General features: G+C 43.2%; 1 protein-coding gene across 1 annotated transcript; it reads left to right on the forward strand.

Moving 5' to 3' along the window:
* The first annotated feature begins 1,549 nt into the window (after positions 1-1,549).
* On the forward strand, positions 1,550-90,546 carry LOC149439230 (SLAM family member 5-like). Its single transcript, XM_089659288.1, has 6 exons — positions 1,550-1,795; positions 61,050-61,352; positions 63,878-64,177; positions 73,925-74,029; positions 76,600-76,673; positions 81,181-90,546. Exons 1-6 carry the CDS (start codon positions 1,735-1,737, stop codon positions 81,259-81,261), a joined length of 924 nt encoding a protein of 307 aa, XP_089515414.1. The 5' UTR covers positions 1,550-1,734; the 3' UTR covers positions 81,262-90,546.
* Positions 90,547-144,179: the final 53,633 nt, after the last annotated feature.

Consider the following 144,179-nt stretch of genomic DNA (forward strand, 5'->3'; position numbering starts at 1 on the left):
AGGATTTGTTTAATCACTGTGTATCACCTGAAGCTAGTCATTTCACTGGGTATATGTAAGGGTTTACAATCACACAAACGTTGAACTCAAGTCTTAATTTTAAAGACTTTGAGCAGGCAGGCTCTTTAATTTGAATTGACGGACTTGTCTTTTTTTAACTAGACTATGTAAATATGGATCTTTGTGGATGGAGAGTGGAGGGAGGGTCCCATTAAATGTAATATTTACCAGGCGCTTCATTTCCTGAATGACCATAATGAGTGACTGGTACCGATTATTCACGATGTTCCTTCACAACTGAAGTATAGTAAAATGTTTTCATTAAGGGAGGGGCTGTCAGGTTGGCTGTATGGGGCCCTGTAGTTTTGATCAACAGCCTTGGCCTCTAGCAGTGAGGGAGGTGTTGTCAGCACTCAGCAGCGATCCATCTCCCATAGCAATGGGACACAAGTAGAGAAGAGGAAGAATTAAGGACACACATGGAGTCTACGCTAGGTGCATTGCGGGACCCCATACCATTACTGGGAGTGAGAGAGCGTTAATACACTGGTCAGGTGGAGGGGGAATTGGTTCTGCGTGTCCATCCTAAATGCACATTGACCGTGGTGATGTATATTACATTGAGAGAGTTTATTAGAGATCAGTCATCTGTTCAAGCAAAGGTATCCCGTGTGTAAGGCAGTGATCCTGGTCAAAGTGCCTAAAGTAGCTCAGAAGAACCTACCCTAGAGTGGGCCTCTTATGTGACCCTTGTGGGGCACCCAACAAGGAGGGAAACATGGAGGATGTGATGACCACCCTATCATCCTCCCTTTACAGTTGTCCGTTCAATAAAAGGTATCCTGTGTGTAAGGCAGTGACCCTGCTCAAAGTGCCTAGTGTAGCTCAGAAGAACCCACCCCAGGGTGGGTCTCTCATGTGACCCTTGCTGGGCACCCAAGGAGGGAAACATGATGGATGTGACGACCACCCAATCACCCTCCCTTTACCGTTGTCTGTTCAAGCAAAGGTATCCCGTGTGTAAGGCAGTGACCCTGTTCAAAGTTCCTAGCATAGCTCTGAAAAACCCACCCCAGGGTGGGTCTCTCATGTGACCCTTGCTTGGTGCCCAACGTGGAGGAAACCATGAAGGACGTGATGACCACCCTATCACCCAACCTTTACAAGCGCAGTTTACATTTCACCACAGATCCTGAGTTCTGGGATAACTGAACCTGTGCATTGACAGGAGTGACATCATCCAATGAAAATGGCCAAAGCCCAACACCTGGAAGAAGCCGTGTAGAAGATGCGAAAAGCGTTGAATCGTTGAAGGAAAGGTAAGTATTACGGACTTTAGTTCCACTTTAAATCAATGGATTTAGATTCCAATGGATTTGAAGGTTTTATACGTTCCTAATGTATTCCATTTGATTAAAAATATAAGTTTAGTCTGAGAAAAACAGAATATAATGACAGGTTTGCACGTGAGGAAACTGCCTGGTTGCACAATGGTTAAATTGGTTAAATGAGAAGGCTCCTCCCCCATATAGATTACAGGCACAAAGCACAAGCCCAAGAAAGCTGCAAAAGTCTTCTATACTGACAATGAGAACAGATACAGATTTAGTACATATTTTTTTATTTTTCTGCCTGAAATAGTATACAGAAGTACAGACGATGGAGCATATTGTGAAAACTTTATATTGTTTGTGAAATAAACGACGTCACCCTGCAAACAATCCGGATTACATCATGCACAGATACATAGAAAGCCTCTACATTCTCATCACCACAACATACATTGTATCAGAAGGTTAGTATGTTATATTTTATTTAGTTTTTATGTTCCAGGTCTGATATAGTCATCAGGAACCAGCGGAAAGAGCTCCATGTATGGGCAGCTTTAGTATCTCTGTTACATTGCTAAAACTGTAATATAAATAATTGTGAAAGTCCAGTGACCAGTCCCTTATAGATGGAACAATGCACTCCTTGTAGTATAAGATACTAGATATTATTATTATTTAGTCCTCCTGCACACTGGGCGTTTTTACAGCGGCTGTTTTTGGCTTTTGTTTTTTTTCTACAGCCAGTAAACTCCCCAGTATGTTATTCTAGATGTCCATGAACACAGACTGTAATCTGCGTTTTTTGGCTGGAAAAGACCCCAGAACTAGTGGGTTTCTAGGATTTTTTTAGCTGCAAAAACACTGTACAATGCAGCAAACCGGTGTTTTGGGACTTTTTTTGAGCAAAAAAAACAATTTTTCTTGGTAAAAATGCTAAAAACGCGAAAAAACGCGGCAAAATGCTAATGCAAAAATGCCAAAAAACGCACGTTTTTAACGTGACTTTACACAGCTAACGTTACCAGCGTTATTAAAATGCATGGAGTGTGCATGGAGACTTATACTGAGTTATGTGTGATGCGTCATGTCTACTCACTACTCTGTAGATGCTGTTCCACCAGTAAATGTGGGTTATTTCAGTAGCAATTGAGTTGAACTAGGTCTTTTTTATTATTATTATTATTATTATACAGGATTTATATAGCGCTGACAGTTTGCTCAGCGCTTTACATTATGGTGGGAGACAATACAGCAACAATACAGTTCAATACAAGAGGGTTAGGAGGTGCCCTGATCCTTGGAGCTTACAATCTAAGAGCATCCTTACATTCTCATTATTATTATAGAGGATTTATATAGCGCCAACAGTTTATGCAGCGCTTTACAACATGAGGGCAAGTCAATACAGGAGGAATCAGAGGGCCCGGCTCCTTAGAACTTCCAATCTAAAGGTTCTCATGGAGAGGAGATAATAATAGCTCTTCTCTATCTGCGATCACTGTTCTGCATTCCATCTGTCCCTATTCCCTGGGCGAAGGGGCTGTGCTGGGAAAAAGCATTATAACCCAAAAGGCTGGAGCAGGCTAAGGCTCCATGTACACTGCAGCTGATAAACTCACGTTCAGGAGCTTTTTTGTGTTTTTTTTCAGCAGCCCCTGAACTCACCCTAATGTTTTCCTATGTGTCCATGTACACATCATCGTTTACAGTCATTTACAGGCAGTTGAGTTTACAGTCGTTTTTGTTAACACACCAAACTTGTGTTCAGGAGTAGATTTTATCAGCGTTTCAAACGCCAACCGCCTGTAAACGCAGCTAACTGCGTTTATATGCGTTTAGAAGCGTTTAACTGTTCCATATCCAGATGCTGTCCAGAGCCTTTTTTCATCATCAAAAATGCATGCAAAGCGTTTTCCATCTATTCAAATGGACCCGGTACACCAGTGCAGTCAGTTCCAGGTTTTGCGTGAAGAAAAAATTGATAGAACGCGCCGCATTATGCTCATGATGGGATCCATAGTGAATACAACCAGAAAAGACAGGTCATCTCAACACATACTGCTCTCTCTGCTTCTGCTTTCTCTATGTCTCTCAAAAATGTCTGAAATAGTTATTTTTTTACTGTTTTTCAGTGCATTCTGGGCATTTTGGAAGGTCTCCTGATGTTATCTTAAAAAATGCTTCTAAATGCAAACGCTCATAAGCGCTAAACAGATGTTTTTTAACCTACGTTTTCCTGCAGTCAGTTTCCATCGTTCAGAAGTGTTTTCCAATCGTCCCATGTACATGGAGCCTAAATGTCTGCCAGGTTTGGGTTAGCACAGTGCTGAGACTTCCCATATAACCTAGTCACATGATGTATCTATACAAGTAAAATTCATCTAAAAGACAAAAGAAAAAGAGCCTTAGATATAAAATCACATATTACTGCAACCAACACATTAAACTTTGAAAAATCCCTGGCATGTGGTTTTTGGATCCTCAACAAAGCAATTCTAAATTATTATTATACAGTATTTATAAAGCGCCAATAGTTCGCTCAGCGCTGTACATTACAAAGGGGGACAGAACATGTGACAGAACAATACCAATACAATGCAAAACATGAGGGGATCGAGGGCCCTGCTCTTTCGAGCTTACAATCTAGGAGGGAGGGGATGGTGGCACAGGAGGAGATAGCTGAGGGGGATGGGGTGGTAGGAAGAGTGGAGGAGGTCGGCAGGTTAGCAGGGGGTGGGGTAGGCTTCCCTGAAGAGGTGGGTTTTCAGGGTGCGCCTAAAGGAGAGGAGAGTGGGTGATAATCTGATGGGTTGGGGCAGGGAGTTCCAGAGGATGGGTGACACCCTGGAGAAGTCCTGGAGGCGGGCATGGGAGGAGGAGACCAAGGAACATATATATGCACAATATGCACAATAATTATCTATAATATTATTATACAGGATTTATATAGCGCCAACAGTTTGCTTAGCGCTTTACAATATCATTATAGAAATACCATAGACTAATTCCCCTTTCTTCATACAAGATTTTAAAAACATGTACCCCAGTCTATATATACTGTATACGAAGATTCTTCAAAATGTTTCTGCACTTTTACATATAGTACAGTACAAACATTTTTTAAAGAATATATATATATATGTACATATACAATTTTATGTGTGTGTATATTTAGAGTTGCTTTATTGAAGGTCCAATTAAGTAGAACAAGAGAAACTTAGCACGCAGCCTGTGGGAAGAGCTACTTCATATTCCCATTCCCGACCTTCATTTTTCTAGCCAAAAGGACAAACTGTTAGCCAACGCCTGGAGGCAACCGACCTTGGGTTCACACATATGTATGCCAAAATCGCATTCCGAATTATGCATGCGTTTCTGTGTGAATAGCCTTGCGGCTTGAGTACAATTTCACCAGAGGTACGATTTTGGCTTCTGCATTTCCATGAACTTCAATGCAAAATCGCTTTCCATTGACTTCAATGCAAAATTGCCTTCTATTGATTTCAAGGCAAAATCGCCTTCCATTCACTTCAATGCAAAATCATCTTTCATCGACTTCAATGCAAAAACTGAACACTGTGTCAAATACTTACCGGAATTTTCCTTTCCTGGCACCAATCCATGGCAGCATACTACCATAGGAAAACGGAAAATTGTATCAAATGGGGTAGTACAGAGGCTACATGGTTAGCCCTTCTGGCTAGCAGCACTAGGGTTGTTGGTTTGAATCCCAACCACAGCGCTACCTGTCTGGGAGTTTGCATGTTCTCCCTGTGCCTGCGTGGGTTTCCTCCGGGTACTCCAAAGACATGCTGGTAGGTTAATTGGCTCCTGTCTAAATTGGTCCTAGTATGTGTGTGTATGAATGTGAGTTACACTCCGGTCACATCAAACCCTAATTTAAAGTCGCACGATTTCAAAGTCGGGTGACCTGCTGATTTCAGGTGTGACTTGCAAGACATTTGACACAGATGTCTATGCAAATTGCACCAGAAGTAACACATGTACTACTTTAGAAATCAGTGCAGCTCCGACCAAGTCGGAACCACACCGATATGACTGCTCTAATTGCAGACAATAGGGTGGGATATGGCATGCAAATCGCATCCAATGTAACCGGGGTGTTAGGGACCTTAGATTCTAAGCTCCTTGAAGGTTAGGGACTGATGTGAATGTACAAAATATATATATATATATATATATATATATATATATACACAGTTGTATATATATATATATATATATATATATACACACACACAGTTGTTTTCCTTATTGTAGATGTGTCAACAAAAATGTTAGCATATGCCAGAGATTTCTGTAGGTCTTTCTCCATTTGTAGACAGTCTGTCTTACCGTGGACACATGAACATCAAGGCTTTTGGAGATACTTTTGTAACCCTTTCCAGCTTCATGCAAGTCAACAATTCTTGATTGTAGGTCTTCTGAGAGCTCTTTTCTGCGAGGCATGGTTCACATCAGACAGTGCTTCTTGAAACCAGTAAACCCAAAACAGGTGTGTGTTTTTTAAGGGCAGGACAGCTGTCAGCAACACATCCAATATCATCACACTGATTGGAGTCAAGGTTGGCTCACTCCTGGCTCCAATTAGCTCTGGGAGAAGTCATTAAGCTAGGGCCTCACATACTTTTTCCTCCCTGCACTGTGAATGTTTACATGCTATGTACAATTAAACCATGGCAACATCTAATGTTTGTGTAGTATTATGTTCAGCAGACTGTGTTCTTCTATTGTTGTGACTTAGATGACGTTCAGAGCACATTTTATGCCCAATTCATGCAAAACTCCACGTAATCCCAAGGGGTTCACATACTTTTTCTTGCAACTGTATATATGTAAAGCACTGTGTAAATTGATGGCGCTATATACAGTAAGTACCTGTAATAAATACTTACAGTAATTTTCCTTTCTCCGCGTCACTCCATGGCAGCATACATATGGAAATCATCCTCTATTGACTTCAGTGCAAAAACACTTTCCATTGACGTCAATGAAAAATCGACTTCCATTGATTTCTATAGACTTGTTATATAGGCTTGTTGGAGAAGGGGAGAACTGAGAAGCCGAGTAAACCAAGACTGTTTGAATTAATGAAATATGAGATGAAACATCTGCTTTTAATGAAAGTGTTTAGTTTATAGACAAAGGTTTCCCCTGAAAAACTGCAGCTGCCATCTGTCCCTTTTTATAGACAGCTTTCTGAGTTTCACAAAAATCTCTGTCCTTCTTTCAATAAAATAAAAAGTGAATTTTTAGTGGAAATTCACATCGGAACGTGCGTGTTCAAAATGCGTATTTCTGTGCAGTCTGGTTTTGCAGCTCATTCATGAATGGGCTGCAAAATGCACTGGGCCACGGAAAAGAAAAAAATGGATATATTCCCCGGAGACTATAATGGCAAAAGCCTCAGTGAGTGTACAAAAAGTATAAAAAATGTTTATTTAGACACATCAAATATGATAAAACGAATCAAAAGATTCAATATGAAAAATGTAGTACAATCATTCCTGTATCACATACAAAAAGTATATAAAACAATGTTTATTTAGATACATAAATTATGATAAAACGAATCAAAAGATTCAATATAAAAACACAATACAATCATTCCTGTATCACATACAAAGCATATACAGTGTGCATAGAGCCTGACAACCTGTAATCCATCAACTAGCCAATGTGCAGGCAGCCCAACCAACATAATTACATAGTTAGTCTGGCTGAAAAAAAGACAAAAGTCCATCCAGTTCAACTATTAAAAGAAAAAAAAGTTATAATCCTATACCCACAGTTGATCCAGAGGAAGGCAAAAAACTCAGCAAAACATGATCCAATTTGCTCCTGCAGGGAAAACATTCCTTCCTGATCCCCCGAGAGGCAATCGGATATTCCCTGGATCAACGTTACCTATAAATGTTATATCCAGTTATATTCTGTGTATCCAAGAAATAATCCAGGACTTTGCTACAGCAATCCACTGAGCTGGCCAGAACCAACTCTTGAGGGAGTCTATTCCACATTTTCACAGCTCTCACTGTGAAGAAACCTTTCCGTGTTTGGAGATTACATTTCTTTTCCTCCAGATGTAAAGAGTGCCCCCTTGTCCTCTGTGATGACCTTGCAAATCCAACGCGTTTCAAAACTTTCATTTCCTTCTTCAGGGACTAAATATGTCAGGTTTAAAAGCATAACAGCATGTCAGAAAAATAGATTGGCTGCTCCCCGTCCCCTCCCTGATGTGTCAGCGGGAGAATATCCTCACCCCAATCCTTTGCTAATGCCTGTTACCTATTACTTCATGTGCTGCAATGTGTTTTGTTTTCCAATAATGCTTATTCTTTTTTCATAAGAAATTACAAATCTGCACAGAGAAGATGTACATCTATCCCCCCCCCCCCCATCCCATACAAACTGCAGCCCTTTCAGGCCAGAACAGGCAATGCACAAAATACAATGTTTCAATAAGAAAAATAAATCTCTGTTGATGGTAACCAAAGGGGTCCCTTAGGCCGGCAATATATAGGTCAACAATGGACCGATTTATCGTCCGAAAATCAGACCTAAGAATAATCGGCCGATTTTTCGCTCTGTTAGTGGGTCAATGGCACTGGCCGATTTTTGTGGTTCCTCCCCTTTTCGGTGATCGGGCATGTTGGCAAATTCGGGAAAAACGACTGATTTTTGACTCAATCATTGTCAAATCGCACAATCGTTTTTCCGAAAAGAATATGCGCATGAGCCATGACCTGGAAGGAACAGAAGTTTTACCTGCATTATGGGGTGAACTTTATGACTTGTATGGTCTGCATGAAGGACCTGTAGATGGAAGATGTTCAAATCCAGGGAAGGGAAAGAGGAGTTGAGTTAACCTCTTGCCATCCGCCTGCTGTTGATAAACGGCAGGGCAGTGGCAGTGCAGGGGCGGGTGGCCGTTCATAAACGGCACCCGCCTTTTCTAGCTGTGTGCGCTCCCTGGGAGCGCGCAGCACCGCGATCCGGTGCCCGCTGTGTTCTCCGGACACAGTGAAACACCGATCGTCGGACGGGACCTCTGTACGAGGTCCCGATCATGTGATCACTGATTGGCCAATCAGTGATCACATGCAAAGTAGTAAGCAAGATGTCACTTTTGACATCATTGCTTACTACGTGTGAAATCTGTGAATGATCACAGAGGTCACATGGTACAAGGCTATTCACAACAGCCTTGTACCATGTGACAAGCTGTGACCAATCACAGCTCACTCAGTACTTCTCAATGACTGCAAGAATGCAGACAGAGAGAAAGAGAAATGATTGCTTTTACATCCTATATGGGTGTAAAAGCAATCAGTGTAAAAAAAAAAAAAATCTTCATCACCCCCCACAAGTAGTGCAGTGTCACCATGGTGACACTGTACTGCTAGGGTGACAGTATGTAAAAAAAAAAAAATAATAATAATATAAAAAAATAATGAAAATGTAAAAAAAATGTTTAAAAATTATAATTTTTGGTTATAAACTAATTTGCATTTTTTTTTTACTAAAAAAATAACGGAATAAATTTTGGCCAAGATTTATGATGAAATATTATTTATTTGCAAAATTTTATTAAAAAAACACTTTTTTTCAAATTTTTTGGACATTTTCATTTACATATTAAAAAAAATTAAAATCCCAGCGGTGAATAAACACCACCAAAATAAAGCTTTATCTGTCTCAAAAAAATGGGAAAAAATTCATATAGGTACAGTATTGCATGACCGCGCAATTGTCATTCAAAGTGTGATAGCGCTGAAAGCTGAAAATTGCCCTGGACAGGAAGGGGGTAAAAGTGTCCGGACTGGAAGTGGTTAAAACAGAAAGGATAGAGTGAAACTAGAGATAGGGGAAGTAATGGAAACAAAGGATGCTTTGTGGTATGCGTAAGTGTCTGAGTAATCAGCTTGTCTTTATGTGACCATGATATCATGTTTGTTTATTGTTTATATATTTTTCTGTATCCAGTTTCTCCAGTTCTCTGAATCTGTGTGTTTTGGCAAAACATAGACTTGAATACGAAATAAAACTACTCCAAAGGTCCCCCCAGGCACACACCTCCCAAAGAATCAAGTCCTCTCAGATGCCAGGGCCCATGGTCAGTAGGCAAGAGGCTAGTCCCCTCTAAAAGCCCCTGTCCCGGCTGGGTCAGTCATAGTTTTTAAAGCACACTATATTTAAAGGCTATACTGCACATTTATTCCTCTTTGTGACTTGTTTTGCTGTCTGATGTGCAATCCGCTCTTGGATCTCGCGTCAGAGAGAGGTCTGTTTTAACCCCCTACTTACGGGACAACTGCGTCACAATCATGCTTATTGTGAATGGTCGTGGGGTGGTTGTCACACGGCACCTATGAATGGATCGCATTACCACCCGTTGAGCATGATAGGGGGTATCATTTCAGCAGTGGCCACGAACCAAAGTATCATGGCTGTTGCATGTGTACACCCCTGGTAACAGGGGGAGCAATTTAGGGGCGGTAAAAACATGGCTTTACTGTCCCTCAATTGCAAGTGTATGCAAGCCCTTAAAGTATATCTAAACCTAAGAACAAAAAATGTATTATATTTATTATATTTTCTACGCAGTGCGTTACACAAATATTATACATTCACATCAGTCCCTAACACTCAATATAAGGTCCCTAACTCACATTCATACATACAAACAGGGGCAGGCTCACAACTCATGGGGCCCCCGGCCAATAGGAAATCATGGGGCCCCTGTGTTCTTGCCCACACTCAAACCACACCCAAAAAAGCCTATGAAAGGTACCAGGGGCATCTCATGGGGCCCCCTACTGACCTAAGACCCCCGGGCAGTGCCCAAGTGCCTAAATGGTCAGTCCGCCACTGCATACAAATATTAGGGCCAATTTAGACAGGAGCCAATTCACGTACCAGGATGTCTTTGGAGTGTGGGAGGAAGCCGGAGTACCCGGAGGAAACCCACGCAGGCACAGGGAGAACATGCAAAACTCCAGGCAGGTGGTAACTTAAACTGCTAGATCCACTGACTGTTTTTGGCCTTTTTTTTCCCTTTATTTTATTGTCCTGCCACTAACACATTTCCTGTCTTGATTGGCTCCTGCCTAAATTGTCCCTAGTATGTGTATGTATGAATGTGAGTTAGGGATCTTAGATTGTACGCCCCTTGAGGGTTAGGGACCTTAGATTGTACACCCCTTGAGGGTTAGGGACTGATGTGAATGTACAATATATATGTAAAGCACTGTGTAAATTGACGTTGCTATTTAAGTTCCTGAAATAAATACATATGGGACATTTGGTCCCCTATAAGATATAAGTAAAGTTTCGGTAAAAGAAAGTGTGAAAAATTAAAGCCACATCCAAGTGTTTAAACGCCCCCTCCAAAAAAGGTTTTGAGGCCACTCTAGCATGCAAACGCCTACATGTTACATATCGTCATGCACGTTGGAGTGAAAAAGTAATGCTAAGCCCATTATTCATTGTTAACTCTGAAATCATGATCTTTATTGGGCTTCTGAGGAGTAGTCTATGTCTATGGACAATTTAGGGTACCCAAGTCCCTGTTTCACAGGCACACACTCTTTTAAGGCTTGACATGTTGGGTATCTATTGACTTGCAACCTCCCCTTTGAAAATCAGTTTAACTGTCACAAGTTAGCTTGCAGCCTCTTGTTTGTTTGTCTTACCTCCTTGCTGTTCTTTCACATGTGTGTTTCTCTGTGCTCACCTATGGGCATCGTCTGCCATTCCCTGGGTTTTATGTGCTTTCCTTTCATCACTTCCTGGCCCACCTCCTAGCTGGCTTGTCTATTTAACCGCATGCCGCCCAGCCACTGTATATATACGGCGGCAGGGCGGCACTCGCAGGCAAAACCACGGTTTAAGACGTGTGTTTTGTAAACAAATAGGGGGCGCGCGCGAGGCGCGCCGCAGCCCTATTTGTCCTGTGGATCACCGCCGCAGATGTCAGTCGCCGGGTCACAGCCGCTCCTTAGCGGCTATATCCCGGCGATCGGCGGCAAACAGTGACAGAGAGCACAGCTGCAGTAGCTGTGCTCTCTGTCACCTCTCTGTCAGCTCAAGGATGAGCTGATCGAGAAAGAACAGTTTCTCTTTCTCGATCAGCCTTGTCCCGCCCAGTACACCCCCCCGCCCCCTAGTAAAACACTCCCCCTCACTCCTATAACCCTTCCCTGCAAAATAAAGTTAACCCCTTCCTCCCCATTGCCATTAGTACAGTGTCAGTTTTTTTTTTTTTTTGCACTGATCACTGTATTAGTGTTTTTGGGGATGTCAGTGACCCCAAGTCAGTACCCCCCAATGTCAAAATGTCCGCCGCAGTCCCGCCATGAGTCGCTGGTCGCTGGCATAAGTCCCTGATCGCCGCCATAATTCGCTGATCGCCGCCATTATTAGTATAAAAAAAACCTAAAAATCCCAGTATCTTTCCCGCCATTTATAAACACTATAACTTTCACGTAAACCAATTAATTTACACGTATTGGGTTTTTTTTAGCAAAGACATGTCGCAGAATGCATTTTGGCAGAAATTTATGACTAAATATGATTTTTGCATTTTTTTTTTACTGTACATGTTTTATAGCAAAAAGTCCAAAATATTGTTTTTTTTTCCTCAAAATTGTCAGCCTTTTTTTTTTATAGCGCAAAAAATAAAAACCGCACAGGCGATCAAATACCACCGAAAGAAAGCACAATTTGTGGGGAAAAAAAGGATGTACATTTCATTTATGTACCGTATTTCATGACCGCGCAATTGTCCGTTAAACTAGTGCAGCGCTGTATAGCAGAAAAATGGCGTAAATTGCAGTATCTATACCATAGTTTGTAGACGCTATAACTTCCACACAAAGCAATCAATATACACTTATTGGGATTTTTTTTTACCAAAAACATGGAGCAGAATACATTTTGGCCTAAATTTATAACCAACTTTGAGTTTACTATATATTTTTTATAGCTGAAAATAAAAAATATTGTTTTTCTTCAAAATTTTTGGCCTGTTTTTGTTTATAGCGTGAAAAATAAAAAGCACACAGGTGATCAAATTACACGGAAAAAAAGCTCTATTTGTGTGAAAAAAAGGACGTAAATTTCGTTTGGGTGCAGCATTGCATGACTGCGCAATTATCAGTTGAATTAGTGCAGCGCCGAGTAGCAAAAAGAGGCGTGGTCATTAAGGGGGGTAAATCCTCTGGAGGTCAAGTGGTTAAGACATGCTCAGTCTGTCTCACTTCGCCTGAGCAACGTTTGTCGTCATCGCTGTGTAAGTCCCAAATTCCTCCCTGGTGACAAGGCTTGGCTCTCTACCAAGAATATCCGTCTATGAGTACCCTCTATGAAATTTGCTCCTCGTTTCATTGGTCCATTTACCATTCTCCGCCAGGTCAATCCTGTTGCTTTCAAACTGCGCCTCCCTTCACATCTGAGAATCTCTAATGTTTTCCATGTTTCTCCTCTGAGACCCTATATTATCAACAGGTTTTCCCGTCCTCATCGTCATCCTTCCCCAATAACGAGTACTTCGGATCAGTATGAAGTCAAGCAAGTCTTGGATTCTAAGTTCATCAGAGGGAAGCTTTTGTATCTTATTGACTGGAAGGGATATGGTCCTGAGGAGAGGTGTTGGATTCCTTCTGCTGATGTTTCTGCTCCCCGTCTGGTGGAATTTTTTCATCGGAGGTTTCCCCTTAAGCCTGGCCCTAAAAAAAGTGGGGAGACCTCGTAAGAGGGGGGGTACTGTCACAAGTTAGCTTGTTTTGTTTGTCTTACCTCCTTGCTGTTCTTTCACATGTGTGTTTCTCTGTGCTCACCTATGGGCATCGTCTGCTATTCCCTGGGTTTTATGTGCTTTCCTTCCATCACTTCCTTGCCCGCCTCCTAGCTGGCTTGTCTATTGAAGACATGCTCAGTCTGTCTCACTTTGCCTGAGCAACGTTTGTTGTCTGAGCTCCCCTGTGGTCCTCTGAGAATCCGTTCTAGTATATCTGTGTACTGACCCCGGCTTGTCCCTGACATTCCTCCTATATTGTCTATCCATGTACTGACCTCGGCTTTGTTCCTGATATTGCCTGTCTTCCGCCTGTCCTGACCTCGGCTAGCCTACTGGATCTCCTGAGTCTACTGCCATCGTACTCTGCTCCTGCTGGTGGTCTCTTCTACCTCAGCTGGGTGTACCTGGGGGCCGCGACCTGGTCCCAGCCTGCTGCAAGTCCATCCCCACCATCAGGGGCTCTGGTGAACAAGCAGGCTGGGGCTTAGACTCCGCGCCCTGGGGAACCCCAAGCTGTGGATTAAGAGCTCACTACCACAGGTGCTGACATTAACTACATGCAGAGATGTCTCCTCTCCCCTGTAGAACTGCTCTCAGCTTCACAGCCTGCAGACACTACCAGTCCTCCTGGCTGCTTTGAAGATCTCCCAGGACAAAGATAAAGGATTAAGCACAATGGCATGCTACATGTGGCAGGCTCTCCTCTTGTGAATCCCTGGGTGTGCTGATGTACTCTCTCTGACCTTCTTGCTCCCACTGCTCCCAGATATTGATGCTGTTCATGCCGTATTGATGGATGAACCCTCCTGAGCCAGCCCAAGCCCAGCCTGGGGTCTAAGCCCCCTCCCCTAGATGTAGAGGACTCCTCTCATGCTACCAACAGTCTCCTCAGCACTCTATCTTTCACCTGACTCCTCTTGCCGGCCTGACTATCCCATATTTATGGGCTGGTCCACCACTCTACCAGGGCCTTCAAACCTGGGATTGGTCAGACTCCCATAAACATGTAGATTAGGTCTCCATCTCTTCCACCCACTGGCTTCTGGGAGGTTCTATGGTCCTCCAGAGCCAAGTGGAGACGATAGACTCCCAAACTGTTAAGCCATCCAGCTCGACCTGCAGTAACCCGACCTTAATCACAGACTCACACAGTTACCATAAATCATACACAATAGATTAACCTTCACTACTCTACACTAGTAGTGTGTCTGCCATTCTATGGCCCCTTTGGAATTACCTTTGCATCAACTGTGGGTGTATAGGATTATACATTTTTTTTTTTTTTAATGGTTGAACTGGATGGATTTTTGTCTTTTTTTTCAGCCAGACTAACTATGTAACTATATGTACAGTTACGATACAATTTGCTACAAGAGGAAACTGAGGGCTTGGCTCGTTAGAGCTTACAATCTAGGAGGAAGGGTTGAGTGATACAAAAGGTAATAGCTGTGGGGGATGAGCTGATGGAGGATATAAAAGGCAGTTTACTAGTTAGAAGCAGGATAGGCTTCTTTAAGAGAACTGTTTTCAGGGATTGTCTAAAGGTGGATAGATTAGGAGATAGTCGGACAGATTGGGGTAGGGAGTTCTATAGGATGGGAGAAGCTCAGGAGAAGTCTTGGAGGCGAGCATGGGGGAGGTGACACGGGAACTAGAGAGAAGAAGGTCTTGAGAGGATCGAAGAGAGCGGTTTGGTAGATATTTTGGGACCAGGTTGGCAATGTAGCTGGGGGCAGAGTAGTGGATGGCTTTGTAAGTTGTTGTTAGTATTTTGAATTTTATTCGTTGGGCGAGTGGAAGCCAGTGGAGGGATTGGCAGAGAGGGGTGGAGGACACTGAGTGGAAGCCAGTGGAGGGATTGGCAGAGAGGGGTGGAGGACACTGAGTGGAAGCCAGTGGAGGGATTGGCAGAGAGGGGTGGAGGACACTGAGTGGAAGCCAGTGGAGGGATTGGCAGAGAGGGGTGGAGGACACTGAGCGGAAGCCAGTGGAAGGATTGGCAGAGAGGGGTGGAGGACACTGAGTGGAAGCCAGTGGAGGGATTGGCAGAGAGGGGTAGCAGACACTGAACGGCTGGTAAGGTGGATGAGCCTGGCAGCCGTATTCATGATGGACTGGAGGGGGGATCACCTATGTAAAGGTAAGTCAATGAGGAGGGAGTTGCAGTAGTTGAGAGATGAACAGGGAGTGAATTAGGAGCTTTGTGATATTTAGTAAATGCACTATACAGTTTGCTTGTGGTGTGTCTGAGTAATGGATTGTGGTAAATTACATTGACTTCTCTGAATCTGGGTGTGTCTATTATTAAATTAGATCAGAAGCACATTAAAAATGCAAATAAATGCAGTTCTTTTACCGTAAGCACTTTCTAAACTCTTAAAGCTGAATTGCTATAAAAAAAAAAAACACGCACCCTTGTAGCGGGCTCCCCCTTGCACTGCAAAGATTAAATGCTAATTGAGTCTTGGTGTAGAGAAAAAGGTACAATGCCCAATTCCTCCATCTGGCGTTCTTCCTTTCTCTCCAGCACCCTGAGTTGTAGGTGGGCCCCCGGTGACTTCATGTACAAATCAGGGTTATTTGTCCTGCCCTGTACCTGGTGACATCAGTGTGCGATCAATGCCTTCAAACAGAAGCAATGTGAGTGCAGTTGCACATTGTGGAAGAAGCAAGGAATCAGGTAAGTACTTCAGAGGCAGTTTTTTTATTTTATTTATATATAGGTGTTTATTTCTAAGCAGCACTGTAAGGAAAAAAGGTAATAATGGCCAACATGACCAAGCAGGCTACACAGCAAAGACCTCCATGCAGTATAACCTATTTTAAATATGATCAGTGCTTAGAGGGGGTACGCAATGTGAGTGCAGTTGCACATTGTGGAAGAAGCAAGGAATCAGGTAAGTACTTCAGAGGCAGTTTTTTTTTTCTTACCCTGGCATGGTGCTTAAGGCCGCATACACACCTGCATTACATTTTTGGCACCTTTTTTTTGCACGTTTTTTGCACAACAGCATAGGGCAGTCCATTCATTTGACTGGGTGCCCTTCGCATGTCAAACGTGCCAAAGTACCATAGCTCCTGCGCCTTTTTTTGGCAGTGAGTTTTGGCTCATTTTTTGCACAACTGCTACCGACGTTTGGGGTGCCATTAAGAAACAATGTCACTGCAAGTGCAATGCGTATTTCGGTGCATTTTCATCCGTTTCTGAAAACATGAGCAAATCTGTGTGTTTCTGCCCCCGTTCCTGGAATGTGAATGCAGCCTTTAAAATGGTACTAAACCCACAACAGTAAAATCAGTCTATATTCAGTAAAGCATGCTTGTTATACTCACTGTGGAACCTAAGGGGTTAATCCCCTGCATTGTGTAAAAAGACCGTTTGATCCTGTATGCTCTGATCCTCCCCTTCTTTTACTGTTCCCAATCCACTTGCTATTGTACAGAGCAGAAGTTGCAAGTCTGCACATACTCTGTTTAGTGTGTATTGCTAGAGAGCATTTTTTTTTTTTGGAGGGTGCATGTGATCAGCACAGGACCAATCAGCACTGTCCATACAGGGGTCTATACTATATAGTTGTAAAGGTGTCATGCAGGGGGATTGTCCGCTCCATCTCCTTTTATTCCCTCCCCTTTCCATCACTGCCCGGCCTCCTTGCATTTTTAATTCATATAAAGAAAGCTGGCAACCATACATTCCCTAGACTTGACAAAGCGCATGCGCATGAAACGTGTTGTCACAGTTGCCAGCACAGCTTGCGTCTCATGCCCAGGACTCAGCTTCCGCCCTCATCCAGGTCGCGGTGACGCCACATCCGGAGCGCTGCGATCCCCGGCCGGCTCAGTCACACATCACTGTACAGCCTTCCTTCCCGGCTCGGAATCACTGAGGAGCAGACGGTCCACCGCACAATCATGCCACAGACTGCACAACTTGTCATCCTATTTAACCCCGTGGTGCCGGCGCCTCCCAGCCTTTTAAAGGTTTCAGAAGCCGGGAGGCGGGGCGGGGTTTTAAGGTCATGTGACCGCCGTGATTCGCCGTCACATGATCGGGAAAGGTCCCGATCGAAAGAGGAGATCGGGACCTTTCCGGGAGTACCGGACATGTGTGCTGGGAGCGCGCAGGGTATTTCTGATCCTGCGGTAAAAAAGGAGAGCGGCCATGCCAGGATCTTCAGCTTCCATTAGCAGGTTCTTTAAAGGCCCATTTACACAAAGACATTATGGTTAATGTTTTACCACAACAAACAACAACTCATTATGCACACATTGCCATTCAAAGCACGAAATCAGCCTTTCTCAGCCAGGGTATCTTGGAAACTTAGAGTACCTCCAGACATTGCTTGGGGTTCCTTGGGCAATGCACAATTTCTGCCTCTCGAAACCACTGACACCTGTGATCTTTTTAGCTCTCTGTAAGGGGGATTCTTCCCAGTGGCCATCTGACTTATGTACCCTGAGCTGTAGATATTGCAATGATTAGCAAAGGTACCCTGAGACCACAAAGTTATTTCAAGGATTCCTCCATGTTAAAAAGGTTGCACTGAAGGAATGCTCCTGTAATGCAGTGTATAGTAACACATTAACAGTATTAGAAAGAAAATGCTGCGTGTTTAATTTTGGATTCGCTATGGTACATTGGTTCCCAATTCAAATGAATAGGCTGCTTTCATGCGACGCAAGTTAACAGACCATAACTAACCAGATAGATCTGACATGGACCCTTGACCTTGGTAAATGATACATTCAGTACATAGGTGTTTATTTCTAAGCAGCACTGTAAGGAAAATGTGTAATAATAGCCAACATGGCCAAGCAGGCTACACAGCAAAGACCTCCATGCAGTATAACCTATTTTAAATATGATCAGCGCTTAGAGGGTTTACACTATGGAGAGGTCCATTTCCACAGGTGTCAAACTGGTGGCTCTCCAGCTGTTGTGAAACTACAAGTCCCATCATGCCTCTGCCTTTGGGAGTCATGCTTGTAACTGTCAAGCTTGCAGTGCCTCATGGGACTTGTGGTTTGGCAATAGTTGGAAGGCTGCCAGTTTGACACCCGTGATTTGGACCCTTTAATTCTGGGATCTTGGTCAACGAATAGGGGGTACACTATGGAGAGGTCCATTTCCACAGGTGTCAAACTGGTGGCCCTCCAGCTGTTGCAAAACTACAAGTTCCATCATGCCTCTGCCTTTGGGAGTCATGCTTGTAACTGTCAATCTTGCAGTGCCTCATGGGACTTGTGGTTTGGCAAAAGTTGAAGGGCCGCCAGTTTGACACCCATGATTTGGACCCTTTAATGCTGGGATTTTGGTCAACGAATAGGGGGTACACTATGGAGAGGTCCATTTCCACAGGTGTCAAACTGGAGGCCCTCCAGCTGTTGCAAAACTACAAGTTCCATCATGCCTCTGCCTTTGGGAGTCTTGCTTGTAACTGTCAATCTTGCAATGCCTCATGGGACTTGTGGTTTGGCAACAGCTGGAGGGCCGCCAGTTTGACACCCCATGATTTGGACCCTTTAATGCTGGGATTTTGGTCAACGAATAGGGGGTACACTATGGAGAGGTCCATTTCCACAGGTGTCAAACTGGAGGCCCTCCAGCTGTTGCAAAACTACAAGTTCCATCATGCCTCTGCCTTTGGGAGTCTTGCTTGTAACTGTCAATCTTGCAATGCCTCATGGGACTTGTGGTTTGGCAACAGCTGGAGGGCCGCCAGTTTGACACACCATGATTTGGACCCTTTAATGCTGGGATCTTGGTCAACGAATAGGGGGTACACTATGGAGAGGTCCATTTCCACAGGTGTCAAACTGGAGGCCCTCCAGCTGTTGCAAAACTACAAGTTCCATCATGCCTCTGCCTTTGGGAGTCTTGCTTGTAACTGTCAATCTTGCAATGCCTCATGGGACTTGTGGTTTGGCAACAGCTGGAGGGCCGCCAGTTTGACACCCTGTGATTTGGACCCTTTAATGCTGGGATCTTGGTCAACGAATGACACAACTCTGACACTTGTAAAAGCAATAAATCGTTGGGTTGTTAGGTCCACGTTCATAGGTATACCATACAGTATCTGTATTCCAAGAGCAATTTTGATGTTCAAGTTAGTGCATGTTATTCTTTTTTCTCTTATTTATCCAACTGTTGGTACACGTACACGCGGAGGAGGTGTGCTGTTTAAACATACAAGTAGGAACAGCCAAGGCATTTTCTTTTTATTCATTTGTCTGTAAGTTGATTGTTTCCTGCAAGTATGATCACATTTGGGTGGTTGCAAACAACGTATTTCATATTCATGTTTAGAGATGCTGCTTGGACAAGGGTCACGCTATTTATGGACCATGTTTGGAGCAATAAAGAACACTTTATGTTGTCATGGTCCCTTCATCCTTTCTCTCGAATAAAATAGGTACGAAGGTAATGAACAGCATGTGCACCGATTCTTCTCATTGGACAGCATACCATGATAAGTCCTGGATGACAGATCCTAATGCTTTGATGATGACCGTATCTCCATTTCCTGTTCTGGTACAAAGATCAGCCTGTCTCCTTTTAAAGCCCTTGCATTTTGTGGATAAAAGACAGTCATTAAATGGAAGCTTTTTAGCCTGCAGCTCATTAGTTTCAAGGCTGTGAAGTATCTAGGGAAGCTTAATAGTTCACATCTGTCCTTCTCTTGGATACCATTTCTGTCATAACTATCTCCCTATTGGGCATGATGTGTAGATCTGTAGAAACAGATGAATTATTTAATGGAAACATGTACTAGGTGAAATATGACGCTGCAACTAAAAACTGGTCGCTTGGCTGACCTGCTCATCTGATGACATCAGTCTATTCTTAGTCACTGATAAGGATGAGCGCAGGTTTTGGCCAAACTTGGGTTCAGTCAATGACATTGACCTAATATAGCCATGTGGCCATAATATATCATTGTTGTCACGAGCATCCCTGCCCCTTTGTGTAAGTGCAGCTGCAGTGTGGGGAATGCCCAGGCTGCAGTTGATTGGGTGGCAGTGGGTGGGAGAGACAGCTTCAGCTTCAATCTGAACCCAAGTTTGGACCAAACCCAAGTTCATCCTTAGTCCCTGACCTGGACCAAGTATGGAGACTGGGGGTTCTGAATTATTGTGTTATTAAAATATAAATTAATAATAGGAATTAATTACAGATAATTGCATGCAACCTTGCATGCTGCCTCCTCTTTTTTAAAAGCCTGCCCTTTTTCTCAGTTGAGCAGGTCCAAAGTTTGCAGCTATTGAGTTGCTTTGCAGCCTTGGAAACCTGCTTCTTCTACTTTCACTATACAATCTGTTGGAATACAATACTCATGTATTTTGTGCAACAACTGCATCAGTATTCAGTAGAGATATATTCTTCAACCAGTAGATGGCAATGTTTATAGCTGCATCTATGGTATACTCTGTCTTTTCTCTGAATAATGTTTCCTGTTTCCTTGTTGCTGTGAAGCAGAAAAGCCCATGTGGACTGTGTATTGTCTGTTCTGTCGAATTTCTAACACAATCACTGGTTGGGAGTGGGGAGGCGATCTGTAACTAAAACTGCAGCAGAGAAAGGCCTGGTCTCTTCCTGTGGCACACAGGACTGTGCTGTGTGACAGAGCTGTGTAAGTTTCAGGGATGGATGGACAGGAATACAAATCACTTGGCAGGTGAAACAGCTCTTCTGTTTAGCAGCTTGACTGGAGTTCAGCTTTTAGAATATTTAGTGTGTGTGTATATATATATATATATATATATATATATATGTGTGTGTGTGTGTATGTGTGTGTATATATATATATATATATATATATATACAGTGGGGATCGAAAGTTTGGGCACCCCAGCTAAAAATTTGTATTAATGTGCATAAAGAAGCCAAGGAAAGATGGAAAAAATCTCCAAAAGGCATCAAATTACAGATTAGACATTCTTATAATATGGCAACAAAAGTTAGATTTTATTTCCATCATTTACACTTTCAAAATAACAGAAAACAAAAAAATGGCGTCTGCAAAAGTTTGGGCACCCTGCAGAATTTATAGCATGCACTGCCCCCTTTGCCAAGCTGAGACCTGCCAGTGTCATGGATTGTTCTCAATCATCGTCTGGGAAGACCAGGTGATGTCAATCTCAAAGGTTTTAAATGCCCAGACTCATCTGACCTTGCCCCAACAATCAGCACCATGGGTTCTTTTAAGCAGTTGTCTAGAAAACTGAAACTGAAAATAGTTGACGCTCACAAAGCTGGAGAAGGCTATAAGAAGATAGCAAAGCGTTTTCAGATGTCAATATCCTCTGTTCGGAATGTAATTAAGAAATGGCAGTCATCAGGAACAGTGGAAGTTAAAGCAAGATCTGGAAGACCAAGAAAAATATCAGACAGAACAGCTCGCAGGATTGTGAGAAAAACAATTCAAAACCCACGTTTGACTACACAATCCCTCCAGAAAGATCTGGCAGACACTGGAGTTGTGGTACACTATTCCACTATAAAGAGATACTTGTACAAATATGGTCTTCATGGAAGAGTCATCAGAAGAAAACCTCTTCTACGTCCTCACCACAAAAATCATCGTTTGAACTTTGCAAATGAACATATAGACAAGCCTGATGCATTTTGGAAACAAGTTCTGTGGACCGATGAGGTTAAAATTGAACTTTTTGGCCGGAATGAGCAAAGGTACGTTTGGAGAAGAAGGGGCACAGAATTTAATGAAAAGAACCTCTGTCCAACTGTTAAGCATGGGGTTGGATCAATCATGCTTTGGGGTTGTGTTGCAGCCAGTGGCACAGGGAACATCTCACAAGTAGAAGGAAAAATGGATTTAATAAAATTTCAGCAAATTTTGGATGGTAACTTGATGCCATCTGTGAAAAAGCTGAAGTTAAAGAGGGGATAGCTTCTACAAATGGATAATGATCCTAAACACACCTCGAAATTCACGGGGGATTACATCAAGAGGCGTAAACTGAAGGTTTTGCCATGGCCTTCACAATCTCCTGACCTCAACATAATTGAAAATCTATGGATAGACCTTAAAAGAGCCGTGCGTGACAGACAGCCCAGAAATCTCAAAGAACTGGAAGAATTTTGTAAGGAAATGGGCAAAGATACCTCAAACAAGAATTGAAAGACTCTTGGCTGGCTACAAAAAGCGTTTACAAGCTATGATACTTGCCAAAGGGGGCAGTACAAGATATTAACTCTGCAGGGTGCCCAAACTTTTGCAGACGCCATTTTTTTGTTTTCTGTTATTTTGAAAGTGTAAATGATGGAAATAAAATCTAACTTTTGTTGACATATTATAAGAATGTCTAATCTGTAATTTGATGCCTTTTGGAGATTTTTCCATCTTTCCTTGGCTTCTTTATGCACATTAATACAAATGTTTAGCTGGGGTGCCCAAACTTTCGATCCCCACTGTATATATATATATATATATATATATATATATATATATATATATGTGTGTATGTGTGTGTGTGTATATATATATATATATATATATATATGTGTGTGTGTATGTGTATATATATATATATATATATATATATACAGTGGAGCAAAAAAGTATTTAGTCAGCCACCAATTGTGCAAGTTCTCCCACTTAAAAAGATGAGAGAGGCCTGTAATTGGCATCATAGGTAGACCTCAACTATGAGAGACAAAATGAGAAACAAAATCCAGACAATCACATTGGCTGATTTGGAAAGAATTTATTTGCAAATTATGGTAGAAAATTATTTGGTCACCTACAAACAAGCAAGATTTCTGGCTCTCACAGACCTGTACCTTCTTCTTTAAGAGGCTCCTCTGTCCTGCACTCATTACCTGTATCAATGGCACCTGTGTGAACTTGTTATCGGTATAAAAGACACCTGTCCACAACCTCAAACAGTCACACTCCAAACTCCACTATGATGAAGACCAAAGAGCTGTTGAAGGACACCAGAAACAAAATTGTAGACCTGCACCAGGCTGGGAAGACTGAATCTGCAATAGGCAAGCAGCTTGGTGTGAACAAATCAACTGTGGGAGCAATAATTAGAAAATGGAAGACATACAAGACCACTGATAATCTCCCTCGATCTGGGGCTCCACGCAAGATCTCACCCCGTGGGGTCAAAATGATCACAAGAACGGTGAGCAAAAATCCCAGGACCACACGGGGGGACCTAGTGAATGACCTGCAGAGAGCTGGGACCAACGTAACAAAGGCTACCATCAGTAACACACTACGCCGCCAGGGACTCAGATCCTGCAGTGCCAGACGTGTCCCCCTGCTTAAGCCAGTACATGTCCGGGCCCGTCTGAAGTTTGCTAGAGAGCATTTGGATGATCCAGAAGAGGATTGGGAGAATGTCATATGGTCAGATGAAACCAAAAGAGAACTGTTTGGTAGAAACACAACTCGTCATGTTTGGAGGAGAGAGAATGCTGAGTTGCATCCAAAGAACACCATACCTACTGTGATACATGGGGGTGGTAACATCATGCTTTGGGGCTGTTTCTCCGCAAAGGGACCAGGGCGACTGATCCATGTACAGGACAGAATGAATGGGGCCATGTATCGTGAGATTTTGAGTGCAAACCTCCTTCCATCAGCAAGGGCATTAAAGATGAAACGTGGCTGGGTCTTCCAACATGACAATGATCCCAAACATACCGCCCGGGCATCGGAGTGGCTTCGTAAGAAGCATTTCAAGGTCCTGGAGTGGCCTAGCCAGTCTCCAGATCTCAACCCCATAGAAAACCTTTGGAGGGAGTTGAAAGTCCGTGTTGCCCAGCGACAGCCCCAAAACATCACTGCTCTAGAGGAGATCTGCATGGAGGATGGGCCAACATACCAGCAACAGTGTGTGCCAACCTTGTGAAGGCTTACAGGAAACGTCTGACCTCTGTCATTGCCAACAAAGGATATATAACAAAGTATTGAGATGAACTTTTGATATTGACCAAATACTTATTTTCCACCATAATTTGCAAATAAATTCTTTCCAAACCAGCCAATGTGATTGTCTGGATTTGTTTTCTCATTTTGTCTCTCATAGTTGAGGTCTACCTATGATGCCAATTACAGGCCTCTCTCATCTTTTCAAGTGGGAGAACTTGCACAATTGGAGGCTGACTAAATACTTTTTTGCCCCACTGTATATATATATATATAATATGCATATACTGTATATATACGACATATATAAAACATCACCCCAAAACAATTATTGATTTCCATCATTAAACACTGCCATATGAGAATGTGGGGAGCTGATTTTCAGGAAGGTATACTACTGGTATCTTGCGGTGAATACAAATTTTGAACTTGATGTAGTAAACCCAAAAGCAAACCACTATTATTGCAGTTTGCTAGTTCTTAAATGTGGCGGCTGCATTAGTTTTCTTTTTTTAGGCATTTTTCCTTTTGAACTAGTCAATAAGCCTGTTATTTTTCAACTTCCTTTAACAGACCAAGCTGTCCAGACAAAGTAACAATTAGAGAGTTAAGACAAACCATTTACCTTCGGCAGGGGGGCTTACAATGGTCTGCTTTTTGCCTTGCTTATCATGGATGGAGGGATCTGTTACATTTCATTTGTTGAGCTTGCAGGCTGAACTAAAGCAACCAGGGTGAGTATGGCCAGCTGTAGCTGAAACTGACCAGATACTGGAACACAAAGACAAGCATTGTTTACAAAATACTGTAATGCTTTTATTCAGATACAGCAGACAAAGACCTGTTCTAAGTTGTCAAAGCAAAGACTTTGATCATATGACTAGGAACTACCCTTGTCAGGAACACAGCTGCCCAGTGACAAACTACATTTTTTCCTTTATTCAGTGTGGGTGCATTTATTATTTTTTTCTAAAGGAAAACTAAGTCTTTCCTTTTTAAAACTATATGTGGTAATGGTGTTCGTAGCTCAAAGCAGACATACCAAGAAAATAGTGACTTTGATTCCTGAAATGGAGCTTGATTCCCCATCTTTTCCCCTGCCATGCACCATGCAGGAGCACGCAGGGGATTCCCAATCCGGATGGAGGAACTGAAGTCACTGATGGCAAAAATTGGTTTTGGGGTTCCCAAGTTACCATGCATGCAGGTAGTCTTACATGCCTGATATATGTGTCTGCCTGCCTTATAGGACATATATGTTGGCCACACACATGGCAGTTTTCAGGCAATTTCAATGGGTTTTCAGCAACCTATCCACACTTATTTACTTGGTTCTATACAGATTATAAATGTAATAAGTGATTATAACCCTTTGTCTATACCTGAATTTAGCCAATAGTGTTAATATTAAAAGATAACCACTGTGCAAAAAATAAACATCTAATTTATTTACAAAGCAAGGAAGCTTTCTATTAATCAAATACAACAAAAATATAATACAGAATGTTACCTATACAAAGACTACAAGAGAGAGATAGTTACAAGAAAAAGACAGAGCAATGGTGATACATTACAGCGATCCTGAAGTTCTGAGGTCTGTGCTGTGGAAGGCACATGGCACAAAAGGGGGGCTTCTCCTTTGTCCAAGGTGTTTTATGCACTTTACAAAAGACCATCCCTAAACCCACACACCCAAGTAAATTTTCCAATGGGTGGGCTTCAGAGCAAGGTACACAAAGAAGCAGTTGCCTTCCCCCTCACCTCCATTGAGTCTTTTGTGTAATCCCCCTCCCCCCCACAGTCACAGTAACATATATGGAGGTGTGTTGAGGTGATACAACAGATGGTAAATATGTTGAAAATTATTATATGCCCAAAATAGCCACCACACTTCTCACCAGTAAGACTTGCTCTCCAGCATGCACACGCTTCACTCCCCGGTACTCTTCTCACCAGTAAGACTTGCTCTCCAACATGCACATCACTCCCCAGTATCCATGTCACCAGTAAGACTTGCTCTCCATCACACACTTCACTCCCCAGAATCCATGTCACCAGTAAGACTTGCTCTCCATCACACACTTCACTCCCCAGTATCCATGTCACCAGTAAGACTTGCTCTCCATCACACACATCACTCCCCAGTATCCATGTCACCAGTAAGACTTGCTCTCCATCACACACTTCACTCCCCAGTATCCATGTCACCAGTAAGACTTGCTCTCCAACATGCACATCACTCCCCAGTATCCATGTCACCAGTAAGACTTGCTCTCCATCACACACTTCACTCCCCAGTATCCATGTCACCAGTAAGACTTGCTCTCCATCACACACTTCACTCCCCAGTATCCATGTCACCAGTAAGACTTGCTCTCCAACATGCACATCACTCCCCAGTATCCATGTCACCAGTAAGACTTGCTCTCCATCACACACTTCACTCCCCAGTATCCATGTCACCAGTAAGACTTGCTCTCTAGCATGCACACACTTCAATCCCCAGTATCCATGTCACCAGTAAGACTTGCTCTCCAGCATGCACACACTTCACACCCCAGTATCCATGTCACCAATAAGCCATGCTCTCTAGCACAAACGTCAGTCCCCAGGATCCTTGTCACCAATAAGCCATGCTCTGAAGCATGCCCTTCACTCCCCAGTACTCACATCACCAGTAAGACTTGCTTTCCAGCACACTAATCAGATGCCTCATCTCCCTCTGTTATATGAAATGCCTCATCCCTCCTTATAATACGAGGTGCCTCAAGCTTCTCTATGACACCTCAAGCTTCATGTATCACTCTTTAAAATAAACCAGTCAGCCATCTTAAAATGTAAAATTAAAGCCCTGCCTGCTAATTGGCCGAAAGATATCCATGCTTATGTCTAAAGCTGTGCCTGGAGATGGGCTTTAAATAAAATGTTACTTATATAAACAAGACTGCCTGTAGCTACCAAGTTTCATTCTTTCTCAGGACTAAGAAAATGACAAGTATTTTAGACTAGCTGGAATACTAGTCGGTACCAGTATACAAAAGTACAGTATGTTTGCTTTGTAGGAATAGATCACCTCTAATGTTGGGTGTTCTATATGTGTGGATGCTTGTCAGGGCAGGAGCTGGGAAATGGACAGGCAGGCCTAATAACAATGTAACGCACAGGCTGACGACAACCACCACCCACAGACCGAAGTCCCTCTGGGCGCGGAGTCTAAGTCCCAGGCTGGCCTTCACCAGGGCCCCTGATGGTGGGGATGGACTTGACGCAGCCAGGAACCAGGTCGCGGCCCCCGAGGCACCCCAGCTGCGGTAATGGCCGCCGCCAATGGCGTGTAGCTAGTGGTAAAGACAATAGAGTAGTCGGGCACGCCGGGTCAACAACAACGAGACAAAACGGTACAGGACAGCAGACGAGAATCACAGGTCACGAGCCGGGTTCAGCAACGGAGGGTCAGATCAAAGGAGAACACAAAGAATGGTCAGGTCACAAGCCGAGTCAGATTCCAGGAGAGTCACGAGAGTCAGAACAGAGTACCAGCAACACCAAGACACACGTGCAAAGAGCATGTGCGGAACACAGGCTTATATGTCATCAGCCACACCCCTCTGGGGGATGGACCTCAGAGACCTGAAGGCATAAAAGATTCCCACCATGCTCTGCAGAAATCCAAGATGGATGCCAGCACATGGAGTAACATAACCTCTGGTAAGTTAGGACCTTGACAATGCTGCTGTGATATGTAAAACTACTAGTTTTGGTTTTTACATTTTAGAATGGGGTGCACAATTTTAATGAGTGTCGCAACTGAAACAAAGTTGAGAAACACTGGTGTAGACTGTAATGGAAAGTTACGAAACAGTGAAAGAGTACAGTTATTTTAGATACTTACAACAAACATAAAAGGAGGAACAAAGGGCAGAAAGAGCTGCGTCCAAAAAAAGGCGAATTGGCAAACTTTGTATCTGACATTTATCAGGCTTTGCTATACAAATACTGCCATTTTTTTTTTTTAATTTACAAATCAGGAGTGTTTTATTGAAGACAAGAGTATTACAGAGCAATTAAACTCATGTACAAAAGATAATGCCATACATATTGACCAAATGCAGTGATCTACAATAAAGAACAACAGAGCAGTAAGTAACCATGTATAGAACAGTGTGCATGAAATGACCACTCAATCAAAGGGTCCCTGAGTGAAACCATGGGAAGGCACCAGAGTCTCATGGGGGGATAGTCGTCCAAGAGAAATAAAGAAGGTATAAAGTAGTAGGAAGAATAGAGAGAGTAGAACCAGGGAGGAAATCAAGGGGAAGAATAGAGGAGAAGAAATAGGAAATGAGAAAAAAAAGGGGGGCATGGAAGGGAACACCATTTCAAAGTCCAAAGGGACCACACTTTATCATATTTCCAAGGGCATCCTCTATTGAGATATGTAAGTTTGTACATGGGCAGGGCTGCATCCACCATCGCCTCCCAGGAAGACACCATTGGAAGAGTAGGAGAGGACCACCGAAGGAGGATTTCTTTCTTGGCATAGAAAAGCAAAAAAGGAAATCGGCTATTTGGTACTATGCCAAGGCTGATCATCATCCTGAATCCCCACAAGGGCTAACTCTGGGGAAATAGGAAGGGACAGTTGTAACGCGAGATTATTAAATTGAAAACTCCCTTCCATTCCAGAAATTTGTCAGTCTAGGACAATCCCAAAACAGTTGCTGCCATTTTAGTTTTAAAATGCTTGAAATAATAGTAGCCGTCTTGGTGCACTTGCAGCAAGCATTGAGTACTGTCCATGATACTTTTTTTATTTGCACTAACAGTTAAACTTTCAGGATGTTTCTTACTTCTGGGTCCTAGCAGTACTCTTTGGTCCCTGAAGAAGGGAACACTTGTCCTGAAAATTAAAAGGTTAGCTTTGAAAATGAAAATTAACAATTTTCATGATTTTTTTGTTTAAAATGTTCACTCCCCTCATACCATGTTCATTTCAAAGCCCAACTGCAGTTTCAGCTACTGAGCTCAGTGTGAGCAGGGGGTGTGCTGAACTTTTGCAGAGAGCCTGCTGCTCTCACAGAGCTCATTAAATGAAACTACAATTGGGTTTTGAAATGAATATCAAGTACAAAGATTGTCAAACTTGACACTTGGAGCTCAGAAATGGATACCATCACTCTAGGTGTGATCCCATGGACCTCCAGATGGAGGTTGAGAGCAGTCCACATTGTGTGTTTATGCAACCACATGCCAATTACCTACTTTGGTTTGTGAGTAAAACCTTTGTCTTTCATTTTCAATAAATTGTTTTATGGTAATGCGCTAGGTGTTTGCTCCCTCTTTGTTTTCATGTTTTTGAAATGAATATGGTTTGAACTACAGCTCTCTACTAAGCTATGTTCATTGGAGAGTTTTAGGTATGGCTCAGTCAATGTTTTGGCCTTATGGTCTCACAGAGTGTGCAGCGGTGCTTCCTGCAACATTCTTCATGACAGGACATACATGTTGGGGCTGTGGTTTTACCATTCCCTGATTTTATTTATTTTGCTTTTCTTTTTAACATTTGGGCTAGCTGAAACGACAATGGAGATATATATAATGTATACACACTATATTGCCAAACGTATTGGGACACCCCTCCAAATCATTGGATTCAGGTGTTCCAATCACCTCCATGGCCACAGGTATATAAAATCAAGCCCCTAGACATGCAGACTGCTTCTACAAACATTTGTGAAAGAATGGGTCGCTCTCAGGAGCTCAGTGACTCCAAGCGTGGTACTGTGATAGGTTGCCACCTGTGCAATAAGTCTATCCGCGACAGTTCCTGGCTACTAAATATTCCATGCTCAACTGTTAGTGGGATTATAACAAAGAGGAAGCAACTGGGAACAACAGCAACTCAGCCACCAAGTGGTAGGCCACGTAGAATGACAGAGTGGGGTCAGTGCATGCTGAAGCACACAGTGCACAGAAGTCACCAACTGTCTGCAGAGTAAATAGCTAAAGACCTCCAAACTTCGTATGTCTGGATTTGGCGGTTGCCAGGAAAACAGTACTTGCCTGACTGCATTGTGCCAAGTGTAAAGTTTGGTGGAGAGGTGATCATGGTGTGTGTTTGTCTTTCAGGGGTTGGGCTTGGCCCCTTAGTTCCATTGAAGGGAACTCTTAAGGCATCAGCATACCAAGACATTTTAGACAGTTTCATGCTCCCAACTTTATGGGAACATTTTGGGGATGGCCCTTTCCTGTTCCAACATGACTGTGCACCAGTGCACAATGCAAGGTAAAGAAAGACATGAATGAGCGAGTTTGAGGTAGGGGAACTTGACTGGCCTGCACAGAGTCCTGACCTCAACCCCATAGAACACCTTTGGGATGAATTAGAGCTGAGATTGTGAGCCAGGCCTTCTCATCCGACATCAGTGCCTGACCTCACAAATGCCCTTGTGGAAGAATGGTCAACCCTTCCCATAGACACCCTCCTAAACCTTGTGGACAGCCTTCCCAGAAGAGTTGAAGCTGTTATAGCTGAAAAGGGCGGGCCAACTCAATATTGAACCCTACGGACTAAGACTGGGATGCCATTAACGTTCATGTGTGTGGAAAGGCAGACGGCCCAATACTTTTGGCAATATAGTGTGTGTGTGTGTATATATATAATGATGGAAGGCTTGGATGCAGCTGCTCGGCTATGGAAACCCATTTTATGAAGCTCTCTACACGCTGTTGTTGCGTTAATCTGAAGGCCACCTGAAGTTTGGAGTTCTTTAGCTATTTACTCTGCATATAGTTGGTGACTTCTGCGCACTGTGTGCTTCAGCATGAGCTGACCCCGCTCTGTCATGTTACGTGGCCTACCACTTCGTGGCTGAGTTGCTGTTGTTCCCAGTTGCTCCACTTTGTTATAATACCACTATCAGTTGACCGTGGAATATTTAGTAGCCAGGAAATGTCACGGATGGACTTATTGCACAGGTGGCAACCTATCACGGGACCACGCTTGGAGTCACTGAGCTCCTGAAAGCGACCCATTCTTTCACAAATGTTTGTAGAAGCAGTCTGCATGCCTAGGGGCTTGATTTTATACACCTGTGGCCATGAAAGTGATTGGAACACCTGAATCCAATGATTTGGATTGGTGTCTCAATACTTTTGGCAATATAGTGTGTGTGTAAATACTCTTGTTATTTTATATATGCCAATGCGTAATTTCCCCTTGGCAGCCCTTTGAACGTTTAGTTTTCTTTTTTTTTTATTATAGGAGAATACTTCTGTTATCTACACACCTGTCGAAAGTGTATACTGACCGTTGAATTTATACTCAATGTTAGGGTAAAGTCTGTTACAGCAGATGTTTTTTTATTGTATCACATCCGCTCTATAAGGCTGTTTGTAGTACCCCAGGCAAGGAAATTTATTTTTTTTTAATTGTATATTTGCTTGCACATTATTGGATGATGGAAGAACTTTGCATAATTCACTAAGCTATGGGAAAACTCCTTTGAAAGGTGAATATTATATTTGCCTTTTTATAAATCAACCTCATCAAGTATATAAATTCAAGTAATGGAGCTCTTCAGAAACTGAAACAACCCTTTTGTGTAGACTGAACCTTTTCACTCCCAGAAAGCTTTTCACTATTACTCTGTTTCACATGCCCTTTCTAGGGATGGGCTAAAGGATCAGTCTGAACTTTCCTTGTTTAGGTGACCTGTTCATTGGCACATAACATCATATAAAATTTTCTACCACTACTATACAGTATATGACAGCTTCCTTTCTTCTGCTATCAATGGTTGTTAAGGAAGAAGCGGATGCCAGCATCCACCGCATCCTTGGCAACCAGTGATGTCATTCAGTCTCATTCATTTGCTGGCCAGGATAGTGGCCATTGCTGACAATTTTTAACAGTTTTTTGTTGTTTTTTTTTGCACAATGGATTTTATATTCTATATGAACCTTTGAGTTTTTATTTGTATTGTAGTCATGATGAAGGGAGAATTCCTGAACCTTTGAAACATGTTGTCATTTTCCCCTTTTTCTTTGGGCCTGCTCTATTAATGAGACCATCTTTGCCAGCACTGAAAACTAATAATAGAATATCTTGCCCCACACTTTGTATGAACCAGATTAGTTAGTGTTGTAACCCTTTAATCGGGCTGGTGTTGTGGTTCAAGGTCCACCATGTTTCATATTATACCCGTACTTGCAACAGACTCAAAATTCCCAGTCCCCCACCCTCACTCTGCGCACCTCACCTACCTCCATTTTGTGGTGCTACTTCCCGCAGGCTTCTGCTTTTTTAAATACATTTTTTGCAGCTATGTGTGGCTCTGCCCACACTGCCTTGTCATCCATTCACAGATCCATTCACTAGCATATTTTAAGGGAAGACTACAAGCCCCATCTACACATATGGCAAAATGACTCACAGACCTCAATAATGTACAAGTGCGGTCACATCACCCACCACAGCCTGGGCAACCAGTGATGTCATCCAGTCGCATTAATTTGCTGGCCAGGATAGTAGCCATTGTTGACAATTTTTAACATTTTTTGCTGTTTTTTTTGCACAATGGATTTTATATTCTATATGAACCTTTGAGTTTTTATTTGTATTGTAGTCGTGATGAAGGGAGAATGCCTGAACCTTTGAAACATGTTGTCATTTTCACTTCTTCTTATATAGTTTGACTTTTTCTCAAGACCCCTTATCTTTGGGCCTGCTCTATTAATGAGACCATCTTTGCCAGCTCTGAAAACGAATAGAATATCTTGCCCCACGCTTTGTATGTACCAGATTAGTTAGTGTTGTACCCCTTTAAGGGGCATGAATCAGGCTGGTGTTGTGGTTCAAGGTCCACCATGTTTCATATTATATCCATACTTGCAACAGACTCAAAATCCCCAGTCCCCAAATTCAAACTGTCCACCCCACCTCACTCCATTGTGGGGTGCTTCTCCCCGCAGGCTTCTGCTTTTTTAAATACATTTTTGCAGCTATGTGTGGCTCTGCCCACACTGCCTTGTCATCCATTCACTGGCATCTTTTAATGGAAGGCTACAAGCCCCATCTACACATATGGCAAAATAACTCACAGACCTCGATAATGTACAGGTGCAGTCACATCACCACATTTGCAGTACATTGATTACCTCCTCCAGTCCCATAACCGTAGTTATGTGCCTCTTTCACAATTAGTAAGCTGGGGCTTTTTTGCTAAATTTGTGGTATATTACATTTTCCTGTCCCGTATTACAGATTGCTAGTGTTAACCAGAAACATAAACCACACAGCAGTATGAAAGACATATGTGACAAAGGCCCCATGCACAAAGGGTTGCATACATAACAGTATGTGGTCTGTTGGAGGAAGTTGAAAAATAACAGACCTACTGGCCAGATTACCAGACGGAAATAGAGGATACAAAATTCTAAAAAAGAAAACTAATGCAGCAACTACATGTTAAGATTGGTAAGCTGCAATACATTTCATTTTCTTTTTGGGTTTAGTACAGTTTTAATCTCTTGCTGCCCATGTAATTCATATGGGCTTTAATGACCATATGCTGCACATTTGCGTCCATAGACAGCAGACAGCACAGAACTGAGAGCATCTAAGACAGCTTTTGGTCCCTAATAACAATTGGCAGGTGGTTCTTCGGTCATGTGACCACTGTAATAGCCAATCACAGATGTTCTGTCTCTCCAATCTAAGCATTGAAAGTGTGATCTCTGTAACTTACAGTTATGATGAGATAGCGATAACTCCAATCTTAGTTGAATAACACAGGCAGTGACTCGATCCAGACGACACCTTTGTAGACCTTGTGAAGTTTATTCCATAAACTCAGAGAATCTTACAACAATGAACATCGGATAGGTCAAAAGATCATAATGTGATCTACTTCCATAAGACATGAGGCTAGAAGCTGAAGTGCATTACTGGGAAATGATCAAAAGGGTGGGGCTATCTATACAGCATTAACTAAACCAAGGGAAAGGGAGGAGCAGAGACAAAATACAAAGAACACCTAACTACTTTTTAACCGCAGATAGCCAAATGATGGCTACACTGTGGCCGGCCAGTTCTGGGAGGGCGTCATATGACATCCTCCCAGAACGCGCTCTCCTGCATGCCCCCCGGGGGCGCACACCTGGTGATGTCCGTGATCGCTGTGTCCGTAGGACACAGCTGATCATGTGATGTGGTAAAAGGCCAATCACAGTGGCCTTTTACCACGTGATCAGCCGTGTCCAATGACATGCTGATCACCGGAAAATGCAATTGCCGGTTCTCGGCTGCACTTTCCTCACACTGTCAGAGCGTGAGGAAAGTACTGCCGAGAACAGGCAGCTGTCAGAGCAGGGATCGGGACCGATCATCAGGGCACTGATGATCAGTGCCCAGCAGTGCCACCCACCAGTTCTGCCCACCTGTGCCAAGCAGTGCACCCACCTGTGCCCAGCAGTGCACCCACCTGTGCCACCCAGCAGTGCCACCCACATGTGCCCACCAGTGCAGCCCAGCAGTGCTGCCAGTCAGTGCCCAGCAGTTGTGCCAGTCAGTGCCCAGTGGTTGTGCCAGTCAGTACCCAGCAGTTGCGCCAGTCAATGCCTAGCAGTGCAGCCAGTGCCCAGCAGTGATGCCAGTCAGTGCCACCTATCAGTGCTGCCTATCCGTGACACCTCATTAGTGCTGCCTATCAGTGCTGCCTATCTGTGCCACCTCATTAGTGCTGCATATCAGTGCCCATCAGTGCTGCCTATCAGTGCCCATCAGTGCTGCCTATCAGTGCCCATCAGTGCCACCTATTAGTGCCCATCAGTGCTGCCTCATCAACGCACATCAGTGAAGGAGAAAAATTACCTGTTTGAAAAATTTTATAATAGAAACAAAGAAACTTTTTATTTTTTTTTCTAATTTTTTGCACTTTTTTTGTTTATAGCGCAAAAAGTAAAGTGCCCTGTGGCAATTAAATACCACCAAAAGAAAGCTCTATTTGTGAGAAAAAAACGATAAAAATTTTATATGGGTACAATCTTGCATGACCGCGCAATTGTCAATCAAAGTGCAACAAGGCTGAAAGCTGAAAATTGGTCTGGTAAGGAAGGGGGTATAAGTGCCCGGTAGGCAAGTGGTTAAGTGATTCAAAGGAAAGCAAAACCTTCAAACATTTTTCAGTTTATATAGTGAATGTTTGAGTTTGTAAAGAAGAATACAAACACTGCGATTTTTTTGAACAGTCTAATATTCACTTTTCTTCAAATTTTTTAGAGGAACAACACAAATTTGATCTATTTTTCTTCATGTTTTGATTTGGAATAGAATGTGTAGTGTTCCCAATGCATTTGTGTGTATGGAAATAAAAGCTATTAGAAGGATTTTGAGCTTTATTCACTTTTTTCAACACACTGCTATTATTTTGTACACAACTGTGTATATATATATATAATATATATATATATATATATATATGATTTTGCATATCTGGGTAGGGGGCATGCGCAAGCCGCACGCGCTCCCTACCTGTGCCACCATTGGCGACCTCAGCTGTCAATCAGTGGGTCCTGGCCAGTGATTCCCCACGGGCACCCGGCGGTCACAATGTATCACGGACGGGGGAGAGACCTATATGTAAACAATACAGATCTCTCCCCTGTCAGCTCCTGCACACTGCTTTGTATAGTTCTGCATAGCAAACCCATGCAAATCAGTGTGCTTACAGTGAAGCACACACAGCACACAGTGAAACAGCACACAGTTAACCCCCTTTGACGCCCAAGATATTAACCTCTTCCTGTCCAGTGTTATTAGTACAGTGTCAGTGCTTTTTATTATCACTGATCACTGTATTGGGGACACTGGGAATATCAGTGACACCAAGACAGTTCTGCAGCAGTGTCAGAATGCCCTCAGCAGTCCCGCTATAAGTCGCTGATCACCGCCATTACTAGTAAAAAAAACCCCAAAAAAACTAAATTCCAGTATATATACACCACCATTTGTAAATGCTGTAGCTTTCACGTAAACCAATTAATTTACACGTATTGGAATTTTTTTTTTTAGCAGAGACAAGTCGCAGAATACATTTTGGCCTAAATTTATAACAAAATGTTATTTTTTTACTGGACATGTTTAATAGCAAAAAGTCAAAAGTTTTTTTTCTCAAAATTGTCACTTTTTTTATAGCGCAAAAATAAAAAACGCACAGGCAATCAAATACCACCGAAAGAAAGCTCTATTCACGTAAATTAAATTTTGGTGCAGCGTTGCATGACCGCACAATTGCCAAAGTGACGCAGCGCCGTAACGCCAAAAAATGGCCTGGTCAGGAAGGGGGGTAAATCTTCTGGAGGGCAAGTGGTTAATGAATATTTGGTTGTAGTCGCACTGTTTCTGAGAACTGCTGTACATCTGTGTTGCATGGAGTCACCCAACTTCTGGCACCTGTGAACAGGTATTCCAGCCCAGGATGATTGGACTACATTCCACAGGTCTTCTCTATTTCTTGGTTTTGCCTCAGAAACTGCATTTTTGATGTCACCCCACAAGTTTTCCATTGGATTAAGATCCGGGGATTGGGCTGGCCACTCCATAACGTCAATCTTGTTGGTCTGGAACCAAGATGTTGCATGTTTACTGGTGTGTTTGGGGTCGTTGTCTTGTTGGAACACCCATTTCAAGGGCATTTCCTCTTCAGCATAAGGCAGCATGACCTCTTCAAGTATTCTGATGTATTCAAACTGATCCATGATCCCTGGTATGCGATAAATAGGCCCAACACCGTAGTAGGAGAAACATCCCCATATCATGATGCTTGCACCACCATGCTTCACTGTCTTCACAGTGTACTGTGGCTTGAATTCAGTGTTTGAGGGTCGTCTGACAAACTGTCTCCGGCCACTAGACCCAAAAAGAACAATCTTACTTTAATCAGTCCACAAAATGTTGCGCCATTTCTCTTTAGGCCAGTCAATGTGCTCTTTGCAAATTGTAACCTCTTCAGCACGTCTTTTTTTCAACAGTGGGACTTTGCGGGGGCTTCTTGCAGATAGCTTGGCTTCACATAGGCGTCTTCTAATTGTAACAGTCCTCACAGGGAACTTTACACCTTCTTTGATCTTCCTGGAGCTGATTGTTGGCTGAGTCCTTGCCATTTTGGCTATTCTTCTATCCATTCGAATGGTAGTTTTTTGCTTTCTTCCACGTCTTTCAGGTTTTGGTTCCCATTTTAAAGCATTTGCAATCATTTTAGCTGAGCAGCCTATCATTTTCTGCACTTCTTTATATGTTTTCCCCTCTCCAATCAACTCTTTAATCAAGGTACGCTGTTCTTCTGAACAATGTCTGGAACGACCCATTTTCCTCAGAATTTCAGAGAGAAATGCACTGTAACCAGCATGTACAACACTTGCTGCCTTCCTTCCTTAAATAAGGGCAATAATTGCCACCTGTTTTTCAAAGAATGAATAACCTCACTAATAGAACTCCACACTGCGATTATTTTGAACATGCCCCTTTCAATTAGTGATTCAGTTACACAGAATCAGCAGCATGCATGTCATGACTGTTGGGTCTGTTGGATTTCTATTACTCTACTACACCTGCTAGTAAATTATTTGCCATGTAGAAATATCATTTCTACCAAAAACAGTGATTGATCAGGTTAGTGATGTCTGACTGCTATTATTTTGAACACAACTGTGTGTGTGTATGTATGTATATATATATATATATATATATATATATGATTTTGTGCACCCCCTGCTGCCCTGTAGCACTATTTCTGCTATAGGGTGGCAGGAAAGTGGTTAATATCACTTTAAATTAGGATAACAGCAACTTTATATTTGTTACATGTTCTAATTTACATTTGTGTATGAGAGGACTGTGTTTGCTATAATGAAGCCTGTTTGTACCATGCTGGCAGCTCTCCTTATCAGTTTTAAGCTAGATTTGAACAGTGTCTGCCTAACAAAGGGTTATAGATTTAGAAGCTGCACTTCTTGAATGTTGAAAGCAAACTGAGCCTGTCCTAAGCCTTTCTATTGGGGCAGGCTCACTGTTAGAAGCTTTCCTTAACCTAATATCTAATATCTTCTTATTAACAGTACTAACATATGTATGAATGAGTTGGATCTTAATAGAATAATTGAATTGAGTTATTATATTTCTATTTGTTCTAGATTGGGAAAAGTAAGCTAAATAGGTTTTATATAGTCTGTGAATATATCTTGGCTTGTTCTTTACATTCAAGCCACATGTGGTAGTAATTAGCTATCCCTCCCCCCATCTTCCCCCATCTATGTAAGAGATTATGTTACACTAACAAGAGAATTGTAAGAATCTATTTCATACATGTTAGGCTAAAGATTTATACTGTAATATTTCTTGATTACGATATTTATATATGATATCACTCTTAGTAAGATTACTTTTAGGAGATTGTATGTATGTATATATATATATATATATATATATATATATATATATACAGTCAGGTACATAAATATTGGGACATCGACACAATTCTAACATTTTGGCTCTATACACCACCGCAATGGATTTGAAATGGAACGAACAAGATGTGCTTTACCTGCAGACTGTCAGCTTAAATTTGAGGGTATTTACATCCAAATCAGGTGAATGGTGTAGGAATTACAACAGTTTGCATATGTGCCTCCCACTTGTTAAGGGACCAAAAGTAATGGGACAATTGGCTTCTCAGCTGTTCCATGGCCAGGTGTGTGTTATTCCCTCATTATCCCAATTACAATGAGCAGATAAAAGGTCCAGAGTTAATTTCAAGTGTGCTATTTGCATTTGGAATCTGTTGCTGTCAACACTCAAGATGAGGTCCAAAGAGCTGTCACTATCAGTGAAGCAAGCCATCATTAGGCTGAAAAAACAAAACAAACCCATCAGAGAGATAGCAAAAACATTAGGCGTGGCCAAAACAACTGTTTGGAACATTCTTAAAAAGAAGGAACACACCGGTGAGCTCTGCAACACCAAAAGACCCGGAAGACCACAGAAAACAACTGTGGTGGATGACTGAAGAATTCTTTCCCTGGTGAAGAAAACACCCTTCACAACAGTTGGCCAGATCAAGAACACTGTCCAGGAGGTAGGTGTATGTGTATCAAAGTCAACAATCAAGAGAAGACTTCACCAGAGCAAATACAGAGGGTTTACCACAAGATGAAAACCATTGGTGAGCCTCAAAAACAGGAAGGCCAGATTAGAGTTTGCCAAACGACATCTAAAAAAGCCTTCACAGTTCTGGAACAACATTCTATGGACAGATGAGACTAAGATCAACTTGTACCAGAGTGATGGGAAGAGAAGAGTATGGAGAAGGAAAGGAACTGCTCATGGTCCTAAGCATACCACCTCATCAGTGAAGCATGGTGGTGGTAGTGTCATGGCGTGGGCATGTATGGCTGCCAATGGAACTGGTTCTCTTGTATTTATTGATGATGTGACTGCTGAGAAAAGCAGCAGGATGAATTCTGAAGTGTTTCGGGCAATATTATCTGCTCATATTCAGCCAAATACTTCAGAACTCATTGGATGCCGCTTCACAGTGCAGATGGACAATGACCCAAAGCAGACTGCAAAAGCAACCAAAGAGTTTTTTAAGGGAAAGAAGTGGAATGTTATGCAATGGCCAAGTCAATCACCTGACCTGAATCCGATTGAGCATGCATTTCACTTGCTGAAGACAAAACTGAAGGGAAAATGCCCCAAAACAAGCAGGAACTGAAGACAGTTGCAGTAGAGGCCTGGCAGAGCATCACCAGGGATGAAACCCAGCGTCTGGTGATGTCTATGTGTTCCAGACTTCAGGCTGTAATTGACTGCAAAGGATTTGCAACCAAGTATTAAAAAGTGAAAGTTTGATTTATGATTATTATTCTGTCCCATTACTTTTGGTCCCTTAACAAGTGGGAGGCACATATGCAAACTGTTGTAATTCCTACACCGTTCACCTGATGTGGATGTAAATACCCTCAAACTAAAGCTGATATATATATATATATATATATATATATATATATATATATATATATATATATATATATGTGTGTGTGTTATACATCTAATTTACCCTAATTGATGGAATGTCATTGAAGTTTTGTCTAGATGTTCTAAAGTTACACGCAGACTCTGAGGATTTGTTATATATACATCCGTTTCCAATTATCTTTGTGGGACTACAAGGTACACAAGAAAAGTATAGCAGCCCATTTTTAGGAAACGGTGGGGGCTGGAGCTCTTTATACAGCAGAACAAAGACAGAGAAGCACCCTTTTCTAGAAGCCTTGATGCGATACACTCACACCTCACACACACACATATACATACATACAATTTTATTATTAAGAACTTAACTATTTTTTGGACATTATCAAAACATTCTGTATTCCAAAATTTTATTTCTAATTTTTTGCAACATCATTATTATTAAATCATCTTTTTGAGTTTATGCAAGAGTTGGAAGGACTTTCAAATTTTAACTTTTCTCACCAAATACAAGTTAACAAAATATCGAGATAATACGGTATTTTACAGTGGCGAGCCTCCAGTTCGATTTGTTTCCGAATATTGATCATTTTTGACTTTTTTCTCCACCTTGATGAGAGGGAACATGGCTGTAAGTTCAGCAAAATATGAAGGAGAAGTAAAAGTCTTCAGCAGATGAATCGTCGGCATAATCGAGAACCTAAAAGTGGAATTGGTGAGAATTTTGTGCAATTGCAAGAAAACACTGTTCCTTGGTGATGTAATTTCCCACCAAGAGAGAAAAGACGTGTTACGTGAAGAAAGACCTTCTTAATCGGTAAGTAATGGATTTTATTGATGAATTATCTAGAGAGAGTAAATTAGAATTCAAAAATCTGTCTAAATTTGTTAAAGATACTGAACTTTGGCGGTACATGTATAATGAATGCTTACAAGGCTAATATTAAGATAGAAAAATCCAGGTTTTCCTTTAAGAAATTGAGCAAACAAGTTAGAAATGTAATGAAGTTAGTTAATGTTTTAACGCTGTGATTTTTGATGTTCCTAAAAATGCTGCTTGTGTAATGCAAGATAACAGTGTATGTGCTAATTGCCAGACTTTGAGCAAATAGATGACCTGGAAAGTGCAATTCAAACAAAAGACATTCAGTTATCTGACCTGCAGAATGATGTAAAAAGAATTTGTGTGAATGCTAAGGCAGAGAAACAAAAATCTTTTGTACCAGACATCCAGTCTATAGAAGGTGATCCTGCAGATCAGGAAGAAATGTTTAAGAGAAAATGAAGGGATAAAGCTGCAGAACTTAATCTTAAAATCCTTGATCAGCTCATGAAAAATTTGAAGGATATGCCAGCCTATGATAAGAATGCTTCCCATAACATGGAGGTTTATGAAAATTTTTGTAATAATTTTTGTTTAAAACAGGAGCAAAGAAATTTTCTCTTCTGTTTATTGCTTCTCAGTGTTATGGCACGTAGATTATTCAAAACGCCATATATTGAGGATGATGAGGAAATTCATAGCAATGCATCAGACTGACTGCGTCAATTATTGATATTTACTACTGGAGAGGAAACTCCTTCTCTGAAAATCTTATGCTCCTTAAGTGCTACGATTAATGATGATCCTTTTGATTTTAAAAATAGATTTTCCAAAGTATACAAAATATTTAATTTGGACAATGAGACTCCTTCTATGGTAAATGCTTTTGTTACTTGAATTTTTTATCTAGATCCAGCATCTTTTATTATTGCTACTGGAAAAAATTATTTAGATCAAGCAGCCAAAGTTATAGATACAGTTAGAAGACAACTTAAACTAAACAATCAGAAGAAGGAACGTGTAATTGTTCAAAATGGAGAATAGAGAGAGACCATGTGCTTAGCCACACCCAATTATGGTGATGAACACGTCATAGGCAGGAGGAGAGTTTCAGAGCAGACAGGAAATACCATTTGTTTCTATTGTAAACTATTTGGTCATTTGAAAAGAGATTGTATTCATTACAAATTAGATTTACAAAGAAAAACATTGAAATTAGAAGATGAAAATATAATTTCTGAACAATCTGCTCCTCCATGTTCCAACAATAGTCTGTCTGAGTTGCCTTATGCTTCAGAAGTCAAAGAGATCAGTTCACTGAGAGTCAACAACAGCTTAAACAATATGGTAAACAGTGCTGTTGTCATTAATAGGAATGGTTTATTGCCATTGCCAAAATTAGAACCAGGATCAAATCGAGATTCTTCTTCCTTACCGTTGGAATTTGTTGCTCAAATTTTATTGGATGAAAGTGGAAGGCCATATGTACAGTGTGTATTGAATGGCAGAAATATAAATGTTGTAGTAGATTCAGGAGCTCAACTCCGTGTAACTAAACATAGATTACCTGTATATGCCAATTCTCCAAAATGCAATTTACTCGATTTTAGTGGAAAATGTAGTTCAGTTGCTAGGAAAGTTTCTACTGTGACTTTTGAGATTCCAGGATTTTTGAAAACTGACATAGACATCTGGTATTGTTATTTTTATTATACAGTATTTATATAGCGTCAAAGGGTATGCTCAGCGCTGTACAGTAGCAAGGAGGACAGAACATGAGACGACCATAACAATACACTACACGAGGGGTTCGAGGGCCCTGCTCTTTCAAGCTTACAATCTAGGAGATTTTTGTTATGATGCAGAGAACATTCTTGGTATTGATGTGATTAGTAAACTCAATTTTATAATTGATTTATGTACTTCAACGTTATGGAGAGATCCATCTAGGCCCAAATCAACGTTAATTGATTATTCCATGTACAGTAATGTTGGAAGTATTTGTACAGCAACTGCTGACATGTCTTCAGATCATAAATGGCCACATACAGGAACCAATCTTGAATTGGAAAAATTGGTTAGATCACATAAAGATTTTTGGAGTCAAAGCAAAAATGATGCAGGTTTGCTTAAAGATTTTGAAGTTGACATTGAAGGTAGAGACCCTAAGCCTCAACCTCAATACAAATTGCCATTGGAATAAATCCAATTTCTTCCATTATAGAGGAGTTTTTACAGCAAGGAATTTTAAAGAAAGCACAATCAGTGGTGAATAATTGTATTTGGCCTATCAAGAAAGCTGATAATTCAAATTCTTTATCAGTTGATTTCAGGACATTGAACAATTGCATCTCAAACAACAAATCTATTGTTCCTGATTTTAACATAATGTCACATCTGGATGCTAAGGCCAAAATATTCACTGTACTTGAAATCGCCAATAGCCATTTTTCAGTATCATTAGCTAAGAGTTGTCAATATAAACTTGCCTTTAGCTTCAACAAAGAAACGTATACATTCACGAGGTTAGTCTGAGGCTTGGATGTGAGTGATGGAATTGTTCATGAGTATTTGGGAAAAATATTATCTAAATTCTCTAGGCCAGAATGTATTGTCCAGCATGTAGGCAAGCTTCTCTTGTCTACACAAAATATAGCTGAACATATCACTCTTTTGTCTGAAATATTTACTTTGTTACAAACAGCAGGATTGAAATTGAATACAGAGAAAGTTCAGTTGATGAAAAGACAGGTGGAATTCCTTCATATGCAAATTAGTCATGGACAGAGGCAGTTATTGCAAGAAAAACTTAGAACAATTTCTGCTTATCCAATTCCAACAAATCACAAGGCTATGCATCAGTTTTTGAGTGAAGTAAATCATTGTAAAGATTTCATATCTGATTTTGCAGAAAAGTCTAGATCATTATTTGATCGTTTGAGACAAAAAGATGGTGTGTTTGATCAATGGGATCAAACTGAGAAAGAAGCCTTTGAACTATTGAAAAGGGATCTTCAGAATGCTACTACATTAAGTACTGCTGAGTTTTGTAGTAAAATTCCTTTTGTAATAGAAACCAGTTTTTCCAATAATACAATCTCAGCAACTTTGTCTCAATTAAAAGAAGGTAATCAGAAAATAATAGGTTTCTTCTCAAAAACTTTGACAAATATGGAGAAAAACTTTGATGCACAATAAAAAAATTTGTAAGTGTTTTCTTTGCAGTCAAGGTAACTTCAAACATTGTGTGATCTAGTAAGATCATATTACAGACACCTGATTCATCACTGAAACTCCTAGAGGAAGATGGTTCAACAGAAAATTATCGTGAAAATTATCCTATATGGTACAAAACACTGTCATCCAAACACATTCAGATAGATGTAACAAAAAGACATTTTCAGGAAAACATACCAACACATGTTTATACAGCTGTAGGTGAGACGTTTGTACCTCATGTTTTGTTTACAGCATAAGAAGTGAGAAAAAATTTAAACCAGTATGTAGTACTGCAGAACAGTCTAATACTACAAGAAGTAAGCCAACACAGAAAACAGTTACGCATATTTCCAATTTTATAGAGATAAGAACAAAGGAATAGTCCTTTGTCATCTCTGGGTTTTTGAAAACAAGGTTTCTGAATCATGACCAGTAATGGAGATGTAGCGTCCTGTTATAATTAAATTCACAGAACATTTGTAGAAGAATTTAGGCCATTTTAGGAAAAATAGAACACTACAAGTCAATAAGAAATGTTATAATCAAAATATGTCTTCCATGCAGGGGCGGACTGACCATTTGGAAACTCGGGCACTGCCCGAGGGCCCGGGGTCAGTAGGGGGCTCCATGAGATGCCCCTGGTACCTTTTTCATAGGCTTTTTTGAGTTTGGGCAAGGACACAGGGGCCCCATGATCTCCTATTGCCCGGGGGCCCCATGAGTTGTCAGTCCACCCCTGCTAACATGTCATGACTGGAAATGTTTGTGATTGTGATATGTAATATTAATAGATTAATGTAAGAGGATTGATCAATGTAAAATTATAATCAATGCCAAAATAATGATACTGCATTTCTGTTACAGGAAATGATCTAAGAGTACCTGTTAAAAGAAGAAAACAAATATATTTCTAAACCTTTCAGATGATAATACATTTTCCAAGAAGGAAATTTATTCTGGAAGAAGTTTTGCAACAAGAATTTCATTCATCATAGTTTTTGTTGTTCTTTTTATGTTCAATAAAGTTATTTTAACTTTACAGAGTGCTAGAAGAAGAAGACAAGAATTCTCAAGGCATCTCATAGAGCATGGGTGTCCAAACTATGGTCCTCCAGCTGTCGAAGTACTACAAGTCCCACCATGCCTCTGCTGCTGGGTGTCTTGCCTGTGGATGTCAGAGTCTTGCAAGGCCTCATGGGACTTGCAGTTCCTCAACACCTGGAGGGCCATAGTTTGGACACCCCTGTCATAGAGGAAGAACATATAAAACAATTGACTTTTGACTACTGATGAAATAATTCATTCGTCAGATATATTGTTTTTTTGTGTGTACATTTTATTTTGACATGATATGTTTACCATATCAAGATGAGATCAGTTTTCACATGAACATTTGCAATCATACACTATGTACTTTCAGAAGTGAAAGGGTTAAACCTGTTACAACAAAGTCACTCTAATTAGCCAGAACATCTGTTGTTACTTAAGCTAGAGATAAGTTTTTCTAAGGTACATATAGAAAAACTTAGGCAAGCTTTACATTGTTATATGTATGTTTAAAAAAAAAATTATATGATATACATGTATGAATTGAAGTTAGGGAACATGTTATGTTTAAATGTTGATAAGGTAATAAAGGTAATATAGAACTGTGTGCTACACACATTTCAGAGGGAAAATATGAAACATTTATTTTTTAAGTGACATACATATTTTAAAGTATTGTACTATAATGTTACAGTTATACATTTATTTTGGGGATGAATTATTTGGTGAAAGGAAAGGAAAATAATAAGGGTAAAAATATTTTGATGTGATACATAACAAAAGATTTATCAAAGAATAATTTGTTTCCCATTATAGAATCAAATTAAAGATATGTTCAGATCAATTATCTTAAGATCCAAAAACGCATGAATGGATACGAAAGTGACGAGAATGTGCATAAATGGATAAGGAAAATGATTAAGATTTGATAAAATCAATCATTTTGAGAGGGAAATGTTAGAAGTTTTCCTTAACCTAATATCTTCTTATTAACAATACTAACATATGTATGAATAAGTTGGATTTTAATAGAATAATTGAATTGAGTTATTATATTTCTATTTGTTCTAGATTGGGAAAAGTAAGCTAAATAGGTTTTATATAGTCTGTGAATATATCTTGGCTTGTTATTTACATTCAAGCCACATGTGGTAGTAATTAGCTATCCCTCCCCCCATCTTCCCCCATCTATGTAAGAGATTATGTTTCACTAACAAGAGAATTGTAAGAATCTATTTCATAAATGTTAGGCTAAAGATTTATACTGTAATATTTATTGATTACGATATTTATATATGATATCACTCTTAGTAAGATTACTTTTAGGAGATTGTGTGTATGTATATATATATATATATATATATATATATATTTATTATTATACAGTGTTTATATATCAGATACTCCCGCAGACTTATACTCCTCCTGAGCTCTCCAATCCCCTGGTACTCTTAAACTGGCTGTACATCAGAGCCGAGTGAGAGGCAGTACAGTGCTGGATTGAGGGTGGGAGCGAGCCAGGGGATTGGAGAGCTCAGGAGGAGTATAAGTCTGCGGGAGTATCCAGGAGGGTCCTTTTTGATGACGTGGTAATTCCTGTGAAAGCGTGGCTTATCCATAAAGCGAGCTGGCCCTTATGGTCACTGTAAGAAGGTGAGGGGGCACTCTGGCCACTTAAGGATTCACGAGTTGTGTGGCACTATAGTCACCTCACGTTGTGCTGAATGTATCTACACGCGAGATATTTGTGTGGTGCACAAATTAGTAAATTTTGTGGATTTTCATTTAAAGTGGACATTTATGATTTATCACTTAGTGTTGTACACTTGCACTTGTGCATTTTATTGTATTCCCGAGCAGGGAATCACATTGTTCACATTTATTTGATCCCCCTGATTGGGGATATACAGGTGAAACTCAAAAAATTTGAATATCGTGCAAAAGTTAATTTATTTCAGTAATGCAACTTAAAAGGTGAAACTAATATATGAGACTCATTACATGCAAAGCAAGATAGTTCAAACCGTGATTTGTCATAATTGTTATAATTATGGCTTACAGCTCATGAAAACCCCAAATCCACAATCTCAGAAAATGAGAATATTGTGAAAAGGTGCAACATTCTAGGCTCAAAGTGTCCCACTCTAATCAGCTAATTAAGCCATAACACCTGCAAAGGGTTCTTGAGCCTTTAAATGGTCTCTCAGTCTGGTTCAGTAGGAATCACAGTCGGGTCATGGGAAAGACTGCTGACCTGACAGTTGTGCAGAAAACCATCATTGACACCCTCCATAAGGAGGGAAAGCCTCAAAAGGTAATTGCAAAAGAAGTTGGATGTTCCCAAAGTGCTGTATCAAAGCACATTAATAGAAAGTTATGTGGAAGGGAAAAGTGTGGAAGAAAAAGGTGCACAAGCAGCAGGGATGACCGTAGCCTGGAGAGGATTGTCAGGAAAAGGCCACTCAAAAGTGTTGGGGACTTTCACAAGGAGTGGACTGAGGCTGGAGTCAGTGCATCAAGAGCCAGCATACACAGACGGATCCTGGACATGGGCTTCAAATGTCGTATTCCTCGTGTTAAGCCGTTCCTGAACAACAAACGTCAGAACCGTCTTACCTGGGCTAAAGAAAAACAGACCTGGTCTGTTGCTCAGTGGTCCAAAGTCCTCTTTTCTGATGAGAGCAACTTTTGCATCTCATTTGGAAACCAAGGACCCAGAGTATGGAGGAAGAATGGAGAGGCACACACTGCAAGATGCTTGAAGTCCAGTGTGAAGTTTCCACAGTCTGTGTTGATTTGGGGAGCCATTTCACCTGCTGGTGTTGGTCCACTGTGCTTCATTAAGTCCAGGGTCAAGGCAGCCGTCTACCAGGAGATTTTGGAGCACTTCATGCTTCCTTCTGCAGATGAGCTTTATGCGGATGCTGACTTCATTTTCCAGCAGGACTTGGCACCTGCCCACACTGCCGAAAGCACCAAAACCTGGTTCAATGACCGTGGGATTACTGTTCTTGATTGGCCAGCAAACTCGCCTGACCTGAACCCCATAGAGAATCTATGGGGCATTGCCAAGAGAAAGATGAGAGACATGAGACCGAACAATGCAGAAGAGCTGAAGGCCGCTATTGAAGCATCCTGGTCTTCCATAACACCTCAGCAGTGCCACAGGCTGATAGCTTCCATGCCACGCCGCATTGAGGCAGTAATTGCTGCAAAAGGGGCCCAAACCAAGTACTGCATGCTTATAGTTTTCAGAGGTCTGATATTGTTCTATGTACAATCCTTGTTTTATTGATTTCATGTTACATTCTAATTTTCTGAGATTGTGGATTTGGGGTTTTCATGAGCTGTAAGCCATAATCATCACAATTATGACAAATCATGGCTTGAACTATCTTGCTTTGCATGTAATGACTCTATCTCATATATTAGTTTCACCTTTTAAGTTGCATTACTGAAATAAATGAACTTTGCATGATATTCTAATTTTTTCGAGTTTCACCTGTACATACTGTTGGGGTTGCACTGTATTATTTGTATTTACTCACTTATATGTTGACACAGTATTTATATTTATTTTTATGTATAAATGATTCTCCTATATATTTTTGGATGCACATGTTAGTTATTTATTTAGCGCTACACCAATTTTTGTAGGAAAGTGATTTTGCATGCTTTCCCGACGTGCAGAAATGTGAACATAGGCTAAATGTCTCAATTGCTTTGATGGTCAGTGTATTTCTTCTCATTATATTGGGGAATGGTGTAGAATCCTATCATTCCCACTACTGGTCAGTGTGAATGCCCCCCTTACATTGGTGGTCACTGTGAATGCTCCTATAACATTACTGGTGAGTGTTTATCCCCTTTACATTTGTGACTAGTGTAGAAATTCCTCTTTATATTTATAGTTGGTAACAAATCCTAACATTTGTGGTCAGTGTCAAATTCTCCCTTACATTGGTGGTCCATTTAGAAGCCCCCTTAAATATGTGTCCAGTGTAAATTCCTCCTTACAGTTGTGGCCAGTGTAGAAATGTATTGGTTGTTGGTGAAAAATCCCCTATTAGATTAGTTGTTAGTGTAAATTCTTCATTACATTGGTGGTCAGTGCAAATTCCCCATTTCATTGGTGGTCAGTGTAAATTTCCCTTTACATTGGTGGTCAGTGTAAATTTCCCTTTACATTGGTGGTAAGTGCAGAATTTAGCTTACACTTGTGGTCAGTGTAAATCCCCCCCCCCCCCAACATTGGTGCTAACTTCCCATCTCCATCCAGTACTGCTACCGATCCCATCCACCCCAAGCACTGCCATTGATCCCATCTCCCCAGCACTGCTACTGATCCCATCAAATTCCCAGCACTGCCAATGATCACACCCCCCCCCCCCAGCTCTGCCTCTGATCCCAGGAGTCCTAAGATCCCTGGGAGTTTTCTGTCTATTGGTAGGTCCCCTCACTTTCTCAGTCCATGGTGTGCCGGCAGTGAGGAGATGATGTGCTATAACCTTCGACAACCAATCAGTGAGCTGTAATGATGTGCCGTAACCTCTAGCAATCAATAAGTAAGTCGTAATGATGCAGTTACCAAAAGCAACCAATTAGTGAGCAGTATTAATGTGCAGTAACCTCTAGCAACCAATCAGTGAGTGGTAATGATGTGCAGTAACCTCTAGCAACAAATCAGTGAACAATAGTGATCTGCTGTAATCTCTATCAACCAATCAGTGAGAAATAATGATGTGCAGTAACCTCTAGTAACCAATCAGTTAGCAGTTATGATGTGCTGTAACCTCTAGCAACCAATCAGTGACCAGTAATAATGTGCAGTAACCTCTAGCAACCAATCAGTGAGCAGTAAGGATGTACATTAACCTCTAGCAACCAATCAGTAAGTGATAAGGATGTGCAGTCCCCTCTAAAAACCAGTGAGCAGTAATGATGTGCTTTAACCTCTAGCAACTAATCAGTGAACCGTAATGCGTGCTGCAACCTCTAGCAACCAGTCAGTGAGCAGTAATGATATGCTGTAACTTCGGGCAACCAATCGCAACCTGCTGCAGTAAACTGATTTTGAGTCTAGCTGCTAATTATTATACGTCTCTGGAGAGCGAAATTGCATGGGGGGGCAAAAAATGTGGCCTGCATGAAGGGATTTATATGCTACAAAACCTCTGACCCCGCTTAGCTGAAGCTTCTCTGATGGAAATCTTTTTACTTTCAATTAGTTTGCCCACATCAGCTGATGTTTATTGTGCAATATCCTGAAAACCATCCTGTACCGGAGGTCATTTAAGAACATTTCCATATGCATTAGTTAACCTCATGATAAGTTTTTAACAATTTTACCTACCAAAATTATTTTTATATTTTTCTTTTAGAGATGCTTATGACTTGTAATCGGCACACAGTTTTAATCAATACCCAGCCTTTAATACATTTTAAAAAAATAACATATATTTCAAGGGTAAAATATACATGTGCTTGAAAAAATGGAAAGAAATGAAGATACTCAAAGTTTTAGGCAGGCGACACATTACAATTTGTCCACCCCATCAATTTAAAGGTAAAGAATTAGTGCGAGCCCACACACTGAAGGTCTGCCTTGGTTAATAGCTGCCTTAGTCTCGGTTCACGCTGATGCGGTGCGGGAAACTCTGCGAATCCTGTGTGTTTCCCACACCACATTGCAATTGCATGCCGTTCATGTGATCTGGTGCAGGTGTCAATGCTAAATTAATGACACCCTGAATCAGATCGCAAAAACGCAGTGCAATTGTCAGAAAACATATCACATGAGTGAGAACACCCATGCAATGTGATTCAGGTGTGGGTAAAAAAAAAAAAGTTCCTGCACCTTTTTGGTGTGGATTTGATGCAATTTGAGCCATGCAAAATGTATGGCTCAAATCGCACTGCACAGACAACGCATGTAATTCACACCGCAATTCCATGTGGTATCTCACACTGCATTAGTGTGAACCTGGTCTTACTGTATATAAGACTCCCCTGGAGTTCAGCAAAAGGAACATCTGAACCACACTATGTTAGGCATGACATGTAGACCGCCTGTACATTCTTCATATGCATTGGGATTTACATTTTTGAGAGTGCCTCAGTACGCATCTATCTACTTTTCCTCACAGCGCTATGTAGGCCCCTTTACACGAACAGTCCGATCGGATCCGCCTGCCCGTTTTTTAGGCGGACCTGATCAGAACCTCTATACTCCTCTATGGAGTGGTGGGTATAAATGGACATGTGTCTGTTTACACCCACTCACCTCCAATCCAGCCCGATATACCAAAAAGAGATGGATGGGGATCCCCCTTCTGTCTAGTGCAGTGGTCGCCAAACTGCGGCCCAGTGGTCAGATGCGGCCCTGTGCTTGCCCTTGGGGCATTATTCCCCCCATCATCAGCAACAGTGGGGCATAATCCCGGCCACTGACACCAACAATGGGTCACTATTCCTTCCACTGACACCAATAATGGGGCATTATTCCTCCCACTGACATCAATGATGGAGCACTATTTCTTCCACTGACAACAATAATGAGACTTTATTCCTCCTACTGACACTAATGATAAGGCACTATTCCTCCCACTGACACCAATGATGGGGCACTATTCCTCCCACTGGCACCAATGATGGGGCACTATTCCTCCCACTGACATCAATGATGGAGCACTATTCCTCCCACTGACACCAATGATGGGGCACTATTCTTCCCACTGGCATCAATGATGGGGCAATATTCCTCCCACTGACACCAATGATGGGGCACTATTCCTCCCACTGGCATCAATGATGGGACACTATTCCTCCCACTGGCACCATTGATTGGGCACTATTCCTCCCACTGACACCATTGATGGGGCACTATCCCTCTCACTGACGCCAATGATGGGGCACTATTTCTCCCACTGACACCAATGATGGAGCACTATTCCTCCCACTGGCACCAATGATGGGGCACTATTCCACCCACTGACACCAATGATGGGGCACTATTCCTCCCACTGACACCAATGATGGGGCACTATTCCTCCCACTGACACCAATGATGGGGCACTATTCCTCCCACTGACACCAATGATGGGGCACTATCCCTCCCACTGATGCCAACAATAGGAAACTAGTCCTCCCATCGGATGCGGCCCTTTGCTTGCTTTTATCCAGCCCTTGGGGCATTATTCCCCCCACCATCAGCAACAGTGGGGCATAGTTCCGGCCACTGACACCAACAATGGGTCACTATTCCTTCCACTGACAACAATAATGGGGCATTATTCCTCCCACTGACATCAATGAAGGAGCACTATTCTTCCACTGACAACAATAATGAGGCATTATTCCTCCCACTGACACCAATGATGGAGCACTATTTCTTCCACTGACAATAATAATGAGGCACTATTCCTCCCACTGACAATAATAATGGGGCATTATTCCTCCCACTGACACCATTGATAGGGCACTATTCTTCCTACTAACACTAATGATAAGGCACTATTCCTCCCACTGGCACCAATGATGGGTCACTATTCCTCCCACTGGCACCAATGTAGGGACATTATTCCTCCCACTGACACCAACAATGGGAAACTATTCCTCCCATTGATACCAGTGATGGGACACTACATCTCCCATTAATACCAATGATGAGTCATTGTTCACTCCAAATGATGCCAGGACATTTTCTTCTCCCACTGGCCACAGTCCAACCCCCCTAAAGTCTGCAGAACAGTAAACTGGCCCTTCGTTTATAAGGTTTGGAGACCCCTGGTCTTGCGGATCAGATAGCAGTCGGATGGAAACAAAGGTGGTCCGTTTCCATTCAACAGCCCATAGAGGACAGTGGGCTGTGCCTGTTCTGCATAAGTGGAGCAGACATGGACCTGTCACCCACTTGCTCAGCAAGGATCAGCAGACAGATCCCCCACTGAGCATACAGATCTATTGATGGGTCCACCCCGTCTGAAAGGAGTCAAAGTGTGTTGTCTTCATTTTGTACTCAAGCCTCATCTGTGAAATGTACACTCTTGCCTTGTAAACCTAATAAATGTTTTATGGAACTAAAGAATTCATTTTTAATGCTCAAGGGCAGCCAACAAAGGGAGTCTTGCGGCATGGGATACATGCATACATATTATTTCTTTGGGTAAATGCACCTATCTCCTATCTCCACTCTTAACTAGGAAAACGCATTGACTCCTGTTAAATTCAGAACAAATGGTGTATTTATATTTGTGTGTATGTTGACCAGTTCTCACCTCTAGCTCTACCCGTTTTATGACTGTAGTCTGTTTCCTGAGAAACATCCCCCACTATTCATGTGATCCTTATCAGCTTCTAATTGGGGTGCAGTTGAATGCTCATTTGAGCATCTCCCTATAAATTTAGATCAGCTCATGGGGGGAGATCACTGATAGGGGGGCACAGTCTCTGATGGGGGTGCTGCATTGCATGAGTGCTGCGTTGATGGAGTGCGAAGAAGATGCAGTTAAACACAGTAGTTGAACTCAAGCAGCAGGAAGACACAACAACAAGAAACCCTACTGCATGATGTATAGACTGCGAGCCAACACCCTGGGAAACATCTCTTACAAGTCTGAGTGCCACTCCGAGTACCTTTGATATGTCCCCTCTACTCCTTTTCATATTAATTTCTTGTGTTTCCAAAATCTCATTTCTTTACCCCTCTGCTCCACCCCAAAACTTGTACATCTCACCCTCACTGCTACCATCTCCATACTACTGCTCTCATCACCTCCTGCTGATACTTCACTCTCCTGCTGACCCAAACACCCGGACTGGAAGGCATGTGCGCTCGTGTACATCCTGCTCCCATGTTACTTTCCTCACACTTCTTCTTCTCCTAACCTCTGGGGATATTTCCCCAAACCCTGGTCCCTACCCACCTCTCTCACCCACTAGGCACCCTCCTACCCCCACGAACCGCCGCAACCCCCTCAACCTTATACCTGTCCCCCTCCTTCCCGCATCCACCCCTCCACTCTCGGTTGCACTCCTGAACGCCCGATCGGTTTGCAACAAGCTCACCGCTATCCATGACCTCTTTATCTCCCACTCCCTGAACCTCGTAGCGGTCACCAAAACCTGGATCCAAGCCACTGACTCCGCCTCCCCTGCGGCACTCTCCTATGGAGGTCTCGTCTGGTCCCATTCACCCACACCAAGCGGTCGTAGAGGTGGTGGGGTTGGCGTGCTCTTATCACCGCTGACCACCTTCCAGGTCCTCCCTAACCCTCCCTCTCTATCCTTCTCCTCCTTCGAGGCCCACTGCATCTGACTCTTCTCTCCCACCCCTCTGAGGATTGCAGTAATCTATCGGCCTCCTGGACCCATATCCCACTTCCTTGACAACTTTTACACCTGGCTGCCCTTCTTCCTCTCCTCTGAGCTACCCACCATCATCCTTGGAGACTTCAATATCCATATCAATGTCAACAGCCCAGCTACATCCCAACTCCTCCACTTAACCTCTTCTTTTGCACTCACACAGTGCACACAGTCCTCCACCCACACCAATGGGAACACCCTGGACCTTGTTTTCTCCCATCTCTGCACCCCCCACAACCTCACAAACACCCCTTTCCCTCTCTCTGACCACAACCACATTACGTTCTCCGTCTGCCCATCCTATAACGCCACCCCCCCAAAAGTCAAACCATTACCAGCCGTAACCTCAGCAACCTGAACCCGGCCCCTCTCCACTCTGCAGCTGACCGTCTGTACGACAGTATCCTTCCACTGTCATGCCCTGACCTGGCCACTACTGCATACAACGACTCACTGTCAGCTGCCTTAGACTCCTTAGCACCCCTAACCACATGTAGCATTAGACCTCGACTGCTTCAACCCTGACAGAACGACCAAACTAAAAATCTTAAACGATGCAGTCGCGCGCTGGAACGATTATGGTGCAAAACCAGATACCCTTGAGCGTTCTCCCTCTACAAATCCACCTTCTTCACCTCCTCCTCCTCCCTCCACACTGCCAAACAAGCCTACTTCGTAACCCTCATCAACACACTCTCCACCTGTCCTCACCGGCTCTTCTCCACTTTCAACTCCCTACTCTCCCCCCCCCCCCTCACTCACTGCCCACGAGATTGCCAATAACGTCCAAAATAAGATCGACGCAATCCGTAAGGACATCGCCAATGCTCAACGTATCTCCCCACCTAGCCTCCCTCCCACTATAACCCCATCAACTCTCCCCTCCTCTGACCTCGCAGCCGCCCTACCCCCAACCACACCTAATGTCCCGCACACTATAACCTCCCCAACACTCTGCTCCTTCAGCCTTGCTACCACTGAGGAGGTCACTAAGGTCTTCTCAGAAGCCCGCCTCACCACTTGCCCCCTTGACCCTGTCCCCACACAACTCCTCCGGTCACCCTCCTCCTCCATCCTACGCTCCCTCACCCACATCTTCGATCTCTCCCTCTCTTCTGGTGCATTCCCCTCCCCCCTAAAGCAAGCACACATCACCCCCATACTCAAAAAACCCTCCCTGGACCCCACCGACCTGAACAACATTAGGCCCATCTCCCTGCTGCCATTTACTTCCAAGCTCCTTGAGCGCTTAGTCTACAATTGCCTAAGCGCCTACCTCACTGACAACAACCTCCTTGATCCACTACAGTTTGGCTTCCATTCACTCCACCGAAACTGCCCTACTCAAAATCACTAACGACCTGCTAACCGCCAAAGCTAATGGCCACTACTCAGTCCTCTTACTCCTCAACCTTTCCGTGGCCTTCGAAACAGTTGACCACCCCCTCCTCCTTAATAAACTACACTCCCTCGGCATCAGAGACTCCGCTCTCTCCTGGTACTCCTCTTACCTATCCCAATGCTCCTTCAGCGTTACCTATAACGCTGCCACCTCCCCCTCTCTCCCCCTCTCTGTTGGGGTCCCCCAAGGCTCTGTCCTTGGGCCCCTTCTCTTCTCCATCTACACCTCCTTCCTCGGCAAACTGATACACTCCCACGGCTTCAACTATCACCTCTACGCCGATGTCACGCAAATGTACCTCTCCACCCCTCGCCTCACCCCTTCAGTCTCCGCCCGTATCACCCACCTGCTGAACGACATATCAGACTGGATGTCGCTCCATTTCCTCAAATTGAACCTTTCCAAAACCGAGCTCTTGATTTTCCCCCCAGCCCGTGCCCCCCCCACCCTCTCCATCACGACCAACAACGCCACCATTAGTCCCACCCCGCAAGCCAAAGTCCTAGGTGTCACTCTAGACTCAGACCTGTCCTTCCAACCCCATGTCCACTCGTTGGCAAACTCATGCAGGCTCCACCTCCGCAACATCTCCAAAATACATTCGTTCCTAACCCCAGACACTACTAAACAACTCGTTCACTCCCTTATTATCTCACGTCTGGACTACTGCAACTCCCTTCTCACCGGCCTACCTCATCGCAGAATATCCCCGCTTCAGTCTATCCTGAACTCAGCGGCCAGACTCATCCACCTTACCAAGCGCTCTGCTTCTGCCACCCCCTCTGTCATTCCCTCCACTGGCTTCCGATTGCCCAACGCATTAAATTCAAACTACTAACACAGAAATACAAAGCCATTCATAATGCTGCCCCAAACTACCTCACCGACCTGATACCCAAATACCACCCTACCCATAATCTTCGCTCCTCACAAGACCTCCTACTTTCTAGCTCCCGGGTCTCCACCTCCCACGCCCGACTGCAGGACTTCTCCAGGACTTCCCCCATCCTCTGGAACTCACTACCCCAATCCATCAGACTGTCACCTACCCTCCTCACCTTTAGGCGCACCCTGAAAACCCATCTCTTCAGGGAAGCCTACCCCACCCTCACCTAACAGCCGTTCTCCTCCACTCCTCCTACCACTCCATCCCCCACAGCTATCTCCTCCTGTACCTCTACCCCTCCCTCCTAGATTGTAAGCTCGAAAGAACAGGGCCCTCTCGAACCCCTCATGTATTGTATTGTCTCATTTTCTGTCTCCCACTATAATGTACAGCGCTGAGCAAACATTTTAGGGCTATGTAAATACTGTATAATAATAATAATAGTTTTTTTATTGGTTGAACTAGATTGACTTGTGTCTTTATTCAACACAACTGTGTAATATTGCATTTTTTTGTTTTTGAATGATACATAGAAAAAAATGTGTTAAAAGAATGGTTGAACTTCGGAGACCCACAGCTTGGTCATGTGGTACGGGAAAGCAGAAAGAGTTAATTAAGTGCATGCATGAGGTATGTGCACAGCAGGACCCCATTCTGTCATTGGGGCAGGGCCGTGGATAAGGGGGTACCACCAGTCCTCCAGTACAGGGCCCAGGCCAGCAGGGGTGCCCAGGCAGCTGGGTGAATCAGATGAGGGCAAGGAGGGTGATCAGCATGGTGAGGGAGCAATTAGTGGAACCGATCCTCTGTATAGCTCTCTCTGCAGCAGCTGTAAGCTGGCTTCTTCTCCTCTCCCTCCCACCTTTCAGCTGCTGCAGAGAGAGCCATAGAGGGGATTGGTTCCAGTAATTGCCCCCTTGTTGCACCTTATCACCCTCCCTGTGCATCATACGTTTCCCCATGCTGCTCAGGCCCCCCTGTGTGCCCCCGCAATTCTTCCAGCTATCCTCCCCTCCTTCCTACCAGCAGCTGCAAGCACACAATAGGATCCTTCAGGATGGAGAGTGGTGGAAGGGTCTGGTAAATATGTCACATTTTACCAGCCTCTTTCTTTCCTGGATGAACACAATGAGCGCGAGGTACCAATCTCTCACTGTGTTCATTCATACCTGAAGCATAGTAAACTGTGTTTTTTTAGGGGGGGGGCTGTATGGGGCCCCATGGTTTCTAACAACAGCCCTGACTGGGAGTGAGGCGGCAGATGCATGCTGGACAGGTGGAGAGGACATGGGCTCAGCAGTGTCCCTCCTAAATGCATGGATGGGATGCCCACAGCAAGGAATGGCATGTGTGGCTTGGAAGTGGTGAGACCTTGGAATCTCTCATAAGAAAAAAAAATTACATTCGAGTCACTTTTGAATCTCCTAGCTGGAAACTAGCCAGTGTGCATGATGCAACCTGAGAAGTAAATCGTCCCAATCAGTAAATAGAAATGTTTGTTCAGCTCTGTGTAACCTTCATTTAGCAAATATTGCTGCAGTTGGTAGTCAGGAAAGAAGCAGCAGATGTGAAAAGCTGACGGCCATAACTTACCATGTAGAATTACTGGTGATTTTCTAATGTTTTCTAGTACTGACTATGGTTCTTTAGGGGAAAAAAATACAAGAACTGGAAAGCCACTTCCCTTTTTTTTTTTTTTTGACGTGCAAAGCTAAATATGTACTAGAGGCTGGCAATATAATGTACAGAGGACGGCACTGATCACATGCAGCTACCCAATGAGTCATGTGAGCACTGTTTGCACAATAGGGACTCTGTTCTGTTCGTTCCTGTTTAGGATGTTTAGCAAACAATACTCTAGTTGTGAAAATAGAAGAGGCTCTAGGCCTTGCACAACAATTTCTCAGAGACTCCGCTCTCTCCTGGCTCTCATCCTACCTATCACAGCGCTCCTTCAGCATTACCTATAACGCTACCACCTCCCCCTCACTCCCCCTCTCTGTAGGGGTCCCTCAAGGCTCCGTCCTCAGGCCCCTTCTCTTCTCCATCTACACCTCCTCCCTTGGCCAACTCATACACTCCCACGGCTTCAACTACCACCTCTTCGCAAATCTATCTCTCCTCGCCTCACCCCCTCGAATCACAAGCCTATTGAACGACATATCAGATTGGATGTCGCTCCACTTCCTTAAACTGAACCTCTCCAAAACCGAGCTCCTAGTCTTCCCCCCAGCCCGGACACCCCCCTCCACTGACTTCTCCATCACATCCAACAATGCCACCATTAGGCCCACCCCGCAAGCCAGAGTACTTGGTGTCATTCTAGACTCCAATCTATCCCTCCAGCCCCAAGTCCATTCACTAACAAACTCATGCAGACTCCACCTCCGCAACATCGCCAAAATCCGCACGTTCCTAACCCCAGAAACCACTAAGCAACTCATCCACTCCCTCATCATATCACGACTCGATTACTGCAACTCCCTCCTCACTGGCCTGCCTCGCCGATGGCTATCCTCGCTTCAGTCGATCCTGAATACTGCAGCCAGACTCATCCACCTTACCAACCGCTCTGTTTCCGCCACCCCCCTCTGCCAATCCCTCCACTGGCTTCCGATTGCACAACGGATCAAATTCAAAATTCTCACACTGACGTACAAAGCTGTCCATAATACTGCCCCAAACTACATCACCGACCTGATATCCGAATATCACCCAAAACGCACCCTCCGCTCCTCACAAGACCTCCTTCTCTCTAGTTCCCTAGTCTCCTCCTCCCATGCCCGCCTCCAGGACTTCTCCAGGGCGTCACCCACACTCTGGAACTCCCTACCCCAATCTATCAGACTATCACCTACTCTCCTCTCCTTTAGGCTCACCCTGAAAACCCATCTCTTCAGGGAAGCCTACCCCACCCCCTGCTAATTCCCGACCTCCTCCACTCTTCCTACCCCTCCATCCCCCACAGCTATTTCCTCCTGTACCACTATCCCCTCCCTTCTAGATTGTAAGCTCCAAGGAGCAGGGCCCTCAAACCCCTCGTGTATCGCATTGTATTGTTATTGTACTGTCGCATGTTCTGTCTCCCATTGTAGTGTACAGCGCTAAGCGAACTGTTGGCGCTTTATAAATACTGTATAATAATAATAATTTCCCAGTCACTCAATAAAAAATTAACTGTTTTACCCGCCACAGTATTTAACCACTTTCCCGACGCCCTATAACAGAAATACTGCGCAGGGTTGCACAAAATCACGTATTTGCATTTCCAGTTACTCGCACCGCCATTGACGGCCTCACCTGTCGATCACAGGGTCCCGGCCGGTGATTCCCCGCTGACACCCGGCGATCGCTGTGTATCACCGACGGGGGAGAGACCTGTATATAAACAATACAGATCTCTCCCCTGTCAGCTCCTGCACATTGCTTTGTATGGCTCTGAAGATCAGAGCCATACCGAGAAGTGTGCTTACACAATAAAGCACAGCACACAGTTAACCCTTTGATCGACCCACATGTTAACCCCTGCCCAGTGTCATTAGTACAGTGTCAGTGCTTTCTATTAGCACTGATCATTGTATTGGTGTCACTAGGGACGTCAGTGACACCAAATCAGTTCCCCCCAGTGTCTGAATGCCCACCACAGTCCCGCAATAAGTCGCTGATCGCTGCCATTACTAGTAAAAAAAAACCAAATTCCAGTATCTATACTGTCATTTGTAAACGCTATAACTTTCACGTAAACCAATTAATTTACACATATGTTTTTTTCCTTTTTCTTAGCAAAGACATATAGCAGAATATATATTGGCCTAAGTTTATGACAAATTTGATTTTTTAAATTTTTTTACTGGACATGTTTAATAACAAAAAGTCACAAATGTTTTTTTTTTCCTTAAAATTGTTGGACTTCTTTTTTATAGCGCAAAAAATAAAAAATGCAGAGCTTATCAAATACCAACGAAAGAAAGCTCTATTTTTGGGAAAAAAAGGATGTAAATTTTATTTGGGTGCAGAGTTGCATGACCGCGCAGCTGTCAGTTAAATTAACGCAGCGCCACATCACAAAAAATGGTCTGGTCAGGAAGGGGAAATCCTCCGGAGGGCAAGGGGTTAAAATTCCCAGTTATTATTGTTGGGGGTGATACTGTTAGAATCTGCCAAATAAGATCCTGGAAATATTGTTCACTTTTAAACCTCCAACCTTTTTGTCTTTACAGGAAAAGAAGTTGTCCATCTGAATGGCCTTATAAACCAATCCATCCTTCTCTCAGCATCTGTGGATTCATCACGTCCTGTACATGAAGTCTACTGGAACTTCCAAACTGACACAATGGCATCTTATATAAATAATCAGCTTAGTGTAATTCAGGACACATTTGAAGGAAGACTGGAGACACGGGATGATGGAAGATCACTGAAGATTGGACAGCTGAGATTGGAGGAAAGTGGACTGTACACTGGTACTATAACTTTTACTGACAAAAGTAAAGATAAGAAAACCTACAATCTCACTGTGTATGGTATGTAAAGATCTGTGCGTGGTATGCAGGGGTGTATTTACCACAAGGCAAACAAGGCATTTGCCTAGGAGGCATTTTTCAGGGGGTCGGCACCGCCACCCCCAGAAGAAGGGACACATTCGACCAGGGGACTAGTTGGGATCCGAGAGAGGCTGCAGGCTGCTTGACAGTGTATGCAGAGCCCGACTCTCATTCCTGGTGATGTCTGGAGCTGTGAAGATGTGTGTGTCTCTTTCTCACCTGGGGGGGGCGGTGGCGAGTGTATGGGGGTTGTGGTAGTGGAAGGCTTTCTTGGCCAGCGGGGGAGGAGGGGTTGGATTTTGGCAGGTTTTATTGGAAGGCTCTCTTGGCGGTGCTGTGGTGTTGGTCGGTGTCAGGCTCTCTCAGCAAGGGAATGGGGGGGGGGGGGGGTAGGTGGAAGGTGGGCAATTTTTGTGTTGCCTAGAGCAGCACAAAACCTAAATACACCACTGGTGGTATGCATTCACTTAACCCCATATTTAATGAAGTCTTTTGGCCACCCCAGCATGATCAGTTCCAATCAGATTATCTCCTGCTTGGTCACAAATCTGTGACTATATAAACGGATAATAGGGCAGAATTCACTGATCTGTTTTATCTTTCTTATTTTTTCCTATCATGGCTAAGCTGAGGGTTACACACAGGGGCGGACTGACCATTTGGAAACTCGGCACTGCCCGAGGTCCCGGGGTCAGTAGGGAGCCCCATGAGATGCCCCTGGTACCTTTTTCATAGGCTTTTTTGAGTTTGGGCAAGGACACAGGGGCCCCATGATCCCCTATTGCCCGGGGGCCCCATGAGTTGTCAGTCCACCCCTGGTTATATAGTTTCATAACATGTATAGGAGCATAGTGCTTTTGTCAGCTCTCCACATCTACTGCCAGTGATCATTGGCTGGTATCATTGTTAAGGTGCCTTTTATGAGTATGAAGATCTCAGACCTTTATTAGTGGACCACTTGGTCAAATTTGCAAGTTATCAGTGGCTAATTGCAAATGTCTATTTAAAACTGAGGAAAAGAAGTTCCTGCAGGTCCACACAGTCTGCACATCAGTAATCAAGAAGATATTTTCTGAATGGATGCAAAGCATTCTCTGATTGGATGCGGTAGAGAGACAGGGCAGTGACATCATGCTCTCTACCTTGTCCAATGAAAGAATGATTCGAATGCATTGTCAGTCTGGCCACTCAGCACAGGACCTGGAGGCAAGTGGAGATCACCCGAAGTAGCAGTGCCTACTTCAGTGATTTCCAGCTTTCAGGGGCATCAACCAGGGATGGTATATACTGTACATAGTTGCATTAGTCCAGTGTTTCTCAATTCCAGTCCTCATGGACCCCCAACAGGTCATGTTTTCAGGATTTCCATTATTTTGCACAGGTGATTTGATCAGTTTCACTGCCTTAGTAATTACCACAGCTGTTTCATCTGAGGGAAATCCTGAAAACATGACCTGTTGGGGGTCCATGAGGACTGGAGTTGAGAAACACTGCTTTAGTCTAAGCTGGACCAAGGTAACCATGTATTACATTCTGATGCCTAAAACTATTCTTTCAGCAGCTGCTACTCATGAGTCCACCAGTGTCCCATCTACTTTGCCCTGTAATGGCTGCATTTCTGCCGCAAGCACTTTGATGAAATTTAAGAGGAACTCCAGGGCAAAAGTCAATGTTCATTTTATTAAATATGTCAAATGAAAGAATGTGCCTGCTTATTTAAAGGGCTCATTGAGAAGAAAGTATTGGGCGTAATGGGGTCATAAAGCCCAGCAAACTCAATCTTTAAAGCCCAACTCAAGCCAAAGAATTGACTTTAAATATCTACCAGGTTTTTATTTTTTTTTAAATGGAAGCGAGACACTGGATAAGAATCAGCGTATGGATTTTATGGGGTGGAGATTTGGGACAGATTTTTTTTTTTCATTTTTGCTGCAGGATTTATTAAGCAAACAAGTATTTATTTTTGTAAAACTTACTGCAGGTGTACCTCGGTTTACGAACGCCTCGGTTAACGTAATTTTTGGTTTACGAAAATCCATTGAAAATAATGCCTCGGTTTACGAATTTTTCTCGCAATACAAAGTAAGTGTCCCTAGGATGCATTGCGCCTGGGAGGTGTATATCGCGGCCCCTGTGCATGCTGGAGTCTCTGGTAGCATGTGGCATAGAGTGTGAAGGTGTCGGAGGTGTTGGAGCGGTTTTTGCATCACGTTATTGCTTGATTAATCATGTCCCTGTACAGTATTTATGCCTTTAAAGTGCACTTTATAAAGAGTTTTGAACAGATATTTTTTTAATTTTTTCTGGCCTCTGGAATGGATTAATTGGTTTTCAATGCATTCCTATGAAAAACTGCATTTTGGTTTACAAATTATTCACAATATGAAACATCCCTGAAAATGCATTAAATTCGTAAACCGAGGTACGCCTGTAATTTATTTCTAGAATTCTTTTTGAACACAGAAACATGCATCTAACACATAAGTGTGTATTCTTTCCTATAGACTATGTTCCTGTCCCAACCATCAGAATCACAGAGAGGAAGAACGATAGTGAAAGGTGTAATGTGACTCTTCGTTGCTCCATCTCAGCAAACACATCAACTCTGTCCTATATCTGGAGCTACAAACATGGAAACTCTACCTATCAGCTGTATAATAACTCCGGAGACACAATCCAGATGTCTCTGCAGCCGGAGTCCTGGGATATGGAGTATATGTGTACTGTACACAACCCTGCTGACCGGAAGAACGTCTCTGTGCAGAATATTTGCAAGGATTATAATGGAAGAGATACACGTACAGGTAGGAGGCAACTCAGGATTTTTAAGGGATAAGTGCAGTTTAATACAAAATTTCAGGACCACAAATATGAGGGTAGTCTGAAATGTTCTCAGCTAAACAACCCCCATATCACAATAATTATATACATTATAGTCCCAAGGATAGCCACTGCACACTATCTGCAAGCAAATTAAAAAAATGAGGCACTCCTGGCTCTTGCTGCAGACAGAAGTCAAAGTAATAGAATTTTCACTGTAAACCTTTGGAATGAGAATGGAATGAGGCCTCCTTCTAAAAATGCTGGTTTAATGGCTGTGTCTGTCTTTGGCATGTTTCTGGCAGAATCCCAGGACAAGCATGATATAAATGATTGTTAGAAAAGTGTCAGAACTTCATATTTCTATATTTCACGTCAACGATTCAAATTGCATTGATGTCACAGCATCAGAATGACAGCCAGGGAATTAGCTTTCTTAACCACTTCCCGACCGGCCATTGTATATAAACGGCCGGATGGTGGCAGTGCAGGGTCGGGTGGCCGTTTATAAACGGCCACCCCACACCCCGCTTGTGCGTACTCCCTGGGAGCGCCCAGCACCACGATACGGTGCCCGCTGTGTCCTCCGGACACAGTGAAACACTGATCGTCGGACAGGACCTCTGTATGAGGTCCCGATCATGTGATCACTGATTGGCCAATCAGTGATCACATGCAAAGTAGTAAGCAAGATGTCACTTGTGACATCATTGCTTACTACATGTGAAATCTGTGAATGATCACAGAGGTCACATGGTACAAGGCTATTCACAACAGCCTTGTACCATGTGACAAGCTGTGACCAATCACAGCTCACTCAGTACTTCTCAATGACTGCAATAATGCAGACAGAGAGAAAGAGAAATGATTGATCCTATATGGGTGTAAAAGCAATCAGTGTAAAAAAAAAAAAAAAAAATCTTCATCACCCCCCACAAGTAGTACAGTGTCACCATGGCGACACTGTACTGCTAGGGTGACAGTATGTAAAAAATAAAAAATAATAATATAAAAATGTAAAAAAAATGATTAAAAATTATAATTTTTGGTTATAAACTAATTTGGATTTTTTTTTTTACTAAAAAGATAACGGAATAAATTTTGGCCAAGATTTATGATAAAATATTATTTATTTGCAAAATTGTATTAAAAAACACTTTTTTTCAAAATTTTTGGACTTTTTCATTTACATAGCAAAAAAAATAAAAATCCCAGCGGTGAATAAATACCACCAAAATAAAGCTTTATCTGTCTCAAAAAAAATGGTCAAAAATTAATTTGGGTACACTGTTGCATGACCGCGCAATTGTCATTCAAAGTGTGATAGCGCTGAAAGCTAAATATTGCACTGGTCAGGAAGGGGGTAAAAGTGTCCGGTCTGGAAATGGTTACAGGAGACATTTGGAGTGTATAAAAAACAAACATCTATACTCACCCCTACTGCAACATCAGTCTGATGCTGCAGCCTTTCCCCAATGGCTCTAAGCCCGAGAACTGAGCAATGATATGACCAATGATCGCTCAGTTCTTGGTCCACTCTGAGCAGAGAGCAGTGATTGGCAGTCATTGTTCTCTGCTCTACCCCTCAAGCATTCACTGGAGCATTGGGCTGAGGAGCGGCTGGCTCAGGCTCTCTGCTAATCAGGCTTCTGGGTGAATTCTGACATTATTGTCAGGATCTCTCCAGAGTCTGGAGCAGCTCTGTGACACCAGCTGACAGTGAACTTCAGCCTGCTGTTGGCTGATTCTGGGTCACAGGAAAGCAAAAGTAAATGCACTCCTTTTGACCAAGAAAAGAAGTATGCCCAAAAAAGCTATGGCTATACTTCTCTTTTAAATAAGCATTCAGTAATGGCAGCCTCCATTAATCACTCCCAAGAGTGTCCTCTTAACAGAACTAGTAATAACAAATGTATGGCTCACAGTGCCTGTAAACCCAATGTCAACTTAATTTTGGGTGTGTGGAAATTATAGGTAGTTATTACAAAGATAGATTTCACGTATACTAGCTCTATAAAATATTAATGTGTAAATGGGTTAAAGAATATGTTATTTTCCTGGAGCTCTGCTTTAACCCATTTGCACAGCAACAAATATGGGTCACATATCAAAATGGATTTCATATAATTCACAAATTGGGATCGGATCATCCAACATTCAGTTGACAAAACTCACAGTCAGGACAAAACCAGTTGAGGTGTGGTCTACGTGCTGACATTACTTCCAGTGACGTCATATCCTCCTGGCCAATATGGAAGAAAAATATATTTTAAATGTATTTGAAAAATATTCTTCCCAAATATATTGCCATATATTTGAAATGCTACAATTTTTGGCCATATAAAAAATTCATATTAAAATATATTTCAATAAATATATATATATATATATATATATATATATATACAGTGGGGATCGAAAGTTTGGGCACCCCAGCTAAAAATTTGTATTAATGTGCATAAAGAAGCCAAGGAAAGATGGAAAAATCTCCAAAAGGCATCAAATTACAGATTAGACATTCTTATAATATGTCAACAAAAGTTAGATTTTATTTCCATCATTTACACTTTCAAAATAACAGAAAACCAAAAAATGGCGTCTGCAAAAGTTTGGGCACCCTGCAGAATTTATAGCATGCACTGCCCCCTTTGCAAAGCTGAGACCTGCCAGTGTCATGGATTGTTCTCAATCATCGTCTGGGAAGACCAGGTGATGTCAATCTCAAAGGTTTTAAATGCCCAGACTCATCTGACCTTGCCCCAACAATCAGCACCATGGGTTCTTCTAAGCAGTTGTCTAGAAAACTGAAACTGAAAATAGTTGACGCTCACAAAGCTGGAGAAGGCTATATGAAGATAGCAAAGCGTTTTCAGATGTCAATATCCTCTGTTTGGAATGTAATTAAGAAATGGCAGTCATCAGGAACAGTGGAAGTTAAAGCAAGATCTGGAAGACCAAGAAAAATATCAGACAGAACAGCTCGCAGGATTGTGAGAAAAACAATTCAAAACCCACGTTTGACTGCACGATCCCTCCAGAAAGATCTGGCAGACACTGGAGTTGTGGTACACTATTCCACTATAAAGAGATACTTGTACAAATATGGTTTTCATGGAAGAGTCATCAGAAGAAAACCTCTTCTACGTCCTCACCACAAACATAATCGTTTGAACTTTGCAAATGAACATATAGACAAGCCTGATGCATTTTGCAAAACAAGTTCTGTGGACCGATGAGGTTAAAATTGAACTTTTTGGCCGGAATGAGCAAAGGTACGTTTGGAGAAGAAGGGGCACAGAATTTAATGAAAAGAACCTCTGTCCAACTGTTAAGCATGGGGTTGGATCAATCATGCTTTGGGGTTGTGTTGCAGCCAGTGGCACAAGGAACATCTCACAAGTAGAAGGAAAAATGGATTCAATAAAATTTCAGCAAATTTTGGATGGTAACTTGATGCCATCTGTGAAAAAGCTGAAGTTAAAGAGAGGATGGCTTCTACAAATGGATAATGATCCTAAACACACCTCGAAATCCACGGGGGATTACATCAAGAGGCGTAAACTGAAGGTTTTGCCATGGCCTTCACAATCTCCTGACCTCAACATAATTGAAAATCTATGGATAGACCTTAAAAGAGCAGTGTGTGACAGACAGCCCAGAAATCTCAAAGAACTGGAAGACTTTTGTAAGGAAGAATGGGCAAAGATACCTCAAACAAGAATTAAAAGACTCTTGGCTGGCTACAAAAAGCGTTTACAAGCTATGATACTTGCCAAAGGGGGCAGTACAAGATATTAACTCTGCAGGGTGCCCAAACTTTTGCAGACGCCATTTTTTGGTTTTCTGTTATTTTGAAAGTGTAAATGATGGAAATAAAATCTAACTTTTGTTGACATATTATAAGAATGTCTAATCTGTAATTTGATGCCTTTTGGAGATTTTTCCATCTTTCCTTGGCTTCTTTATGCACATTAATACAAATTTTTAGCTGGGGTGCCCAAACTTTCGATCCCCACTGTATATATATATGTATATATATATACTGCATGTTGAAAAATATATGTTAAAATTACTTTTTTATATGTTACAAAAATCTGAAGAATATATTTTAACATATATTTTACATATATTTGTAAATGCATTCCACAAATGTAGATTTGTATTTTTTTTAAAGATATACAGTATATTTGAAATGTATTTCTAACAATATTTTTCATATATTGTAATAAAAATGCATTTCAACATGCAGTATGTGTGTATATATGTGTGTGTGTGTGTGTGTGTATGTATATATGTGTATATACAGTTGCAAGAAAAAGTATGTGAACCCCTTGGGATTATGTGGAGTTTTGCATGAATTGGGCATAAAATGTGAGAAAAAAAGGCACAGCACACCAACATAAAAACCTCATCCCCACTGTAAAACATGGCGGAGGGAGCATCACGGTTTGGGGCTGCTTTGCTGCCTCAGGGCCTGGACGGATTATTGTCATTGATGGGAAAATGAATTCCAGAGTTTATCAAGACATTTTGCAGGAAAACGTACGACCATCTGTCCGCCAACTGAAGCTCCGCAGAGGATGGGTGATGCAACAGGACAATGACCCAAAGAATACAAGTAATTCAACAAAACAATGGCTGCAACAGCACAGAATACGCCTTCTGGAGTGGCCCAGTCAGAGTCCTGACCTGAACCTGATTGAAATGCTGTAGCATGACCTTAAGAGAGCGATTCACACCAGACATCCCAAGAATATTGCTACTCTGAAACCGTTTTGTGAAGAGGAGTGGTCCAAAATTACTCCAGATCGTTGTGCAGGTCTGATCTGCAACTACAGGAAACGTTTGGTTGAGGTTATTGCTGCCAAAGGAGGGTCAACCAGTTATTAAGTCCAAAGGTTCACATACTTTTTCCTCCCTGCACTGTGAATGTTTACATGTTATGTGCAATTAAACCATGGCAACATCTAATGTTTGTGTAGTATTATGTTCAGCAGACTGTGTTCTATTGTTGTGACTTAGATGACGTTCAGAGCACGTTTTATGCCCAATTCATGCAAAACTCCACGTAATCCCAAGGGGTTCACATACTTTTTCTTGCAACTGTATATATATATATATATGGCATATGGCCAAAATTGTAGCATTTCAAATATATGGCAATATATTTGGGAAGAATATTTAAAAAATATATTTCAAATATATTTTTCTTCCATGTAGGGGAGCACACTCTGGTTTCTTACACATGCACAGCCACAGCCATCTTTTCCTTCCTAGGCAAGCCATACATACCCAGTGTCGGTTCTAATAGGCACCTACAAATGTAAGTGTGAATTTTTTACAATACTTCTCTGTGTTTTAATAAAATCGAAAGGTTTTACGCTGTGAAATCCTCCCTGGCATTTTATTTGCATGCATGATGGTACACCATCTAAGAAGGACACACAAGGACAAGCCATTGGAGACTCAATTGGATATATCCCCAAACAAAATCCCTACTGACCTGACTAGCCATAGTAGGCCAACAGCTTGTGGTGAGTGTCTGTCTGTATGGGAACACTGGAGGCACTGAGAAGTGGAGCATCTGTTTTGTTTACACATGCACAAGCACTTTTTTCTATCTGGGACTTTTTTCTTGGATTTATTCACTGTTTATATGACTACTTAGCTCTAATGTTATATTGTATTGCTGTAGCATGTCTGTTATGTTTATGTTTTATATTTTGTTTATGAAGGTTTAGAGCAGCGCAGGTTATTTGTGAAATTAGCTGGTGAACTACAATCAGCACCAATCCCACTCTGATCCAGCGCCATCACAACCACTACTATTTACATGTTTTAATCTCAGTTAAATGTAGCGAGGTCCAGGCTACTAAGAAATGGAGGAGAGGTGAAATTGCCAAAAAGAATCATAGACTGTTTATTTCCCCCCCTTATGCTCAAGAACAAGTGTCAGGAATGGACTTGCCAATAGTGGTGGGACTCACCTGCCTTGTGGGCTGCAGTACCAGGGCTGGCCAGCAGGTGCTCTCAACAACCAGAGGTTCACTTCGGCAATTAGCCATCACCTGGGGCTGATTGCAGGTGGTGTATTTAAGGGATGGCCAGACCTGCAGTCTGTGCCTTGGTGTGTGTTTTTCCATGGGCCCCTGTACCTTGTAACCTGCATTCCTGTTCCTGCCTGACTTGTTGCTGACCCTGCCTGATCCTGACCTCTGCTGACTTCTCCTGTTTGATCCCTGGCTTGTAACCCTGCCTGACTACGTTGTGCTCTATATGTGTATGTACCTGTGTATCTGTATCAGTTTAGGTTTGGGTTTGTTTCACCTTGTTGTATGTATTTGTGTTAGCTTGGGGTTTGGTGCACTGCGTTTATGTTTGTATTGTTAGTCTTAATAAATTGTCTTATTTATACCATATCTGAAGCCTATGTTTCCCTGTGTCAGTCCACACACTTCTGGTCACACCTCCATCCCTGACAACAAGTTTGTTGCATCATCTCCTGCCTCTAGAGGGAGATCGCTCTTCCTGTCTAAAGAGCATAGAATCTGGGGACCTGTAGTCCTGCAATGACACATTTACTGAATTCTGAACCAATTTGGAACTACAAATCAGAGTGAGATGTACTAACCAGGGATTTTGGGATAGTCTGTAAATTTGACTGTCAGGTTCGCTCTCTTGGCCCAGAGACATCTAAGAGGTTGGTCAGGTGCCGCTGTTCTGCTTGCAGCTGCATGGAGATCCAGCGATCCAACCTCACACCAGTGTCAGTCTTCAGATCCCTTTGCCCCTGTATCAGAGGTTCGGTTACACCATGCATCTTTAAACCATACGCTCATCTACAAAGCTGACCTCAGCAGCCGAAGAGCACAGAGGCATCCGTGGTCTCTCACCAATGCCACTGCAGCATGCTGTGCCCCCACTGCTCAGTCCTACAGTGACTTCAAAGCCTGCTCATCCCACCCTATCACACTGGAGTTCTTCCTTCAATCGAGATTGGTCCAGCCTTTACTCTGTTCTTTTCATATTAGCAGACAAGTGTTGTGTAGGTGACGCAGCGGTAATCACACAGAGGCCCAGAGGGCAGTAACCAATGTATTGAAGAACTTGTAAACAGTATAACAACCTGACAGGGGAGCTCACCCAACCGAAAACTTACAGTCAATGCAGCAGAGGGTCAGTGGCAGTAAGCCCGAACTGAAGACAGCGCTTTCCAAGGGGGGTGGAATGCAGCCTGGCTGGTCCAACCTAAACGGGAGCTTGCTGAAGTACAAATGTAGGCCATGAGCTTTCCCTACTCCTCTGGAACCTCTCCCTGACGATAGTGCTGTCCTTGACAGATGAGTGTAAAGATTTTGCTACCTTATCTTCACTGTGTGCAGACCTGACTCAATCACCAGCTCTTATATTTCAAGTGTTAAAGGGCCCCAACTCTTGCTAGCAGAAGAATTCCACCATAAATACAAACTGACATTCCCTTTCACATACACAGTATCAATCACCCAATAAGTGGTGCCTCTCTTCTATTCATATAAAACCATTACTTTTTCTCCTAATACTGCACCAGTGGCTATGGATTGTCTGATAGCTCATTACAGGGTTCCTTTCTTTCAGTGTTGCACCCTTAGGAAGCATCACTATAACCTATATAGCTTCCCCAGTGGCTCAATATATTCTGTTTTTGTCCTTTCCTATTCATTATTATTGTGTTAATAATGAATAAATTATTATTCTTATCATCTGACTATGTATTGCTGCATGCAGATTGTTTTCTATAATTGACTTGAAATACTTGTATAGCTACCCCAGTAGGGGCTAGCAGTTAGATAGGTCCCTTGGGTCTTTTCCCATATTCTGCCCTGCAGCCAGGCACACAAACACAGTCACTCTTCAGCTCAGTAAACAGCCCAGGGGTGTACTTTTTGGGGTTTTTATTTATTTGGATAGGGATTGGGGAAAAATGGGATACTCCAAAAAGAACTATCCACAACTGAGGACACTAATTTTCTTCTTCTGCAGCATTTTAAGTGTACAGTCCTTGCAGGGGCCAGTAAGGGACTTAGCTTAGCTGAAGCAGATAAAAGGTACAAATTTGTTCCAGTAATTTGAGAAAAGTCCTTTTAACACAAATAGGGTGGACTATGCTCTTCAGGGTACCAGCTGGCATGTCCTCTCTTTCCTTTATTTACAGCTGACTCTCAAGCACCAGAGGGGTGGGTGGCAGCATCCTGCAGAGTCAGTCTTTAGGATATTCCATATAGTCTGTACTCACAAGCCCTCAGCTGAATGGATGCCTCCTTCCAATGTTTGCTAGTAGTCCCAGACCAGATCCACTTGAGACAGTCCCTCAGTCAGTTTCCAGGCCTCTCAGCTAGCCCAACCCAGAGGACTCACAAAGAGCAAGCACATGGCAGGTTTGACTTCGAGGGCAGTGTGCCCTCCAGGCTAGACTTCCCCATCCAGGATAAGACAAGACTGCTCCAAAGTTCAACTCATTTATACCCTTCCCCAGCAGCCATTTGTGTAAGGGCTCACAAGATTGGCTAAGGCAGTATGAATATTCATGCTGCCCATTTACCTTACTCCACACCTATATTCCATAATTATGTAGGTAACCCTAGAGATACAGAGTGAGGATGATTAAACCAACAGCCTGTAAGTCACAGAGCAGAAACTAAACAATCACATGCAGCTGCTCTGGCTACAATGAGCTAGAGCTAAATTTGCCCAACCCAGAATTGCAGCCAAACTGATTACAGTGAGACTAAGCTAAATTTACCTAGCACAAAATACAGTCTCACTGGCTACAGTGAGCAAACTAAATCTTTCTACTCCTAGCTAATGATGGGCTGAACACCCCCCTATTCGGTTCGCGGTCGAACATCCGAACCTATAGAATGTTCGACTGCGAACTTCGAACACGAACAATTTACTGAGCGGTATCTTATGCTAGCCGAAAAAAGAAAAGAAAACCGATCTGCTTGCGATGCTGGCTCTCACCGTCTGATAGCTGCGCCCCCCCGATGACAGTTCTCAAATACTGTCATCACATCACAAGGGGGCAGGGTTTACCTTGCCCCTTGTGACGTCATCACGCTCTGTGATTGGTCAAAGCATTGGACTTGACCTGGGGTCAGGTGCATTGCTTTGACCAATCACAATGCAGTGTCAGGGTGCAGTGCACTGTGGGACGTGGTGGGCAAACAGCCCTCCAAATGCCCGTACCGTTCATGTGCTCACCAAACTCGAACTTAGGTTCGATTCAAACATGTAGCCCATCTCTACTCCTATCACCAATCTAGGAGAGTGCTACGTACACAATACAACAGTGACTAGTGAAATCCATGCTTATTGCATTTAGCTGGGTATTGTTGGTGAGAGGTGACCAGGTTACTGACCATTGTCTGCCTAATCCATGTCTGAACCAAGAGTGCCAGAAGGGCTGAGGTGCTTTCAAGGTCAGGGCCATTCCAGTGGGCTCAGTGGCCCTTGTGGGGGTAGCGCTACAAAATATATCACAGTCTACTCCCTTGGGCTCCACTCACAGAACACCCAGTCTTGCTCTTTATGCCTGGTAATGTGATCCTTTGACCAAGGCTGCTGGCGCTCCAGGTTGTAGTAAGTAATTAAATACTGAAATGCCAGAATGGTTTGCCTTGCAATTTACCAGCCTTCTGATACAATTATAATAAACATTTTGTTATATACTTCTTTTTTCTTGTTTATTATAGGTAAAACAGGCCGTGGTTATTATTATGTCTTTTTTGCACTTCTATTAGTACCATTGGCTTTCCTGGGTTGGTATCTCATTGAAATGAAGAAGAAACGAAGGAAAGGTATATATATTTTCTCCCCTTAAACTTTTAGCAAAATGATAATGTCCACCAGTAAAGAATTCAACACAAGCATCCATTAATTTCAAAATGAAGGCTGTTGTATTGTTTGATCCAAGCCCCTTTGTTGCAAACCTATTCACTAACCTTACTTTATTTAGCATGCCCTGCCAACGTAAAGTGTTGGAAAGATGGAAAAGACATGGCCTATAGCCACATAGTCCAACTGCAATGGACTCTTCAGCTCATCAACCCCTCCATGAAATTTCAGAGTGTTCATCAATAAATATGAAAGTAATTTAGTAACTGCTGCTTTAAATAGTAGCACTATTAATAATTACAATCTGCAAATACTGTTGCCACTTCATCTTGGCAACTGCCATTATGGTTGTCACAATGGTGAATCTTTAGTAAATGCACATCAATTAGTTCTCCTATCACTATACTATACCATACTATACTACTGTAGCTCTCCAACAGAGTTTGAGGAGGGTGAATATGCTCAGTATGGTAAGTGAACATTTAGGCATACCCTTCCTAGAAGGAAGGGGGTGAAGATCACAAACACACAATGAAAAGTGCAAGACAAACAATGCTAGTAATAATACACAGATGATAGCGACAACTCAAGGCTACTCTCACTGGAAGCTGATCGTCCTGGGTAACAATGTCTAGTGTCAGGGATCCTGCAGCGGTAGCCTCTAGCACTCCACAGACCGGAATCCCCCAAGGCGCGGAATCTAAGCTCCGACCTGCTTGTTCACCAGAGCCCCTGATGGTGGGGATGGACTTGGAGCAGGCCGAGACCAGGTCGCGGCCCCTGGGTTCACCCAGCTGTGGTAGAGGCACCGTTAAAGGTGTATAGCGGGTAAGAGTCTGATGTGAGAAGGTAACTGAAGCAGTGTCGGGCAGGCCGGGTCGGTAACAGTGGTGGCGGTGTAGTACAGAATCAGCAGGCAGAGGGATAAACAGGTCACAAGCCGGGTTTGTCAACAGGAGGTCAGAACATATGGGGTTAAGCAGGAGAATGGTCAGACAAAGCCAGGGATCAGAGCAGGAGACGGACAGCAAATCAGGATCAGGCAGGGTCAGCAACAAACAATCTACTCACAGGAACTCAGGAACACAGATAAGACCATACCGCACTTGAGCATTGCAAGAGCCGAGTTTAAATAGTCCGCCCGACTCCTGACAGGCGCTCCTGGGTCCTAGTGCTTGCCCAGCACCGTCATTTGTGACAGGCACGCCTGGGTCCTAGTGCCCGCCTGCCTGTATGTTTTGTCAGGATTCTACGCATGTGCAGATTCGATCGCTTCGGCGATCTTCCCATTCCATGACATCTAGCCACTTTACTTTCAGTACCTGGGACCCCAGTTTACCCCAACTGACCTTCCACCATGTATCACCCACCTATTGCCTGCAGACATTTACTGGCCCCCTTTTAACTCCCAGCTATTTCATTGCTCCCTTGGATAGTATCATTGACTCTTGGGGGTATCAATACTGACCACTCTGGGGAACCCTGGAATAAGGAGAAACAGTGGCTAAGCAGGCCAAGCCACTAACAGTTTTTATTGAGCACGTAATGTTGGAACTATTTTGCAAAGAACAGTGAGATTGAAGCCTCTTGTCATATAATTGTATCCAGTGCATCTCCTACTTCTGCTATAATGGAGAAAAGACGATGCTTAGAATTTAGGAACACGCCAGCCTCTCATTTTCACAGGCTCAGATATAGGGCTTTTGAAAATTCAATAGAAAAAATGAGCCAGTGAGCATATTAAAATGCAAGACAAATAGGAGTGCACCTCCTGGTATTTGAAGGTGTCTAGGCACTCCTGGGAATGCAAAATCTAAGATTGTTCATCTGGGCATCCAGCACTAGTTCCAAAAAGAGGGAAATCACAATAACCTGAAGCTCCTTGGTTCACTGGTAGAAATAATTAATGGCCCCAGTGTGGCAGCACCATTGTTACAGTTAACAGTTAAAAAGCTGTAGTATTGGTATTGATATTGGTATGGTATTGAGCCTCATAATTGTATATGAAACATCTACCTTACTGCTGCCACTGAATGCTAGTTTCTGAGGATCTGGAGTGAGATTTGTTGATTTTCATACTATTCTGCACAGTGTTCTTCTTTCTGGAGGCTCTGACATGAGGAAGGAAAGCCTACCGCTATCAGGGTGGCCAAATTACATTCACAGAAGCAGTGCAGAAATACACATGGTGAGTCGGTAATGGGGAAAAGAAAAGCTGCAAGGAGACCACAGTCTATACTGGTTTCTAATCCTTTGGCTTCTTCCTGATTTGTTGTGGGCACAACATTCAGAGTTCAGTTCCTCCTAAATAATCTCACTTTGCAAAAATGGAAGTATGAAGCTGCAGGTACAGGGGTGCCTAAGCACATTTGCCAGATAGTGCTTTGACTATAGGTCCACTTTAGTGACTTGAGAAAACCTTTGTTTTCCATCAAAACTAAATAAAGCTTGCTCTAAAATCTCTAAAAAAAAAAAAAAAAAAGACTTTTTGCCCTGACTTTATAATGAGTGATTTATGTCTATTTTTCTGTAGATCTGAAAAAAACGAATGAAGAAGAAATTAATTATGCAGAACTTCGAATGGCACCACCAAATGTATCTACACAGGTAAGTTTCCCCAAGATGGTTCAAGATAAACCGCCAGACCTTCTATTCAAATCTAAATGCTGGGTTATTGATCTAGAACATGCACACAAGCAAAGTCAAAGTGAAGACAGAACTCCTAAATTGCATGCTTGCTCTGGATCAGTAACTCAGAAAGTATTGAAGACATTGGATCAGCATCAGCCTACATTCCCTCTGTACAGATTTCTTTTAAATGGAATCAAATACCAATTTCAAATATCAAAGATTTATAAGCAAATGTATTTGAGTACATTTGAAATGTCTGGCGGTACAGCCATTCTAGTCTAAGGTCATGCAATTTATTTACAACACTTTTGCTCTGATGAACATTTGGGATCCTCAATGGCATTTTCCGGGGGTGATTGGGGTTTGGGCTAATCATACAAGGAGTTTTCTTTTTTTTTTTTAATTTTCTATTTTTTATGTCTGTAAATTGCTGGGCATGACATTCTGGGTTTATCCAGCAATATGAGAATGTGTGGCTAAATGCTTCCCTACCGGGGCGGACTGGCCATTTGGAAACTCAGGCACTGCCCGAGGACCCAGGGTCAGTAGGGGGCCCAATGAGATGCCCCTGGTACCTTTTTCATAGGCTTTTTTGAGTTTGGGCAAGGACACAGGGGTCCTATGGTCCCCTATTGCCCGGGGGCCCCATGAGTTGTCAGTCTGCCCCTGTTCCCTACCATGTTACAAGTTCACCTTTCAAAGTAGATACCTGTGCTTGCCTATTCATGGGAAAGCAGCAATTTCATTTTAAAGTGGAGCCCCCACCACACACACATACACATACACCATTGCAAAAGCATTCCAAGAAAACAAAATCTGGAATTAAAAATAAATATTGGTTTTATTTAAATTTTGGTTATTGTGGTGAACTCCCCTTCCCAACTGCACGTGCTTACCTTCCAATCACTCTCAATGCTACAATAATCAGAGCGCTTAGGGATGAACAAAATCAATAGTTTCCAATTCACAGATACTTTGGTGAGAATCAGATTCTGGTGAAATGCATTGGGATCAATAGGGAAAGCAAAATAAAGTTGTTTTTCGGAGATTTCTAAAGTGAATTTCTACCTTTGCAGCCAAATTTGAAAAATCCCCATCATATGTATTCTCTATTACATAGCATACCTTACATTAAATAAAAAAATATTCAGAGACAATCACAAAGCACCAGTTGGCTTCCAAACCCGAAAGCACTAAGTATTTTGTTAACTCCTGGCAAGCAGCAGCTGTCCTGCAAACCGAGAAGTACCAGCTGGCAGCTGAAGAGAACAGGAGAGGAGGAAAGGTGAATAGATACTGTTGGAGATGAGGGCATTAATGTGAACCCTTTTTCTTTGCCCTGTATTGGAAAATAAAATGTTTGCTTTAAGGCCCAAAAGTATGAAATCTGTGGTTAAGTTCTTCTGTGGCAACTAAAATATCTGCTAAACATTGAGAAGGATTACTGAAACCTTTTCGTCTTATACTCGGAGGGTAATATAGAGGTAAAACTGGAGTAAATTTATATGTCTTTTTTGTTTTCTTTTCTTCACTGCAAAAATAAAATTAATTAAAAAATTTTCTGACTTTTTTTGCATATTTGTCACACTTAAATGATTTAGGTTTTAATACTACACAAAGATAACCTGAGTAAATACAAAATGCAGTTTTTAAATGATGATTTCATTTATTAGAGTGAAAAAAGCTGTCCAAACCTGCCTGGCCCTATGTGAAAAAGTAATTGTCCCCTAAACCGAATAACTGGTTGTGCCACCCTTGGTGGCAACAACTGCAATTAAGCATTTGAGATAGCTGGCAATGAGTCTTTCACATCACTGTGGAGGAATGTTGGCACACTCTTCTTTGCAGAATTGTTTTAATTCAGCAACACTGGAGAGTTTTCACAAATAAATGGACTGTTTAAGGTCATGCCACACCATTTCATTCAGATTTAAGTCCAGGGTTTGACTAGGCCACTCCAAAACCTTAATTTTGTTTTTCTTTTTAGCTATTCAGTGATGGACTTGGTGTGTTTTGGATAATTTTCCTGTTGCATAACACAAGTGTGCTTAAGTTAATGGCTGGACATTCTCCTTCAGGATTTTCTGGTAGAACGCAGAATTCATGGTTTCATCAATTATGGCAAGTCGTCCAGGTCCTGAAGCTGCAAAGCAGCCCCAGACCACCACCGTGTTTGACTGTTGGTATGATGTTCTATTTATGAAAGGCTGTGTTAGTTTTACGCCTGATGTAATGGGACACACACCTTCCACAAAGTTCAACTTTTGTCTCATCAGTCCACAGAATATTTGCGCAAAAATCTTGGATACTCAAGATGTTTTTTGGCAAATGTGAGACGAGCCTATGTGTTCTTTTTGGTCAGCAGTGGATTTTACTTTGGAGCTCTCCCATGGATGCCATTTTTGCCCAGTCTCTTTCTTATTGTTGAATCATGAACACTGACCTTAACTCAGGCAAATCAGGCCGGCAGTTCTTTAGATGATCTTCTGGGTTCTTTATGACCACCTGGATGAGTAGTCATTGTGCTCTTGGAGTAATTTTGGCAGGACAGCCATTCCTGGGCAGGTTCACCACTGTTCCAAGTTTTCTCCATTTGTGGATAATAGCTCTCACTGTCACAAGTTAACCTGCAGTTTCTTGTTTGTGTTCTTACCTACTTACTGCAGTCCTGTTCCTGATCCCTTCTCATGTGTTTGTGCTCACCTATGGGCGTCATCTGCTGTTATCTGGGTTTTATTTCCTTCCCTTCCATCACTTCCTGGCCTGCCTCCTTGTTTGCCTGCCTATATAAGACATGCTCAGACTAGGCCACTTTGCCTGAGCAACTTCCTAGTTGTCAGAGCTCCTGTGTGTTGTAATTGCCTGTATCCTGCATTGACTACTTGTGTACCGACCCCGGCTTTGTTCTCCGACTGTGCTTGTTTTCCGCCTGTCCTGACCTTGGCTAGTCTATTGGATTTCCATTTGTCTCCTCCCATTGTACTCTGCTCCTGCAAGCGGTCTCCTCATCCTCAGCTGGGTGTACCTGGGGGCCGCGAACTGGTCCTAGCTTGCTGCAAGTCCATCCCCACCATCAGGGGCTCTGGTGAAGAAGCAAGCTGGGGCTTAGACTCCGAGCCCTGGAAAACCCCAAGTCGAGTATCTACAAGGGCTCACTACCACAGATGCTGACACTAACCAGGGTTTGTTGGAGTCCCAAAGCCTTAGAAATGGCTTTGTAACCCTTTCCAGACTGATACATGTCATCTACTTTGTTTCTCATCTTGAATTTCTTTAGATCATGGCAATGTGTTGCTTTTTGAGATCTTTATGCGTGTTTCACTTTGCCAGACAGCTTATATTGAAGTGATTTCTTGATTCCACAGATCTGGTGGTAATCAGACCTGGGTTTGGCAAGTAAAATTTAACTCGGATTTCCAAAAAATTTGATTAATTACAGTTATTATACATTATTATACAGGATTTATATAGCGCCAACAGTTTGCTCAGCGCTTTACAATATAAAGGTTTAACAGTAGACCAGTTTATTCATGATTTAGAAAAGGTAGGGGGGCAATTACTTTTTCACATCGGGCCAGGCAGGTTCGGACAGTTTTCTTCCCTTAATAAATGAAAACATCATTTAAAAACTGCATTGTATAACATGGGTTATCTTTGTGCAATATTAAAATGTGTTTGACGATCAGGAAAATCAATAAGGGGAAAATACGATCTCACAGCACTGTATTTTCACATATTTAGCCTGATTACATGGGCCCCAAATATGCCTATGTTTTGATACATATTAGGGTTACGCGATACTAAAACCGATGCTTTTTTGTGTTTTAATTGCAACTTGCATTGACTTGTTAAATGAAGTCACATGCCACAATGAAATCGGAGGTCCAAATCTCACTGATTTGTAGCTTTGAAATTGCGCTGAAGTAGTGCTACTTCAAACGCACAGTGTGGCTTTGAACTGTCAAATCGCATAACACATTGCACTGGTGTGATCGGTAATTGGTATCGGCGAGTACTTAAGAAAAAGTATCTTATATTATACTGTATAAATAATAACTAAGTATAAAAGGAGGACATTTAAATGAAGAGTAGTAATACATATTCAGAAGACTGAACATGCACATTCTTACATAATCCAATTTGTGATTGGTTGTCTTTAAGCAATATACATACCATAGTCCTTATCATTTTTGGTACACCAAAAAAGACTTGTGTACCTTCTAGCTGAATGCAGTTCATACCTGGGCCATTTCCAAAGAAAGGTAAGCTGTCCATACCAACCAGTTTCCAAAAGTGAGCTCTTTCAGTGGAGGTGATAAAACATAGAAGCTAATTGCGATGAGCAACCAAGACTCTCTTTCCTCCAGGTTCATAAATACTGCCAATGTCAATTTTATTATGCACAGGAAAAGTCTTTTAGTTGTCAACTTATTTTAGGCTGAAATATTACAAAATGCAAACTATTTTTGTTTGATATTTTTAGGTACCCAAGGAGGTCTGCAATCCCACGATGGAGCCAAGTGAAGACATCGTGTACAGTGCTTTGAGACCTGGCACAGACTGATTCTATTACTACCGAATTCTGGCAAAAACGTAATATAGAGGGGTACATCTTTGTGTACAAACCTAAGGCTGGTAGCCTATAACATTGCAGGCCTGGAATAAGTAGGTCAGTTATAACGAGGATGCCTTAGGTGAGACTATATCAACAGAAAAGAGTCACCACAGAAAGCCAGGGCACAAATGTCTTCTCACCATTAGCAAGTAATTTGCAGCTAAGATTTTCCCTCATAAGGATGGCTCATGTACACGCATTGATATTAACTTGACATACCTGTACAGTATATAACATATGACAAAGTCAAGTATACATATTTGCCATTTAGGACGCAGTCCTGATAAAAAGACTTAATTGTTGTAGTTCATTACAAAGCCAGATAAGGTTGAAGCCATTTAACAGAGGCTGCAAAGGAACAGAGATACTCAGAGTGTGTAGCCAGATGGATCAGCTCCTCCTAAACTATGAAAGAAAAATTTCAGAGTTATAATAGAATGTGGTGCCAGAAATAGAGCTAACCTTTTGTAATTTACCAAAAAAGATGATGAACTGATGAGAGGGCTTCGCTTACACCTCCTGTTCAATATCGAATAGGTGTAAGGGTATACCAGGAAAAGCAGTGGCACGAGTCTTGTGGTAGACCCCGACACAGTGTGCATATGTCTGGGATGCTGTGGATACTCAGACTGGAATTTGTGCAGAATGCCGACACACAGATGGAGCACAAAAACTCACAGATGTAGAAATCAAAGCCATAGTAAAGACAAGCCAGAGTCAGAAAAAATGGGCAGCAGAGGTATCAAATCAGAATGAAGAAACAGGGTCAGAAGCCAGGCTGGGGCCAATATCAGATTGGTAGCAGAAGAAGAAAAACAGAAGGCAGAGGACCAAGGCAGGATACAAGCCAAGGTCAACAACAGGGGATCAGTCAGGAACCAAGCAGCGTCAAACACAGAATAACACGATACAGGTCTGGTCACAAGTCACAGAAGTTGACAACCACTCAGCAATGCTCCACAACTCTTCTATGGCAACAAAAGCCAGTACCAAATGAGCATGCTGATTCACTTGACTCTATGCACTGGTTCATGAGCTGCACTATGCGCACATACTGTATATTTTCAGGCATGACCATCTATTTTCCACCTTAACTTAGTAAAAGAACTTTGTGCACTTGAACAGTACTTGTCATATTCACCTCTAAATTTCAAACATTCTGCTTTTCTACACTTATGTTGAAGAAAGTGGAAAGATAGCACTGGACCCGTAGGTTTATTTTTACTGGTATTAATATCTTAAGGTATTACTGCTGGTGTAAATGCTCTGGTTCATGGGCAGGCAGCTTCTACACCCCAGATGATCTTCACAGTCTCCTTGGCTTGAAGTGTAATGTAAAAAGAGTTGAAATTGAAGTGCCACACTACTGCTAAGATGTCCAGGTGCACCTTTTTTCCATTACAGGTCAGGGGTACAATTCAAAAAGCCATTGAATTGAAAACACAGGCCTAATCAGCAGCTTGTTTGGCAGAAAAAAACAGATGGATGGGGATGAAGATTTGTTATGACAGTACTCTACCAAAAATGATCCAGCCTGTCCAGTAACATTCTCTAGTCCTTGAGAGAGACCAATATCTGCTAAAGAAGAATGGACTGAGATGTCATCAGACCCTACCAAAACAGCCTTACTGTAGTTAAGCCAAAGAGGCAATTCTCAAGGAACCTCATTACAGACCTTCTTGTCATCACATAACAATGTCCTAAACCACCACAAGATGAACCACTGAAACAACACAGCCCCTATAACCCATCAGGAACGTCTTTAGCCTGCAAGCTGTGCTGTCAGCTATCATGATATAGAAGGAGTGGGCACATATAGTTTGTGAGGATTCATACTACTGGATATTAAGACAGCCATACCTGATTAACTACTGCTGGATTTACCATGACCAGGATACATGGGAATCCTCACAGACATACAGTCATACATGCTTTGAAATATGACAGAGAATTACAACATTGTGACATCTGCCTGCCCACAGACCCACCAGTACCCGCGCCAATGTTTATCTGCTCTTTGGCCAACACAATGAGTTACCATGCATGGTTATCTTTTTCCTTTCAAAGCCTGTTTGGACAGTTGAAGATGCTCAATATCACCATTTGGGAATGCCTTGTGAACACTGATTGTTACTCAATCATCATGGAATCAGTGCATGGGCACCCATAGCTTATCTTCTATTTCACACAATCTAGTGAAATATTTTCTTGTCTTCTGTTATATTTGAGCAAGAAAGAAAGAGTACTTGGACACCAAGTTCACTGGTTTGCTGCAGTAGAATGATCTAATGTCTCTCATTACCTAGATACTTGTCATTTAATAATAGATAATTGTCACTTGTTAGAAAATGTACTGTGTGTGCCAACAGTTTGAATCTAATTTTCAATACCATGATCTTATTTCACTGGAAACAGTTTCAGAGTAAGTAAGTAACAGCCTCACCTCCCTCTAGTTGTACCCATACATGATCCGCAGTGCATTATCCACAGTGGATCACCTGTTATCTTAAGGGTTCATTGAATCCTATGAAAAGTGTACCCAACAAAGTCTGGATATGTCAGATGTTACCCTGTGCATTCCTCTAAAGCAGTGGTCTCCAAACTGCAGCCTGGGTGTGAGTTAGATGCAGCGTGGTGTGATGGCAGTAATGACACTGACACTCGGGATGAAGAAACCAATATAATGAAGAACTTGTAGAACAGTAACAACAACCTGGCTGGGAGAACGCCCATTTGGGAATTCACCGTCAATGCAGTGGAGAGTCAGCGGTAGTAGGCCAGAGCTGAAGGCAGTGCCAGCTGAGGGACGTGGAGTGCAGGGTGGCTGGTCCAACGCAAGAGGGAGCTTGTGGGAGTGTAGACATAGGCCCTTATGCTTTCCCTACTCCTCCAGAACCTTTCCCTACAGCTCTTTCAGTCCCTGACAGATTGGTGAACTCTCCCTACACTAGCCACTTCGCAAATGCATACCAAAAGCTGTGGGGGCTTTAAAAGACTCTGCTTGACCCAAGATGGTCGCCAGGGTTACCTGGATGCAGCGTAGATGCTCCAAGGGACCACAGAAACCATAAAGAAACAAAGTTTCTCTTTACTTCCTCTCCAGCTGCAGTACCCCTCTTGTGGAGTGCCACCTATGATGGAGAAAACAGACTGCACCTGCCTACATGGGGACTGGATGTGGTCCTTTGCTTGACTTTATAATTATTCCTACCACTGACCCCAACAATGGGGCATAATTCCTGCCATTAATGCCAACAATGGGATGAAATTCCTTCCATTGACACCAGCAATGAGGCACTATTCTTCCCACTGGCACAAATGTTGTGGCATAATTCCTTCCACTGACACCAACGATGGGACTTTATTCCACCCACTGCCAACTATCTCTTGACCTAATTCGAAAGATGGGGCATTGTTTGCTTCCACTGGGTACAGTTCGCCCCCCTAAAGTCTGAAGGAGAGTAGGCTGGCCCTTTATTTAGTAAGTCTGGAGACCCCTGCTCTAAAGAGTCAGAAGCTGGTGCTTTTAGAAGTCACTGAACCCAAGAGGCAGGAAGTTGAGAGACCACTGCAATCCAGAGGTAGAATGGGACTAGTTCTCATCTACATCCACCTTAGACCCCTTTCACACAGGGTGGACATGTCAGTGGATCCACTTGCTCAGTGAGGGATCTGCCCACTGATCCCCACTGAGCAAGCGGATGATAGGTCCGTATCCACTCCACTTCTGCAGAGCGGACACGGACACAGCCCACTGTGCTCTGTGGACTTTCGGATGGAAACAAACCACCTGTCCGCTTCCATCCGACTGTCGTCTGATCAGCCAGACAGATGGGGAACTGAACCCCATCCATCTGTTTTTAGCAGACAGGGTCAGATGCTGGCAGATATAAATGCATACATGTCCATTTACACCTGCTGCTCCATAGGGAGCGTCCAATTGGATCCGCTTGGACAGGCAAACCCGATCAGTCCGCTCATGTGAAAGGGATCTTAAAGTTTGTTTAGTTATCTGTGCTGTGAATCCACAGTTTGAATGTGATAAGGAAGATGCCTGTCCCTATACAACAGTCCCCTAGCTGCTGCATACAGAGGTATAGGATTCTCCATTTCAACCACCGATGCCTGAACTTTAACACTGGCTAGAATCATGTTCCTGGTTTACTGACAAAAGGCACAGTAAACCAGATATGTGAACATGCCTAAGGCTGAATCACACAACTTTAACTGTTCATTTCTCACGGATCTAAAGATCTTTTATCATCTCAGAGTACAAGCAGAAATGAAATTTCATTATGTAGCAGGCAATAGATAAAAAACTGTTGGAATTTGGTTACTAAGGGGTCTATCTAAGAATGTTTTCACAATATTCACAACTTTTTCACAAGATTTACCCATTTTTTGAAAATGAATCTTCTGGAAAAACGGTGAATCTTGGTTGGTTGTAAGTTGTAAGAAAGTTGTATATGTACTGATAAGTAAATGGTTAAAGAGGAGTTTTAGTCTCCCCCCAAACAAATTAAAAGTCAGCAGCTACAATTACTACCTGTCTAGGGATCCAACGCCATCAATCTTCTGATAAAATTCTTCATGAGTCTTCGGGTCCCAGCATGTTTACTAAGGGAAACCAGTGGGACACGCTGCAATTTGTGGAAGGTCCTGCAGTCTTCTGGGATCTGTGATGTGTCCCAAAAGGTTGTGGGAAGGTGGGGGGGATACAACTTCAGGTAGGTCCGCTGCGGCAATCTGACCGGAAGTGGCAGTGGGTACCTGTCAAAACTAGGCACCTGCTCCCCCCAAAAAAGTTCCAAAAGTGGAAAAGGAGGCAGAAAAGAGGACCTTCCCCTTTTTCGGTGAAGTTCCACTTTAACATCACTAAAATATTTTGTTCGAACGCACTGGAGCTTTTTCCACCCCAGAGACTGCTCAGTTATGGACAGAGTTTCTAGTTACGCAGAGACTGCTCAGTTACGGACAGAGTTTCTAGTTACGCAGAGACTGCTCAGTTACGGACAGAGTTTCTAGTTACGCAGAGACTGCTCAGTTACGGACAGAGTTTCTAGTTACGCAGAGACTGCTCAGTTACGGACAGAGTTTCTAGTTACGCAGAGACTGCTCAGTTACGGACAGAGTTCCCAGTTACGCAGAGACTGCTCAGTTACGGACAGAGTTTCTAGTTACGCAGAGACTGCTCAGTTATGGACAGAGTTCCCAGTTACGCAGAGACTGCTCAGTTACGGACAGATTTTCTAGTTACGCAGAGACTGCTCAGTTACGGACAGAGTTTCTAGTTACGCAGAGACTGCTCAGTTAGTGTGAAGCATAATGTGTCCCTGAGCAATCCTTTGTTATCATTTACTTTTGCAGTGAGAAATTTGCATTTGTGTGATAAATTTTGTTGATGTATCAATGTTCTGTCTACTCGTTTTATAGTGATTGGTGACTCTACAGCTGCCCATGAATAGGATCTCATAGTAGCAATTCATCACTGTAAATGAATAGAAACCTTTGTTGGTCCTGACACATTTCAGAATATAAAGGAACGTTCCTGTACATTTGTACATAGTATTACATGAGTACATTTTTTTGACATCATGTAGAGTATTTAGCTCTTTGTGCTGCGTACGGCTATGATCTATTGATTTTTTATTTATTACGCATTTTTGTTTACCTTTTCCATGTTTTTAACCACTTGCCCTTCACAGGATTTACCCGCCTTCCTGACCAGGCCATTTTTTGCGATACGGCGCTGCATTGCTTTAACTGACAATTACGCGGTCATGCAACGCTGCACCCAAATGAAATTGACAGCCCTTTTTTTTCCCCACGAATTGAGCTTTCTTTCAGTGGTATTTGATCACCTGTGCATTTTTTATTTTTGAGCTATAAAAAAAAAGCGATGATTTTGAGAAAACAATTATATTTTTGACTTTGTTATTAAACATGTCCAGTAAAAAAATTTAAAAAATCAAATTTGGTCATAAATTTAGGCCAGAATGTATTCTTCGACATGTCTTTGCTACAAAAAAATCCCAATACATGTAAATGAATTGGTTTACGTGAAAGTTATAGCGTTTACAAATGGCGGTATACAGTCAGGTCCATAAATATTGGGACATCGACACAATTCTAACATTTTTGGCTCTATACACCACCACAATGGATTTGAAATGAAAGTTTGCATATGTGCCTCCCACTTGTTAAGGGACCAAAAGTAATGGGACAATTAGGCTTCTCAGCTGTTCCATGGCCAGGTGTGTGTTATTCCCTCATTATCCCAATTACAATGAGCAGATAAAAGGTCCAGAGTTCATTTCAAGAGTGCTATTTGCATTTGAAATCTGTTGCTGTCAACTTTCAAGATGAGATCCAAAGAGCTGTCACTATCAGTGAAGCAAGCCATCATTAGGCTGAAAAAACAAAACAAACCTATTAGAGAGATAGCAAAAACATTAGGCGTGGCCAAAACAACTGTTTGGAACATTCTTAAAAAGAAGGAACGCATCGGTGAGCTCAGCAACACCAAAAGACCCGGAAGACCACGGAAAACAACTGTGGTGGATGACCGAAGAATTCTTTCCCTGGTGAAGAAAACACCCTTCACAACAGTTGGCCAGATAAAGAACACTCTCCAGGAGGTAGGTGTCTGTGTGTCACAGTCAACAATCAAGAGAAGACTTCACCAGAGTGAATACAGAGGGTTCACCACAAGATGTAAATCATTGGTGAGCCTCAAAAACAGGAAGTCTAGATTAGAATTTGCCAAACGACATCTAATAAAGCCTTCACAGTTCTGGAACAACATCCTAAGGACAGATGAGACCGAGATCAACTTGTACCAGAGTGATGGGAAGAGAAGAGTATGGAGAAGGAAAGGAACTGCTCATGATCCTAAGCATACCACCTCATCAGTGAAGCATGGTGGTGGTAGTGTCATGGCGTGGGCATGTATGGCTGCCAATGGAACTGGTTCTCTTGTATTTATTGATGATGTGACTGCTGACAAAAGCAGCAGGATGAATTCTGAAGTGTTTCGGGAATATTATCTGCTCATATTCAGCCAAATGCTTCAGAACTCATTGGACGCCGCTTCACAGTGCAGATGGACAATGACCCAAAGCAGACTGCAAAAGCAACCAAAGAGTTTTTTAAGGGAAAGAAGTGGAATGTTATGCAATGGCCAAGTCAATCACCTAACCTGAATCCGATTGAGCGTTAATTTCACTTGCTGAAGACAAAACTGAAGGGAAAATGCACCAAGAACAAGCAGGAACTGAAGACAGTTGCAGTAGAGGCCTGGCAGAGCATCACCAGGGATGAAACCCAGCATCTGGTGATGTCTATGCGTTCCAGACTTCAGGCTGTAATTGACTGCAAAGGATTTGCAACCAAGTATTAAAAAGTGAAAGTTTGATTTATGATTATTATTCTGTCCCATTACTTTTGGTCCCTTAACAAGTGGGAGGCACATATGCAAACTGTTGTAATTCCTACACCGTTCACCTGATTTGGATGTAAATACCCTCAAATTAAAGCTGACAGTCTGCAGTTAAAGCACATCTTGTTCATTTCATTTCGAATCCATTGTGGTGGTGTATAGAGCCAAAAATGTTAGAATTGTGTTGATGTCCCAATATTTATGGACCTGACTGTAGATACTGGATTTTTTTTTTCCTACAGTATAGCAGGACTGCGGTGGGCATTCTGACACTGGGGGGAATTGACTTGGTGTCATTGACATCCCAGTGACACCAATACAGTGATAAGTGCTAAAAAAAAGCACTGATACTGTACTAATGGCACTGGGCAGGAAGGGGTTAATGTGAGGGGCGATCAAAGGGTTAACTGTGTGCAGGGAGTGTTTTACTAGGGGGCGGTGTGTTGGTGCTTCATTGTAAGGACACTGCTCTGGATGGCTGTGCTGTGTGCAGTGTGCCTGAGCTGACAGGGAGGAGGACTGTTAGCAAACAAAACAGTCCTCCTCACCGTCGGTGATCATCGGAAATCACCGGGCGCTGGCAAGGAATGGCAGCTCAGGTAGGGTGCGCATGTGGCTCGCACACGTTCCCTGCCCGGAAATTCAAAATCACGTGTATATATACGTGATTTTGCACACCCGTGCCGCCCTGTAGCAGTATTTCTGCTATAGGGCAAATGGGGAACGGTTGAGGCAGAACTCCAGTTTTTTTTTTCTGTGCCCCCACTGCATGAATCGGCTGCTTGTGTTTTCTAGGGGTAAGGACTAAGCTCATGCTCACCTGACCTGGCGATCCTATAGAAAACTGCGCTCCCCCACAGTCCAGCAGTGGACTGTTCCTGTCTGTGGCCTTTAGAGGGCTGAGACATACCACACACACACACTCACTCTCTCATCCAATCTAAACCCTTGTCTCCGAATCAGGGGCGGACTGACCATTTGGAAACTCGGGCACTGACCGAGGGTCCGGGGTCAGTAGGGGGCCCCATGAGATGCCCCTGGTACCTTTTTCATAGGCTTTTTTGACTTTGGGCAAGGACACAGGAGTCCCATGATCCCCTATTGCCCGGGGGGCCCCATGAGTTGTCAGTCCGCCCCTGCTCTGAATGGCACTAAACTCTATGATTTGAGAGGGAACACACGGCTCCAAACATGCACAGGACCCTTTTTGGAATAGCAATCAAATCGCAATCCATGAGGACCCCATCTGTGTGAACCACATCAATGGAAAAACATTACATCTTGCCTGTCGTGCGAATCTGTTTTTTAAAGCGCATCCAAAATTGCGTATCTGTGAACAGGGGCTTAAAATGTATCTAAAAATATATAATAATATTGCAGCATAGTGTTATTTAGATAAAGATGCATTGCCAAGATGTATGTTATAGGTATAGTAAAAAATGTAAAATAAAAAAACTGCCTTTTTTTTTTGTAAAAGTTATATTTATACTGTTACATACAGTAATATGAGCCTAGTCCTATTTATATGTATATTGTGGATAGATTTGTTCTTTTTTTGTATAAGCTACAGACAATGGTATGATTGTAAGCTCGAAAGAGCAGGGCCCTTGAATCCCTCGTGTTCTGTTTTGTTGCTGTATTGTCTCATGTTCTGTCCCCCACTATAATGTGCATCGCCGAGCAAACCTTTTAGTGCTATATACTGAATAATAATAATAATAATAATGACTGATTTTATACATGGTACTGTATACTGTATGTTTTAACTTCTTTAATAAAAATTTTATTTTGATGGATTTTTTTGCTCATTTAGGGCTCATGTACACTGCAGCTGATAAACTGACGTTCAGGATCTGTTCAGCGTTTTTTTTCAGCAGCCCCTGAACTCACCCTAATGTTTTCCTATGTGTCCATGTACACCTCTTCGTTTACAGTCCTTTACAGATATTTGAGTTTACAGTCATTTTTTTTAAAAACTTGCGTTCAGCAGTCGATTTTATCAGCGTTTCAAATGCAAAATGCTTGTAAGCATGGCTAAACACAGCAAATCGCGTTTATAAGTATTTGCGCCTGAAAATTCTTTTCAACTCTTCCAGTTCTCGATGCTGTCCAGAGCCTTTTTTCATCATGAAATATGCAAATAAAGCGTTTTCAAGGTACTCAGATGGACAAAACACTGAACACAGGATGTTCCTACCAAGCTTGTCACACATTGTAATGAGCAATTCACACCTCAGACCTCTCCCACCCTTGGAAACAAAAGATATGTTAATGACCAATTCACACCTCAGACCTCTCCCACCCTTGGAAACAAAAGATATGTTAATGACCAATTCACACCTAAGACCTCTCCCACCCTTCGAAACAAAAGATATGTTAATGACCATTCACATCTCAAATTCCTCATGAAGACCCCCTGCCAGGTGACCTTAATGACTCCCTCCACCAGACACCTTCCCACCCTTGGAAACAAAAGAAATGTTAATGAGCAACTCCTACCTAAGCTAATTTCAACACATACTGCTGTCTCTGCTTCTACTCTCTGTATTTCTCTGAAACAATCTGAAATAGTTAATAATTTACCACTTTTCAGTGGATTCTGGGCATTTGGGAGGTTCACCTGTGCTTATCTTTAAAAAACGCTTCTAAACGCACATAAACACGTTATGCAAACAGACTTTTTTGTATTGAAAGAAAATTGAATAAAAGATATTAATAATAAAAACAAACAGACGTTTTTAACCTACGTTTTCCAGCAGTCAGTTTCCATCGTTCAAAAGTGTTCCGTGTACATGGGGCCTTAATCTCAAAAGCTGCAGATCTCCCAAACTGATACACTACAGTAAAAATGCCTCTGTGAAGTCAATCTTGTATCTGCTGCACATACATCTACACCAGGCTGATCAGATTTGATGATGTAACTGTAAAGCTGCAGAAGCCTTCAAGGTTTAAAAAAGCTTTAATAAAAAAAAATATATAAAGCAAAAATCCCAACCTTATCCTCAGGGTTGTTATTTAGAAAGAAAAAGGGAAATTAGTGTTTCAGTGAGTACCTGTTACACACTAACATGAAAAGCACCAGTGGCATTAGATTCTCCCCTGGCCATTATGTCCGGGGAAAGTGAAAGGGGGTCAGCAAGGAGAAGGGACACATGTCTCTCTATACACTGTGGGTATAGGATTATAACTTTTTTTTTGTTATGGTTGAACTGGATGGACTTTTGTTTTTTTTCAGCCAGACTAACTATGTCCGCTCAGCTCCATCCCCTCTGCCTGCCAGCACCTGCCATACCCGTCCAGGGCCTGGCCTGCAGTTGGGCAAGCGGAACCTGGAATACATACATACCTCCCAACTTTCTAAGCCGGTAAGAAAGGACACCTATTAAAAAAAAAATGTAGGCATAGTAGCCCCTCCCATGCCCCCTTAACCACTTCCCCTCCAGAGGATTTACCCCCCTTCCTGACCAGGCCATTTTTTGCGATTCGACGCTACGTTACCTTAACTTACAATTGTGCGGTCATGCAACGCTGCACCCAAATGAAAGTTACGTCCTTTTTTTCCCCACGAATAGAGCTTTCTTTTGTATCACCTCTGCGTTTTTTATTTTTTTGCGCTATAAACAAAAAAAGACCGATAATTTTGAAAAAAAACAATATTTTTGATTTTTTGCTATTAACCTCTCGGCACCGGCCAAACGCAAATGTGCGGCCTCCCGGTGTCTGGGCCTAGACGCCGAGCAGCCACACATTTGCGTTATTAAAAAAACACATATGTGCTGAGAGCTCTCGGTACTCACGATAAGGTCCCAATCTGCTCTTTCAATCGGGACCTTTCCCAATCATGTGACCGCCGTGACAGCGAATCACGGCGGTCACATGACCCAAAAACCCTGTCCAGGCTTCTGGAACCCTTAAAGGGCCAGGAGGCGTCAAGGGGTTAAACATGTCCAATAAAAAAATTTAAAAAATCAAATTTCATCATAATTTTAGGCCAAAATGCATTCTGCGACATGTCTTTGCTAAAAAATAATCCCAATACGTGTAAATTAATTGGTTTACGAGAAAGTTATAGTGTCTACAAATGGCATTATATACAGTATACTAGAATTTTTTTTTCTACTAGTAATGTCGGCGATCAGCAACTTATAGTGGGACTGCAGCAGGCATTCTGACACTGGGGGGGAAATGACTTGGTGTCACTGACATCCCCAGTGACACCAATACAGTGATCAGTGCTAATAAAACTGACACTGTATTAATGGCACTGGGCAGGAAGAGGTTAACATCTGGGGCGATCAAAGGGTTAACTGTGTGCTGTTTTACTGTGTGCTGTGTGTGTGTTTCACTGTAAGCACACTGGTTTGTATTGATCTGCTATGCAGAGCCATACAAAGCAGTGTGCAGGAGTTGACGGGAGAGATCTATATTGTTTACATACAGATCTCTCTCCAATTGGTAATACTCAGAGATCGCCAGATGTCGGCGGGAAGTCTCTAGCTGGGACCCAGTGATTGATAGCTGAGGCCACGAATGGAGGTGCGGGTAAGGCGTGCGTGCGCCCCCTACCCGGAACTGCAAAATCATGTATATATACGTGATTTTGTGCACCCGTGCCACCATGTAGCAGTATTTCTGCTACAGGGCAGCACAGAAGCAGTTATAGGAGAATTATATAAAGTGGTATCCACAAGTTTAGAGACTAGAATTATAACAAGGCTGCATGCACAGGCACAGGGTGCACCATCCTTTATAAGTCAGCGTGTGAAAAGACACCGTTCTGTGTATATTGGGAGCTGTACAACTGGTGCTAGTCTGACCACATGTGTTACCACATCTGCTATTTCATCATGGACACCAAGTTAGAACACAGAGCAAACATGAAATTCTGCATGAAACCCGTACACCCAAGTTCCGTCACCGGTAATGATCCTCGAGATGAAGGACGGCCATCCACAGCATGCTGACAGATTGGCAGATTTCAACGCGGTGTTCCCTCTGCTCCTGGGTCAGCAGCCTGGGGCAGCAACAAAACGTATGTTTTTTTCTTGCTCTATTATTCCTTTATATAGGCTTTTGAAAAGTACAAATGCAGCAATTTAGAAACTAGATGAAAGGTTTAGCCCTGCAAAATAATTTTTGATAGATTAACCATTAGCCGCCCGGCCTATAGCCGTTTGGTGGCATCAAAAGTGCTTTAGCTTTTCGCGCGGTTGCAGAGCTGTGCAGAGCTGTTGCCGGTACCATGTGACCTGCTGTAACCAATCACAGCAGGTCACATGACAGTTGTATACAATGGATGGCTTCATTCATGCCATCCTTTGTATACTAGTGCCTAGCTGTGAATGGTCACAGCAGGTCACATGCACATGTCATGTGATTAGCTGTGGCCAAATCACAGCTAAGCACAAAAAAAAAAAAAAAAAACAGAATGAATCGATTTCCTACAAACTAAATAATACATCCTAATTTGGGTTATTTTCACCAAAGACATGTAGCAGAATACATCTCGGCCTAAATTTATGAAGAACAATTATTTATTTGTAAACTTTTATAACAGAAACAAAGAAAAACGTGTTTTTTTTTTAATTTTTGTTTTTTTTTGTTTATTTAGCAAAAAATAAAAACCCCAGCGGTGATTAAATACCACCAAAAGAAAGCTCTAGTTGTGTGAAGAAAGTTATAAAAGTTTAGTTTGGGTACAATGTTGTATGACCGCGCAATTGTCATTCAAAGTGTGAGAGCGCTGAAACGTGAAAAATGGCCTGGGCAGGAAGGTGTAAAATTGCCCGGTATTGAAATGGTTAATAGTGCATTTTACATAGATCGAACCAAATGAAGGACAAATGATGAGGTCAGGGGGACTTTGTTCCAAATCAGGGACATTTGGGAGTGGGGGAGAGGAGTTGCAGCCAATACTGGGTGAAAGTACTTCCCTATGGCTTTGCTGGGAAAACAAAACAGCTGCAAATGTCCTTCACCATCGTCACTGGGAACTGCTAAGAGGAAGATTTACAGCAGCCATAACAGTTCATAGACAGAAACTGCAATGACATAAGATAGATAATTATGATTTACGATTTATGATTACGTTTTCTACTCTACAGTTCCTAAAAAAATAAGGTCAAGGTACTTTAATTATAAAAGCAGAATCAACCAGAAAATGTGTATTATAAAATGTATTTCACTTTAGTATATGAGGAATAGCAAAAGCGTGCTTGTTCATGTAATGGGATGACATACCAAAATACTCTAGGGAGTGTATATATACACGGCTCAAAAAAAAATTAAAGGAACACTTTGAAAACACATCAGATCTCAATGGGGAATAAACTCATGCTGGATCTCTATACTGATATGGACTGGGTAATGTGTTAGGAATGTAAGGATGCCCCATTGTTTGATGGAAATGAAAATTATCAACCTACAGAGGACTGAATTCAAAGACACCCCAAAAATCAAAGTGAAAAAATGATGCAGCAGGCTAGTTCATTTTGCTGAAATTTTATTGCAGCAACTCAGAATGGTCCTCAGTAGTTTGTATGGCCCCCACGTGTTTGTATGCATGTCTGACAATGCCGGGGCATGCTCCTAATGAGACGATGGATGGTGTCCTGTGGAATTTCCTCCCAGATCTGGACCAGGACATCACTGAGCTCCTGGAAAGTCTGAGGTACAACCTGGTGGTGTCAGATGGACCGAAACACGACATCCCAGAGGTGTTCTATTGGATTTAGGTCAGGCGAGTGTGGGGGCCATTCAATGGTATCAATTCCATCATCCTCCAGGAACTGCCTCCATACTCTCGCCACATGAGGCCGGGCATTGTCGTGCACCAGGAGGAACCCAGGACCCACTGCTCCAGGAGAAACCCAGGACCCACTGCACCAGCATAGGGTATGACAATGGGTCCAAGGATTTAATCCCCATACCTAATGGCAGTCAGGGTGCCATTGTCTAGCATGTAGAGGTCTGTGCGTTCCTCCATTGATATGCCTCCTCAGACTATCACTGACCCACCACCAAAATGGTCATGCTGAACGATGTTACAAGCAGCAGAACGTTCTCCACGGCGTCTCCAGACCCTTTCATGTCTGTCACATGCTCAGGGTGAACCTGCTCTCATCTGTGAAAAGCACAGGGCGCCAGTGTCGAACCTGCCAATTCTGGTGTTCAATGGCAAATGCCAATCAAGCTCAATGGTGCCAGGCAGTGAGCACACGGCCCACTAGAGGACGTCGGGCCCTCAGACCACCCTCATGAAGTCTGTTTCTGATTGTTTGGTCAGAGACATTCACACCAGTGGCCTGCTGGAGGTCATTTTGTAGGGCTCTGGCAGTACTCATCCTGTTCCTCCTTGTACAAAGGAGCAGATACCGGTCCTGCTGATGGGTTAAGGACCTTCTATGGCCCTGTCCAGCTCTCCTAGAGTAACTGCCTGTTTCCTGGAATCTCTTCCATGCTCTTGAAACTGTGCTGGGAGACTCAGCAAACCTTCTGGCAATGGTACCTATTGATGTGCCATCCTGGAGGAGTTGGACTGCCTGTGCAACCTCTGTAGGGTCAGGTATGGCCTCATGCTACCAGTAGTGACACTGACCCCAGCCAAAAGCAAAATTAGAGAAAAACAGTCAGAAAAGATGAGTAAGGAAAAAAAATGTCAGTGGCCTCCACCTGTAAAACCCTTCCTGTTTTGGGGGTCATCTCATTGTTGCCCATCTAGTGCATCTGTTGTTAATTTCATTCCTGCCCTGATTGAGTGCCTTCCATAGTTCAATAAAGCTTTGTGTGTTTACCATCTTCTTTGTGTGTTCTGTCCTGCCTACGCTTCCGTCACATTGGTGGTAGCGGTGGAGGATCAGAACGCGGAAGAAAACGATGGAGAACGATAACACCCCCCAAGTGCCTCCAGGGAGACCCGTTGAGGTCTTCTTGACAACACTTGTAAAATGAAAGGGGGAGGAGTTGTCACGGCGTGCCTGCTCCAAGGACCCCCCCTCCTGGTGCCTGTGTCCCCTCTCCCCCCCTTCTCATCCTGTAGCAGCCCTTGGAAGTTGGACTGCACGGGATGAGAAGTGTCCCTTCTCCCCCATGCCACTTGTCACTTCCTCCCATCCAGCCAGATGGGAGGAAGGTGACCCCCCGCGGCGAGATTCACACCTCTCCTGGCCGTACAGCCCGGAGAGGAATGACCCCCGCCGGGAGGTTCCAGCGCGGTGCCGCTGACCTGTCTCCGCACGCCCCCGGCGCGCACAGCGTGGGCACGAGGCTTCCCGCGCTCTGCCCCCTGCCAGAGACAAAGGTCGCGCTCCCGAAAGCGCAGCCAGAGTCAGGGGGCATGCCTCGTTTCCCCAGCAACCCGACGCTGGGCCAGCCGTTGCCGGGGCAACCGGGAAACATCCTGTGCCAGTTTAAGAAGGCCGGCGTGGGACCCCGGTATGTGTGTGTGCTCATTTCCCCCTCGGGACAGGGTGCTGTGTGGGGTCTGCGCTGGGGCCAGACCCCGCAGCCGAGGCCCTGCCAAGCCCTTGCGGGCCTGCTGTGTCCCTACCTGCTGACCCCTGTGTTGGTCTCCTGCACTCGGGAGAAGCGCTGTGTGGGCTCTGAGCTGAGGCCAGATCCCAGGGCCAGGACTCCCGCTGAGTCCCTGTAGGCCTGCTGGAAAGCTGACTGCTGTGAGGGTCTCTGTCCACTGACCGCTGCTGTCCCTGGAAAGCTGATCACTGTGAGGGTCTCTGTCTACTGATCGCTGCTGTCTCTGGAAAGCTGACTGCTGTGAGGGTCCCTGTCCACTGACCGCTGCTGTCTGCTGACTGCTGCTGTCCCTGGAAAGCTGACCGCTGTGAGGGTCCCTGTCTGCTGATCGCTGTTGTCCCTGGAAAGCTGTGTGAGGTCTGAGCTGAGGTCAGACCCCACAGCCAAGACCCCGCTGAGTCCCCGTGAGCCTGCTTTTGTCCCTGGAAAGCTGAACCTTGTCTGCTGACCGCTTTGTCCCTGGAAAGCTGAGCCCCGACAGGATCTCTGTCTGCTGATCGAGTGTCTGCAAGCCGCCTACCGTGAGTGCCCAGATTACCCTTGCCTGAACTGCCCCTGTTGTGTGCCCAGATTACAGCTACCTGGACTGCCTCCCTGAGTGCTCCGGCCATCGCTACCTAGATTGCCCTATCGTGGGCCGGATTACAATTATTTTGGGCTCCTCCCCTCTTCCCCTTTTTTGGGTATCTGGACGCTACCTTCCTGCCCTGATTGAGTGCCTTCCATAGTTCAATAAAGCTTTGTGTGTTTACCATCTTCTTTGTGTGTTCTGTCCTGCCTACGCTTCCGTCACAGGTACCGATCACTCATTGTGGTCATTCAGGAAAGGAAGGGGCTGCTAAATGTGACATATTTACTGGGCCCTTCCCCCACTCTCCATCCTGAAGGATCCTATTGTGTGCTTGCAGCTGCCAATAGAAAGGAGAGGAGGGAAGCCGGCAGCACTGTGGGGTGGAGGCACACAGGGGGGCCTGGGCAGCAGGGGGAAACATATGGTGCACAGGGAGGGTGATGGGTGCAGTGGGGGAGCAATTACTGGAACTGATCCCCTGTATGGCTCCCTTTGCAGCAGCTGAAAGCCAGTGGGAGGGAGAGGAGAAGAAGACAGTTTTCATCTGCTGCAGAGAGAGCCGTACAGGGGATCGGTTCCAGTAACTGCCCACCCCACTGTGCAGATCACCCTCACTGTCCACATCCGATTCACCCAGCTGCCTGGGCCCCCCTGTTGTCTTGGGCCCCATACAGGACGACTGGTGGTACCCCCTTTATCCACACAGGGAAGCACAGGTGTTCCATGCATCTCCAAACAGACAGCTGGAGGGCTGCCAGTTTGACACCCATGCTGTAGACCACGGGTGTAAAACTGGCGGCCCTCCAGCTGTTGCCAAACTACAAGTCCCATGAGGCATTGCAAGATTGACAGTTACAAGCATGACTCCCAAAGGCAGAGGCATGATGGGACATGTTGTTTTGCAACAGCTGGAGAGCCGCCAGTTTGACACCCCTGCTCCAGACTGACAAGAAGTATGGTGACATCACATGTGATCACTCCAGTGTTGGCTGCTCATTAATGCTCTAGCTTGGCTTCCTAACAGTCACACAGAGAGAGTGCATGTAATCAGGGGTACTGCATCTTCCTAGAGCAGAGTGAAAACTCCTACAAGCTTTAACATGTGCTCGGGTGGACGCTGGTAGACGTCACGGGACTGCTCTGGCTGCTAGTGAGAAAAGGACACATGCATATGGAGAGATAAATCAGAAAGAAGTTAAGAGACCCCCTAGAGGAAAGAGGGATAACTCCATCAATCCATCCGACTCCAGGAAATAGGTCTCTAGGAAACAGCGAGACCCCCTGCTGGCAAAAGGGAAATACTCCACTCATCTATCCATCCATCTATCCATCTGGGAAACAGGGATACATATATCCACTCATCTCTGAGTCCATTTAAAGGGACACAAGCTGTTTTTGACCTCACTTAACGGTTTGGTCATATACGTCAGGTGAGCGCACACTGGTGAAGGAGCACACAAGTTAAAGATTGGTGGACTTTTTTTAATATTTCTCACTAGTGAAAGACACACCAAAAGTCAAGGATTGTTTTAAAACAAGCACGCAGCATTAGCAGGATTGCAATATCATGCTGCCGAACTAATGTTGGACTCACTTATGCTATTTAAAATTATTTAAAATTAGATTTATTTAAATATATATATATATATCTATCGTTTTGTGCATATTTCACATTTAATCCTATGAGTGGAGCGCGACACATTTGCATTTTGTTTTGATTTTAGTGACACACCTGTATGGGTATGTGTATGGTATAGGCGTCCCACTCACTTATCCTATTATTTATTTAATTCAGATTTATTTAAATTATACATACAAGTATAATTAATTATTTTGCACATATTTTACTTATTTATATATATATTTTTTAATTATATATTGTTTTTTTTTTATTTTATTCATCCACTTTATAAAGACAAGTTTGTATAAAATACACCATAGTAGCTCACAAGAATCACATTTTTAAAAATTTTTTATAAAGGATGAAGATGTGTGTTGTGTGCTCCTTCTTTACAAACCATCATATCCCTCTCCCCTGGCCTGGGCCTCACTGTCACATAGCTCTGATAAGATGGAAGTTCATTCTGATTTTGCCTCAACATGTAATGCATACCAAGCATTGTCCTATGCTGTCAAAGAAAAAAAATAACTGTAAACAGAACTTACTAGAATTTAGATCTCAGGTATGGTCCTTAACCATTTCACCCCCTTCCTGTCCAGGCCAATTTTCAGCTTTCAGTGCTATTACACTTTGAATGACAATTGCGCGGTCATGCAACACTGTACCCATTTTTTTAGCATTTGTTTTGAGACAGATAAAGCTTTATTTTGGTGGTATTTATTCACCACTGGGATTTTAATTTTTTTTGCTATGTACATGAAAAAGTCCCAAAATTTTGAAAAAAAGTGTTTTTCTTATAAAAATCTTGCAAATAAATAATATTTCATCATAAATCTTGGCCAAAATTTATTCCCTTATCCTTTTAATAAAAAAAAAAATTAGTTTATAACCAAAAATTATCATTTTTAAACATTTTTTACATTTTTGTTTAATTTTTTTATATTATTTCTGTTTTTGTTTGTTTTTTACATACTGTCACCCTAGCCATACAGTGTCACCATGGTGACACTGTACTACTTGTGGGGGGTGATGAAGATTTTTTTTCTTACACTGATACATACTGATACTGACCCATAAAGGATGTAAAAGCAATCATTTCTCCTTCTCTCTGGCTGCATTCTTGCAGCCATTGAGAATTACCGTGTGAGCTATGATTGGTCACAGCATGTCACATGGTACAAGGCTGTTGTGAATAGCCTTGTACCATGTGACCTCTGTGATCATTCACAGATTTCACACATAGTAAGCAATGATGTCAGAAGTGACATCTTGCTTACTACTCTGCATGTGATCACTGATTGGCCAATCAGTGATCACATGATCGGGACCTCGCAGAGAGGTCCCGTCTGACGATCGGTGTTCCACTGTGTCTGGAGGACACAGTGGGCACCGGGTCAGGGTGCTGCACGCTCCAAGGTAGCGTGCACAAGCATTTATAAACGGCAACCCAACCCTGCACTGCCACCGTCCGTCTGTTTATATACAACGGCCGGACAGGAGGTGGTTAAGCTGGCCGTACGCAGTAAGATTTCACTTTTAGGCTAAACAAGAAAAATGTATTTATATTATTATAGGTACTTATATAGAGCTGACAATTTATGCAGTGCTATATATTGAGAGAGAACATTCACATCAGTCCCTAACCCTCAAGGAGCTTACAATCTAAGGTCCCTAACTCACATTCATACATACACATACTAGGGCCAGTTTAGACAGGAGCCAATTCACCTACCAGCATGTCTTTGGAATGTGGGAGGAAACCAGAGTACACAGAGGAGACCCACACAGGGACAGGGAGAACATGCAAACTCCCAGCAGGTGGTGGTGTGGTTGAGATTTGAACCAAGGACCCAAGTCCTGCCAGGCAGAAGTGCTAACCATTTAGCCAGTTTATTCCCTCATTCATGCTAGCTGAGTGGATGGAAGACTCTCCTCTGCAGGCTACTGTATTCTGACAGCCTGGAACCTGCTGTTGAAGGTGCAAATTCGTGGAACAAATTCACTAAAAAATAAACTTATATAGACCTGAGTACTTTCCCAGGATCCTTATATAGGACCTGAAATTTGGAGACTTTTTTAAATGCGCTAACGTATGATGCGATGCGCATTAACATGCTTTTCTGAATGCGTAGATGTAAATCTGGTCTAATGGAGTCCCCAAGAAACAGGTGATTTAAAGTGATTGTAAACCTCAGACATGAAATATGAAGAATATCCCTCTATAGTGTGGGCTTGTCTCAATCCAGAGCACTAAGTGTATTTTCTGTCTGCTGCCCCATTCCTCTGAGTCACTTCTGTCAAGTTTTCGGGTAGGATAAAATTTGAAACACAAAATCATAAATTATAATATAATAAATAATCATAAAAAATAATAATATAATAATAATACATTTTATTCAATAATGTAATCAAACCGAAAACACTAAAATTTGAAATAGAGCGCCAAGTTCGCACATCACTGAGCAAAGTCGCAGAATCGCTTTCAGTGTCTGATGATGAATTTCCCCCACGAATCATTATCACTCAATTCTGCAAGTGGTTCTGATTTACTATCGCTGTTCTCTAGCCGGTCTAAAACTGCTTTTGACCTAAAGGGACGCTTTTTGGACGCCATGGACATTTCTCAGTTTCCAGGCAGAAAGAACAGTAAAAATGCAGACAGGACACAGGACAAAGCAATCGGGACAAAATGTATGTGAAATGCTTTGATACAGTAATTTAATACTATCAGATTTTAGTGTATTGAGTGAAGGTCCAAATTTTACATTTTTGAATTTCCCACCAGTTCCGTCCCTGTATGTCCTGACGCTCGCAGGGAACGGAACCCGGAAGACGGATGCTGGCATTGGCCGGAGGATATGGCCGGGGATGCTGCAGGGGGGACATCGCGGAAGCACAGGACAATTCCGAGCTACACTCGGGGTTACCGCTTCTGATACTGAAAGTTAACCTCGATCTACCATAGGGAATACCGCCAGGGGGGTTAAAACAGAGAAGGAACCCCAAGCTATATTTCCACCACCATGCTTTACAATTGGTATGAGATTCTTCCCCCACAACACCGTCTTTGGTTTGCACCAAACATGTCTACCAATACTGTCAGTAGCAGCAAGCAACTCTCTCTCTGATTCAATCCACAGCATATTGTTCCAGGATCCCTCATTTTTGCCTATATGTTCAATGCAGACTTGCTCCAATGTTCTTTTTGTATAACAAAGGCTTTTTCCTATCACCTCCCGTGCAGGTTAACTTGGTGCAATCTCTTTCTGACTGTGGATGCATGCACTTTAATACCAACTGTAGGAAGAGTTATCTGCAAATCTCATAATGAAAATTTGGGGTCCTTGGAGACTTGAAGTTGCTGAGCCAGACAGCCCTGGACGATGCAGCAGTGGTTCATGGATTTCAAGTGGTGGTAAAAGTAGGAGAGTACTTAGTATTTCCAAGTGAAAAATCTGACCTTTGTTAATAATCTAGATCAGCCATTCTCCATCAGGGTTTAGTGAAACCCTAGGGTTCTTCCCGTGGTCTCCAGGGGGTCCCTGAGCAGGGGCTGATTGACCTCCCATCTGAAGGTCCCTTGATAGTTCTAGGGCCATCACCACTTGGTAAAGCCAGTGCATGGCACCAATTATGTTTTCCTCCATTTGTAAGAGTGTAATTAGACCACCATTGGAAAGGTTGTATTCTTCCCACTAACCAACAATATAAGGGGCAATTTTCTCACTGATCCCAAATGAATTTGTTTTAGCAGAGGTTCCCCCCGAGAACGGATTACAATTTCAAGGGTTCCTCTGGAGTAAAAAGGTTGAGAAAGGAACTGAAGAACCATGTTCTTTTCTGAGCAGGAAAAATCCTGGTGCTCAGTACAGAAAACATGTAAAAAAAATCCCTAACATCCACAAATTTCTTTCTGAGGGGCTGATAGAGCTTTCTTGATCCCAATATAATGACACCACAAACATCAATAGCAAAGAGAACACCAGACCCTAGATATCTGAGGTTTACCCCTTTCCTGCCCAGGCCATTTTTCAGGTTTCAGCGCTCTCACACTTTGAATGACAATTGCGCGGTCATACAACATTGTACCCAAACTAAAATTTTATCATTTTCTTCACACAACTAGAGCTTTTTTTTGGTGGTATTTATTCACCGCTGGGGTTTTTATTTTTTGCTAAATTAACTAGTAGCCGACCGCAGATAGCCGAATGACGGCTGCACTGCGGCCGGCCAGTTCTGGGTGGACGTCATATGACGGCCTCCCAGAACGCGCTCTCCTGCGCGCCCCAGGGGGCGCGCACCCGGCGATCTCCGTGATCGCTGTGTCCTACGGACACAGCTGATCACGTGATGTGGTAAAAGGCCAATCACAGCGGCCTTTTACCACCTGATCAGCGGTGTCCAACGACACGCTGATCAGAGGGAAATGCAAGTGCCGGTTCTCGACTGCACTTTCCTCACGCTGTCAGATCGTGAGGAAAGTACTGCCGAGAACCGGCAGTTGTCAGAGCGGGAATCGGCACCGATCATCAGGGCACTGATGATCAGTGCCCTGATGATCGGTGCCCAGCAGTGCCACCTGCAAGTTCCGCCCACCTGTGCCCAGCAGTGCGCCCACTAGCTCCGCCCACCTGTGCCCAGCAGTGCCCCCACCTGTGCCCAGCAATGCACCCACCTGTGCCACTCTGCAGTGCCACCTACCTGTGCCCAGAAGTGCCACCTACCTGTGCCCAGCAGTGCCACCTACCTGTGCCCACCCACCTGTGCCCACCAGTGCCACCCACCTGTGCCCAACCACCAGTGCCGCCCACCAGTGCCACCCACCAGTGCAGCCCAGCAGTGCTGCCAGTCAGTGTCGCCAGTCAGTGCCCAGGTGTTGTGCCAGTCAGTGCCGCCAGTCAGTGCCCAGCAGTGATGCCAGTCAGTGCCGTCTATCAGTACCCATCATCAGTGTCACCTATCAGTGCCGCCTATCAGTGCTGCATATTAGTGCCGCCTATCCGTGCCACCTCATTAGTACTGCCTATCAGTGCCCTTTAGTGCTGCCTATCAGTGCCCATCAGTGCCGCCTATCAGTGCCCATCAGTGCTGCCTCATCAATGCATATCAGTGAAGGAGAAAAAATACCTGTTTGAAAAATGTTATAATAGAAACAAAGAAACTTTTTTTTTTTTTTTTCAAATTTTTTGCACTTTTTTTATTTATAGCGCAAAAAGTAAAGTGCCCAGCGGCGATTAAATACCACCAAAAGAAAGCTCTATTTGTGAGAAAAAAATGATCAAAATTTCATATGGGTACAATGTTGCATGACCGCGCAATTGTCAATCAAAGTGCGGCAGCGCTGAAAGCTGAAAATTGGCCTGGTAAATAAGGGGGTATAAGTGCCTGGTAGGCAAGTGGTTAACAAAAAATGACCAAAAATTTTGAAAAAAAAAATGTTTTTCTTTGTTTCTGTTATGAAAGTTTGCAAATAAATAATTGTTCTTCATAAATTTAGGCCGAGATGTATTCTGCTACATGTCTTTGGTGAAAATAACCCAAATTAGGATGTATTATTTAGTCTGTAGGAAAGTTATAGAGTTCACAAACTATGGGATATATCTGAATATTTATCAAATATTGGATGAAGCGCTCTGCTATAATAGTGCTACAGTCAGGTCCATAAATATTGGGACATCGACACAATTCTAACATTTTTGGCTCTATACACCACCACAATGGATTTGAAATGAAACGAACAAGATGTGCTTTAACTGCAGACTGTCAGCTTTAATTTGAGGGTGTTTACATCCAAATCAGGTGAACGGTGTAGGAATTACAACAGTTTGCATATGTGCCTCCCACTTATTAAGGGACGAAAAGTAATGGGACAGAATAATAATCATAAATCAAACTTTCACTTTTTAATACTTGGTTGCAAATCCTTTGCAGTCAATTACAGCCTGAGGTTTGGAACGCATAGACATCACCAGACGCTGGGTTTCATCCCTGGTGATGCTCTGCCAGGCCTCTACTGCAACTGTCTTCAGTTCCTGCTTGTTCTTGTGGCATTTTCCCTTCAGTTTTGTCTTCAGCAAGTTAAATTCATGCTCAATCGGATTCAGGTCAGGGGATTGACTTGGCCATTGCAGAACATTCCACTTCTTTCCCTTCAAAAACTCTTTGGTTGCTTTTGCAGTCTGCTTTGGGTCATTGTCCATCTGCACTGTGAAGCGGCGTCCAATGAGTTGTGAAGCATTTGGCTGAATATGAGCAGATAATATTCCCGAAACACTTCAGAATTCATCCTGCTGCTTTTGTCAGCAGTCACATCATCAATAAATACAAGAGAACCAGTTCCATTGGCAGCCATACATGCCCACGCCATGACACTACCACCACCATGCTTCACTGATGAGGTGGTATGCTTAGGATCATGAGCAGTTTCTTTCCTTCTCCATACTCTTCTCTTCCCATCACTCTGCTACAAGTTGATCTTGGTCTCATCTGTCCATAGGATGTTGTTCCAGAACTGTGAAGGCTTTTTTAGATGTCGTTTGGCAAACTCTAATCTGGCCTTCCTGTTTTTGAGGCTTACCAATGATTTCCATCTTGTGGTGAACCCACTGTATTCACTCTGGTGAAGTCTTCTCTTGATTGGTGACTTTGACACACATACACCTACCTCCTGGAGAGTGTTCTTGATCTGGCCAACTGTTGTGAAGGGTGTTTTCTTCACCAGGGAAAGAATTCTTCGGTCATCCACCACAGTTGTTTTCCGTGGTCTTCCGGGTCTTTTGGTGTTGCTGAGCTCACCGGTGCGTTCCTTCTTTTTAAGAATGTTCCAAACAGTTGTTTTGGCCACGCCTAATGTTTTTGCTATCTCTCTGATGGGTTTGTTTTGTTTTTTCAGCCTAATGATGGCTTGCTTCACTGATAGTGACAGCTCTTTGGATCTCATCTTGAGAGTTGACAGCAACAGATTCCAAATGCAAATAGCACACTTGAAATGAACTCTGGACCATTTATCTGCTCAATGTAATTGGGATAATGAGGGAATAACACACACCTGGCCATGGAACAGCTGAGAAGCCAATTGTCCCATTACTTTTGGTCCCTTAATAAGTGGGAGGCACATATGAAAACTGTTGTAATTCCTACACCGTTCACCTGATTTGGATGTAAACACCCTCAAATTAAAGCTGACAGTCTGCAGTTAAAGCACATCTTGTTCGTTTCATTTCAAATCCATTGTGGTGGTGTATAGAGCCAAAAATTTTAGAATTGTGTCGATGTCCCAATATTTATGGACCTGACTGTATATACAAAAATCCAAATTTTATACACATATGTAAAAGTGACTAGTGCTTAACCACTTGCCGCCCAGCCACCGCATATAAACGGTGGCAGGGCGGCACTCGTAGGCAAAACCACGTTAAAACATGGTTCTGCAAAACAGGTAGGGGGCGCACGTGAGGAGTGCGCCCGCCATGCCTGTCTCCGCTGCCGGGTCACGGCCGGTTATTTTCCCTTGATGAGCGGTGATCGCTTGCACAGAGCAGGGCTGCATTGTTTACACACAGCCTGCTCTGTGACAGTTTCCCGAGAAGCTGAAGAGGGAGAGAAGAGTTTCTCTCCCTCGATCAGCTCCCCCCTCCCCCCCCCCCTCCAGCACACACCCCCGCCCCGTAGTAAAACACTTCCCTCACACAGTAAACACTAAATATGTTAACCCCTTCCTCCCCAGTGACATTAGTACAGTGTCAGTGGGGTTTTTTTCACTGATCACTGTATTGGTGTCACTGGGGATGTCAGTGACCCCAAGTCAGTTCCCCCCCCAGTGTCAAAATGTCCGCCGCAGTCCCGCAGTCCCACCATAAGTCGCTGATCACCGACATAAGTCCCTGATCACCGCCATAAGTCCCTGATCACCGCCATTATTAGTATAAAAAAAAATTAAAAATCCCAGTATCTTTCCCGCCTTTTGTAAACGCTATAACTTTCACGTAAACCAATTAATTTACACGTATTGGTTTTTTTTTTTTTAGTAAAGACATGTCGCAGAATGCATTTTGGCAAAAATTTATGACTAAATTTGATTTTTGCATTTTTCTTACTGGACATGTTTTATAGCAAAAAGTCCAAAATATCGTTTTTTTTTCCTCAAAATTGTCAGCCTTTTTTTTATAGCGCAAAAAATAAAAACCGCACAGGCGATCAAATACCACTGAAAGAAAGCTCAATTTGTGGGGAAAAAAAGGATGTAAATTTCATTTATGTACCGTATTGCATGACCGCGCAATTGTCCATTAAACTAGCGCAGCGCTGTATAGCAGAAAAATGGCGTAAATTGCAGTATCTATACCATAGTTTGTAGACGCTATAACTTCCACACAAAGCAATCAATATACACTCATTGGGATTTTTTTTACCAAAAACATGGAGCAGAATACATTTTGGCCTAAATTTATAACCAACTTTGAATTTACTATATATTTTTTATAGATGAAAGTAAAAAATATTGTTTTTCTTCAAAATTTTTGGCCTTTTTTTGTTTATGGCATAAAAAATAAAAAGCGCACAGGTGATCAAATACCACCGAAAGAAAGCTCTATTTGTGTGAAAAAAAGGACGTAAATTTCGTTTGGGTGCAGCATTGCATGACCACGCAATTATCAGTTGAATTAGTGCAGCGCCGAGTAGCAAAAAGAGGCCTGGTCATTAAGGGGGGTAAATCCTCAGGAGGGCAAGTGGTTAAATAATATATGTGTTAAAATTATATAAAAATTCATATAAGACCAGTCTGCCCCCAAGTGGCTAAAACTGGTTATACATGTGCACACACACAACAAAATAGAAAGTGACCAAGTGCTTAGGTACATAAATAGTGTCTTAATAAATATAAAAAATAAAAATCACAGTGAAAAATCGTAAAAGTTCCAAGTGTTTAAATAAGAATCAATATACATATAGTATAATCATGTGCAAAAAACATGCTATCACTCTTCTGTGAAAAAAAAAATATATATAAGTGCTTCTTCATTCAAATAGTGCTCAGACCAAGGTGTCACTCCACTGAATCAATCCTAAATATCCAGAGTGCCTCCTCACCTCCAACATTCGACCCCTAGAGGTCACAAATCATTTATTTAAATGATGTTCCAAAAATGACACCAGGATATAACTTGCCCCACGATTCAAAATCTCAATATATACGATGCCTCAGCCATATGTCCATGGACCATGGAAGATTTAACCACAGAGAGATCTCCATAGCGCAATATGTAGTTTTATTATAAAGAAAAAACAGATGGAAATCTCCCATGCTCTTAGAAGTGTACAAGCAGTTCCCCCATATCCTATGGGTATAATAGGAAATCGTGTTTGCCAAAAACCGGAAGTGCGTCACAGGAAGTGCGTCACCGAGCTCCACCCAGAAATGATGTCCCTTGGTATAGGGTGTAGATGATAGCAGCTAGCTATATTTAACCTCTTGCCGTCCGCCTGCTGTTTCTAAACGGCAGGGCAGTGGCAGTCCAGGGGCGGGTTGCCGTTCCTAAACGGCACCCGCCTTTTCTAGCTGTGCTCGCTCCCTGGGAGCGCGCACCACCGCGATCCTCCGGACACAGTGAAACACTGATCGTCGGACAGGACATCTGTACGAGGTCCCGATCATGTGATCACTGATTGGCCAATCAGTGATCACATGCAAAGTAGTAAGCAAGATGTCACTTGTGACATCATTGCTTACTACGTGTGAAATCTGTGAATGATCACCGAGGTCACATGGTACAAGGCTATTCACAACAGCCTTGTACCATGTGACAAGCTGTGACCAATCACAGCTCACTCAGTACTTCTCAATAACTGCAAGAATGCAGACAGAGAGAAAGAGAAATGATTGCTTTTCCATCCTATATGGGTGTAAAAGCAATCAGTGTAAGAAAAAAAAAAAAATCTTCATCACCCCCACAAGTAGTACAGTGTCACCATGGTGACACTGTACTGCTAGGGTGACAGTATGTAAAAAAAAAAAAATAATAAAAATAATATAAAAAAAAATAAAATAAAAATGTAAAACAAATGTTTAAAAATTATAATTTTTGGTTATAAACTAATTTGGAATTTTTTTTTTACTAAAAAAATAACGGAATACATTTTGGCCAAGATTTATGATGAAATATTATTTATTTGCAAAATTTTATTAAAAAAAAACTTTTTTTCAAAATTTTTGGACTTTTTCATTTACATAGTAAAAAAAATTAAAATCCCAGCGGTGAATAAATAACACCAAAATAAAGCTTTATCTGTCTCAAAAAAATGGTAAAAAATTCATATGGGTACAGTATTGCATGACCGCGCAATTGTCATTTAAAGTGTGATAGCGCTGAAAGCTGAAAATTGCCCTGGACAGGAAGGGGGTAAAAGTGTCCGGACAGGAAGTGGTTAAGGAGTCTGTGGAGCGCAGGTGGATATTTTTATTTATTTATATCTGAATATTGATCAATCCTGAAGTACTGACTGCCAATCTAATTTTTTGAGGTCCAAGAATGTCAGAATAGTACAGATATCCCCCAAATAAACCCTTTTTGCAAAGTAGACAGTCCGACATACTTCATAAGAGGAATGGCGAGTTTTTTGAGGTTGTAATTTTTTTGTCATAATTTTTCGGAAATGAAGAAATAAAAAATGATTTTCACTATTTTTTTTACATACTGTCACCAGTGCAGTACAGCGTCATCATATAAATGGTATGGCCATGATCAGGGACTGGTGACAGTACAAAAAAAAGTATCATTTATTTTAATTATTATTTTTTATTACTTTTTTTCTCTTTTTTAAGATTTTTTTTCATATTTCACTATGACCAAGGTAGTATAATGTTACCATAGTAACATTGTACTACTTTGGGGAAGTGATCAGTTTTTTTTTTTTTACACAATTTTCTTATAGGAAAGAATTACTTTGCTATAAACAAGCATTTACCTCAATGAAATCGATTTTTTTTGTGCTTAACTGTGATTTGGCCACAGCTAATCACATGAAACAGCTGGGCTGTGATTGGCCCAGCTTGTGCATATGATCGCTGAGACCATTCACAGCTAGACACACTAGTATACAATGGATGGCATGAAACAAAGCCATCCATTGTATACAACTGTCATGTGACCTGCTGTGATTGGTCACAGCAGGTCACATGGTACTGGCAATGGGGCCGGTACACAGATCTGTCATCGGCTGTGTCCGAGGTACACGGCCGGTGACAGATCGCGTCCACCCGGAGGGACGAGCTGCTTGCCCGGCCGCCATCTGGCTATAAGCCGGGCAGGGAGTGGTTAATCCCTTCCAGCCCCATCCAATATTTACAAACACGCTAGAAGCAGGGCGATCACACGATCAGAATCCAGGCTTGCCGGAAACTGATCTTTAGCCTGGACCAAGAGCTGTCTTTGATAGCTCAGTCTTGCTGCACATAAGGGCAACACAGTGGCTAAATGCTTAGCACTTCTGCCTTGCAGTACAAGGGTTGTTGGTTCAATGTGCTTGTGTGGGTTTCCTCTGGGTACTCTGGTTTCTTCCCACACTCCAAAGACATGATGGTAGGTTAATTGGATCCTGTCACCTTAATAAAGACAGATTATACAAAAAAAATTGGCTCCTGTCTAAATTGGCCCTTGGGTGTGTATATATGAACAGGGGCAGACTGACCATTTGGAACTGCCTGAGGGCCCGGGGTCAGTAGGGGGCCCCATGAGATGCCCCTGGTACCTTTTTCATAGGCTTTTTTGAGTTTGGGCAAGGACACAGGGGCCCCATGATCCCCTATTGCCCAGGGGCCCCATGAGCTGTCAGTCCGCCCCTGTATATGAATGTAAGTTAGAGACATTAGATTGTAAGCCCCTTTGAGGGTTAGCGACCTTAGATTGTACTCCCCTTGAGGGTTAGGGACCTTAGATTGTACTCCCCTTGAGGGTTAGGGACTGATGTGAATGTACAATATATATGTAAAGTACTGTGTAAATTGACAGCACTATATAAGTACCTGAAATAAATAATAAGAATATGTGTTAAGCAGTCATAAATGGGTTAAACAGGACTGGTTCTGCCAACATAGGAGGTTCTAATCATTGGCACCTAATCTTGTACACTGGATTCTAATTTCATTGATTTCAAGTGGTGGTAAATGTAGGGTGTGCTTAGTATTTCCAAGTGACAAATCTGAATTCTTTTTTAATAATCTGGTTTCTTTGAATGAATACACCATGTCAGTTTTGTGCAGGGGCGGACTGAGAACTCATGGGGCCCCCGGGCAATAGGGGATCATGGGGCCCCTGTGTCCTTGCCCAAACTCAAAAAAGCCTATGAAAAAGGTACCAGGGGCATCTCATGGGGCCCCCTACTGACCCCGGGCCCTCGAGCAGTGCCCGAGTTTCCAAATGGTTAGTCCGCCCCTGGTTTTGTGTCATTTGTTCAAGTATATCACCTTTAACTATAGGCATTGTTTGCATAAAGATCAATTGTTTGCTTGTTCAAATTTGTAAAAAAAAAAAAAAAAAGAAGAAGTAAACTCTTTGAATGTGGTCTGCCTAAGTCCTCATGCACACTGGACTTTTTACAGCGGCTGTTTTTGGCTTTTGATGTTTTTTTCTACAGCCAGTAAACCCCCCAGCATGTTATCCTATGTGTCCATGCACACATAGACTGCAATCAGCGTTTTTTGGCTGGGAAAAAACCCAGGACTAGTGGGTTTCTAGAGGAGTTTTTTAGCTGTAAAAATGCTCTAACGCTGAAAAAAGAGGCAAAACGTGTTAAACTGCCGCAAACCAGCATTTTTGGACTTTTTTGGGGGTAACAAAAAAATGCTAAAAAAAATGTGGAAAAAGCAGGAAAACGCCACTAATTGCAGCAAAACGCTAATGCAAAAATGCTTAAAAAAGCTGAAAAACTCACGCTTTTAACGTGACTTTATACAGCTATTGTTACCAGCGTTATCAAAGCGCCCCGTGTGCATGACGGCTAAATAGGGACCTGAAGAACCTGGTGCTGTTCTAAACATGAGTAATCCTGGAACTCAATACAAAAAACATGCAATAAATGTAATTTCAGTTACAAGATACCTACACACACCTGGTCTTCCTGCTAACAGTTATTCAGGCCAGAGACAATGGTTACCTTCTTGTTACTTGTAAGTGGTCATAAAATAATCGTTAAAAAATCTGATAACATGGCAGGTGTTCACCCGCTTTCCTTTTAATGTTATCAGCGTATAGTCCTTTTAAATATATAAATAAAACATGTAACAGAGGTTAAAGTGGTTCTAAAGTCAAATAATTGTTTACCATATTCCCTGCACTACACCCTTTTCCAAATTATTATGCAAATTATATTTTTTAGCAGCTTCACAAGTCTTGCATCCATTGAACTTGTGAGTTTTTGGACAGTTTCTGCTTGAATTTGTTTGCAAGATGTCAGAATAGCCTCCCAGAGCTGCTGTTTGGATGTAAACTGCCTCCCACCCTCATAGATCTTTTGCTTGAGGATGCTCCAAAGGTTCTCAATAGGATTGAGGTCAGGGGAGGATGGAGGCCACACCATGACTTCTCTCCTTTTATCCCCATAACAGTCATTGATGCAGAGGTATTCTTTGCAGCATGAGATGGTGCATTGTCATGCATGAAGATGATTTTATTACGGAAAGCATAGTTCTTCCTTCTGTACCAGAGAAGAAAGTGGTCAGTCATAAACTCCACATACTTTGCAGAGGTCATCTTTACACCTTCGGGGACCCTAAAGGGGCCGACCAGCTCTGTTCCCATGATTCCGGCCCAAAACATGACTCCACCACCGCCCTGCTGACCTCGCAGCCTTGTTGGAACGGTGGTCGTCCACCAACCATCCACTACTCCATCCATCTGAACCATCCAGGGTTGCACTGCACTCATCAGTGAACAGGACTGTTTGAAAATTAGTCTTCATGTATTTTTCTGCCCAATGCAGCCATTTGTGCTTGTGAGCATTGGTTAGTGGTGGCCGAATAGAAGGTTTGTCAGGAATGGACTCAGCACTGGTGGTGGGACTCACCTGCCGTGTGAGCTGCAGTACCAGGGCTGACCAGCGGGTGCTCTCAGCAGCCAGAAGCTCACTCCTGCAGTCAGCCAACACCTGAAGCTGATAGCAGGAAGTGTATTTAAGGAATGACCAGGCCTGTGATCAGGGCTTTGGTGTATGTTTCCCATGAGCCCCTGTACCTAGTATCCTGTGTTCCTGCCTCGTTGCTGACCCTGCTTTGATCCTGACCTCTGCTGACCGTCTCCTGTTGAACCCCTGGCTTGCCTGACCATCCTTCTGCCTGATCCTCTGTACCGCGCTGCCCACTACCTGCTGAACCTGGCTTGTGACCCCGACCATTCTCTGCTTGCTCCTCCTGTACTACGCTGCCCGCACGATAACGACCCGGCCTGTCTGACTATGCTTACTTCACCCGACGATCCATCCATCCCACACGGATCACCTTTAGTAAGTCTGCCTGCCTCTTCCCATCAGACTCCGTTCCTGCACTCCCCTGCCAGTACTCTCTACCACAGCCGGACGCACTCAGGGGTTGCGACCTGGTTCCAGTCTGCACCAAGACCATCCCCACCATCAGGGGCCCTGGTGAATAGCAGGCTGGGACTTAGACCCCGCGCCCTGAGGAAATCCGTGCTGTGGGCTGCTAGAGACACTGCCAGGCGGCACCTGACAGTACCTTACGGCCTGCCTGACCATTCCACCTCTCCAGCCTGACTACACTGTAGTGGATTGTGATAGACAGTCCACGTTTTATTAGATGATCAGTAAAATGACAATTTTATAGTCTTGCTACATTCTGTTTCTTGCTCTTTAAATTCCTTACTCTCTTAAGTAAACAATCAGATATAGGTTGACAGAACAATGATGATAATTAAGATGGCGCCTTCATCCGGAGTCTCACCCTTGGTGACTCATTAGGAGAAAAGTATCTGTGTTCCTGAAGCCTGCTACTTCCCTGTGTCAGTCCACACATTTCTGGTCATACCCGGATCTCTAACAATGTTTATGCACAGTTGCAAGACTCTGGAGGACTCTACACCTTGATGTCCGTGGGACTCGAGAGGCACCAGCAGCTTCAAATATCTGTTTCCTGCTATGTAATGGTATTTTAGTAGCTGCTCTCTTGATCCGATGCATGGAACTGGCAGAAATCTTCCTCAATGTGCCTTTATCTGCACAAACCCATCTGTGCTCTGAATCAGCCACAAATCTATTAATAGTGCGATGATCACGCTTCAGTTTTCATGAAATATCGAATGTTTTCATACCTCGTCCAAGGCATTGAACTATTTCACTCTTTTCGGCAGCAGAGAGATCCTTTATCTTCCCCATATTGCTTGAAAATGGTGCTCTGCTTAATAATATGGAACACCCTCCTTTAGTAGTTTTTCCTTAAATTGAGCTCACCGGCCAATCTAATTATCACAGGTGTCCGAGATTGTTTTCAGTGATCAAAAGAGCCCTGACACACAATGCCATCCATGAGTTAAACTGAAAAACAAAATGTATTCTTTGTGACACTTAAATAGAATTTGCATAATAATGTCCCACTACTTGTCCCCACCAAACTCTCAATCCAGCGCTGTGCCCCTCTGTAAGTTTGTAAAGAGACTTCTGATTGGCTGACTGTTGGTGCCAAATTACTCAAGCTCCCACCCTGCTTCTTGGATAGGAAAATGACCCACTGCCATAGCTCAAAGCCTCTGCCATATTGTGCCCAACTACTTGCCATAGGCCTTCTCACAACTTCCCTGGCCATTAGCCTTTATGTTCACAAGAAAGGAATGTCCACACAACAGTTATAGTTTCTGCACTTTTCTGTTGTTCTTCAAAGATGGCAGTGACATGTAACATCACATGTTGGGTAGGCGTAGTGTGGTGTGGCAGTATTAAACACAAAGAGGCCCGGAATGGAGTAACTGATATATCGAAGAACTTGTAAACAGTACAACAGCCCGGTAGGGAAGCCAGCCGACCAAGAACTTACTGTCAATGGAGCGATGGGTCAGCAGAGAGTAGGCCTGAACTGTAGACAGCGCCTGCCAATGGGGGTAGAAGGCGACCTGGCCAGTCCAACCCAAAAGGGAGATTTCCGAAGTTGCAGACGTAGGCGCTGAACTTTCTCTACTTCTCTGGAACCTCTCCCTGACACTAGTGCTGTCCCTAATAGACAGGTATGCTCTACCTACACTAGCCACTTTGCAAATGCGCACCAAAACCTGGGGGTAGGGACTTAAAAAGAATCTGCGTGACCCAAGATGGCTATCAGGTAGCCAACCAGAACACTGCACCAGGGAACTGAAGGAACCATAGAGAAATTCAGTTTCCGTTGGCTTCCCTTCCAGCTGTATTGCCGCTCTGGACATAAGCCACGTACAGTGGAAAAAATAGACTGCTCCTGCCTACAGACATACTAACAGAATACATTGTCATACATAAGAGCAAACCTACTGTAGCAGACACTCAGGCACAAAATTATTAAGCCATTATCCATTCACTTTCCTCTTTTTGAGAGCACCACTGTGTTGGAACCCATCTTCCTGTATTAGATTCTGTAGCATTCTACCCTATTCAAACCGAGATTCACAAGGTGAAGCAACTTGCTCTATCAGCTAAGATTATCAAGATGCTTTCTGTAGAAAACCAGTTTTTCTTTCCATGTAGCACTCCATAGCCCTACCTAGCCATTAGTACTCACTCAGAGGGCTCTGTCCTGCCCATTTCGGCTTTACACATCCAGCTCACAAATCCTCTTGTGTTGTTCCAGAGTCAGGACTGCTGTAGCTGCACCTCCTAGATTCTGTACACTTCTCCTAGGACCTTCAGGTGCAATAGCACTCACGACAGAGAATATGTAGCCTGGCCTAAAAGGCTTTTTTCATCCCACCCCCAGTCTTATAGACCATTGTTTGGGAGTCAGGATGACTACAGCTGGCTCTTCTGGGTGTGGGACTCACCCTGACCTTCTGTCCTTCAAAGGGCCTTTGCAGAAGCTGACTACATCTGCAGGTTTGTGGGGGGTTTGGCTCCCATGCCCCTGTCAGACTAGGACTCCTCCCATACTGGCATTTATATGGGCAGTGACTACATCTTAACATTGCCAGTTCTAAAAGGAGACCTAACACCCAATTACATAATTTCCTATTACCATACTATTTTCAGACAGAGCCACCTAGTGGCAGATGAGCTAACTGCACCTGCTTACATGTCTGCAGAAGAGCTGTTCTCTTTTCTTGGTCTCACAGGACAGAATGAGAGCCTGTGGTCATATCCTGTGAGGATGGAGCCAGGAGCAGTGGCCAAGTCAGTTGTTAGCCAGTTAGGAAATGTTGAAGCTAATCTACCCTTCCTCTGGTGGTTAACCTACATATCTCTATACTAAACTAAATAACCCCCTTGTCCTAAACAGGGGCTACTATGTCAATTTAGTTTTTAGCTGGGCTATAGTTTGCTCAGCCTGATTGTATAGTTTTTCACCTAGTTTCTCCTTAAGCTTCCCTTGGCTTGTGATTTCTGTCGCCAGTAGATGCCACTGATATCACTGGTCATAGCATGAGATTGCAGTGTAATCAATAAAACCTTTAACCCAACCCAGCAACACTGTACGCACGTTCACAAATTTCAGTACATTTTCTAAGTGAGTCACCAGCCCCCTCTGAGAGACCAGCCTTCTTTCTGGCTCTCTCCACCAAGGGGCCTCCCCTGGGTCTTCTCCTTGGCACAGCTTCCTCCAGACCAGGCAGGACAGCTTCAGGGCCACTTCAGCAAACACTGGGCCCCAAACCAGGCTATTGGGCCTAACAGCAAAGCTCCATCCAGCAGCACCTCCTCAGTCCTCAGCCCAGGAGAAGAGAGCATGCACATAGCCTGTCCTAAATATTTAGATCCTCCCCCAGCATGCACCAGTGGCCTAAATCTCCTACTGGATTGGCTGAATAAAATATAATATTCATAACTCAGTTTTAGATATAAACAATATCAATGTGCACTACCATATATATCAAATCAATATATAGAATATTTAGTGAAAAAATTTTTTTTTGAGTTGCTGCACCCACTGAAAAGTGATCCCACACTGGAAATGACGTCACTAAGCTCCACCCCACATGTTACGCTTCTACCCACTTGGCTTTATCAAGGATAGGAGCCGATCCACGTGTGTAGTGGCGTAACATGTGGGGCGGAGCTTAGTGACGTTATTTCTGCCACGGAGCCGCGGACCAGAGGTCTGGTTTTTTAATGCACAAACGTTTTCTGTTTTACTGACTGTGAGTAGTTTTTTGGCTGTTTTTAAATACATCTTAATAAAACATTATCACACTATTGGAGGCATTTGCTTTTTTCTCCCTGGGTGTTATCTCAAACGGAGGAGAGAAAGTGGTGGTATGTCGAGTGGAGGAGAGGAAGTGGTGTTATCTTGAGCGGAGGAGAGGAAATGGTGGTATGTTGAGTGGAGGAGAGGAAGTGGTGTTATCTTGAGCGGAGGAGAGGAAATGGTGGTATGTCGACTGGAGGAGAGGAAGTGGTGGTATGTCGATCAGAGGAGAGGAAGTGGTGTTATCTCAAGCGGAGGACAGGAAGTGGTGGTTTGTCGAGTGGAGGAGAGGAAGTGGTGGTATATCGAGTGGAGGAGAGGAAGTGGAGTTATCATAATTGGAGTGGCGCTCTTATGGACAATAGAGATGTACAGTGTTCATCAGATTGCTGCCATCTTGAGTCTATTTATGAAAATACAACAAGCATTTGAGACCTGTATTTAGTTCTATAGGTCCTGGTGAGGAGTAAGATGGCCACCGGGCCTCCACGTGGTTCCGGCGGCGTGACGTCACGGCGTCTTACCCCCTTCTAACGCGTTTTGTGACGTCACACCACCGGAACCACGTGGAGGCCCAGTGGCCATCTTACTCACTGGACGGTTAGTCCATTACCTGACGCTGCTATAACTCTGCATTACAGTATGCTGCTTGAATTTTAACTCTGCATGATTTTACCTAATACTTGGAATTTGCACATTCACTTTTATTGATCCAATAAATATACTCCTAATTACTACACTATGGGTACACTTTATACTCTCCCTTGAGGAGCTATTTATCCATAGAGTCTGCCTGATCCAGCCATCCAAATTCCAGAGAAGGGAGTTCCTGTACACAGGCATCTGCACCCATCCATCCCTTAAAGGGACCTCTGGCCAGCTGGATCCTTATACTTCCCTGTGAGCTCCAGAAAACACCACTTACCCAGAGGGAGGATTATCTCTACCCCAGACCAGACCACTGCTGGGTTATATTATGCGTACATTCATTACGCATCTGGCGATTGCGTAATTTTTACTACACCTTTCGGAGCACCACCACGGGATTTTATCAAGAATTTATATCTGCACAGACTGTCACCTTCTTTTAAAAATTTATGGGTCATTATTTATGATTATTTATTGCTAATATTGCACACTGGATGAATGATCATATAATTCTCAAGTTACTGCACTTTATATTTTTATGCTTTGGTAAGGTTTTATATTGGCTGCCTTGAGTGCTATAGCTACTTATTAGAGAGCGATCACTTTTTTACCTTATTTTATTATTATTATTATATATATATAGATATATAAAAAAAACTACTGCACTGTCATGTTGCCTTTAAAAACTAAAAAGTGGGTGGGTGGATCATAAAACAACTCACCTGAAATCGCTCCCACACTGGGAACCGCACTGCACTTGCAGTTCCTGTGAGGGCTGCGATTCCAAAAGTGGTGCGGGGACCTTTTCCCTGTGTTTCAGGAGGCACAGAAGCCCATTCAAATGTAAAGGCTGCTGTGCCCATGCAAAACGCAGCTCACAGAGCCGCATCAAAGTGAACCTAGGCTTTAAGGTAAACAAAGGGTTAAAAACCATACCACCCACCACCAACCAACCACTTTGTAAAAGGGAGAACTGGGTTTGTCATCACGCTCAGAAAAGGGTCTCCTGGAACCATGAAGGACTGCAGAGATCAGCAGGCAAGCGGCTGGCCACTGTAGATTGGCAAGGAAGCTGCCGGTGAGAGGGAGGGACGTTAGCTGTCAGTGTGGAATGCAAAGACCTCCATGACTTCCAGGTGGTAGCAGATGGATCCAACTGGAAGGCAGTTCAAATTGGTTCCAATCGGGATTCCTCGGCTGGCAGTGATGTCAGGAGCATAAGGGGGCGTGGCTACATGTTTTAGCGCAATCGGACCACCTCTTTATCAAGCCAGAAGAAGTGATTAGTCAGAACCTCTTTATTCAAAAAGGGTGGAAGCGAAGTCTATGGGTTCTCTGGTATCTTCGTAATGTCTTCCTACTGATTTGTATCTCTTGAAACCAAATTAATATTATTGAAAGAAAAGAAATACACAACTTAAAGCTTGAACATTTCAAACTAACAAATATTTCCTTTGTTTTCTGTATCAGCCATGGGTCTTCTGTCAAGGCTGATAAGCCGGCCACTACAGCGGAGCCACTGACCAGCCAGCAACAACATCAGCTGAGCCAAGAGCCGGTGTCCCGTGTCATGGATGAGTCTATCCATGATGGACTCCGGGACAAGTTTATGGATGTCACCAGGATGTATGAAGAATACGCCAAAAAGTGTTTGTTAAATCTATAGGGATTCCCAGTTTCTGGGGAAAGGTTTTCATGCGCATTGCAGGCTTTAGCCATATGAACATGTGGAGGCCCAGCAAATGGTTTACCCGTTTTACTTGATTTAATGGGCCCACATATATTTATTTATTTATTTAATTTTCTTTGAGTTTCATCAAAATAAAAATTGCTGTATTGTGTCTTCTGTAACCCATCCTAGCCGCCATATTTCTTTATAGGTGTCTTCAGGAGAACAATTCGGACTTGGATCAGTCTCTGAATGATTTCAGCTGCCTGATGTTGAAAGGCCAGATTCCCCCTCAATGCTTTTACAGGCATGAGGGAGAGACCATTTTCCCATCAAACAAAAACTTGATGGTCTTTGAATTCGCCAGCGTGACCAACATGCATCCTCAGTGGGCGGAAAAGTAAGTCTGGGTTTCTATTTCTTTATTGTTTTTTATGTGACTAAAGCTGGACATACACAAGGCGATTTCCATCAGGAACCGGCTGAAATTCGCTCCATGTGTGGCCCTGTCTCCACCCTTACTCCCAACATTATTTGATTGAAAATTTTTGGACCAATGCAACTACATCCAGTAGGAAGCAGCTGCTGTTTGGGTATTCTGAAGACCATCACCAGCGGCTGTCAGAGTACACTAGGGGCAGCGGGATGGATGGAGGAAGCTATTAAATATTATTTTTATTATTTGTAAAAAAGTGCAGCGCTAAAATAAAAGGAAAAAATACATAAAAAATAAATTAAAACAAATATATGTATATATATATATATATATTAATAGTCCCAATGGAGATGACATAAAGTGAGAAATGCGCACTAACCAGATGTGCACATTAAATGTGCAGTGCAGATATCCTACAGCTCAGCAAGTGGTCATCTGAGTGGCAAAGATAGGCAGATTCCCTCGGACAGAATGGATCCACGGATGGCACACAGATGAACAAAAAAGTTCCCCTTTGGGGGCAGAACCAGGCACAACTCCACCAAAAGGCAAGACTCCTCCACTGGGCAGAGCGGGCCGTGGTGTCTAGAAAATAGATGCTCCCCGCAAGGGGTCAAGACAAAAAAGTGCCAATAGTGATGTATTAAGGAAAAAATTAATAATAGCGCCTATGGTCAAAATTTTATAACTTACTTATAGTGTACCAGCTGCAAAAAAATCACCATATATAAAGTGTAACAATTAATGCAATAAATAATTTGCGCTAGTAAATATATATAAATATATAAAAAAAATCATCAAATCATAAGTCCAGAAAAAAATATATATGCCAATACCACAAAAAAGTGCAAAAAAACTTTTAAAGTGCAAAAAACTTTTGTGCAAAAAAAATGTCTAAATATGAAAAATTTCACCAAAAAAACCTTGATAATATGATGGCAGATCATCCATAGATATATTTTCAGAAACGAAACCCTGCAACACACCAATCCTCATAGATCAAATAACAGGATGAACGAAACTTTGGAATTAATCGAAAATCCACTTCTGCAAAAGAAAGAAAGAGACCACCTTCAATCGTATCCATGGGGGGAAATGCCAGACACTCGAGAGAAACAGAAAGACTTCATGGTGCAATATTATAAAAGCCAATTCCTTTATTAGGTACTCATTGCACTTACTCAAGAGGTGTCCCAGCCGACACCAGCATCAACAGCATGACAGCAATCACATAAAACGAGCCTAGCTACTCAGCACATGCGCAGTAGCTGGCAGCCAAAAACGTAATGACGTCACATCAATCAAGCTCCGCCCTACGCGTTTCGTCATCGACGTCCGCTCCGTGAGGACGTCGATGACGAAACGCGTAGGGCGGAGCTTGATTGATGTGACGTCATTACGTTTTTGGCTGCCAGCTACTGCGCATGTGCTGAGTAGCTAGGCTCGTTTTATGTGATTGCTGTCATGCTGTTGATGCTGGTGTCGGCTGGGACACCTCTTGAGTAAGTGCAATGAGTACCTAATAAAGGAATTGGCTTTTATAATATTGCACCATGAAGTCTTTCTGTTTCTCTCGAGTGTCTGGCATTTCCCCCCATGGATACGATTGAAGGTGGTCTCTTTCTTTCTTTTGGAGAAGTGGATTTTCGATTAATTCCAAAGTTTCGTTCATCCTGTTATTTGATCTATGAGGATTGGTGTGTTGCAGAGTTTCGTTTCTGAAAATATATCTATGGATGATCTGCCATCATATTATCAAGGTTTTTTTGGTGAAATTTTTCATATTTAGACATTTTTTTTGCACAAAAGTTTTTTGCACTTTAAAAGTTTTTTTGCACTTTTTTGTGGTATTGGCATATATATTTTTTTCTGGACTTATGATTTGATGATTTTTTTATATATTTATATATATTTACTAGTGCAAATTATTTATTGCATTAATAGTGATGTATTGTTTGGTAAACAGCATTTATTGAAAACAAATGACAGTAGCAAAGGGATGCATCCGATACAAAATTGCAGTGTGCAGAAGGACTAACCATCCTAAAGATGTAATGGCCGCCGGAGCTCCACGATGCTCCGACGGCGTGACGTCACAGCGTACGTAAGCTCCTCCTTACGCGTTACGTGCCAAGCACATCCTCTAAGGATAATAATTTGCCTTTTCTATCAGCCCACTTTTCCTTGCGGTACAAAACCTTTATTGTACTTGTCCATGGGAGAATTGTCTCCTGCTCAGAGCAGAGTGTAGTACTTTCCTGCTCTTCTGTATGAAGTCTAGGCTGTTTAGAAAGGCATCATCGCCTCTTACCAACGAGATCATGGATTCGCTGGATCTCTGATAAAATGGAGGTGACCCAGGAAGTCAGGGAAATTCTGTGTTTACCATTGTTCCTACTATATATACTGTACATGCTGCTTGGACATTAAATGTTGAGTTTTATGCATCACCCTTATATATACGCATGTCCTGTCATTCTGCTGTCTATTACTAATCTCACTGACACTTTCCTTTTCAGGTGCCTTTCTGACTTGAAGTGGAGATGGCAGGATGCTGAAGATGAAGGTAAGACTATCAGTATATAACAACTAAGGGGGGCATTAATAAAGTGCAGCCATGGGGTTGTGAGAAAAAAAACTGGGGCACAGCCTGGTTATTTCACCTGTCAAACATGCGTGACCAGCTCCCCTCCAATCACAGAGCAGCTATGTAACATACCACAGAGTACACACCGTGACCCCACATTGTGAATTAGCTTGTAAAATGTGGCCCTCGGTGTGCACAGCCCTATGGAGTATAATGGAGAGCAGATAGCGTCATCTGCCCTCTGTTATAAAAAGGCCCCGAAATTTACTTCTCTCCACAATAGCTTGTTGTTCAATTTTTTTTTAATTGTATTTCTTTTCATCTTTTGCAGATGGAAAACCAGATTCCTGAGGAATTCTTCTATAGTACCAGCGGATATTACGATTTGCGCGGTCCAAATAAAACCGAGGCCGCCTACGTTAAGAAATTCACGATGGGATCTGGACTTAAGGAGGATTGGACCAGAAAAAGAGTTTTCATTATTACTTCTTCTATTCTGTTTCTTTTCTATGGAGTTCAGAATCCCATCAGCTGTAAATGGATGGTGCTGCCTGGTCTGAACATCCTACAAAGTCTATTGCCGCTTTTAGTTGTCTGTTCATTATGCTTATGTGTTACTTCTTTATCTTTCAGAGTCTTGGAGGATGCCAACTGGAACTATATTCAGGCAAGACGGGACTTCGCATATATGAAGGTAAGAGTATTTGAATAGGATGAGATTTGATTTTTCACAATACTTTATCACCCAGTAAGGGTTTTCCACATAAGCAGTGTTGCCCAACACAGTCTAAATGCAAGCACTATTGTTCCCAGTTCACATTAATGCCTTTCTTTGGTTTGCACTGAAAAAATAAAACATGTTGCATTTTTTTCTTCAGTGTATAGTATTGTATGTATTACAAAAAAGAAAAACGGGTAGCAAAATGCACTGGAACACCTGTAAAAAATGCATTGCAAATTACAACACATGCCAGTGTGCACCGTGTCAACAACAACTTACACTTTTTAAAATATTTTGCAGGCACATCAGGACATCCTATCAGATGCCTTCATTCCTTAGTCTCTTAAGAGCATTCAAGTGTGGTAGTGGTACCTGTTATACAGAGACTTTTCATAGAAACCTGCAAGCATGTTACCCTGCTCTGTAGAGATTTTTTTTTTATAGAAACCACCAAGCATGTTACCCTGCACTGCAGAGATTTTTACAGAAACCACCAAGATTTTTACCCTGCTCCGCAGAGATTTTTTACAGAAACTGCCATGCTTGTTGCCCTGTTCTGCAAAGATTTTATACAGAAACCGCCATGCTTGTTGCCCTGCTCCACAGAGATTTTATATAGAAACCACCATGCTTGCTGCTGTGCTCCGCAGAGATTTTATACAGAAACAATCATGCTTGTGCTCTGCTCTGCAGAGATTTTATATAGAAACCGCCAAGCTTGTTACCCTGCTTCGCAGAGACTTTTATACAGAAACCACCAAGCTTGTTACCCTGCTCCCCAGAGACTTTTATAAAGAAACCACCAAGCTTGTTACCTTGCTCCACAGAGATTTTTTTCAAAGAAACCACCAAGCTTTTATTACCCTGCACTACGGAGATTTTTTACAGAAACCACCAAGCTTGTTACCCTGCTCCACAGAGACTTATATAAAGAAACCACCAAGCTTGTTACCATGCTTGCTAACGCCGCTAATTGTGAACCCAGGGAGTGTTGTGCACCATGTGTACTTTGTCACAACCCAGATAAAAATGTGCATTTGCCATAACAGCCCAGGAAGTAGCAATCATCTGGGGGGTGGTTGAGTACCACATGTACCTTGCCACATTCCAGATGCTCCTGCTGCCACTTCGAGTGGACTAGGGGACCTTAGCAGGGTAACCAGTGCCTTGGAAGGATCTAGGTGGCAGTTGATATGCAGAACAAATTCTGGGGACCAGACAAGCTACTTGGTTATAACAAGATACCCTGATGTCAGGGTTCCATTATTGTAAAAGGACCCCAGTGCCCAGATAACTCATGGTATTCCATGGTACCTGTTTTGTATCTCTCTGAGAATCCAGTCAATAGGACACCCAACCAATAGCCAGACTCTGGCAGTGGGGCACCAAGCCACTTGCCAGAAAGTAGAAAGTAAAAGGGATGGATTCTTTCCTAGATACATATAATATAACTGGATACTAACATTTATAGGTAAAGTTGATCCAGTGAATATCCACTTGCCTCTCAGGGGATCAGGAAGGACTTTTTTCCCCCGCAGGAACAAATTGGATCATGCTTTGCTGAGTTTTTGCCTTCCTCTGGATCAACTGTGGATATAGGATTACAATTTTTTTTTTATGGTTGAACTGGATGAATGTGACGATTGTGCGCCATAGAGGCATGGACGCTGTACATGACAGCCATCTTCTTAGGTCGCAGCCATGATGTCTCTCCTGTCCTCCCTCCTCCCTTATGAATGGAATGTGAGGCTGAACGAAGGTCAAAAGGGCCTCTTATCGTAAATAAAACATAGCTAGATAAGCTCCATGGCTGTAAACCACTAATTAGTCTGGTTCCAGGGGGTCTGCTTGAAAACCACTTTCCTATGCCCGATCGTAAAACAATAACTCAGTCAGTCATGACCTGTTAGGCCATTAGAGTTAGAGTGTGCCATAAAATGTACATTCCACATGAGTCATTTTTCATACAAATTCATAAACTTCAGCAGGAACTGGGCACATTATTATGAAGTATATAATCTGATAGGTAATTTTAATAAGAGTCACACGAAACCTTACATCACTATGTTAGCACCTACAAGAGAGTAGAAAGCAATTTCTTTTATCTGGAGTGGCATGGATATGCTATGTTTGATATCTTTGCGTTTGAAATATAATTTTAAATATTAATCTTCCAGTTGCTAGGATGCTACCTTTACCTATTGAAGGTTATTGACCTTAGCAGGGGCGGACTGACAACTCATGGGGCCCCTGGGCAATAGGGGATCATGGGGCCCCTGTGTCCATGCCCAAACTCAAAAAAGCCTATGAAAAAGGTTCCTGGGGCATCTCATGGGGCCCCCTACTGACCCCGTGCCCTTGGGCAGTGCCCGAGTTTCCAAATGGTCAGTCCGCCCCTGGACCTTAGTATGAAATTGTAAAGGATTTGGTCATAACCTTGGTTAACGCCTAACACCCATCCCCAGCTGGACGATTGGTCATTTGTTCTCAGAAGACAACCCTTTGAGATGATAGAAAAAGACTGACAGCCTGGAGAAAAATAAGCTCTCCTTTAACATCGATCAGGAACCATCTAAGAGACTTGACAGCCAAAGCAGCCTTTTGTTCGGACAATTGGACTCTAAAACCAAGGACTATTGCAAGTATTCTGCCTTCTGAACTTTTTTCTTTTATTTCTCTGTTGTTTTATTGTTCTCTTTATATCTTTGTTACATCTTTTTCTGTAAATATTTTAATTGCACCATTTTGACCTTTTTAGTAATAAATCCTATTTTCTGAAAAGTGTTGAACTGTCTCTAAAACTTTTAATGCAAACTAAAGAATCCCTGTCTCTGAAGAGTGCTACTGTATGTAATAATCCTCTGAATATATCTGTCTGCGGTGGCAGTGTGTATTATAGACGCTTATATTAATATCATAGTGTTACTGCTAAGATTTGTGAGTTTCCTCCTTCTCTGTAAAAAGGTGGTGGTGGCAGTGTGAAGGGTTAATTGCATAATTAACCTGACCCAGTAACAATCACTCTCAGACTGATGGCACATTGATTGCGGTCCCGCAAGCTGGAAAATCTTTGTGCAGGGCGCAACTGAGAGTGGCATTGTTACGCAAGTGACAGCGCGGTGCGAGATCGGCTAGTCCTTCAGTCACGAGTTGGTGAGAAGGGCTGGGGACTAATGGACATTAGTCTTTTTTGAGCCAAACTATGTAACTAAGTATAGGGACTGGCCAGAGAGGGATTACTTTGACGTAGTTGGCCAGCTTAAACATGTATTGCAATGCATGTGAACCAAAAATCCCTCTTTTTATGCAAAGTTTGCAAGAAATGTATAAATGTGTATAGCAATGCGCAAAGGGTTGACGCATGTGATGGGTTATGCATACAGTATGTAAAGCTATTTGGATTTAAGCGCAGCCATATTTCTGTTTCTGTTCTACAGAGAAGTTAGTTTGATAGAAACCACCCAGCTTATGTACCCTGTTCTACAAAAAATGTATATTATTCTAATAAATGGGAAAACATACATTTCTAGGACAGCCCGTATATTTCACCTATGAAACTCACATGATCAGTTCTCCTCCAATCAGAGCAACTCTGTGAATTACCAAACCCCTATTCACAGGTAGCCACACACTGCGTGTTTAGCTGCAGATGTCCGAGCATGGACAAAGCTGACTGCATCAAGTCTCAGACATCCACAGGTAAACACGTGGTGTGCAGATATATGAGGATAGCACCATCCACTGTCAACCTGTCATTAGTTTATAGAGCAGGGGTGCTCAACCTGTGGCCCTCAGAGCCCTCTAATGTGGCCCTTCACCTCAAATCAGAAAAGCGCACTTATATCCTGTGGGTTTGGTGTGCTTTCAGAAAGTGCACCATACCTGCAAGCTATAGAAGTTTATGGCAAATTGCAGCTAACCCGCACGTGCGCTGCGCTGCGCCAACCGTGTGGGTAAACTGCAGCACATCATTGTGAAAGCAGCCTTATAGAGGGTTCAGGACAATAAGGGCTCGTTTACATTTGCAGTTGGGGGGGCAGTAAAATTCAATAGTTGAGACAACCACTGGTTTAGCAACAGGAGTCACAAAGGTGACCCAGTCCCATGCTCCTGGGGGCCAGTCTCCTCCCTTCCACTTTCTGTTTTACACTTGGACAGGAGAGGAAGCAGAGCGGCATATGTAGAGACGGCAAATACAGGAACCGATCCTCTCCATTTTCCACCCCGTGGTGGCACAAGCTCCGACTGAACTCCGACAAGACCCAACCCCCCTTTTCAAATCCTGGCAAGACCACCCTTCAATGCTGCGTACTCCAATCAAGTAAGTAACCCCCCCCTTTTTCTCTTGCATAGACTCCCACCCAAAATACACGCTCTGCCTCGTCTGCACACCCCAGTCATGCTGGCCCTCCCTTTTGGCTTCGCTCAGTCCAGGCCTTGACTGGAACCGATCCTCTCCATTTTCCACCTGCAACCGCTGAAACCGGACTTCTCCTTCTCTCTGTCCCGCTGGCATCCAACGGCTGCAGGAGAAAAGTGTTCATCAGGGTACTCAAAATTAAAAATTTTAAATTCTAAACCATTTTGTTTCATTGTGGCCCACAGACGGTTACCAAATCACTTAAGTAGCCCTTGCTCTTCAAAAGGTTGGGCACCCCTGTTATACAGGCTGACCGGCCACTGCATTAACCAAGTCATTCCACTGGCAAAAATCTGCAGATAACCAGCCATGCAAAGGAGACCATACACAGATCTGGTATTATTCCAAGTACAGGTTCTCTTCACACCCTCACATTAGAGGTATTTTATATAATTATATATATATATATATATTATGTGACAGTATGAATGGTAAAGTGATGGATGGACGATATGTGTCACCTCGCATGAGGTCATACTGTGAGGTGTAAGGTGGAGTCCACTCCAGGTTTTCGGGGCCACAATGGCAGAGGTGGTTCCAGATCAGATTTTGTGCTCCACTGATAACCACCACAGGTGGTATAAATAAGACAGGGCCGGAGCAAGGAGTTGCTCGTGGCCTGGAACTCAGAGAGGTATTCTGAGAGAGCTGTGTGTGTACTATACCTACAAGAAAAGGTTTGCTTTTGTTTTGTTTTGGTGACAGGGAGACGCCCTTCACTTCTGAGAGAGGAAACGTCTTATGTTTAGTTAGTGCCTGGATGGCAAGGGTTTATTTTGATGTTTTGTTTATTTTGATATTTTGATACCTTTTAAATAAAACTGACAACCAGTCAGATTTTGACGAAAGCCTGCTGTGCGGTCTACCTTTTTCCCAGGGAAGGAGATCACCCACCTGAGCTAACCCCACATATTGTGGAGGATGCGGGCAACTTCCTGAGCAAGTGGGAAGATGGAGGAAGTTATAAGAGCCTTGCTGCAGGCCAACGCAGCACAATGGGAGGCGAATCGCCAGTTTTCGGAGGCCCAACAAGCACAACAGGAAGTGAATTGCCGGTTGTCGGAAGCCCAACAAGCACAACATGAAGCCCAACAAGCACAACATGAAGCCAACAAGCAGACCGAGAGCTCCTTAAGCAGATAGCCCAACACCTATTGGAATTAAAGAAGGAATCTGCAGATCTGCAGATCCGCTGCCAGTGGAGCAGAAAATGGCACGGGCCAGCCATTTTTTTGCAAAAGTTGACACCTGCGGATGATGTGGAGGCCTATCTCACAACTTTTGAAAGGGTTGCTGTTCGGGAAGGATGGCAAAAAGTGCAGTGGGCAGGACTGCTTGCACCATTTCTGACGGGTGAATCCCAAAAAGCCTATTATGACCTGGAACCAGGGGATGCCCAGGACTATGTGAAACTGAAGGCTGAGGTCCTTGCACGCCTGGGTGTCACCATTCCAGTCCGGGCTCAACGGGTGCATCAGTGGCATTACAGGGCTGACAAACCACCCAGATCTCAGATGTTCGATTTGATACATCTCTCCAAAAAGTGGCTCCAGCCAGAGGTATTGTCAGGCCCTCAGATTGTGGAGCGTGTGGTCATGGACCAATATTTACGTGCACTCCCTGCCACTTTGAGGAAGTGGGTTGGCCGTGGAGACCCTAAATCGGCAAACGAGCTGGTGGACCTGGTGGAGAGATATGCAGCCGCTGAGGACTTTTGGCACTCACCTGGGCCGTACCCCAATGTCACTAGGGGTGGAAAACTATCCGGAAGATCCGGTAAGACTGTTCCATGGGCCAAAGGCTCAGAAAAAAACGATAAGACTATTGTGTCAGATAATGAGACTGTAGGCTTAGGACCTAGAGACTGGCCAAATAGGTCAGGAAGGTCCCCAAAGCCGTTTAGAGGTCTAAGTACTGAACATATATTATGTTATCGTTGCCATGCGTTAGGTCATATTGCTGCAAACTGTCCTTTCAATGATGAACCTATGCAATGTGAAAATGCTTATTTAGGAAAACGCATGTCTCTTTTTGCACAGGTGGTATGTACTGCAGCATGTCAGGAACGCATGGAAAAACAAATGTGTGTGATTGCCATTGATGAAAAGCCAGTAACTGCTCTGCTAGACTCGGGTAGTGTTGTGACCTTAGTTAAGAGTGATTTGGTAAACCCTGCAAGGTTACACCCTAGCACTATTGGGGTTATTTGTATTCATGGTGATACACGTAATTACCAGACTGCTATGGTGGAGATTGATACTCCCTGGGGCCCTGTGACCCATTCAGTGGGGGTGGTGCCCTCTCTGCTTCATGAAGCCATAGTGGGGAGAGATTTTCCCCATTTCTGGAGGTTATGGGACAAGGAGAGGTGTCAGGAGGACCGAGCTCCCCCTGCTGGGGAAACACTGAGAACTCCTGAACTCACTCCTGACCCCTTTGACGGCAAGGTGGAAGGGGAAACTGTTGGTGTGTCCAAGGAAGGTGTAGACCTTTTTCCTTTCTCTGTAATGGCTGGGGAGCAGGAGGAGTTGGATCCAACCCCAGACACTGAGGATATGGAACAAGAGATGATCGCTGGCTCTAGTGAGAGTGGACAGAATGTGGTGCCTGACCTAGAGGTCAGAAAAGAGGATTTTTGTACGGAACAGCTGAAAGATTCCACACTTAATAGAGCCCGTGAAAACATTAAAATAATTGATGGGGAACCAGTTGAAGATGAGGTATTATTATTATTATTACTACGAGTTTATATAGCGCCAAAGGGTTTGCTCAGCGCTGTACAATAGAGGGGGGACAATACATGGCACAGTACAACAACAACAAACAACGTACGAGGGGTAAGAGGGCCCTACTCTTTCAAGCTTACAATCTAGGAGGTAGGGGTGTCTTTTCCCTACATGGCTCTCAAAAATAACTTGCTATACCAAGTGGTAAAGCAAGGGGAGGAGGTGGTAGAACAGTTAGTGGTCCCCAAACCCTTTCGCCGGATGGTACTGGATTTAGCCCATGGGCATATAATGGGTGGACACCTGGGTGTAGAGAAAACAAAGGAGAGAATAACCCCGAGATTCTTTTGGCCAGGCTTACATGGAGACATCAAAGCGCATTGTGAGTCATGCCCGGAATGTCAATATTCTGCGCCCTCACCCCATTTCCGCAGTCCGCTAGTACCTCTACCCATAATTGAAGTACCATTTGAAAGAGTGGGCATGGACCTAGTGGGTCCAGTAGTAAAGTCTACCCGGGGCCATCAGCACATACTAGTGATACTTGACTATGCCACCCGGTATCCTGAAGCCATCCCCTTGCGTAATACCTCCGGTAAAAATATCGCCAAAGAGCTTCTCCGGGTGTTTAGTCGTGTAGGTATTCCAAAGGAGATATTAACGGATCAGGGCACGCCGTTTATGTCTAGAGTTATGAAAGAGTTATGCAAATTGTTCAAAATTTCCCATCTCCGTACCTCGGTCTACCACCCCCAAACCGATGGGCTTGTGGAGAGGTTTACCAAGACCCTTAAGAATATGTTAAAAAAGGTGGTGGACAAAGATGGGAGAAATTGGGATTTTTTGCTACCATATCTCATGTTTGCTATACGAGAGGTACCTCAAGCATCTACAGGATATTCACCTTTTGAACTACTGTATGGTAGACATCCCAGGGGATTGCTAGATGTTGCAAAAGAAACCTGGGAGGGAGAGTCCACGCCCTATAGAAGTGTCATTGAGCATATTACACAGATGCAGGATGGAATCGCAGCGGTCATGCCGCTTGTACGGGAACACATGGAGCAAGCCCAGGAGGTCCAGAGAAGGGTTTAAAACCGGGGTGCCAGGATCCGTACATTCAACCCTGGGGATAGAGTTCTGGTGCTAGTCCCCACCGTGGAAATTAAATTCCTCGCAAAGTGGCAAGGTCCCTTTGAAATTAGGGAGAAAGTGGGGGAAGTAAATTATAAAGTTTACCAGCCAGGAAAAAGGAAACCCGAACAAATCTATCATGTTAATCTCTTAAAACCTTGGAAAGACAGGGAAAGTTTGTTGGCAGTACCAAGCCCCCAAAAGGACGTGGTTCCCGTGGCCCCTCAGGTACCTATAACGGAAACCTTGTCAGTAGCCCAACAACATGAGGTTAAGGAGTTTGTGAGGAAAAATGGAGATTTCTTCTCTCACCTACCTGGACTGACGACGGTCATACAGCATGACATAGTTACCCAGCCCGGGGTCCGCGTAAATGTCAAGCCCTATAGAATACCCGAGGCCAGGCGGGAAGCGGTGGCAAAGGAAATAAAGGACATGTTAGAGTTGGGAGTGATTGAGGAATCTCACAGTGAGTGGTCGAGTCCCATAGTGTTGGTCCCAAAGCCAGATGGAACAATTCGTTTCTGTAATGATTTCAGGAAACTGAACAGTGTGTCTAAGTTTGATGCGTACCCAATGCCTCGGGTGGATGAGCTCATTGACAGGTTGGGAACGGCTCGGTACATAACCACCTTAGATTTAACAAAAGGCTATTGGCAGATTCCTTTAACGGAAGCTGCAAAAGAAAAGACGGCATTCTCTACCCCCGAGGGGTTCTTTCAGTATAAGCGGATGCCGTTTGGTTTACATGGTGCTCCGGCATCATTCCAACGAATGATGGACAAAACGCTAAGACCACATCGCCAATATGCCGCTGCCTATTTGGACGATGTCGTCATCCACAGTCCAGACTGGGAGTCTCATTTGTCCCGCTTGCAAGCGGTAGTAGATTCGCTGAGGGAAGCAGGTCTTACCGCCAACCCCAAAAAGTCTGCCATAGGCTTGGAGGAGGCCAAATATCTTGGCTACATTATTGGTCGAGGTCTCATTAGGCCTCAGATCAATAAAATCGAGGCAATACAAAAGTGGCCCCAACCAGTAAATAAAAAGCAAGTCCGGGCATTTCTTGGGATCACGTCATACTACAGGCGGTTTATCCCCAATTTTGCCACCATTGCAGCCCCACTGACAGATCTGACAAAAGGTAGGGGGTCGGTCATGATTAAGTGGAATCCTGAGGCGGAGACCGCATTTCAAAGGCTGAAACAAGCTCTCTGTGCCCAACCTGTGCTTGTGACCCCAGATTTCACAACAGAGTTTGTGGTACAGACTGATGCCTCTGACGTGGGACTAGGTGCTGTGCTGTCCCAAATCAGAGATGGGGAGGAGCACCCCGTGGTCTTCCTAAGTAGAAAGCTCAACAAACATGAGAGAAACTATGCCATTGTGGAGAAGGAAGGTTTGGCCATCAAATGGGCCTTGGAGGCCCTGAAATATTACCTGTTAGGAAGACAGTTCAAGTTTGTTACTGATCATGCCCCGCTCAAATGGATGTGCGATAACCAGGAGAAAAATAGCCGAGTGACAAGGTGGTTTCTTGCGCTACAAGCGTTCAGATTTACGGTGGAACACAGAGCGGGGAAACTGCAAACCAATGTAGATGCCCTCTCCCGGGTCCATTGCCTGGTTGGGACAGTTGCTCAGCCGCAGGGGCTTGAGCAGAAGGGGGGGATATGTGACAGTATGAACGGTAAAGTGATGGATGGACGATATGTGTCACCTCGCATGAGGTCATACTGTGAGGTGTAAGGTGGAGTCCACTCCAGGTTTTTGGGGCCACAATGGCAGAGGTGGTTCCAGATCGGATTTTGTGCTCCACTGATAACCACCACAGGTGGTATAAATAAGACAGGGCTGGAGCAAGGAGTTGCTCGTGGCCTGGGACTCAGAGAGGTATTCTGAGAGAGCTGTGTGTGTACTATACCTACAAGAAAAGGTTTGCTTTTGTTTTGGTGACAGGGAGAAGCCCTTCACCTCTGAGAGAGGAAACGTCTTATGTTTAGTTAGTGCCTGGATGGCAAGGGTTTATTTTGATGTTTTGTTTATTTTGATATTTTTCTGCAAACCTTTTAAATAAAACTGACAACCAGTCAGATTTAGACGAAAGCCTGCTGTGCGGTCTACCTTTTTCCCAGGGAAGGAGATCCCCCACCTGAGCTAACCCCACAATATATATATTTGCGCTGCACTTGTAGGCAGGGACCAGGGCACAAAATCAGGGAGAGACTACACACACAATTCTTGATGTTGTAATTTATCTTGTATACTGGTTAACAGTAATGAATAAAGACAGTTTGTTTGTTTTTTTATAGGCACTGATATAGAACACTATAGCGGGCATTTATACACTGTCACCAGGCCTGTATTATCTGAGGACAGCTTCCACTGGAGGGATGGTGTTTTGTGGTGTACCGCAATGGCACTATATTACTGCAGGGAAGGCCCTCACATTACTGGTCCAAATAGCAGCAGGTTTCCTCAGGACAGGCATTGTCTCTAAGCTGACCCTACTCAGCAGGAAACGTTATCTACACTATGCACCATCCGTCACCAGTGGGGTCTCTGTCCTGACTACCACTTGCTCCAGGCACACCAGAACGGTGTAGGCACCCTGTTATATAAAGTCCCACACCCAGATGTCCGCTGGAGCTCTCAAAAGGTTGCAGCGTCCAATGGAAACAATGATGGAGTCCTTAGGGCAGGGTTTCCTAACCAGAGTTGCATGGCACCCTAGGGTTTCTTAAGAGGTTGCTTGGGGTTCCTCGAAGCAAGTTTCCATTGACGGCAATAGTGTTTTTAGCTATCTGCAAGAGAGTAATTCTTCTCAATCACTACAAGTGTAGGAGTATTCTTCCTGAGTATCACACTACTGTATCATGAGTTGTAGATATAGTAATTTTTAGCAGGGTTCCCTGAGACCAGAAAATTATTTCAAGGGTTCCTCTGTGTTTGAAAGGTTGAGAAAGACTGCCCTAGGGGGACAATTCCCCTAACAGACTCCACTCCATCTGTAATAATGGTACAGGGCCACCTATAGAACAGAGGGGGACTTGCATCTGTCTACTCACTAAACACAGCCCCAGTGTAATCACTGATAGGGTGATACCAACTATAGCCCATAACATGCTAGTGTTCTGCTTTGGAGTATAAGAAAACTGGAGGGAATTTTCATTATTGTACTAGATGAGACTTTCTGTTGCATCTTGGTAATTCAGGCCCCTTTCAGACGGGGCGGATCCATCAGTGTGATTCGGCTTCTCAGAGGGAGATCTCACCGCTGATACCTGCTGAGCAGGTGGATGACAGGTCTCTTGCCACTCTGCTACTGTAGAGCGGACACAGACACTGCCCACTGATTTCAATGGGACGGTCAAATGGAAATGGACTGCTGGTCCGTTTCCACCCAACTGTCATCCGATCCACTGAATGTATGGGGAACAAATCCCCATCCGTCTGTTTTTGGCATATAGGATTGGATCAGTTGCCGGCGGGTGTCAGCTGACACCCGCTGGTCCATAGGGTCCGCCTGAGAAATGGACAAGCAGACTCCATCAGTCCGTTTATGTGAAAGGGGCCTTATTCTCTCCAGAATGTAAAGTGGAGCCAGTTTACTACAATGCAAGGTTTAGAAGGATGTTTAGGACTGCGTACAGAAATGTTCAATGTCCTGTTATTCTCCAAGAGTCACCCAAATCTGACCCTGAGGCATACCTAGTACAGTAGACAACCAAGGTGGATTATTTTACCCATCCTACCCCCTGCCCAGCTCCTCTATATGTTAAAAGTATTTTCAGTAGTAATCTCAATATTAATTAAAAACTAATAAAAGTTAAAAAAAATTGAGAAAATCAAGCTTTTGTTCATCTGAATATTTTACATGTAATCATGTTGGTAAAATTTAAAGTCAATATATGTTAATTGTGGCAATGCATAAAGCTCAGTGGCAAAATAAAGATGTGCGAAATAAAATGTAAGGTTTTATTTGCAGCCCGGGAAGACATGGGGGTGACAAGGGAGGGCCAAATAATATAAAACTCATGGGTTTAATAGCGGTGCACTTCTAAGGTATCTCCATCAACCTATTAAAAACAATGATATGGGGATCTGACATTCATCCTTATAGCAAGGTTAAAATGAGGCCTATGCCCAGGGGCGGACTGACAACTCATGGGGCCCCCGGGCAATAAGGGATCATGGGGCCCCTGTGTCCTTGCCCAAACTCAAAAAAGCCTATGAAAAAGGTACCAGGGGCATCTCATGGGGCCCCCTACTGACCCCGGGCCCTCGGGCAGTGCCCGAATTTCCAAATGGTCAGTCCGCCCCTGCCTATGCCCTTCATGTTCAACCTCTAAAAAAAGATGATAACCCCCCATCTGTTATTGTTCACTTCCACCATCACAGGAGTGAGCTCTCCAAAGCTGAGCACTGATTTACTACATCAGGGGAGAGAAGGAACATGTGAGGATGTTAGAATCATGAAAAGGGCTCACTCCTGTGATGGTGGAGGTGATCAGTAAGAGCTAGGAGTCTCTTAGCAACGTCCTAGCAATGAGACAGGCCAGGATGATGCCATCTTTTATGGTTGTTCAGTCAGGCTTCTGGGGGGGGGGTATGAAAATGGCTACACCTATAGCAAGGGCTTTGTTCAACTTTGGCCAAAGCTGCATTGTTTGTTTTTATCTATAGACGCCCTTCATCAGCATAGGCAGTATTTGGTAAAGGTGAACTCTACCTTTCACTAAAGCCCAACTCCAGGCAAAAATAAAATAAAAGTGATACAATGAGCGTCTGTTACCCTCATCCTCAGCCTTGATCCTGAGCATCTCTTCCTAAGCCATCCTCCAGTATAAACGGATGAAAGTCACAGCTTCCTCTATGAGCCAAGCGCATTTCCCAGCCTGTGCTCCAGACATTTTCCCCCCTCATTATCTTCTTGGGCATCGCTCTCCTCACCACCACGGTGAGTTCTTCTGCCTCCGGAGAGAGAATCTAGCCAATGGAAGTGTCTCCTCCACCAACAGGAGGTGGATCTTTCACTCAGGCAGTGACGTGGATGCCCAAAGAAGGACCCCAGGAAGTAAACAGAAGAGAGAAGGATGGTCATGTGGCTGTGGCTTCAGATAAATAAAAGGGGCATCTGGGTATTTTTTTTTCATACCAGCAGATATTAGAAGGGGGTGGGGGGTCATTAATATCAGTATTTATAATCAGTCTATGTATTGGCAACAAGGTACCTCCATCAATAAAATCCTGTGTATGTGACATACCGCCATGTCCTCATTCATAGTCACTGTTTACTTTCATTGTCATTCCTATTTCCTGTTGTGGGGACCAGACAGGTTTGCCTGCTCCTTACCTGCACAGGGCCCGGGTCCCCTTACCGCCCTGGAAAGAAGAATGTAGAAACCGAATGCATGTGCTCCTGCGCTGAACTGTGGACTCCACAATATTAGTATCCCCACATGAGTTAGAGCAATGCAGGCCTTGCTGCCCTCAACGGACCAGGGAAATCCAAAGAGAACTGTATATAGAAAACAAAGAGAGGGCGCACAGGCCTAGTGCATTACCTTAACCACTTCTTGTCCGGACACTTTCACCCCCTTCCTGACCAGGCCAATTTTCAGCTTTCAGTGCTATCACACTTTGAATGACAATTGCGCGGTCATGCAATACTGTACCCATATGAATTTTTTACCATTTTTTTGAGACAGATAAAGCTTTGTTTTGGTGGTATTTATTCAAAAAGTCCAAAAATTTTGAAAAAAAGGGTTTTTTTATAAAATTTTGCAAATAAATAATATTTCATCATAAATCTTGGCCAAAATTTATTCCATTATTTTTTAGTAAAAAAAAAAATCCAAATTAGTTTATAACCAAAAATTAGCATTTTTAAACATTTCTTTTTACATTTTTATTTTATTTTTTTATATTATTATTTTTTATTTTTTTTATTTTTTTTTACATACTGTCACCCTAGCAGTACAGTGTCACCATGGTGACACTGTACTACTTGTGGGGGGTGATGAAGATTTTTTTTTTTTTTTTTACACTGATTGCTTTTACACCCATATAGGATGTAAAAGCAATCATTTCTCTTTCACTCTGTCTGCATTCTTGCAGTCATTGAGAAGTACTGAATGAGCTGTGATTGGTCACAGCTTGTCACATGGTACAAGGCTGTTGTGAATAGCCTTGTACCATGTGACCTCTGTGATCATTCACACATTTCACACGTAGTAAGCAATGATGTCACAAGTGACATCTTGCTTACTACTTTGCATGTGATCACTGATTGGCCAATCAGTGATCACATGATCGGGACCTTACACAGAGGTCCCATACAGCGCTCAATGTTCCACTGTGTCTGGAGGACACAGCGGGCACTGGATCGCGGTGCTGCACAAGCAGGGGGCGGAGAGGCCGTTTATAAACAGCCACCTGACCCTGAACTGCTCCCGTCTGTCCGTTTATATACAACGGCCGGACGGGAGGTGGTTAATAAACACATTTTACTATACTGATTGGCCAATCAGTGATCACATGATCGGGACCTCGTACAGAGGTCCCGTCCGACGATCGGTGTTTCACTGTGTCCGGAGGACACAGCGGGCACCGCTGCGCGCTCCCAGGGAGCGCGCACAGCTAGAAAAGGCGGGTGCCATTTATGAACGGCAACCCGCCCCTGGAGTGCCACCGCCCTGCCGTTTATAAACAGCAGGCTGACAGCAAGTGGTTAAAAAATGGGATTTATTAATAAATAGTAAAATACTCCCAAAGAAATGTAAAATCAAATTAAAATGGGAAGCGTGTCGAGATGCAGAGTGGTGCCTGTGGAACAGGTGCCTGGGAGGCTTGAAGGGCGGGATAATCTGAGCTGCCAGGGAAGCTCCGGCGGGAGACGGCCAACACATGGCATCTGTCAAGCTCTGTCCGGTCTCCCGTGCGTTCCACGGGGACCGGAAGAGGAAGAAGGGATGTGGAGAGGCTGGTTCAATGCACATGCGCGAACGCGAGAGGAGGCGGATATGTGTTCAGATGTGCGTACATACTCAATGCATGTATTCACCCCCACCCTCCTCCACATTCTCCTCCCCCCCGATGTCTCCGCCTTTGGGGGTGGACCCCAATATCCATCATCACATGGTTCCCAGCCCATTTAAGAGAGGACACAGGCTGTGCGCACACACACTGGCTCTGAGGAAGAGGTACAACCTCGAAACGCATCAGCACCAGCTATCCTGAGGCTTACAGTCCCCCACCAGACTAACCACAGGGGTTCCTGAACCACTCTGCATCCCTTGCGACACGCTTCCCATCTTAATTTGATTTTACATTTCTTTGTATTTTACTATTTATTAACCACTTGAGCTCCAGAGGATTTACCCCCCTTAATGACCAGGCCTCTTTTTGCTACTCAGCGCTGCACTAATTCAACTGATAATTGCGCGGTCATGCAATGCTGCACCCAAACGAAATTTATGTCCTTTTTTTCACACAAATACAGCTTTCTTTCGGTGTAATTTGATCACCTGTGCGCTTTTTATTTTTCACGCTATAAACAAAAAAAGGCCAAACATTTTGAGGAAAAACAATATTTTTTACTTTCAGCTATAAAAAATATATAGTAAACTCAAAATTGGTTATACATTTAGGCCAAAATGTATTCTGCTCCATGTTTTTGGTAAAAAAAATCCCAATAAGTGTATATTGATTGCTTTGTGTGGAAGTTATAGCGTCTACAAACTATGGTATAGATACTGCAATTTACGCCATTTTTCTGCTATACAGCGCTGCGCTAGTTTAACGGACAATTGCGCGGTCATGCAATATGGTACATAAATGAAATTTACATCCTTTTTTTCCCCACAAATTGAGCTTTCTTTCGGTGGTATTTGATCGCCTATCGCCTGTGCGTTTTTTATTTTTTGCGCTATAAAAAAAAAGGCTGACAATTTTGAGGAAAAAAAAACAATATTTTGGACTTTTTGCTATAAAACATGTCCAGTAAAAAAAAATGCAAAAATCAAATTTAGTCATAAATTTCTGCCAAAATGCATTCTGCGACATGTCTTTGCTAAAAAAAAAAAACCCAATATGTGTAAATTAATTGATTTACGTGAAAGTTATAGCGTTTACAAATGGCGGGAAAGATACTGGGATTTTTAGGTTTTTTTTTATACTAATAATGGCGGCGATCAGAGAATTATGGCTGCGATCAGGGACTTATGGCAGCGACTTATGGTGGGACTGAGGGACTGCGGCGGATATTCTGACATTGGGGGGTACTGACTTGGGGTCACTGACATCCCCAAAAACACTAATACAGTGATCAGTGCAAAAAAAAAAACACTGACACTGTACTAATGGCACTGGGGAGGAAGGGGTTAACTTTATTTTGCAGGGAAGGGTTATAGGAGTGAGGGGAGTGTTTTACTAGGGGGCGGGGGTGTATACTGGACGGGACAAGGCTGATCGAGAAAGAGAAACTGTTCTTTCTCGATCAGCTCATCCTCGAGCTGACAGGGAAGTGACAGACAGCACAGCTACTGCAGCTGTGCTGTCTGTCACTGTTTGCCGCCGATCGCCAGGGAATAGCTGCTAAGGACCGGCTGTGACCTGGCGACTCACATCTGCGGCGGTGATCCGCGGGACAGATAGGGCGGTGGCGCGCCTCGTGCGCACCCCATATTTGTTTACAAAACACACGTTTTAAAACGTGGTTTTGCCTGCGAGTGCCGCCCTGCCGCCGTCTATCTACAGTGGCTGGGCGGCATGCGGTTAATAAATCCCATTTTTAAGGTAATGCACTAGGCCTGTGTGCCCTCTCCTTGTTTTCTATATACACTCCCATCACCGCCCCCATACACTCCCCTCACCGCCCCCCTGTACTTCTCAGAGTTTGATGGAAACACTTCGGTGTGAAGAGTATTCCCAGATCCATACAACCCGTGGACCTTGCTCTTCTCCCCAGCTGATGGGGAAATTGCATATTACATATTTCCTTATTAATGTTGGCCTCACAAATATCTAATAAAGCCTCTAATATCCAAATCCTTAAAAGGTCACATTGTTGCTTACGTGGGGAGTTAGCTGTGGGCTGTCCATAGTGTATATACCACAGTTGTAGCTTGAAACATTCAGTCTCGTCTTCAGAGCTTGCAATCATGCATGCTTCTGTAGTCACCTGTGCAGGGGGCGGACTGACAACTCATGGGACCCCCGGACAATAGGGGATCATGGGGCCCCTGTGTCCTTGCCCAAACTCAAAAAAGCCTATGAAAAAGGTATCAGGGGCATCTCATGGGGCCTGCAAAAAGAGGGGGGTTGTGAAAAGAAATTCACAAAGAAAGCGGCTACATTATGAACAGAATGTGATACTCAGAAAAATTTCCAAAAATTATGCTTTATTACACATACAAATTTGACATATGGGCAATCGCCCTGGTTTACCATCACCTCAGTATGAGACAATACACACAGACCTAAAACCATATAAAATGACACCAAGACCGGTCTAAATGCATGTGCAACAAGGACAATGACTACAAGAGTCTAAAGTCCCTGTAGCACTGGCGCATAGGTGAACACTTCCCAAAGGAGGTGTATACAAAAATTATACCATAGGTATACCATAAAACGTGTTATAAATGTGTAGACTAAGCTACTACCAGAATGGTTATATCCCAAACAGGGAGTTTCAAAAAATTATACCATGGATATAAGTATCACATGTATGCAATGCAGCAAGCACAGTATGCGTCAAAAAGAAGGCATGCCTCTGGGCCTATATGAGACAAAACATAAATGTCATATAAATGATGCAGTACATTCCTATGCCGGCACAAGTGGTTGGGGCCCATTCATCTGTGATATTACCAGCTGTTTCCTAGGGCTCCTGAATAAAAATATGCCCCATTTTTTACCAGGATGGAAGGATAGATGCATAAAGCAGCGCACTGCTTGAAATGGTTTCTTCACCACTGCATGTGGACTACATACCACTTTCTGTAAGAAAAACAAGACACATCCCAATGGATCTTCTGCCTGTTGAAATACATGTGGTATGTCTTGTTTCCTATACAAAGCACCATGATGTCCCCATCCTGTAGTGAAACAGACAATATGTGGAAAGTCACTGAAAGAGCTTTCACTCTATATAGGATATATAGGTCATATAGGTCACATATGACCATATATCTAGTGTCCTGCAACAGTCCACTCACCACCTGTGCAATGGATAATAGGAGAGGAAAGAATGTCCTTCATGGGTACTGCCATACAAGGCCAGGGAGGCCAAGGAACCACCGCTGATATCCGCCGATATACCGTGGGTTCCAGCCTCTTCTCGGCGCCTGTGCTGCCTAGGCTTGCCTCATGGCATGTGAAAATGGCTTCCTCCTTGTAGGTCAGCGTGCATTCCACCTAATGCGCATGACCGGAAGTGACGTATCTGACGTATGACGTCAACGCGTTTCGCCGATGGGCGTATCTCACTCAGCTTCGTCATTCTACGACCTCTTAATAACTACCTTTAACAAATGCATCTCATGGGGCCCCCTACTGACCCCGAGCCCTCGGGCAGTGCCCGAATTTCCAAATGGTCAGTCCGCCCCTGCACCTGTGTGCCACGGCATGTGAAAGGGGGGGACTCCGTGGCGGAAACAGCATCTTTAGTTAATTATTTTTGTTGTATTTTCGTTATCTGTACATTTTATTGTCATTCATTTTAATAAGTGTAAATGTATTTGGGTGATCCCTCTTTGCACACATTGAATACAACCCCAAAAACGTAACGAAGCACCAGCCGGGTTACTTACTTTCAGACTAGAGCTGTACGAGGACAGCTGATGCAGACAGGCCAGAGCTCTCATACTGACTTGTAATCAGAGGCAGACTGACCATTTGGAAACTCGGGCACTGCTCGAGGGCCCGGGGTCAGTAGGGGGCCCCATGAGATGCCCCTGGTATTTTTTTCATAGGCTTTTTTGAGTTTGGGCAAGGACACAGGGGCCCCATGATCCCCTATTGCCCGGGGGCCCCATGAGTTGTCAGTCCGCCCCTGCTTGTAATATCAACAATTTTATCAGCCTGTTATTTTTGTTCTTGGGTTTGAATGGGCTCTCTCGCCAGTGGTTGGTCGGTAGAACCTGGAACTGAATCCTCATTATGGAGACTTTTGGCCTGGCCACATGGTACAGGAAGGAAGGAGGTAACAAATGCATGCATGAGATCCGCACTATGTGCCCGCCCCATTCTGTCACTAGGAGTGAGATAACAAGAGGTACGCTGGACTGGTGGAGAGGACTCGGGCTCAGCGGTGTTCCTCCTAAATGCAACATACACCAGAGACACGAGAGGCACTCTTCAGAAGAACTCTGTACTTTTATAATTACACACAATGAAGGCTCATCTCAAAGTCGGGGAACTGCCTTAATGTTAGACTTTAATATGACCGCAGTCCCTGCCTGGTCCTGGGCACAAGAAAAGGTACTCCCATGTGCAGGGCAAGTGGCCCCGCCCACAAAGATATCAACTTCAGGGACAATATGTTCAATTGCTGCCTAAGATATCCCACCAATTTAAGATGTCATTGTAATATCATCTGGAATATGCAGTTCAGTTTTGGGCACCAGTTCATGAAAAATATCAGGGAACTGGAGAAAGTACAGAGAAGGGCAACCAAACTGATAAGAGGCATGGAGGAGATCAGCTATGAGGAAAGATTAGAGGAACTGAATTTATTCTCTCTTGAGAAGAGGAGATTAAGGGGGGATATGATCTCCATGTATAATACATAAGAGGGGATATGATCTCCATGTATAATACATAAGGGAGGATATGATCTCCATGTATAATACATAAGGGGGGATATGATCTCCATGTATAATACATAAGGGGGGATATGATCTCCATGTATAATACATAAGGGGGGATATGATCTCCATGTATAATACATAAGGGGGGATATGATCTCCATGTATAATACATAAGGGGGATATG

Source organism: Staurois parvus, unplaced genomic scaffold (genome assembly GCF_062004578.1).
Source record: "Staurois parvus isolate SC_StPar_1 unplaced genomic scaffold, SC_StPar_1.0 ptg001146l, whole genome shotgun sequence".
Taxonomy (NCBI): Eukaryota; Metazoa; Chordata; class Amphibia; order Anura; family Ranidae; genus Staurois; species Staurois parvus.

Excerpts from the sequence above, each read along its gene's own strand:
- LOC149439230 (XM_089659288.1), top strand. The coding sequence starts at position 1,735 with ATGCACAGATACATAGAAAGCCTCTACATTCTCATCACCACAACATAC. Across the intron at positions 1,796-61,049 it reads AACATACATTGTATCAGAAG|GAAAAGAAGTTGTCCATCTG; the intron begins GTTAGTATGTTA and ends TTGTCTTTACAG. Across the intron at positions 76,674-81,180 it reads CACCAAATGTATCTACACAG|GTACCCAAGGAGGTCTGCAA; the intron begins GTAAGTTTCCCC and ends TGATATTTTTAG.